General features: G+C 47.3%; 11 protein-coding genes, 4 long non-coding RNA genes and 1 pseudogene across 26 annotated transcripts; 6 read left to right on the top strand and 10 right to left on the bottom strand.

Moving 5' to 3' along the window:
• The first annotated feature begins 3799 nt into the window (after positions 1–3799).
• Positions 3800–5756, top strand: LOC120648793 (F-box/LRR-repeat protein At4g14103-like). The gene is made up of 3 exons (XM_039925453.1): positions 3800–4943; positions 5029–5184; positions 5266–5756. The coding sequence occupies exons 1-3, from the start codon at positions 4095–4097 to the stop codon at positions 5485–5487; spliced, it is 1227 nt and encodes a 408-aa protein (XP_039781387.1). The 5' UTR covers positions 3800–4094; the 3' UTR covers positions 5488–5756.
• Positions 5757–7588: 1832 nt separating this feature from the next.
• Positions 7589–16116, bottom strand: LOC120648774 (protein YIF1B-B-like). Of its 2 annotated transcripts, XM_039925445.1 has the most exons (6): positions 15961–16114; positions 15437–15498; positions 14782–14957; positions 14597–14695; positions 14342–14493; positions 7589–8349 (listed from the first exon to the last, which is right to left on the bottom strand). In XM_039925445.1, exons 3-6 carry the CDS (start codon positions 14950–14952, stop codon positions 7968–7970), a joined length of 804 nt encoding a protein of 267 aa, XP_039781379.1. In that variant the 5' UTR covers positions 14953–14957; positions 15437–15498; positions 15961–16114; the 3' UTR covers positions 7589–7967. The 2 variants fall into 2 exon arrangements, with proteins under 2 accessions (XP_039781379.1, XP_039781375.1); XM_039925441.1 differs by lacking the exon at positions 15437–15498 and having other exon boundaries at positions 15961–16116.
• Positions 16117–41027: 24911 nt separating this feature from the next.
• On the top strand, positions 41028–42288 carry LOC120648762. Its single transcript, XM_039925434.1, has 2 exons — positions 41028–41086; positions 41517–42288. The coding sequence occupies exons 1-2, from the start codon at positions 41057–41059 to the stop codon at positions 42117–42119; spliced, it is 633 nt and encodes a 210-aa protein (XP_039781368.1). The 5' UTR covers positions 41028–41056; the 3' UTR covers positions 42120–42288.
• Positions 42289–42469: 181 nt separating this feature from the next.
• On the top strand, positions 42470–53427 carry LOC120648741. 3 transcript variants are annotated; one of them, XR_005665072.1, is made up of 8 exons: positions 42470–42629; positions 42719–43179; positions 43266–43940; positions 44041–44100; positions 44197–44307; positions 44410–44451; positions 52801–52886; positions 53187–53427. It is a non-coding gene; the product is annotated as an uncharacterized LOC120648741 (long non-coding RNA). The 3 variants fall into 3 exon arrangements; XR_005665070.1 differs by lacking the exons at positions 52801–52886; positions 53187–53427 and adding an exon at positions 44532–44665; XR_005665073.1 differs by lacking the exons at positions 52801–52886; positions 53187–53427 and adding an exon at positions 44532–44665 and having other exon boundaries at positions 44027–44100.
• On the bottom strand, positions 43451–45503 carry LOC120648754. The gene is made up of 2 exons (XR_005665077.1): positions 45355–45503; positions 43451–44124 (listed from the first exon to the last, which is right to left on the bottom strand). It is a non-coding gene; the product is annotated as an uncharacterized LOC120648754 (long non-coding RNA).
• LOC120648730 lies at positions 47441–50406 on the bottom strand. Of its 2 annotated transcripts, none has more exons than XR_005665068.1 (4): positions 49617–50406; positions 49267–49521; positions 48796–48861; positions 47441–47783 (listed from the first exon to the last, which is right to left on the bottom strand). It is a non-coding gene; the product is annotated as an uncharacterized LOC120648730 (long non-coding RNA). The 2 variants fall into 2 exon arrangements; XR_005665066.1 differs by having other exon boundaries at positions 47441–47787; positions 49617–50405.
• A 968-nt stretch (positions 53428–54395) lies between the features above and the next one.
• Positions 54396–58540, bottom strand: LOC120648717 (SWI/SNF complex subunit SWI3B-like). The gene is made up of 5 exons (XM_039925405.1): positions 58250–58540; positions 56273–58152; positions 55621–55753; positions 55106–55206; positions 54396–55000 (listed from the first exon to the last, which is right to left on the bottom strand). Exons 2-5 carry the CDS (start codon positions 56399–56401, stop codon positions 54800–54802), a joined length of 564 nt encoding a protein of 187 aa, XP_039781339.1. The 5' UTR covers positions 56402–58152; positions 58250–58540; the 3' UTR covers positions 54396–54799.
• On the bottom strand, positions 57572–58490 carry LOC120652224 (SWI/SNF complex subunit SWI3B-like). Its single transcript, XM_039929988.1, has 3 exons — positions 58250–58490; positions 57737–58152; positions 57572–57646 (listed from the first exon to the last, which is right to left on the bottom strand). The coding sequence occupies exons 1-3, from the start codon at positions 58488–58490 to the stop codon at positions 57572–57574; spliced, it is 732 nt and encodes a 243-aa protein (XP_039785922.1).
• Positions 58500–61452, top strand: LOC120652214 (annotated as a pseudogene).
• Positions 61453–61655: 203 nt separating this feature from the next.
• On the bottom strand, positions 61656–62012 carry LOC120652208 (proline-rich receptor-like protein kinase PERK13). The gene has a single exon (XM_039929968.1). The coding sequence runs from the start codon at positions 62010–62012 to the stop codon at positions 61656–61658; it is 357 nt and encodes a 118-aa protein (XP_039785902.1).
• Positions 61989–63073, bottom strand: LOC120652198 (extensin-like; the record flags this gene model as incomplete). The annotated part of the gene is made up of 1 exon (XM_039929956.1): positions 61989–63073. A coding segment is annotated over one exon (1005 nt), but the record flags the coding sequence as incomplete, so codon positions are not given.
• Positions 63074–64139: 1066 nt separating this feature from the next.
• On the bottom strand, positions 64140–69760 carry LOC120648703 (mediator of RNA polymerase II transcription subunit 18). 2 transcript variants are annotated; one of them, XR_005665055.1, is made up of 7 exons: positions 69588–69760; positions 69326–69389; positions 65354–65453; positions 65222–65279; positions 64794–65150; positions 64476–64708; positions 64140–64403 (listed from the first exon to the last, which is right to left on the bottom strand). XR_005665055.1 is itself a non-coding variant. In XM_039925395.1 (6 exons), exons 2-6 carry the CDS (start codon positions 69359–69361, stop codon positions 64606–64608), a joined length of 654 nt encoding a protein of 217 aa, XP_039781329.1. In that variant the 5' UTR covers positions 69362–69389; positions 69588–69760; the 3' UTR covers positions 64153–64605. The 2 variants fall into 2 exon arrangements, 1 of the variants encoding a protein (XP_039781329.1); XM_039925395.1 differs by having other exon boundaries at positions 64153–64708.
• Positions 69761–70842: 1082 nt separating this feature from the next.
• LOC120648679 lies at positions 70843–77310 on the top strand. Of its 5 annotated transcripts, XR_005665052.1 has the most exons (5): positions 70843–71025; positions 71145–71200; positions 71332–71515; positions 75361–75599; positions 77094–77310. It is a non-coding gene; the product is annotated as an uncharacterized LOC120648679 (long non-coding RNA). The 5 variants fall into 5 exon arrangements; XR_005665045.1 differs by having other exon boundaries at positions 70845–71025; positions 75394–77305; XR_005665038.1 differs by having other exon boundaries at positions 70845–71025; positions 75361–77305.
• A 1409-nt stretch (positions 77311–78719) lies between these two features.
• Positions 78720–86748, top strand: LOC120648659 (brefeldin A-inhibited guanine nucleotide-exchange protein 1-like). Of its 3 annotated transcripts, XR_005665025.1 has the most exons (12): positions 78720–79850; positions 80649–80966; positions 81160–81514; positions 81613–82035; positions 82110–82402; positions 82485–82758; positions 83081–83580; positions 83675–83996; positions 84146–84494; positions 84597–85255; positions 85473–86261; positions 86355–86748. XR_005665025.1 is itself a non-coding variant. In XM_039925375.1 (11 exons), exons 1-11 carry the CDS (start codon positions 78853–78855, stop codon positions 86082–86084), a joined length of 5103 nt encoding a protein of 1700 aa, XP_039781309.1. In that variant the 3' UTR covers positions 86085–86266. The 3 variants fall into 3 exon arrangements, 1 of the variants encoding a protein (XP_039781309.1); XM_039925375.1 differs by lacking the exon at positions 86355–86748 and having other exon boundaries at positions 78853–79850; positions 85473–86266; XR_005665033.1 differs by lacking the exon at positions 78720–79850 and having other exon boundaries at positions 80793–80966; positions 81150–81514; positions 86355–86746.
• A 537-nt stretch (positions 86749–87285) lies between these two features.
• LOC120648648 lies at positions 87286–87994 on the bottom strand. Its single transcript, XM_039925364.1, has one exon. The coding sequence runs from the start codon at positions 87974–87976 to the stop codon at positions 87536–87538; it is 441 nt and encodes a 146-aa protein (XP_039781298.1). The 5' UTR covers positions 87977–87994; the 3' UTR covers positions 87286–87535.
• An 833-nt stretch (positions 87995–88827) lies between these two features.
• On the bottom strand, positions 88828–91831 carry LOC120648637 (mitotic spindle checkpoint protein BUBR1-like). The gene is made up of 11 exons (XM_039925358.1): positions 91534–91831; positions 91324–91383; positions 91066–91210; positions 90790–90947; positions 90133–90214; positions 89992–90058; positions 89860–89911; positions 89591–89759; positions 89399–89484; positions 89214–89294; positions 88828–89127 (listed from the first exon to the last, which is right to left on the bottom strand). Exons 1-11 carry the CDS (start codon positions 91770–91772, stop codon positions 89067–89069), a joined length of 1200 nt encoding a protein of 399 aa, XP_039781292.1. The 5' UTR covers positions 91773–91831; the 3' UTR covers positions 88828–89066.
• Positions 91832–140225: the final 48394 nt, after the last annotated feature.

The following is a 140225-nucleotide window of genomic DNA, read 5'->3' as shown; positions in this document are numbered from 1 at the left end:
AGGATCTGATTCGACCCTTGGAGTGAGAAACCAAAAAGAGAACAGAGAAACTTATGCAGGGGTGGACGGTAAATGAGATACCGTCCACCCCCAAGATCCCCAAAACTCGCAATTTTGCAGCGGCACGGTCTCGCTAAAATCTCGAGAAAATGCACAGATACGGGGAATGTAATCACACGGAATTACACGAAAAATCAGACGCAGACATGATGTCTAGAGCGAGAACGAAAAATGAGAAATCGCTGCATGGGGTGGACGGTAAACGGAATACCGTCCACCCCGAGGTAATCTTTTTCTCTCAATTTCACAGGTATAGAGGCGCGTAAAAATCGTGAGAAAAAGCATGTGAATAGGGGATCAATTGAGTTGTCATCACAAGAAATTTCAGGATCCGAAACGATCTGTGCAGGGAGGAAGAAAATAGAGAAATTTTTGGAGGGCGCAACAGGTATGAACAGAACCAGGGTTTTTAATTCCGGTATGAAAAAAAAAATCGGCCATCACCGATAAAGTCGAAATATCGGGAATATCGGGATTTTTATTTTTTATTTTTTTATGTTTACTTTTTAAATTTATTTTTTAGTGAAACAAATATTCAAAAAATCAATTTCGGCCGGTAAAAAAAATATCGGACCCCGCCGATAAAACCGAAATATCGGGTATACCGTGAAATTTCGAGTGATATTGTGAACCCTGAACAGAACAGTGCATCGTCTACCAGCTTAGCCGTGGCCGTTCCGTGCACCTGCACCCTTGCGCTGTCGACGAGCGGAGCCGGCCCGGGTAGGACGCAGTGAGCACCAAACACTCAAGAACATGTCTACATCACGGGAGAGAGGTTCGGGAACAACCAGCTGCTGCTCCTCGACCCTGCGGCCGGATCTGCTCGTCTTCTCCCTGCACATCTCAAACTCGAGCCACTTCGCGTTCCAGCGCCGGTGGCTGTGCCACGCGCTTGAGCTCACGCTCAGAAGCGGCTACCATACCAGTTCCGGCTGCCGGGGCTGCCTCTTCACCTACGCGACGCTGGAGGAGATCAACCTGTCACCAACTCCGATCCTAGCGCCAGGGAGGTCATTGCGCCCAAGTCCGCGCGGTCTGTCTCCCGCCGGGCCTGAAGAAGTTGCACCTTTAACACGTGCTCATTGATCCATCCGCAATGGATGCCTCCCTCCTTGTGCGTTCTTACCAAGCGGGCACCATCAGCAGCAGGCAGCAGCATTTCGCCGCTAGCATGCCTCGCCTGGTGAAGAACACTCCATGGCTGCCGACGCGGACCAAGAAAACCTCAAGTTTTCACGGAGGTAACGAGGCCCATAAATCACGAGAAATTTCACGTATTCGGGGAGCGAGGGTAGTCATCGCCGCGCGAAGTTTCGCTCTCCGAAGCGACCTGCAGCGGGAGAACGAAAAAGGTGAAATCGCTGCAGGGGGTGGACGGTAAACGAAATACCGTCCACCCCAAGGTCCGGAAAACTCTGGATTTCACAGGGCTAGAGATGCGCAAAAATCACGAGAAAAAGCATGGGAACTGGGATGAAGTTGTTCATCATCGCGCGGGATTTTCAGACTTCGAAACCATCTGTGGAGGGAGGAAGAAAATAACGAAGATTTCTGCAGGCGGCGTTCGGCGAACGACGGCCACCCCTCGCCACGGCACGCGCGTTCTCGGAGCACGCGGCAGCCTGCCAGCCAGCAGCCTCGCCGGCGCGGGCTAGCCGCAGCAGCGTCCAGGGAGGTCCAGGACCAGGCCTCCAGGTCCACGGAGCAGACTGCGCACCGGCACGGAACGCTTGGTGCGCGTCGTGCATGGCGAGACCGCCCGCCCAAGACAGGCCGGGATGTAAAGCCCGGCGCGTCCTAGCGCGCCTGCACGCGCCGCGGCGCTTGGCTACCAGCAAGGCCGGCAGCCGTCCGCCAGCCTTGCCGGTCTGGTGATCGGCTTGGAGGAACCAGGCATGGCGATGCCCAGCGGCCACTGACCGACCACCTATAGAGCCACAGAATCCTGATTTGATGGCTTACCGGACGCACAAAAATCACGGGAAAATGCACGTCAACGGAGCAAGATGATACTCATCATCGTGCAAAATTTCAGAATCCGATTCGATCCTTGGAGTGAGAAACCAAAAAGAGAAACTTATGCAGGGGTGGACGGTAAATGAGATACCGTCCACCCCCAACATCCCCACAACTCGAAGTTTTTCGGCGGCTCGGTCGTGCTAAAATCACGACAAAATGCACAGATACGATGCGTGCAGTCATGCAGCATCACACGAAAAATCAGACCCAGATATGATCTCCAGAGCGAGAACCTCGCTGCATGGGGTGGACGGTAAACGAGATACCGTCCACCCCGAGATAATTTTCCCCCGCAATTTCACAGGTACAGAGGCGCGAAAAAATCGCGGGAAAAATCATGTGAACAGGGGATGGAGTGAGTTATCATCACGAGGAATTTCAGGCTCCGAAACGATCTGTGCAGGGAGGAAGAAAATAGAGAAATTTCAGGAGGACGCGACAGCGGCCAACAGGTATGGACAGAACAGTTCATCGCCTACCAGCTTAGCCGTGGGCCGTGGCCGTTCCGCCCGGGCACCTGCACCCACCCTTGCGCTGTCGGCGATGAGCCGGCCGGGTAGGAAGCTGCTGCTGCTCCTCCTCCGCGAACCTGCGGCCGGAACTGCGCGTCTTCTCCCTGCACATCTCGAACTCGAGCCACTTCGCGTTCCAGCGCCGGTGGCGCGCTGAGCCGTGGCCTCCGCGTGCTTGACCTGGACCTGTCAACGTGCTCGCTTGGTTCGTTCAAGGTTTCCTCTGAAGCTGTGAAGGCTCTGTACACTAGACCACTACTGAATGCATGTGCACCGAGATCCATGTCTCTGCTCCGAACACTGCTCGTTCCCTGAAGATAACGACAGCCAAAGTGTATTTTTCTTCAGAGCCAGGGAAATCAAGCTGTTTCTCGTGAAATCTCTATATTGGAAACACGCCCTTTCTGCGATATGAAGTTTCTGACTGACACAATATATATGCCTGAAGCTAGACAGTTGCAAAATCAGATTATCGGAAGGAAAATGGGGAACTGAATGCGCCCAAGATGTGATCAATCTCACATTCGGACCCTCGCTGCGTACTTCTTTCTCCATCGTCCTTAGCAATGGCTTGCCACAAACCATGGATTGGCTTGGGTGCAGTGTGGAGAACTACTACATGCAGGAACGAGGCTCTTTCACGGGTGGTGCACCAGAAAAAATAGATAAAAATATGTATCTTCCTTTAATTAATTAATTATAAAATGTGTAATCATGACTTAACAAATCTGTGTAAAAAAAGTTGGGTCAAATAAAAAATTGATATAAAAGGTTGAGTCAACGAGAAAATTTTAAATCAATATTTCATGTAAAAGTGTTGGACCAATAAAATTGTTTAGTGATAAAAGGATGCTAAGTAAAAAAAAAGATATACATGGGAAGGGGTATGAAAGGAAAGATATGGAAATTATAGTGGCCCAAAAAAGAAAAAAAAGATAGGATGAAATCAGATAAGAAAATAAAGCGGTGGTAGGAAACTGATCAAAATTTAAATTGATTATTACTAAGCTATAAGTAGTGATGCACCACGCAACAGTAAAATTCCTATGCTTTTTTTTACCGTGTTTATTCTCGAAATATGAAATTCGTATGAACACCGTTTATGACAGGCTTGTTGGGCTGGGCCAGAGCCACTCTCCGGGGATTGAGCCCACCGTCACCAACTTCGTGCGAGTGTGTCGTCTTCACTCTTCACTCTTCACTCTTCACGCGCTGTGAGGTCGGTGCGGCGTGTAGGAGACAGATTGAGTGGTCGATCCTTTGTTCCGCCAATAAATTTATCATTTACGCATTGTATTGTGTGCACGTTTCTCTGATCGGTGATGCGAAGAAATTTGACGCAATTCGCGGGATGCTAATGCTTTTGGTGTCAAGTTCGATTCGCTGCAGTGCTCGCAAGGTGTTTGACGCAATGCGTCCTCCGATCTGCAGGGGACAACGGGGTGTTGCACGACGCGGCGCCTGAGTTCAGCGCGCGCCCACGGGGCATAGGCGAGAACCATGTCGGTACCAGAGCCCGCAGAGCGTGACCGGCTGAGCGAGCTGCCCGATGACCTCCTGCACCTCATCCTGCGCTTCCTGGACACGCGCCAAGTCGTCACCGAACTCAGCTTCCTGTCACGACGGTGGCGGTACCTGTGGGCGACCTTGCCCTTCATCACACTGCGGTCTGGCTACAACGTCTCTGAGAAGTTCGGGAACTTGCTGTTGCTGCTTCGTGATGGGAGCGTACCACTGCGCACGTTCTGCCTTCACAGCTGCCACTTGAATAACTTTGAGTACGAGGATAGGTGGCTCCGCCATGCCCTGACCCGTGGACTCTCTGTGCTGGAATTAAATCTCAGCTGCATTTACTGCTTCCATCTTCCTGAGTGTGTCTTCAGCTGCGCAACCCTTGAGGAGTTCAACCTGTTAGCCACCACAGCTATGGAGAGTATTGCGCCCAGGTCGGTCTGTCTCCCGTGCCTGAAGAAGCTGCACCTGCACTTTGTGCATTTTGATGATCCATCCGTGGCAGAGAAAATCAACTCTGGCTGTCCAGCACTTGAAGACTTGAGTTTATCCGAGTGCTCACTTGGTTCATTCAAGATATCATCTGACACTCTCAAGATTCTATCCATTACTAACTGCAATTCCGAGGAGCTTCATGTTTCTGCTCCTAACCTTTGTTCCCTGAGGTTAACTGTTTCCGGGAAAGTTCATCTTGATGGAATGCCATTTCTGGTGAGTGCATGGGTGTACCTTTGTGATGGAGGAGTTCAGTACCTTGCTCAGAGTGGATATGATCTCGCTGCAGCACTTTGCAATGCCCAGCATCTTGAGCTATTCAGATTTAATTTGTTTCTCCAGGTGAAAATATGTCTTCTCCTAAGTGCAATACTACTTTGCAACTCCAGTTACACCTAACCTTATGTTGATTGTTGCATGTAAAAAGGATATAACGGGAAGTCCAGCTCTCGAAGGCCTATCATTTTGCAAATTGGAGAGCCTGTTTATTGGAGAATGGTGGGTCGCTGACTTTTATGGTCCATTAGCTTATTTTCTCCAGTGCGCTCCTAATTTGGTTGCTCTTACTCTGGACCAGTGGAAGGTAAGCTCTTGCACACCTACAGTCTGCACGCACAATTTTAGAAAGAATTTCTGAAGAACTTCCATTTCTCTGCCTCCACAGTTGTATCAAATACATAATGGGAAGACCAATCTGGAGGCCCTGGAAAAGGAGCCAAAAGTTGAGCTGAAACTGGTGTCTGCTCTGACCAGAGACCTTGAGACGCTTCTGATCAGACTCTCGAAGGGTGATGACATTGGAGAATTCCGCAAAGTGAGGCGCTTGTTGAAGGAGAAGACAAAGCCTAAGGAGACAGATAGTGTGGTTTTAGACCCTTTTTTTTAGCAGGCAGCTTCTTTGCATTACTAAGTGCTACTGTTCATCGATCTCCCAAATCAGGGTCTGCATCAGTTACCTGTGCCGCCATTTGTAACCGCAATAGTGCCTTGCTTCGGGAAGTCTGTACTTGGTTATTAGCATTGTGCTAAATTATCAGGACATTATTAAGTGCTTTAGGACATCGATCAACGTGTTGATCACTATCAATTTTAGATTATGGGCTCTTGATGTACTTTAATCTCTTGAGTATTTGACTCGACTCTGTTTCGACCTGATGTATCCTCCATTACCAGTTAAAGTGAGCTGCGAGCAAGCACATTCACTCCCCGTCTCCACCAGGAGCCGGTTACTAGGGGCGGTATGCTCCATCACTTGCTGTTCTGAAAGGGAGCAGGGCCACAGAGGGAACGGTTGTTGCTGCCCTGCTTCACTTGTTTGCCACGGCGGTGGTGCAGCTTCTTCCCTGCTAAACAGAATCCTGCAGGACCGGTTCATGATCGTCAGACACTGCCACACTGGGATTGTCCATTACCTGGTGCAGTTGTTCGGGAATCCATGTTTCTGCCCCTAACACCTGCTCCCTGAGGTTAACTGTTTCAGGAAATGTTCAGCTTAATAGCATGCCATCGCTGGTGAGTGCGTGGGTGCATGTTCGTCCCGATGGAGGTGAGCTCGTTTCTCGGGGACTCGGGGTGGTATGATCTCGTCATGACGCTTTGCTATGCGCAGAAGCTTGAGCTATTAGGATTTGGTTCGGTCCTCCAGGTGAAAACATCCTCCCATGGCAATAATAATGCTACTTTGCAACTGAAGTTATTTGCCTAACTTTGTGCTGATTTTTGTTTGTGACGGATATGATGGAAAATTCAGACAATCAAGTTACCAGTTTCTACAGGATGCTTGCTTATTTCCTTTGGTGTGCTCCTAATCGGGCCTATCTTACTTTGGCCGGTGGAGTTTGCACCAATGGATGTAAGTTCTTTTGTATATACTTTCGCTCAGTGGAGTAGTTTGTTAAATCAGAACCGATAAGAATGACTGATCAGATATTTTTTTTAAATCTTATGCAGCCTCCTGAAAGAGGATTCATCTCTGATGATGATGATAAGCCCATCAAAAACAAACCTAGAGTAGTGGCAAGCTGAGGAATCTGGTGTCAGGTCTTCACCGAGATGTTGAGGTGCTTCTCATGCTCTCCAAGGAACAAGATGGCATCAAAGAGTTTCACAATCTGTGAGGCTTCTTGAAGGAGAAAATAAAAGCTAAAGAGGTGGTTGTGGTGTGGTTTTAGACTTTTGACTGAGTGCCATTTGCTCTTCCACAGGACGTTGTCCTATCGTTCATATATTTCTCCAGATCAGAACCTGAAACTTTTTTCATTGCTGCCAGTTCTTCTGCCCCACAACAGCATTGTGCTCAATTTCACTTTATTTTATTGAGGGTATCAATTGTCACTTTCAGTTAACCTTTTTGCCAATTTGTTTTGTTTGTAGCTGTGTTGAACTTAAATAATCTTGCAATTCTATTTGTGGTTTTGTTTGAATTTCCGTGTACGCATTTAGAATTTCCTGTAGAGAGAAATGTGCTATTTCAATATCCTACAAGCTTCACTATTTTAGATCTATGTCGTATTCATTTGTTTCTTACTACCGTACTATAATTCCGGAACTGCAGAGTTTCTTGTGGAATCCCCCTTGTACCGTGAAGATGCCCACGCTGGAGGAAATTTGATATATACATATAGCCACATAGGCAAATTCGAAAGACGAAACCAAGTGATGAATATTGTACCGCAATTGGCTATAAAAGATGCGTACATCTTCAGTTTCCTGAGCTAGACTGCTTGAGCTGTAATGCCAATCAAGCACGGCGGTCACATCCAGTAGCTACCTCAGCTCCTTGATCGGGGTGGTATGATCTCCTCGCGACACTTTGCTAAGCTCAGAAATTTGATATGATTCAATTAGATCCGCAGGTGAAAACCTCTTCTCCTTTTTCAGTGAAAAACTACCGGACAACATTTACGACAAATCATATTTAACAGACGTCAGGTTTGAAATTCCAGAAAGCAACACAATTAGATCATCAAACAACACGCAACTCAATCTGATCACAAAACAAATCCATCCTAAACAAATTTAATTGAAACTGAAAATCATGCAGTACGATCATTAAAATCAAGTCGGAGATCAAAGTCAGGATTCAAGAATCGTGACACATGGTAAATAGATCCAAAGAGCATAGACGAAGCAGTTCATCTTGATCCTATCCCAAGCGTCATGGTTACAGTCACCTCCCACTGTCCCACAGGAACAAAAAGAGGTACTCGCACGTCCGTTCATTTGCTTACCCATATCTATAGCTAACAGTTCTGTACCATCTCCACAATAGCCCAAGATTCATCAGCAAGCAAGAAGTGCCACAGGTCTATTCTGCTTAACAGCCTCTCAAAAATGATTCTTGTGCCCTGACCATAGGATCAAAGATCAGCCGCTGATCTTGCCTTGCCAGAACAGCATAGGGAACTGCACAACTGCCAGGAAGAGTAGGAAGTAGTGGTTCCGGCTAGGGTGCCTCTCATAGCTCCTTGGCCCACCCAGAAGAACCCTCTTCATGGTCTTCACGAGGAAGACTCCCGTGCAGATGCAGAACCATGGCATGATAAAGTAGTACAGGTAACTCCAGAAGATAAGGGCCAGCATTGCGAGGGAAGTACCAGCGAAACCATATCCAGCATACGCCCCGATATCCAGCAACGGTGCCTCACCGTTGCCCAGGGAGTACAGCAGACCTTTGATGAGGATAACTTGCAGAAACCAACCAAGTATCCCTTTAGAGAACTGTAGGGTCAGCGCCTCAGGGGTAAACCTGCATCATCAAGCAATAGCCCCAATATGAATTGATGGAGAGAATAATGGCTTGTATTCATCCAAATCCTAGAAGAGTGAGATATATAGATCCTATACATGGACTCACATATACACCAACACCCCCCGCAGTCTGAACTACCGGCGCAGCGGTGTTCAAGACTGGACAACAAGAAAGCCAACACCCCCCGCAGTCTGAACAACCGGCGCAGCGGTGTTCAAGACTGGACAAGAAGAGAGTATAAAGAGTGTACAAAGGGCAAATACCCCCCGCAGCCACAACTAGCCACCTGCTACGTTGAGGCTGGAGCGAAACTCCGAGAAGGTCGAGGAGGGTAGTCCCTTGGTGAAGATGTCAGCAAACTGGAAGGTAGTCGGGACATAGAGTACCCGAACATCGCCGATGGCGACTCTGTCGTGCACGAAGTGCAGATCGATCTCCACATGCTTCGTCCGTTGGTGCTGGACGGGGTTGGTGGAGAGATACACGGCGCTGACGTTGTCGCAGTAGACGAGTGTGCTCTTGGCGGGCGGGCTGTGGAGCTCCGCCAAGAGTTGTCGTAGCCAGGACGGCTCCGCCACGCCGTTAGCGACAGCCCGGTACTCCGCCTCAGTACTGGAGCGGGAGACGACCGGCTGCCGCTTGGACGACCAGGAGATCAGGTTGCCGCACAGAAAGACGGTGTAGCCGGAAGTGGAGCGACGAGTGTCCGGGCAGCCAACCCAGTCAGTATCGGTGTAGACAACCAGCTCAGCAGAGGACGAGCGGTGAAGCACCAGGCCGAGGTCCACAGTGCCACGGACGTAACAGAGGAGACGCTTCAGCGCAGCAAGGTGTGACTCCCGGGGATCATGCATGTGGAGACAGACCTGCTGAACCGCATAGGTGAGGTCTGGCCTGGTGAAGGTGAAGTACTGCAAAGCGCCGGCCAGACTCTGGTAGGCAGTAGGATCAGCCACCGGATCACCCAGATCAGCAGACAGCTTCGCCTGAGTGTGACAGGAGTGGAGCAGGACTTGCAATCAGTCATCCCAGCCCGCTCCAGAATATCAAGTGCGTACTGCCGCTGGTGAAGGAGAAGACCAGACGGGCAAGGCTCAACAGTGACGCCCAAGAAGTGGTGGAGCTGACCAAGATCTTTCATAGCAAACTCCTGCTGCAGAGAGGAGATGATACTCTGAAGCAACCGCTGACTGAAGGCTGTGAGCACAATGTCATCGACATAGAGCAGCAGATAGGCAGTCTCATTCCCACGGCGGTAGATGAAGAGAGACGTGTCAAACTTGACTTCGGTGAATCCCAATGTCAGCAAGAATGTGGCGAACAGAGAATACCAAGCCCGAGGAGCCTGCTTCAGACCATAGAGAGATTTGTTGAGCCGGCAGATCATATCCGGACGACTCGAGTCCACAAATCCAGCTGGCTGAGAGCAGTAGACAGTCTCTGACAGAGTGACGTGAAGAAACACATTCTTCACGTCCAGCTGGTGCACAGGCCAAGAGCGCGAGAGCGCAAGCGAGAGGACCGTGCGCACCGTAGCGGGCTTCACGACTGGACTGAAGGTCTCATCATAGTCCACACCAGGCCGCTGAGTGAACTCCCGGAGAACCCAGCGAGCCTTGTAGCGCTCTAGTGTGCCATCAGCCCGACGCTTATGCGTTCAAATCCACTTGCCAGTCACCACATTGCAACCAGACGGACGCGGCACGAGGTCCCATGTCTAGTTGGCAAGAAGAGCCGCGTACTCCTCTTCCATCGCGCGACGACAGTGAGGATCCGCCAAGGCGTCGCGGACAGAGGAGGGTACCGGAGAGACCCGCGGCTCTCCCTCGGTGGCGGAGAGAGTCGCGGCCTGAGACGCCATCCGCAGAGTCACCATAGGATGGATATGCCGAGGATCCCGATGGATGACTGGCGGGTGGTACACCTCCGGCTCGGCTCGAGAGGGAGCCGGAGGAGGCGGCGGCGGCGACGGCTCCGGTGTAGGCGTCCCAGGAGCCTCCGGAGCAGGAGGCGACACCTGTGTCGGCGCTGAACGACGCTGGCACACCTGCACCGGCTGAGCGTACCGCTGCGGCGCCGAACGACGCCAGTACACCTGCACCGGCTGAGCGTACCGCGCAGGTGCAGGGGAAGGCACCGAGGCCGCGCGTGGCGCAGCAGGAAACACCGGGTCCGCACGCGGCACGACCGGAGGTCCGGGTGCCGCGCGTGGCGCGACCGCGAGTACCGGGGCTGCGCTCGGCGGAGCAGGGATCACCGGAACCGGTGCCGGTGCGCCGGGAAAACTTGCAGGGAAAGGACAAACAGGTAACGGTGGCTGAACCACTGGGTCAGTCGGAAACAGAGACTCCATCTCGGGGTCAGGAGAAGGAGTGGAGGTGGAGTAGGGGAAATCCGACTCGTCAAAGACGACGTGTCGGGAGATCAGAACGCGGCGAGATGTGAGGTCAAAGCATCGGTACCTCTTGTGATCAGGGGAGTAACCGAGGAACACACGAGTCGAGCGGGGCGCCAGCTTGTGAGAAGCAGTGGCAGAGGTGTTAGGGTAACACGCACACCCGAAGACCCGAAGGTGATCGTAGCGAGGAGGGGTACCGAAGAGAGCGTGGTGTGGAGTGGGAGCAGGAGAAGCAGTGGATGGAAGACGGTTGAACAGGTAGGTGGCGGTGTGGAGGCTCTCAGCCCAGAAGCGCGGGGGGCAGAGAGACCCGGATCAGAAGGGTGCGCACGACGTCGTTCGTCGTGCGAATCATCCGCTCAACCTTGCCGTTCTGAGGAGAGGTATACGGACAACACATACGCAGCTGAACACCCCGAGAGAGGAAGAAGGAACGGGAGGTGGAGTTATCGAACTCCCTCCCGTTGTCACACTGGACGGCCTTAACGGTGAGACCGAACTGAGTGGACACCCAAGCAAAGAAGTGGAGGAGAGTAGGGAACGTCTCAGACTTGGCGCGCAAAGGGAAAGTCCAAGAGTAATGAGAAAAATCATCAACAATGACCAGATAATATTTATAGCCAGACATGCTGAGTACAGGAGATGTCCACAGGTCACAGTGAATCAGATCAAAAGCATGAGCAGCATGCGAAGAAGAAGAAGAAAACGGAAGTCTAACATGACTACCTAACTGGCACGCATGACAGAGGTGCTCAGCAAGAGCCCTAGTATATGGAACATCGGTACTACGACTGAGCTGAGCCAAAACGTCGCGGCCGGGGTGACCAAGTCGGCGGTGCCAGGTGGTGGAAGAAGGCGTCACGGCAAAAGCAGTAGACGAAGAAGTCGAAGACGGAGCAGCGGAAGCAGGAAGCCGAAGAGTGTAAAGGGGCCCCGGGCTGTCACATACGAGGAACGGACGTCGGGAAGCCGAATCCTTCACAGTAAGACCAGAAGAGTCAAATTCGATAGAACAAGAGTTGTCAGCAGTAAACTGGCGAATGGAAAGAAGATTGTGAAACATTTGAGGAGCAACAAAAATATTAGGAAGACGAGGAGCAGAACCCACGGCGGTGACAGGAAGGCAAGACCCATCACCAACCATGATAGAAGGACAAGAGGGGTGTGGGGGTCGAATAGAAGAGAGGATACCGGCATCAGGAGTGGTGTGGAAGGACGCACCCGAGTCGGCGATCCACTCGGTGCTGACCAGCGGCGTCAGTCCCATGGTGCTGAAGGACTGCGCCAGAGCAGTCTGGTCCCACCCCCCAGGCCAGGTCGGCTGCTGGCTAGGCTGAGCGGGCGGTGTCCAGTATGGCGCGGAGAGGGGAGCAGCATCGGTGAACATGGCCGCCGGCTGGAGCTGAGGACGAGGCCCCCCTCCCGGACCTTGGAACGACCACATCGAGATGCGCCCTGACCATGGGTTGCTGAAGGATGGCCAGGGCGTACCTCCAAGGCAGGGGCAGAAGCGGGAGACGGAGTTGGCGGAGTCGGCGTGCCCCGACGGCCCCCACCGGTACCGGTACCCCAGAAGCAGGGCCACCAGTGCCACCACCACCACCACGTCCCCCCCCCCCCCCGACGACGTCCACGGCCCCCCCACCTCCGGTCTGCCCGGCAGGAGCAGCACCAAGGAGAGAGGTGGCAGGGGCGGCGGAGGAAGCCGGTGGAGCAGCGATGAGCGCGGTGGAGTTGGACGAGGGCGACCCGGGCGCGAGACCCCTGGTGATCTCCTCGAGGGCAAGGTCATCCCGGACCTGCAGGAAGAGGGGAAGGGCCTCTGGCGGCGATCCAACTCTTCAGGTGGTCATAGGTGCTGCTCAGGCCCCGCAGGACATTGAGCACCAGACCCGATCGGACACCAGATCTCCGAGGTCGTGAAGAGCATCGGCCATGCCCTTCATCCGCCGGCAGTACTCACCAACGGAAAGGTCCCCCTGCACAAAGGTGCGGAAGGTGGCGTCGAGCTGGAGGGCGCGGTACTCGGCGTTGCCGAGGAACTGCCCCTCGAGCGCCACCCAGGCCTGCCGCGCGGTGCCGCCGTGGGTCCTGACGAGGTCCTTAAGATCTAGGGAGATAGACCTGAAGATCCAGGACATGGCGACCCTGTCGAGGCGCAGCCACGCCACGTCCTGCGCCTCGATCGGCGTGTCGAGGACGTAGTCGTCGAGGGCGTAGCGGCGGAGGGCGAGCAGGACCTAGTCCCGCCAGCGTCCATAGGAGGAGGACATCGGGTCGAGGAGGACGGTGACCAGGGCCCTGATGTTCTGGACGCCGGCGGCCTGGAGGTGGAGCTGGGCGACCATGGGGTCGGTCGGGTCGTACCGGGCTCCAGATCCAGCGGGCGGGGCCTGGCGGGTGGAAGAGGCGTCGGGCTCGGGGACGATGGGCTGGCCGGAGGACACGCGGAGGAAGTGCTCCGCCTCGGCGACCCGGAGAGCGGAGGCGTCTGCCGCGGCGCGCTCGCGCTCCCAGGCGAGAGCAGCTGCGCAGAGCCGCTCCTGGGCCGCCGAAGCCTCCGACTTGGCAGCGAGGAGGGCCGCGGTGAGAGCGGCGTCGGCCTGCTGCCCGCGGAGGGCGGCGGCGGAGAGCGGCGCATCCGCGGGCGACATCCCGAGCCCGGTCCGCGGCATCAGGCGCGGCATCAGGCTGCTTGCCCGCGGTGACAGCGGCGCGGTGGGCCGCGACAGGATCCTGCAGCAGTTGCGCCGCAACCTGCAGGGCGGCCGGATCGGCACCCGCGGCCTGCAGCATCTGCGCCGTGGCCCGCAGGACGGCCGGATCGATGGCGGCGGCGCGCTGGGCAGCAGCGCTGGCACTCGTTGCTGCAGCTGCAGCTGCAGCGCCTGCTGCAGGGCCTGGAGCAGGGAGGGCGGCGTCTAGGGCCTGCAGCACAAGCACGGCCGGCTGCAGGGGGCCGTCGAGGGCAGGTCCCGCGCCTGGAGCAGGGAGGGTGGCGTCTAGGGCCCCTGCGGCGGCGGCTGCATCCACGCCCTGCCCAGGAACGGCGGCAAGGGCCACGGCAGGGGCGGCGGCGGCGGATCCAGATCCCGCGGCGCCCGTGCCCTGCCCAGGAAGGGCGGCATCCGGGGCGGATCCCGCCGCGCCCGCGCCCGGCCCAGGGTGGGCGGTGGCGGATCGGGGCCTGGTGGCCGGCACGAGCCAGGCGCCCGGCGCAGGGCCGGTGGCGGCATCAGAGGAGGAAGGGAGGGGAGGGGAGGGAAGGGGGAGGGGAGGCGCCGGCGGCCGGCCATGGCTGCCGGCGGTTGGGAGGGGAGGGAGGAGAGAAGAGACTAACCCTAGGCTAATGATACCATGATGGAGAGAATAATGACTTGTATTCCTCCAAACCCTAGAATGGTGGGATATATAGATCCTATACATGGGCCTTTATACATGGGCTCACATATACACCAACATGAATCACCATATCATGTAAACTGCAGTGGTTCATATATTTATTTGCCTTCCTGTCTGTGCTGCTAATACAATGTTCTTCTGTAATTGTTGATGAAACTCAAGAAAGCCTTCTGTGTAAAGCGTATGAACCTGCCAAGAACTCCCAAGGCATAGCCAGCAACAACAATGTAGGTGCCAAATGCCATCAGAGGGATGTACAGATCCGGTGCATTGATATCCTGGACTGGAGGTTTGTAGGATAGCCTTCCTCCTACTGGTTCAGTTATTCTTGTCCAGTGACCCTTAAGGAAGGCAATAAAAGCCAGACACATGTTATGAGACTTCACAAAGTCACAATATGCAAAAAAAAAATGCAGAGATAAATGAAAGCTAACCAGCCCTTACTCTGTGCAAAAAGGGGAACAAGATGACCTTCAGTTTGTTCCGCACGTACTGGCTGTTAACTTGAAAGTAGTACTGAGGGTCGGACAAATACTGTGTAATCTGACAACAACAGAATGAGGTTTAGCCTTCCTAATTATGAGGTAGTTACATTGATCTCTAAACTAGAAACCTGTTAACAAACTTACATTGCTTTGCATAAACTCAGAACTTGAATCTAAAATCCTCCCTCCATATGCTTCTAGTCCAGTACGGATCAGTCCTGATCCAGTACCATGCAGGGCACCTCCAAAAGGGTTTGCTTGTGGATTTGTAGGCCTGCCACCTAGGCCTCCCAAATCACTATTCATCGCTGCCATGGTACCTAAATAAATTGCAGTCAGAGAAGAAATCATTTGACACAGACACAAAAGTATGGCCCACATTTTACATCTCATCTTGAACTGTATAACCTACTTCTACATTATGATTTTGTGCCAATCAAACTTCTATTGGCCAAAAAAGAACAATTGGACCTGCATCAATTAACATATTCTTGATTTCAGATTGCATAATCTGGAACAATCCTAAATAAATAACAAATTAAGCATCTTTCCAATGCAATGAAAATTATTATTGGCATTGCCGTTCAGTATTCAGAACACAATATAAAAACGTGCAGAGAAACCAATGATAATTAGATATGCAAAGAAATGGCAATCTAAAGCCTAATCAGATTTCAGAAATTGGAAATTGCATTTGTTCTAACGATCAGGCCATCTTACAACTCTTTTTTTTTTGGGATGATACACACTCAAGGATTCATTAGTAAAAGAGCCAGAACTAAGCACATCACATAGCTACCTTGTCTCGCTGTGGAAAACAAAGAGCCTTCTTCAGTTTTCTTGTCCGCTAAAGCTGAGATCCTAAGGTGCATACATATATGAACGAAAAAAAAATTATAAGGTGTTGTATTCACATTTGACCAACAACTCAGAGTTGGGTGCTACATTTCCCAACAATCCTCTATGATCAGCTGCAGTAGTAGGTAGGGACTTGCAGACGGTACATAGTGGTATAGTATTTACAATAGACTCCCCACCATGCGTGGTGCAGATCAAACCGCTTGCCATTGCAGCACTAAACATTTGAGATATTTGACAGAAAATTCACACAGTTCGGCGGCCCTTCCCCCATACCCTAAGATCAGGGGCGGACCCAACATAGGACATGCGTGTACACATGTTACACCCGATAGTTTTTGCAAACGAAATCGAAGTTAGTAGGTAATCTACTGTAACTGGATCAGATCCGAATACAAATAGTTTTGTTAGGGTTTGGGGCGCTCCGTCTCGCGCAGCAGAAGGAAAGCGAAGGGGCGGGCACACCTGGTGGATGCTCGTCGCCGGCAAAGGGCTGGGCGAAGACGTGACGAATGGCGCTGCCACTCCCCCGATCGTCGCCGCCGCCAGGGAAGGAACAAGGAAGAACAGGGTAGGAGAGAGTCAGACAGAAAAGGGAAAGGCTGAGGCGCTGAGCCGTTAGCCCTGAGGCGGGGGGGGGGGGGGGGGGGGGGGGGGGGGGGGCTGTCAATGAGCCGAGACGAGCTCGAGCGAGCCTGAAACCTCGAGCCGAGGTCGATCTGAGCCCGAGATCCCGCCGAGCCTACAGGCTAGCTCGAGCTCGGCTCGTGGTAAGGTTCAAGGGTCGACTCGAATAGGCTCCTGTCCTCTACTGCAGATATATTTTTAGAAGAGAAAGAAAAACTTTACTATTTTTTAGAGGTCATAACAGAGCAGCTCGACAGCAGACAGAGATACCAATTGGTTCCGATCTTCTTAGCTCATTGTAGGTCGACCACATGTATTGATATTTGCAGCAATTACGCTTTCACAAATAAAGCTGAGAGTTTGGCATACTACAAGTTCTTGGATCTGAATAACTGAAAGGACATGGCAATTTATTGTTTTTGACCTACCCAAAAGCCAGTCCCGGCTATAACTTGCTAGGATAGAATGCTACATTGGCCGATAGAGCGTTTCTTTCCAACGTACCCTGCCTGAATATGTTTCAGCTCTCAGCTCGGTCTTCATTTCTCCGCCTCTGAGCTTAAGATTGGGAGTCATCAGGAGTTTGTAGGCAGTATGATGCAGATATCAAGTATAAGTTACACCTCCTGCTAGGTTTAGAATGTTATCCCACCAAGGTTCTAAATATCGAGCTTTAGCCACCGCTATAGCTTGTTATAGCTTTTGAAAGAAAAAAAAGATAAAATATTTATCTCTTAGCTTTGAAAGGATAAATCCGCTAATAGCCTGCTATATCCCGCTATAACCGCTAAATTAAGGTTTATTTAGCTAGCTAAATCATACAATTAATCTCTATTTATTGTTAGTTTAATATCGAGCTTCGTCATTTATAAAATTTAGTATTTCTTCAATGTTGTAACAAGAGAATGAAGCCCAGGAGTACTTCAGTATATGAAATTTTCTTGACTTCATGTTTATATACAAAATTACTCATAGATTTATGCATGGTGTTGAAGTAGAAATGTATAATTGTGAGAACTTTTTAGAAGATTAGAGAGTATACTTAAATCATGGTTACCATGCTTCATGGAAAAATATGGAATACTCTTAAAATTAGATACTTGTATGGTTAGATAAATATGACAAAAATTCTAAAGTTAGATATTTTATAAAGAAGTGTGTAGAAGATGAACACATGGAAAAACCATATGAGCCATGGAGTCCTACAAATAGTGGTGCTTCCCTCCCCTCTTGCCATACCATGTCATAAGATGTCTTAAGTAGAAGATGGCATAATTGCCTTGTAGTTTAGTAGTGTCATGGTATGATAGCTACATAAAGAATGCAACGGTCTTGTGTTATATTAATTTAAGGTGAATAAAGAATTGAGTTCCCGTATAGAGTTGGTTAGGGTTGTCAATTTATCCACACATTGCATATACACAATCGCTAAATCGGTTAGCTAGGTTATGAATCGCTAAAGCCTTTCTTAGCCTATACAAACACCAAACGCTAAATGCTTTAGCTCGCTATTTTAAACACTGTATCCCACCATGCAAGAAACGCAAGGGCGGTGCCTAGGACACATCTGAGCTCCTTTCGTGACCATGCAAGAACAACTGTGTGGCTGCCTTCCCATTTCTATATGTCATTCGTGTTGGAATATGGGGTAGCAAAAACAAAAATTTTCTACCACATAAACCAGGATTACCGCAGTTATAGATCACGGGATTACCACTAGACGCGCGGTTGCGGAACTTCTGTAGCGCGTCGGTGTAGTGGAGATGGAAGCCGGCAGTGCAGTTGCGTGAACCACCTCACGAACGGCTCGTCCTTGTGCAGCAAACGCAGCACCTCCACGAAGTCCACACGTACGGGAAGAAGCTTCGCACTCCGGATTGCTAGATCCGCGAGAACGAACTAGGGCCGTTGCACGAGGAGGAGGAACAGGGAGGGGGCGCTACTGTAGCACGACGTACTATTCTTGGTACTGTTCATCTATGTGAATAGTAGCCAGGGTTAGGGTTTTTAGGCGCCCCTCCTCTGTTTATATAGCCCCTTAGGTGGGCTGCCTTGGGCCCCACCTTGGGTGCCCCTTTTGGGCCTAAATGGCTTATTAGTGCACCTAAGCCCAGTCTAATTCGGATCTCATCCTTATCAGACTTCTTTCCCTTAAGTGTGTGACCCTATAGGCTCACATGCGAATAGACATGGCCCGAGTACTCTTACTCGGCCCAATAGTAGACAGTGGCCTCTAGCAAGACATGTCAACTCCTATACGCACACAAAGATCATATCAGACGAGCCGCCACAATATCATATACATACTGTTCCCTTTGCCTCACGATATTTGGTCTAGCTTAAAGTCGACCACTCTTTCTCGATCCTGTGATTCGGAATCCTTGGTTAACTCTTAACCCTAGCATGACCATGCATTTCCTGATCCGAATCACTCGAGGGGCCCAGAGATATCTCTCTCTTGTAGAGAGGGGCAAATCTCGTCTTGACCGACCATGTCTCACAGCATGCTTCTTGACAGATCCGAAAGCCACCTTTATAACTACCCAGTTACGGTGCAGCGTTTGGTGGCTCCTAAGTAAGTCGGTTCACATCTTGAGTACATACGATGATCTCAGGTCTTAGGACATAGTGTACATATTGTGTAATGAGAAGTCATCATCTCGTGTTGGGCCAGTTCAATCTCATGTCTCACATGAGTCCACATTATTAGTTTGACATCTCCATGTCCATGACTTGTGAAACGTAGTTAATCAACTAATACATGTGCTAGTCTAATATTCATGTGTCCTCACATGAACTCCGACTAGGAACACTTTAGAATATCCATACAAGTAAAGAGTTTCACAAATACTTCACATAAGCATTAATCAATACAAGTTGTTATCCATGGATATTCAAGGAACACTTTATTAATCATGAATACAAAGAAATATGATTGTCTCTAGGGCATATTTCCAACAATTCGCGCACCTCTCTACAGCTAGCCAGGTAGGCCACGATAGCAAAAAACATATACACCGTATGATTTCCATTCAATGGCGCGCGGCGCAGCTCTTTCGCTGCAACTAACGGCGCGATACGTGTCACTCTTGCATTCACTGGAACTTTCCCGGCCTCCACCGTCGCCCGTGAGCCTTGACCTTACCCTTTTGGCTCTGACTACCTCTCTCTCTCTCTCTCTTCCTCCTTCCACTTTCTTCCTGCATCCCTCTTCCTCCTTCCAGCTTCTTCGTGCTCTTCATGCTCCTAGTTTCCGTCCGACCGACCTGCCGGCCCTGCACTTCGCTCTTCCTCCCATCGAGCTCCACCCGGCGCATCTCCATCCTTTGCACAAGGGGATCCTCAGTATCTAGGTCGCAGATCCTCTTCCATCAATCTGGTATGGCCTGCTACTGTAGCTACGTAGATCCACCCAAAACGATTTGTTCTTCCTTCCGATTGGCACTTCTACAAATGATTCTTAAACTCTATTTTGTGCATTTAGCTCCAGGTACGCCAATGTGGCTTCAATGATGCTCATCTCTGGCTGTTGCTTCTCCGTGTGTACTCTTCCTTCATAGGTATCTTTTCTGTCCACAAATCTGACAGATTATTGTTGCTGCTGCAACAATTTTTCCTCATTTCCTACACCTCAAAGCATGCTAAATTCTACTTATGTACTAATTCAATCTGGTAAAAGGATTAGCTCATCCCCTGTTGACATAGATCTATTACCTTACTGAGGGTTGCTCTGATATAATGCGTTGCCTTTTAAATACTCATGGCAAGTGTGCTTTTGCCTCGCAGGTTGTTGCCACAACTGGAGGTTTATTCAAATCTGCTTAAATATAGGCAAGCATCAACTGTTTACGTCATCAGGTGTTTCCTATATACATTAATTACATTTTTTTCTACTCTTCTGATTTTATGAACGAGCATAATATCACTTTACCCTTTTTCCCCTGCATAATGTACTTCACAAATGTCTGACTTTCTTCTCTCTGCTTGCCTCATAGAAATACATTGCCTCTTGGTATAAGGAACACATTGGAGCCTTTCCGAGCTTGAGGAAGCACCTAAAACATTCCTGGTAATTATTCAATGACGGCACACCTTCTTCCCTGTTTTACTATTTGTTTTGTTTAGCATCTGGACGTGCTTCACTATATAATTGTCTAAACCAGATCGAATAGCAAATTATTGCATATGCTTCTGATGCTATTTCCCAAACAGCAATTATATAGTCAGCCAGCAAAAGCTAATCAATTGCTGCTGAGAAAAAAAAAGAACTATTAGATTGGCAGTAGTAACTGCCATACTATTTAATGTTAATAGTTGACAACCCTGGACTGGCAATAATTTTAGGCACAATGTCTCATATCAAATGACTACAAATTATTTTTTAACAAAATCATTAACTATATTATCTTGTGTTACTACTCTCTGATCTGTACTCTATTACACTAAAGTGACTATTATGTGTTTATAAATCTCACCTCTATCCTTGACTCTTATAAAAAAAATGAACACTGTCAACCATGTGAAGAGTGAAATCATTCTTTCTCACTCTTCCTTGGTTGGATAATAATACCTTGTATTACTAATACTGCATTATTTAATATTTACAACAACAATCTTACCTAATTATCTCTTTTCTTTGCTTTTGTTTTATTTGATTCCATTTTACTATACCCATTTTTTTATCCTTTTTTCTCCTCCTCTTTGTAAAATAGTCCCAGGAATCAGCACTGTCATAAGTCCCAGGAATCAGCACTGTCATATTGCACGAACCATACCATGTTCATAAAGGGAGCTTCTCCAATAGCCTTGCTCCATGCTGTGGCTTCAGAATGCAGTCTTCAATATGCATCTCTCATCACTGAGATAGCAAGTGATCAGACAGTTCTACGTGGTGTTGAATTGGAATTGTCGTAGCAGGAATTAATGGCCCCACGTCGTGAATTTTTTTTCTGGGAACCTGTAGTTTTAGATCCCTACGTATCATATGCCAAAGCATGTGTAAAAGCAGTGTCATTTCTGCAAAAAAAAATTCAATCTCAAAATAACAAACTATTACTGTAATGGCATAATTATCTATAGGGAGCTGAACATAGAACATCAACCCGATTTCATAGCACATAATCTTCCATTAAAAGTGAATGACCTTCCACAAGTTACTCCAGAATCACACCATGGCCAAAGGCATAACTAGATTTGTATTTGTTAATTATCTGCGCTTAAGCTATTGAATACTACACACTACCATCGACCTCTCTCGCCTTTTTTCCATTCCCTTAGCTATGTATGTTGTAACTGTTTCATCTTTTATTTTCCCATAATGTGTAATATGTAATTTAACAAGATAAGTTTTCGATACCTTTTCTTGTGATCTGTATTTTTTACACCTCTTGTCTGTAAACTTTTTTGTACATTTACTTATTGTCCTTTACCTTCCCATTTCATACCAACTTCCTTCTCCTAAACATATGTTTGCATCATTTATTTTTTAAATATATATATTACTATCTATGATATAGTTTTTACTATCAACTAACACTCCTACTGACATTAATGAGACTTAGCCATTATATGCCAGTCCTAATTACGTACTTTATTACTGCTTGTGTGGATTACAATACCTGCAGCTTATATATTCTATAAGAGTTGCAGGCCACATATTTATATATATAAATATATACGAACTCAGAAACATTCTAATGATGACTACATCAAGGAATGTATGTAATGACAATCCAACTAATCATGGAAGTCCCTTGAAGCGACCACGAACACTTGCCGATACAGGAACCTATGATCCTGTTACATCAACACCATCTGAATGTCGTGCCAAGAGAATGAAAATTTTAAAAAAGAAACGTACCGCTACGACAGGTATTAGTCGCCTGCATCCTTCATTGGGTACATAATTAATTCGTGAGTAGGCATCACACTTATACTTGGCTTCCCATTAGATCCTATATTTGAAGGCAATCCATCCCGGAAATGTGGGTATTTCACACAAGAATATATAGACACACTAAAAGGTATCATGATGATTTTACACAAGTACCAGATCTTCTAATACTTTATTTATGGAAAACTTAACTTTTCAGTACCTAACCTTGTCTGTTTGCTGACTACTTCTATTGGACTACAAACCAAACTTGATGCAAAATGGTATATTCCTGGCGCTTTCAATGGAAATATTACTGAACTATGTTTACTGGAAAAAAATAGCATCCTATCCGGAAAGGTCTAATCTGGGGGCTCCTGATTATACATGCAAGCATTGCAATGTTATATTCTGGTACCAAGAGCGAATTAAATCAGATTCTTCATGTCGGCAAAATAGAATTACTTATAACTCATGCTGCAAAGGCGGTAAAATAAAAATACCCCGACCATGTGACCGTCCTGAACCTTTGGCTTCACTGGCAAGATTTAATGGTGGTCCTACAAGCAACAATTTTATGCGCAATATCCGCAAATACAATTGTTTGTTTGCTTTCACATCTCTGGGTGCAAATATAGATAGAACTGTTAATGATGGTCACGGCCCTCCTGTATTTCAAATACATGGCCAGGTTCATCATCACATCGGGTCTTTGCTGCCTTCTGATGGGTCTCCACCAAAATTCCTTCAGCTCTATATATATGATACTTCCAATGAAGTACGAAATCGAATGCAAGCTTTGCATCCAACTGATCAAGGCGACGAATCTCTTGACCCTTCAATAATAGAGTTTAATAAAAATGCTCGATGAACATAATCCATTTGCAAAGAAATTTAGAGCTGCTCGAGATAGATTAAAAGATCATGAAAGTGAGAAATTCATTATTAGAATCTTTGGTGCTGCTGAAGGTGACCCTGTTCAATACAACTTGCCAAGTACAGATGAGCTGGCTATGCTTGTTGTTGGTGATTTTTCTCTTGATAATTTCAAAAGAGATATTATAATACAATCCAAATCTGGTAATCTACACCAGATTTCAAGTCTGCACCCAGCTTACATGGCGCTACAGTATCCACTTTTATTTCCATTTGGTGAAAGAGGCTTTCAAGTTGGGGTTTTATACAGTAGTGCTGAATCTAGAAGGCGCAGAAAAAGGTGCACTATGACAATGCAAGATTACTATAGACATCAATTCCATTATAGAAAAGGACAGCCAAATCCTTTCTTATGTTACGGTCTTCTTTCCAGCCAAGCTAAAGTTGATGCTAGAGCTGCAATAGATGAAAATAGACAAAGGTACATACTGCAAAACCAAGATAAATTTAGAGTGGAAAATCTCCAAGGCATAGCAGACGCTGTTGGTCGTGGTTGTATTGATGGCAGTGAGATGGGTAAGCTAACTGTGCTACCAGCCTCACACACCGGTGGTCGAAGATATATGATACAAAACTACCATGATGGTGTTGCCATCTGCCGAGTTTTTGGCCCTCCAGACTTCTTCGTTACATTTACATGCAATATAAATTGGAACGAAATTAGTTTGGGGATTCTTGAACCTGGTCAAAAACCATCAGACAGAGCTGATATAGTTGTTCGAGTATATAATATGAAATTAGAAGAAATTCTTGATGACATACGGAGTGGAAGAATATTTGGACCTGTAGCAGCAGGTATGCTCAAATATTCTTCCATACTTTGTCATATTTATTCATAGTAGGCTATAACAAGAAAGCTAGATATGCTCTAGATCTATATGAATTCTTGGTGGCTTACTAACTCATACATAATATTCTATAACAGTTTTACATACAGTTGAATTCCAAAAACGCGGTTTGCCTCATGCTCATCTTATATTCTGGTTAGTGGAGGACACCAATAATCCAACACCATCTTTAATCGATCGATTTATAAGTGCTGAAATTCCTGATCCAAATGAGGATCCCTTAGGATATGCTCTTGTTGCAGAACATATGATTCATGGACCTTGTGGACCTCTCAATCCTAATGCCCCATGTATGAAAAATGGAAAATGCTCGAAAGGTTATCCCAAGCCATTCCAGAATGAAACATCAATTGATCCAAATGGATTTGCCACATATTGTCGGGTACCACGATTAGGGACACCCTAATCGGAGTACTAAGACCACTCTAAAAAACTCAAACACATATTATACAACTGGGCCCACAGCTTCCTTCCAATCTGGAAGAAAGGAAAGGACTCAACGAAGCCCAACACGCGGCCCACTGACGCGGTGCGGCCCATCCACGCTCCTCTCGGACCGCGGGGTGGTTTCCGCCTCGCTCGAGGGCTCCCGTCGAGACCCCTCAACTGCGCCCCACATCTCCGACTCGCTCGAGAGCAGCGAACCTACCCTCGAGCAGGCAAACCACCTCCGCCTCGCTCGAGGGTAGCGAACCTACCCTCGAGCGGGCACCTCATCTCCGCCTCGCTCGAGGCCAACCCTCGGCATAAGGGACAAACGGCCCTGCCGCTCACCCACCCGTCGTACGAAGGCATTAAAGGCCCACCACTCCTCCACGGCTCCCAGGATATACGGTGACAGGCCGCCATTCCTCACAGTGGCAGTGACCGGGGTCCCATCCGCCAACTCCGGTCACTGCTCCGCCATCCCGGGTACTGTGGCAACACTGTGGGATCTGCGACGCGGGACGGAACGCGCCGGGCACTGCTCCCGTTACTATTCTGCCTACACCGGCCGTCCGGACCCACCTCCTACTTAGGAAGGGGTCCAGCGACGTCATGTGTCCCTCCAGAGAGGGGCGCTTAGCACGCACTGACGGAGTCCCGGACCTCCCCCCTCAAGGGGTCCGGGACCTCCACGTGTCCCCCGGACCTTCTAGTGTGCACGCCCGCACTCCGACCAGGGGGTCCAGGACCGCCGCGCGCCCCGCTACCGCTGGTGCATGCAGGACCCTGGCCTGCAGGGCCCACCTAACGCCACCGCGCCGTATATAGAAGACCATACACCAGCGACGACCACGCCGCCTGCAGGGGCTGGCAGGATGCCGGCGCGATCTCCGCAGGACCAAGGACGATATCCAGGAAGACTGCCACGCCCGACGCCATGCCCCACAGTGTACTTCCTACAGTATCCGACCACTATACCCCCCGCGATTCGGGGGAAAACGATGACTTCCATACTCCCCTGCTCATGTACACCGCCCCTCCTTGTGACTATAAAAGGAGGAGGCGGGCTCTCTCTCTCGCACGGGCTCTCTCTCTCGCACTGGCTCTCTCTCTCAGGACCTCTTTTCGGACGTTCTGGACATCAGCGACCACAGCCACCCACACTCGCGATCATCGCCACACTCTCAGCACCACTGAGCACTCGCCTCAACCGACTCTTCTTCTAGTAGAGACTTGGGAGCCTCCCTCCATCTCTCGCCTCGCTTGTACCCCCTACTACAAGCACTCCGGGTGCAAGATAATATAGTGCCCTCGAACAACCCCTTTGCTGGACGTACGGCCCCATGGCCGGAACCAGGATAAACCCGTGTGTTACTTTGTTGCCTCTTGCATCATCATTTGGGACGAGGAAACACACAGCATTCACTAGTTGGGATCCGGACCCCCGGGTCAGGGCACCAACAGTTGGCGCGCCTAGTAGGGGCACGCTGCGTGACATTTTCTCTCTCGTTCTCATTTGATCTCCAGGGATGGCGGGCAGATCCAACCCATACCCCATGGGCGTCTCGGATCCGCTTCCAGCTGGACGCGTGATCTGGTTCGGGAGTCTTGAGTTTAGGGCAACCGGTAACGGTTACCTCCTGCAGCTCCTCCCGCCTAGACACAACCCCATCACTCCGACTCCACCAGCCCAGCGCAACAGGCGCTCGGGCCAGCGTTCGCGACAAGCACGCGCGGAGCGGCGTCGTGCGGCACGCCACAGCTCCCCCACCTGGGTTGAGGCTGGCATGCGGGATGGCATGATCCTCCAAGGACTCAAGCCAAGGATCTTCAACAAGCTCCGCCACGTGCTAATGGCATGATCCTCCAAGGACTGAAGCCAAGGATCTTCAACAAGCTGAACAAATTTGGCCGGAGGTGGCTCACGGAGCTACCCTCGGTCATTTGGAGCCTGAGAACGACCCCAAGCAGAGCCACGAGCTTTACCCCATTCTTCCTCGTCTATGGCGCCGAGGCCATACTCCCCACTGACTTGGAGTACGGGTCGCCGAGGCTCAAGGCATACCAAGAGCAGCAAAACCAGCGAGCCCGCGAGGACTCGCTAGACCAAGTGGACGAGGCTCGAGACGTGGTGCTCCTACACTCTGCGCGCTACCATCAGTCTCTACGAAGGTATCAGGCGCAGAGAGTCTGGCGCCGAGACCTTGATAAAGGGGACTTGGTGCTGAGGCTTCGACAGGACAACAGGGGCCGCCACAAGCTCTCACCGCCATGGGAAGGACTGTACATAATCTCTGAGGTGCTCAAACCCGGCACGTAAAAGCTGGCGAATGACAAAGGCGAAGTCCTCACCAACGCTTGGAACATACAACAACTACGTCGCTTCTATCCTTAAAATTTCTAGCTATTTGTACATCGTTTGTACTCGCATTTTCAAATTCCCGAAATAATAAAGAAGTATGCTTTACTTGTTTATTTTTGGGAACCTTCCGGACCCTCAAGGGCTCGGATACGCACGAACACTGATGTACGCCTGGCTTTACCCTCGGCAAAGCCAAGCCTCCCTCGGGGGCTACTATGGGGGGAACCCCCGAACATCCCCAAAAAACCGCCAATGTTTTTTCAAAATACTTCCATTTCGCCTCTAAGCTTCTCGTATCCTTGGAAAAAACAGACGCGAGGCGTAAGCAACTACGGTATGGGGCCGGCCGAGTCGTGGAGCCGCCTACGCCTCCGGGATACGGCACCCCCTCACCACCCCACGCCTACGTTGCTTATGAAAGCGAAATTCCTCGCGGAAGTTCATCTAAGTCGCATACGAAAACACGAAAATAAAGTAAAGAGAACGATGGCTCGAACGCACAAGGCCTCGATGGGCCACACAGTCAATTTCAATGATAACAAAATCCTTTATTCATAAGCATAAAGTGTGATTACAATAAATGCTAATCTATTACATGGGCTTTGAGGCCCAGACTTCCTACAGGCTACCATCCCCCCTCATGGGTCTTCTGCGGCGTCGAATTCTACAATGGGAGGGATGTCTGCTTCGAGCTTCTCGGCGAGGATGGTGGCGAACTCCTCCGCGGCTGCGTCGGCTTCGTCCATAATGGCCGACGCGGCGTCCGCATCGGCGTCATCGGGAACGACGTACCCCGACGACACCCTCTGGAGATCCATCAGGTAGTGTGTCGAGGCCACGGCGAGAGCCCGCAGGACACCGAGGCGGAAGGTGCTCTTGGCGTGTTCGGCAATCCGACCGCCTAGCGCTCGCAGACGGCTGATTACCGAACTGCCCGAGACGGCACCCTCCCCCTTGAGCTCTTGGCACACACTCACGGCAGTCTGCTCCTGCTCAGCGAATTCCGCCTGCGCCGCCGTGAGTGCAGTGTGGACCGCTTCCTTCGCCGCGGACTCATCCGCCACCTTCTGCCTCAGCTTTGAGCGAGGGAAATCAACGTAAGCTACGAAAAGAAACAAATCAACGAAAACTCGAAGGTACTTACCCGTGATACTCTTCTGCGCCTCTTCCCTCTGGACTCGGGCGGCCTCTTCGAGCGAGGACAAGGAGTTTTCCTTCTCTTTGAGGGCGGCCCCCACGTTCTGGAGGGCCACCTCCTTCTCCTCAAGGGCCTCGCCCTTTTCCCGAAGGGTCCCAGTGAGCGCGACCACGGCCACCTCCTTGTGGAGGAGCTCGGCCTTCTGCTGCTCGAGCGATGTCCTGAGGCGTTGTAGCTTGACGCTCTGCACCTCGGCTTCCCGAACTTTCTCCTCGAGCGCTGCCTGGAGGCGTTGCAGCTCCGCAGCTTGCGCCTCGGCCTCCCGGGCCTTCTGCTCCGCTGCCGCCTTCTGGAAGTCCCGCTCACCGGTAACCTGCGCCAGATCCTCCTCCAGTGCCTGCTGACGCGCTCCCAGATCCGCCATTCTCGTGTTGGCTTCGATGTTCTTGAGCACCAGCTCGGTGTTGTGCTGCCCGAGCTGGCTCATCTGGGAGTACATCCGGGTCATCTCGGCGCTCTTTTCGCGCGAGATTTCCCTCAGCCGCTGCAAGAGGGAGGGCGTGGGTAAAAACATGTTAAAGACAAATCGAATCCGATCAATTTTCAGGGGAAAGTATTTACCTGGCTGACCTGGTAATCCGCCCCCTAATGGAGCTGGAACGCGCGGTCGAGGGCTTGTAGGATCTCGCGGCCGACGCCGAGCTGCGTGTTCCAGGCCTCCTCCTCCTCTTGCTCTTTGTGGAGGAACTCCGAGGGGAGCCCGGATGGGACAATTGCCCCGTGATGAGGCCCCTCGGACGTCCCCGCCTCGAGCACATCTGCGCCGGCCGACGCGAACTCGGCGATGTGCGCGGCGGCGCTTACCGCAGCAGCAGGGTCGATGTCCATCGAATCCCCGTATTCTTCGCTGCTGTCCGGCAGCTGCACCAGCACCATGGCCCCTTGCGCCGTGGGCACCGGCACCACCGCGACGATACCCTCGTCCCGTGCCTCGGTGGGCTCCGAGACGGGGGCTCCTTCCACCCTTGGCGCCCCTAGCGCCATCTCCTCCCCTGCGATGACCTCGACCTCAGCCCTCGGGGGCTCGAGGACGAGGGTCTCCACCTCTACATGGTCGGCGGGGCGCTCCTGCGCGCCCCCACCAGTTTCTCCTCCTGTATCCGGCCGGGCGGCGCTAGCCGCGTCGCCCTGACCAGCCTCAACTTCAATGACTGCCCGGGCGGCACCGTTTGTGCCGCCCCGGCTGGTCTCCTTGGCATCGTCAGCCGGAGCGGCTGCTTCGGCACCGCTTCGGCTGACGTCGCCCTCCTCCTCCTGCACTCGAGCTTGCTGGGCCACCTGGGCCCCTCGGGCCATCACCTCCCGCAGCTTCGCGGCCTCCGCCACGAGGTCCACGGCAGGCAGGGGCTGCGGCGCTGTGTGTGGCGTGCTGCGTACCCCGGTCTTGAGGGCCTTAGCCGGGGCCAGCTGCACCACGTCCTTGGCGGCGGCTCCGGGGCTGGGAATCAAGGAACACAAGTTGAGGACGACGGGATCGAGAAATCAACCAAACACGCAATAGAAATGAAACCCAAGCTTACTCACCCAGATCGAGCACTCATGCTCCGCTTCCTCGAGGCGCTCCTTCGGGCCCACGGCACCGCGCCGCCCCTCGAAGACTGCCCCGAGGACGCCCCCCTCGGGTCGGCCTGCTGACTCGAGGCTGTCAGCACGGGCGTCTCCGCGCCCGCTGCGGACTCGTCGCCACAGATCAGCACCTGGGGCGCGGGCGTCTCCTTACCCGCCGCCGAGGGGACGACTCCCGCTCTGCCCCCTCGAGGGACGGATCCGCCGATGACTCCGCCATAACCCTTGTTTCTTCCGGCACTGCCGACGCCCCCTCGTCGGCATCCCACTGATAGGAGGGTGGGGAGCTCGCACCCGCTGCCGCCCCGTCATCCCCCAGAAGATGGCCCTCGACATCCGAGGCCTCCTCCTCCTCCTCCTCGTCCGTGGACTCAGGCGTGGCAGGCCGCAGCTTCCCCTCCGCGCGGGCGATCTTTCACGCCTTGTCGTGCTTCGCCTTCCGCTTCCTCTTCCTCTCGGCCTTCACCTCCGCCGTGTCCTTTCGCCTCTTCAACTTCTCGGCGTGCAAACGGTTCATTTGGCGTTCCTCTGGGACCGGAGGCCTCGAGGGGTGGCACTTTAGCCCCTGCAAAATACGATCGAGTTGAAGTCAGGAGACGGAGAAAGGGACCGCACAAGACACGACGAATCTGGGATCAGGACTCACCAGAGAGATGTACCCCGCCTCGGGGCGCATTTTGATCCTCCAAAGATCCTCGGGGTCGTGGGGAAACTCTGCCACCACGTACTTCGCCCTCCGGACGGCGGTGGTGCGGGAAAGCAGCTCGACCGCCGTCCTCGAGCCCGAAGCCTTGGCCCCGGGGGTAAGCTTGAAGATCGGCAGGGCCCTCTCCATGAGAGGGATCACCCTCTGCCGATGGAAGTTTGCGATGACGGCCGCCACCATCAACCCCTTCTTCGTTAGATGCGCCAGCGCGTCGGTGAGGACTTCGAGTTTGGCTTGTTGCGCTTGGGGCGACACCCCCCAGTCCCACTTCCGCGGTCGCTCCCGGAGAACTCTGTTGGTGAACGCCGGGAGCGCGCCGCCATAGTTCCGAAGGTAGAACCACCCTCGGCTCCACCCGGCGTTGTTTGTCGTCATCTTGCTGGAGATGTAGAGGTTCCTCCGGGAGTGACGCACGTGGAACGTCAGGCCACCAGCACGCGCGAACTGCTTCGGCTGGCACCACGCGTTCTCAACAAAGAGCTCGCCGTGGAATAGATGGATCCAAAGATCCCAATGGGCCTCGATGCCAAGGTACCCCTCACAGACGGCGACGAAGACCGCCGCCTGCGAGATGGAGTTGGGGCTGAAATTATGCAGCTCCGCTCCATAGTAGTCGCACAGCGCCCTTATAAACCTGCAGACGGGGACGCCAAAGCCCCGCTCGTGAAGACGAACGAAGCTCACAACGTAGTCTTGGGGGGCTTCGGCTCGGTCTCCTCTGGCAGCGTGGCGATCCACGCCGGCGCCCCCGAGGCGGGGTTCAGCGGCAAAAGCCGGTCGGCGACCAACTGCTCCAGAACCGCCACGGTGGCGGAGGACCTCCCCCATGGCAAGGGCTCTTGGACATCCGACATCTCTTCGAATCGCGAGGGAATGTGGGAGTGAAGGCTCCGGGATGGCCAAGGTGCTCTCTCTCTCTCCTTCCTCTTCCTCCTTTCGCTCTTGGCAGCAGGCTCAAGATGCAGGGGAGACGGAGGGGGCAAGGTGAGACAAAGGCAAATAGCCAGGTGAGCCCAAACATCCCCTTTCTCTTCGTTTTTATCCACCGCGACGGGCGGGTCCGCCGCCACAGCCCGAACCTACCGCATTGAATGCGGTAGATTTTAATGTCGTTGACGGCTGGGCCCCACGACCGCGGAGTCCCACGCGCGCACACAGCAATAACTGCGGCACAGTAACCGGCGGGCACGATGCGACTGTTGCACTATCCCATCCGTCAGCCGTCGCCCACGCCGCTTCATCTGCCCGAGGCTGCCGCCTGAAAAGGCGCGCCCACACCGCACCGCACGAATCGGGCCACGTCGCCCACACCCAGCGGAAGACCCGCGCACGCGTGACTCGCGACCCCGCGCCGTTCTCGAATCATGACGGAATATTCCTCCCGGGGGCTCTCTACCCTCGAAGGAATCGCATTTCGAGGCCTTACTGATTAGGGGTTCGAAGCCTGGCCTGTCGAGGGTTCGACCGGCACCCCAGATCGCCAGAGTCAGGGACTGCAGGGATGTGCTATGCAAGCTACCCTCGAACGTAGAGTTCGAGACATCCTACGCAGTGTTCAAGGCCAGTCGAGGGTGCCTAGCAGGGGAATCCCATCGAGGGAGAGCATCGAGCCCTCGGACCCTATCGAATGGGTCCAAGTCCCGCCTAGCAAACCCTCGCGAGCGCTTTATGTGACGTGTCCATGGACCACGAGCCGACCCTTATCGAATGGGGCACGGACGTCAGCTTGAACTACCCGCTAACAGCTCATTGAAGCAGCCATAGCTCGCGGCCCGGGCATGGGTAGCATGGTGTGCTTCACCCCTCCTCCCTGCAAAAAGGCGACGAGGGTCCTAATCTAAGACGAGGGTTCCCCTGAACGCCTTCACATAGGCCTAGGCTTGGGGACTCCTCGCACACCATGGCTCAGGCCTTGTTGCCGCGGGAGACGATGCGAAGAACAACCACCAGACCTGGCACCAGCGCCATGGTCAGGCGTCTCCATCCCCCTTCAGGCTAGGGGACATCGCAGGAACAGGACCCCACGGGCCCGATGCTCTTCTACTGATCCCACTGAAGCTGAGGGATGGTGCGCACGCCCTCTTCGGTCTTCCTCCACCGCTCGCAAGCATTCTTCTAGCACCAAAAGCCTAAAAAAGCCAGGCCACCCCATCTGGGGGCCGGTCACGAAAGGCAAAGGAAAACATTACAAGACTTGGGCAATGCTAAAAGAAAGAGCTGGGAAGTTGGAGAGGAAAGGGAACCCTACGACCCCTATTTATAGCTGCGCCAGGCACCAAGCTTCAAGCCTGTCAAAGGGCGGAGGCTTGGACCGCCCGTGACAGCGTGGCACTCCACGAGCAAAGGATGCCCTCGGTCACCGCACCGAGACGCGACCGAAACAAAATAAAGTGACGTTGAGCCCCTGGACGCTGAGCGGCGCAGCATCGGCTCAGGCCGACCTTCCTCGAACGGCACGCTGCAAGGCAACCAGGGAAGGCAGGGCCAAGGCCCTGAGCACGGGACAGTGCAACGAAAGTGCCAGCTGCCAAGCAGCAGGCGCCGTCGTCACCCTGGCCCCCCCTCAGCGCGCGGACACGTCTTGTCCCCGGAACAAACAAAACAAAAGGGCGCGCGCCTCGAAGCTCTCCCCCCCATGGGCACACTACCCCGACCGACATATTGTCACATCCGCCGGGCTGGCGCTCAGGCGCGTCTGGCGGGTGCGCAGCATTGACCGATCATGTCAAGGGGGAAATCGCCGAATCACCCTTTGGTCGAATCCCTTGACTCGACCAAAGCCTTGGGGGCTACTGTCGGGTACCACGATTAGGGACACCCTAATCGGGGTACTAAGATCACTCTAAAAAATGCAAACACATATTATGCAACTAGGCCCACAGCCTCCTTCCAATCTGGAAGAAAGGAAAGGACTCAAAGAAGCCCAACACGCGGCCCATTGACACGGTGTGGCCCATCCACGCTCCTCTCGGACCGCGGGGTGGTTTCCGCCTCGCTCGAGGGCTCCCGTTGAGACCCCTCGACTGCGCCCCACATCTCTGACTCGCTCGAGGGTAGCGAACCTACCCTCGAGCAGGCAAACCACCTCCGCCTCGCTCGAGGGTAGCGAACCTACCCTCGAGCGGGCACCTCATCTCCGCCTCGCTCGAGGCCAACCCTCGGCATAAGGGACAAACGGCCCTGCCGCTCACCCGCCCGTCGTACGAAGGCATTAAAGGCCCACCACTCCTCCACGGCTCCCAGGACAGACGGTGACAGGCCGCCATTCCTCACAGTGGCAGTGACCGGGGTCCCATCCGCCAACTCCGGTCACTGCTCCGCCATCCCGGGTACTGTGGCAACACTATGGAACCTGGGACGCGGGACGGGACGCGCCGGGCACTGCTCCCGTTACTATTCTACCTACACCGGCCGTCCGGACCCACCTCCTACTTGGGAAGGGGTCCGGCGACGTCATGTGTCCCTCCAGAGAGGGGCGCTCAGCACGCACGGACGGAGTCCCGGACCTCCCCCCCCCCCCTCAAGGGGTCCGGGACCTCCACGTGTCCCCCGGACCTTCTAGTGTGCACGCCCGCACTCCGACCAGGGGGTCCGAGACCGCCGCGCGCCCCGCTACCGCTGGTGCATGCAGGACCCTGGCCTGCAGGGCCCACCGAACGCCACCGCGCCGTATATAGAAGACCATACACCAGTGACGACCACACCGCCTGCAGGGGCTGGCAGGATGCCGGCGCGATCTCCGCAGGACCAAGGACGATATCCAGGAAGACTGCCACGCCCGACGCCATGCCCCACAGTGTACTTCCTACAGTATCCGACCACTGTACCCCCCGCGATTCGGGGGAAAACGACGACTTCCATACTCCCCTGCTCATGTACACCGCCCCTCCTTGTGACTATAAAAGGAGGAGGAGGGCTCTCTCTCTCTCTCTCTCTCGTACTGGCTCTCTCTCTCTCAGGACCTCTTTTCAGACGTTCTGGACATCAGCGACCACAGCCACCCACACTCGCGATCATCGCCACACTCTCAGCACCACTGATCACTCGCCTCAACCGACTCTTCTTCTAGCAGAGACTTGGGAGCCTCCCTCCCTCTCTCGCCTCGCTTGTACCCCCTACTAAAGCACTCCGGGTGCAAGATAATATAGTGCCCTCGCACAACCCCTTTGTTGGACGTACGGCCCCGTGGCCGGAACTAGGATAAACCCGTGTGTTACTGTGTTGCCTCTTGCATCATTATTTGGGACGAGGAAACACGCAGCATTCACTAGTTGGGATCCGGACCCCCGGGTCAGGGCACCGACACATATAAAAGGCCTGATAACAGCCGTTTTGTACAGAAAGGTCCGCACAAATTATCCAATCAATGGGTTGTACCTTACAATATGTACTTACTTAAAAAAATTTCAAGCTCATATCAATGTGGAATGGTGCAACAAAGGAATATTTATTAAATATTTATTCAAGTACGTCACTAAGGGACCAGATTGCAGCAAAGTTTATTTTCAGCGCCTACGAAATGGAGAAGATGTGCCTGAGGATGGGAACACACAAACCAGAAATGAAGTTAAAGAATATCTTGACTGCCGTTACATATGTGAACAAGACGCATGTTGGCGGATATTTGGTTTTGATATCCATCGCCATTATCCTGCAGTGGAAAGACTACCAGTGCATCTACATGATGAAAACAATATCCTCTACCACATAAATTCTAACATGGCTCAAATTGTCTCTAGTGACTTCTTGAAAAGAACTATGCTTACTGAATGGTTTTTTGCCAATAGAGCATATGAAGCAGCAAGAACTCTAACATATCTTGAATTTCCTTCAAAATGGCGTTGGGATGCAAACACAAGAACCTGGGAGCCTAGACAATCTTCGAAGGGCAAAATTGGTAGGCTTTATTATGTGCATCCTTCTGTTGGTGAAAGATACTATCTTAGAATTCTACTTATGACTGTTAAGGGTGCTCGAAGCTACGAAGATGTCAGAACATACAATGGAATAACTTATCCTACTTTTAGAGCAGCGTGCAATGCTAGGGGTTTACTTGGCAATGATCAAGAATGGTATCATGCTTTTGATGAAGCTGCAGCATGGGCCACGTCAGCCCAACTTAGGCAGCTTTTTGTCACAATGCTCCTTTACTGTGAAGTTGCAGATGAATACGCTTTCTTTGAAAACGTTTGGAGATTAATGGCAGATGATATCCAATATCAGTTTAGAGAGAACATTAATAACAAATCGTACACAATACCAGAATCCACTCTAAAAGATTTCCTTCTAGATGACTTAACAACACTTTTTGCACGTAATGGTGGAAACATTCGAGACCACAACATCCCTACCAGGAGTAATCCATGTTCTGCTTCTCGTGGCAATCGTTTAATTGAAGAGGAGTTAAGCTATGATGCTGGTGATCTTTTATTAAAATCTGAAGAAATGATAACAAGCCTAAATGATGAGCAGCTCCATGCCTTCAAAACAATAACATCTGCCGTAAATGAAAACAGACCTGCTTTTTACTTTGTATCTGGATATGGTGGAACTGGAAAAACTTACCTATGGAACACTATTGTCACTTATCTATGAGGTAATCAGAAAATAGTTCTGACTGTTGCCTTTTCTGGTGTTGCTTCACTGCTTCTTCCCGGCGATCGTACAGCCCACTCTAGATTTAAAATACCATGTGATTTAGATGATGATACAGTCTGTGACATCAAACGGGGAACTATGTTAGCAGAGCTTACTCAACAAACAGCACTCATCATATGGGATGAAGTTCTTATGACACATAGAAGAGCCTTCGAAACACTTGATAGAACACTTCGAGATCTATTATCCATTAACAATCCTGACCTCCGTAACATCCCATTCGGTGGTAAAGTTGTTGTCCTTGTGGTGATCCATGACAAATACTACCTATCATAGAAGGTGGAACGAAGAACCAAATCATAGATGCTGCTATCATAAACTCCCAATTATGGTATGTAGTTACTATTCTTACACTGCATAAAAATATGAGGCTACATGCATCAAATTTAGATGCTGAATCACAAAATGAATTAGCTAACTTCAATGAGTGGATACTATCCATTGGAGAGGGAAGTGTTCCATCACAAATGCCAATGAATACTCCAGACGAGACGCTAGTGCCAATACTAGAGGAATTTCTTATTAAGGATTATACTGAACCCATCGCTGCTATAGTTGATGTTGTGTATACTGATCTGGTAAATCAATACAAGAATATAGATTACTTAAGGAACAGAGCAATATTGTGCCCCAAAAATGACACAGTTGATGAAATTAACACATACATAGTCTCACTTCTTCCTAGGGAAATCAAACAATATTTAAGTTGTGATAAGGTTGTGAAAGCACCGGACAGCCACGAGTCATATGACATTTTATATCCAATTGAGCTGCTCAACTCATTGAATGGTTCTAACTTCCCAACTCATGAGGTCAATCTGAAAGTGGGCGTTCCCATTATGCTTTTACGGAATCTGAACCAATCAATTGGCCTATGCAATGGCACAAGACTGATAGTAACAGCTCTGGGTGATATGGTCATACAAGCTACAATCATGAGTGGCTCATTCTCTGGTCATAGCGTTCTCATCCCTAGAATACGGCTGACACTAAAAAAATCAAAAACTGCCATTTGTTCTTGAACGAAGGCAGTTTCCAGTACGAATATGTTATGCAATGACCATAAGCAAAAGCCAAGGTCAGACACTAGCCAAGGTTGGAATATATCTAAAGACACCAGTTTTCACTCATGGCCAGCTATATGTGGCAATCTCCAGAGTTACATCTAAAAAAGGTTTGAAAATTCTTATTGAAGATGAGAATGGCCAATGTTGTAACACAACCAAAAATATCGTCTACCCTGAAGTATTAGCTGCAATGAATTGCCATGCAAACGACTTGAGAATATAACCAAACCTATACAGTGACTAAGTTCCTTTTCATACAATATCAGCTAGGTAATTAAACACAGCACAACATTTGTGCATCTATCACAATTTTTTCCCATATTAAACTGTGCATTTACAATAGATCAAAAAAACATCCATAGTAAAATATCTGAACTGTTCTAATAGTTGCAGTTTTTTTCCTTTTGCAGATCAAGATGGTCTTCAGTCCACTTTCCACTTTACAACCCAGAGACTGGCACAAGACAATCCACGTACGTGTATGCAGAAAATGGGAATTCCGTGGAACCAATGAAAACAGTCCATTGCAACACATTGATATGGTCCTTGTGGGCAACCAGGTAAACTAAACATTAATATGTACACACTTTTGTTTAATCATTCATTCACTGCTAGTTTGATCACATTCTTCCATAGTTGATCTTGTGTAGAACAGTTATTCTCCAGTGTTAGTTTGATCACATTCTCCAGTATTATTCCCTTGTGCAAAATTCTACAGTTAAATCTAAAATTCATTGTACGTTAGTTTGATCGCATTCTCCAGTATTATTCTCTTTTGCAAAATTCCATAGTTGTATCTAAAATTCATTGTCTGTTAGTTTGATCACATTCTCCAGTGAACTAAACATTGCAACACTGTTATTTGCTTTTTTGCTTATAGGGCAACACCATGTATGCTGAGATACCAGCAAAAGAAGCAGAGAAACATGGACCTGTCATACAAGCAGATAGAACCTATGTTATAAGTCGCTTCAGAGTCTGCAATGCAAAAAGCTTTTTCAAATCAGTTCCAGGGCAATATATGCTCGAGTTCACCTACCATACCAAAATAAGTGTTGCGAATGAACAAATAACAGAGCCTAAGTACATTTACAGCCTCACTCCTTTTGAAAAACTTCCAGAGTTCATCAACGACAATAGGAAATTCCATGGTTAGTATATGTACTATATTTTCTGCTCTACTTAATTAAATATATTTACATTTCGATGCCAACTGTGACGAATTTCATTTGCAGATATCCTTGGCATTATAACAGAAATTAATGAACCACAGTGGATCCCTTTCTCCAATCAACCTAATCCTTCCTTACGACGCGACATCAAACTGACAGATGAATGGTAAGCCACTCTACAATCAGAATTCAGAACATATATCATTACTAAAATCTTACATGTCCTTTATTAAAAAAACACAAAGTAACAAAATGAAAACAGTGGCCAGGAGATAAAATTGGCTCTTTGGTGTTCAAGAGCAACACAAATTACTGTACCTGAAGATCCAAATGTCAAAGACAGACCAACTATAGTGCTGTTCACAGGGTGCCTTGTCAAAATCTTCAGCGGTGCGCTCTTCTGCAGTTCTGCAAAATTTGTTAAATATATTTTTCACTTCCATATCAGTACTATTAAATTAAAATTTTATAAAATGTTATCTGTACAGAACAATTCTATGTTAGTGGCTACTCTGCATGCCATTGGTATATAAATCCTGACATACCGGAAGCAGCAACTCTCTTAGACAGGTAAATAAAAAAAATTTAAGTTTTTCGTGATATATATACATTTCCATTTATCACATTCTTCCATAGTTGATCACTACTAATTCTGTTCATGTACTACAATATTGCAGAACACGTGGACGATCTTACAAGATTAAGAGAGCTGGCATCCCAATTGCTGAACAGAGTCAACCACAGCCTGCACCCGTACCTGATTTTCTCACGCTACAAGAGATGGAAGCGATAGACCCCTACGAGTTTCCGGTGACATACCTTGTTCAATAAAGTCACAATATTTAATTATATACTTCTGAACTTTATTCTTTGAACTTAATCCCGAATCTGATATAAATAATTTCTTATGTAGACAAGTGGATGTCGCTGCACTGCTACAATTGTCCGTTTAGCTGAAGCAGAAAGTTGGTGGTACCCAGCTTGCAATTTATGTCGGAAGTCATGCTTATGGGATGGTTCATCATACATATGTCGTAAATGCAACCTTGTTGATAAGTATTCATACAAGTAAGTTTACACATGCCACTGGATACTTTTCTGTGTCAATCATATCTATTTCTTTCTCTCCCTTTTCCATATCAGCATGTTATTATTTGTCTCAATAGTCAATTTTTGACTACATTAATGTCTGTTGCTACCAGACTAAAATACAATTTCAAAAAAAAAGATACAAGGTGCCATTTATTGCATCCGATGGAAATGAAGAATCAGAGATGATTGCTTTTGCTGCTGTTGCACAAAATATAGTTGGCAAACCAGTTGAAACTGTGATGAGATCTTCAAGAAACAGAGACAATATTCCCCCTGACATTGCACCTATTGTATCTTCCAAATTCACTTTCTCTGTCACTATGGCAGAATCTAGCTTCCACAAACCTAAGAAATCCTATCAAGTCGATAACATATTGCATAGCTATGGCAAGCAGCGTGCCCTTCCATTCCATGCTCCAAATCAAGCTCAACTGTTAAATGAAAATGCCCAACTACCTGGCCAATCTAGTGGAAGTGCTTCTCCATCACACATCCCTCCTGGCAGTTCTCAAAATCCCCTCCATGAAACTCCTACCAAGATACTACCACTAGAGCAGATGCTTTTACAAACCCCAATGAAAACTACAGAGCTTCCTAAAAGCAACCAAGGCAACGACAATATCATGTAAGTTTCGGACTTTCCCTATATTTACATAGTTTCTATCTAAAAGATATCAGACTTTGTGTTACTAACAAATCGCATTGACCTGATCACAAAATTTTAAGCGACAATCCTATGCCATCATCTGGAGCAAAGTCAGAAAAAAAAGACTGCACATATCAGAGAAAGATGAAGAAAAGGTATGTACCTAAATATTCACATTGAACCACAAATCTTAGTTGTCCTAATATCTGAGTTTTGATAGAAAAGATTTCTTTATTGCTTTAATTTATTAGGATGAAGAAGAATCGCCTTCTGATACAACTCCTGACAAAGAGATACACCAGGAAACAAATTTTGACTTGCAAAGATACTATGCAACTTGCTCTCTAATAATTTATTGTCTTACTATCACTAGGAACAATATCCCTAATTATTAATTACAAGATTTTTGAATTTTACTTTCTTGTAAAAACCATATACAAAAATGACAATCCAACACACTATAAATATTATTGATACAAATCCATAAATCACCAGGCCCGTGCAGCAATCAGTGTCGCCACCAACAACAAAAACCAGTTCTCCTCGGAGTTCAAAGGGCCCGAAAAAATGACAAGTCCAAAATTTGGTCAGGTATAGTACTTTACACTTGCAAATAATGCAGTAATATGCACAATGTTTCCTCCTCAATTTCTTAACTGACAAGATCAATGTTTATTTTTAGCTTTTACGGGCCGGCTACTGGAGACTATCTACCAATCAAACCTCAAAAAAGCAGTGGCAGCACATTGGACTTTGATCTTGCCAACCAAAACAAGAAGCAGAAACTTTATCTACATGTTTATGTATGAAGAATTTTTAGTATGACAATCGTATGCTATGTACCTAAATGTTTGCAAAACTAAGTACTTTGCAAATACTACCTATAATCAGGCACAACCCTTTTATGTACTTTAGTGTAGCCTATCAAGGAATTGTGTTGGTTATTACTTGCGCTTATGTGTCAATTGCAATCATGACTACGAAACATATAACATCGCTACTTCGTTCATAAGCGAGCACTTCAAATATGAAATCAATATTTTAATCATAGATGCTGCTGGTGTTTCTTATTATTCTTAAAATAAATCTGCTGCGATCAACAAAAATGAAAAGAACAAAAAAATGTAAAATCGATGCCACTAGACCAGCAACAACGTAGAGGCAAAAAAAATCTCACAATAAATAAACCAATAGGAAAAAAGAATCCATGCTGCTCAGCTTCACAGCCCTAGAACTTTCTACACACTAATTCACTGACTACCCTAGAAACTTCTGGCTTCCAAACCTCTTCCACTGTCTATAAATACACAAGCAATCCTGCCGCCGACGTCCATCTTGAAATGAAGGAGAAGAAAAACCAGTCCACCTCAACAAGTGCCCATGCCATGGCAAGAACAGGAACTACTTCAGAACAGGTACGATCACTTCTTTTACCTATCCTTCCTTCCGTTCTTACCAATTAAATATTAAAGTAACATATAACCACTTTGGCCATTCCGTGCTACTTCATCCTTGTTAATACCTATTGATTTTCATTCTTTTCCTTACTACACCGATTTTCTCATATAGATTAGCACGAAAAGATGGAACTCCTCACTAAATAATATTTGTTTCACATATGCAAGCCGAGCCAATTTTTTAACTCCCTTGCTTACTTTAAATATCACAAATCTTAGCACATGAATTACAATACTCTATTTATTTCTAATTGCAACTCACTTTTAAACTGTCGTGTAAATTGAAATTTCTGAACTTTTATCACAATTATCTTTAACGCATAGCTGGCACCATAGTTAATAGGACAGCTAAAAAAAAACATTAACTATACTCTGTCAATCAATCCAGGTACCAGCCATCATCGATATTGATAGGAAAGTTCTCTTTGATGCCGTATCCAAGAAGCTAGCCTTGATCATCGATGACAGAGAAATATTAGAGATCAGACCTAATGATTATTCATGCAAAATTCAAGTATCTGGTATACCATGCAATGATGGCCGTGACAGAACTACAAAGACTTTCTATGGTGATTTTGCTCCAATGCCAAGCCAAGCAGTAGAGAATGCATATAATGAAGTTTTGAAATACCTTACCTCTGAGAATATTATTGCTATCATGGACTTCAATTACCCTGCTCTATTGCACACAAAGAAGGACTTGGATGAGACAGTTGCGCGCTTAATGATGGCTGATTTTATTGAGACGGAATATGATATGTCACTAAGCCACGTTAAGAGCGGCTACAATATTATTCTCTCTAAACTGGATGATATATCCATGAAGCTCTCTGATGTTCTCCCAATAACTATATCCCATCAGCCAGATGAAGACAACGAACAAGTACCTATTAATGTGCAGTACACAGGTCCAGCTAATCCAAATGAACCATGTGCAGTCCTAGCAAAATTCCTAGTAGATCTGAGGAAAACTACTATTAGCTTTATGTAATTATGTAGCTGACACCTTCGCCATCCACCTTGTAATCTATTGTACAGTTCGTAGTTATATGTACTAGCTTTATGTTGCTTTATGTATCGCAGGAAACTGTTGCCTACTTTGTAATATATGTTTCGTTTTAATGCCATGTTAGTAGCACTTTTTACTAAGCTACACTATAAATTATTCGCCACTACCTTTACCTCAGAACAATATTTGCATATATCGTTTCCTTTTAAAAAAAATTGTTAACAGATCTTATGATTATTATATCAGTTTCTCTGAACATGTACATGTATTATTAACGAAAAAAAGGAAAAGCTGGCCCAGCTCATTAGCCCCACACAAATCTCGAATCCACCAGCCCAGCCCAACGATACTCCGCAACTATCGAGTATCTTCTACTTGCTTCCGCAATCTACTAAGTACACCCTACCACATCAGTGCAAACCGTATAGGCTTCTTTCTTCCCTGACCGTTCCTTCTAGCTCGCCGCCGTTCGTCGTTGTCATCTCCGGCAAGGTCAGTTACGGTTCGTCCGAGCTGTACTTTTCTCATCCTCTTCCCTTCACGTTTGAACCTTCTTATGCTATATTTTGTCTACTGCCTAGGCCTCCAGTGCACGCCATCCCTTGGCATCACCGACTCCCATCAAAGTGGATCTTCACCAACGCTCCTCGCCTTTCAACTAAACAGTAAGAAACACAACTCCAGCACAATAGCAGCTGCCTCTCCCTCCCTAGACGTTTTAGTGAACCTTTCCTTCTATATTGTTCTTTTTTCTTATCATTTTCGTACTCAGATCTATTCCTATATTCTTAAGAGGCGAAAAAAAATCTTCTGCTAATCAAATGCGTATACTGACTATTTAAGATCCTATTCTCATTACTCTACCCAGAATAATAGCTGTCGTTCTATTGTTTAAATTTTATTATCGCCTATTAATTATTTAGCCAGTACATTCCTCTACCAGTTACGGCCGCAGCAAGAGGGAAAAGAAACACTCTGATATTGAACCTTTACGAGTATAAAAGCACAGCTTGCTTCAACAACAACAACAAAAATTACAATGGTAAGAAACAAACTATCTCTTTCTGGTTAGATCTTTTTTTTGACTGACAATAAATACATACTAATTACAAATATCTGTTATTAAAGGCGTCAAATTCAACAGTTGCCCGTGGAATGATTGACCTTGGCGATGAGATGGAAGCTGCTATTGTGAGACTACAGTTAGCCATTATTGCAAAACCAATAACAGCTCCTCCACCAGTACCAACAACTGCAGATGTTGAAGCAATGTTTGCCAACCATTATCAGGCATCACCCCCAACCAGTAGAAATATCCTACTTCCCACCAGATTTCATTCTACAATTTGATAACAAAAAAAACTATGACACAGTGCTCAGCTATCAAATCCTTACTGATAACAAATACACATTTTCCTTGGCACCTTGGACTCATGATGCTAGATGCCACCTAGAAGCATGGAAAATTCCAGTAAATATAGACATTCATGGCATACCTCCCCATGCATTCCACCCTAAAAGTCTTTCAGTACTACTAGATCCATATTGTGACATTGAAGCATATACCATGGACAAAAAATCAGGTATCCGTACTGTCGAAGGCACTGCACGAAGTGTAAGCTCTATCCCAGTCACAGGTTTCCTCTCATATCCACAGCGTACTGGATATGAGACAGTCATACATACATTTCCTGTCACCATGCAAACCAGCTTATTAACTACCTAGAAGGTATTCTTCTGACTGGCATCAACCTCCACACTTTGATATACAACCAATCTGCAATAACCCATCTCAGACCGAAGGTATGTGTATAGATCACAGTCTCCAACTCTACTTTCTTATGGTAATACTACCACATATCCTATTATATTTATAACTTCAACCATAGCTCTTCTCTTCTAGAACGGGAACAACAAGAGGACTCTGACATGGTCAGGCAATGCAATAGAGCCATATTTGAAGGTTAGTTCCACATTTACATAGTTCCTGCAAAATAAAAATGTACTCCGTAACTTAGTTAAAAATGCTAATCAGATTTATTATTTATGTCTGTTCCAGCTGAACTCGAATATGAAAGAAGAATGAATAATCCACTCACCTTTCATGGCTTTGCATACTCTGAAAAAACTTCAGATGAGGACGACCCCAACGACGCCTATTATTATGCAGGTTAACATACATATCCTTTGCTAGCCTGAAATAACAGAACTACTTTATGACATATAAACTATGCAGATTGACTTATGAATTATATATTTTATAAAATTACAGACTCTGATCGTGAGCCAAAAAATTGGTAATCTAACGTATCAGGTGTGTATTCATTATACAATCTTATACTCTCCTTTTTTCATTTTTTTAAAAAAAACTAATACTGCCTTCTCAATTTGCAGTCCCTCCAATAGCTTGAGAATCTGTTCCTGTGTCTCTACTTATGTATGTTTGTAGAACTATAACCGTGTGTATAACTAGATATTTACATCTGAACTCACCAGTCAATGGAAATATCATTCATATTATTAGTTTACACTGGCAGGTCATAATCTAACGCATCATACACAATGTTCTACATAAATCATACCAACCTGTAATATTACTTATCATAAATATGCTTATTACCTCACGTCTCACAGAAAAATAACTACAAAACGGTAGCGCGCCAAGGGTGCGCGCAAAGTACTCGTATCCTATCATGGCTCATAGTCCTGTGTGGCTACAGAAATTTGCATCCTCCCAGTCCTGTGTGGCTGCCTTCCCATATGGTATCTACCTCTTTGCTTAGCGATATCATCATCAAATGCAGGGGCGGAACCAGCATAGGACATGGGTGTACAAATGTACACCCGATAATTTTTGCAAACGAAATCTAAGTTAGGCCCTGTTTAGTTCCCAAAAAATTTTCTACAGTATCCGTCACATCGAATGTTCAGACATATGCATGGAGAATTAAATATAGTTGAAAAAATAACTAATTACGCAGTCTAACCGATTAGCACGAGACGAATCTTTTAAGCCTAATTATTCCATAATTGGACATTAATTGCCAAATAACAACGAAAGTGATACAGTGTCAAAACCCAAAAAAATTCACGAACTAAACAGGGCCTTAGTAGGTAACATATTGTAACTGGATTCAGATCCGAATACAAATAGTTTTGTTAGGGTTTGGGGTGCTCCGTCTCGCACAGAAGAAGGAAAGAGAAGGAGAGGGCATACCCGGAGAATGCTCGTCGCCGGCAAAGGGCTCGGCGAAGACGTGGCAAATGGCGCCGCCGCTCGCCCAGTCGTCACCGCCAGTGGAGGAAGAGCAAAGGGAGGAGACAGGAGAGAGTTCGTGAGAAGGGAAAGGCTTTCCCGAGCCGAGGTCCAGGCCGAGGTCCAGGAGCCCTGAGCGGGAGGGCTGTCAATGAGCCGAGCTCGAGCGAGCCTGCCACCTCAAACTGCAGCATCCCGAGCCGAGGTCCAGTGAGCCGAGATGTTCTTAGCTTTTCGAAGATCACGGTACAGCTACAGCGACTCCATTGCAGCACCATTACATTACTTTGCTGATGCATGAGGAGACCATATATACATGAGATAGATTTAATTCGATAAATGAATAAAAAGAGAAGCATACCTGGATATTTAGCTTTATTACTTTATGTCTACTAGTAAACATGTCCGTACGTTGCTACGGCCAAAACTAATATAAATATAATAATATGATACATTTTATGTGGACTCCGCTACGAGCCAGCCTCGCGAGCGCGCCCACGAGTGCATTGCGCCCCCTCCCACCGAGAGCCCAACTGGTTTTTCTGCTGTGTGGATTTTTCCTTTTTTTTTTCTACCAGACGTGGGGTGATTTTTTTCTGCTGTGTGGATTTTCCTTTTTTCTACCAGAGTGTCGAGGTAGCAATGCAGATGCGTTTTATCCGGACATGCAACGGAGGAGCAGTTATTTCTTGCCAGCCGCACGATATTGTCTCTCATCCCTGTGCCCCTCGGCACATGTGAGTCTTTTGATTAAAAAATGCCATACTGCAATACACAAGAGATACGAATCTATTGTTTGCTAATTACAATCAACTGAACAAAACCATATCGGGAATATGGCACAAGATGCGAGATTTAACCATTCCTCCAAAAAACTTTGGTGTACATCATATCAAGCCGAATATTTGGTTTAAACTCTAGATTTGCCCCAAAAAACTTAATTTTCAAAGTTCTTAGATTTCCATTCCAAAAAGAAATTCTTAGATTTCGTAACATGCCTCCAGATTTTGAAACAGCTTGATTTGCGCAGTGCAGGCCACCTTAGTGCATGACAACAATGGTTTCTTAGGGGTGAGATCCAAATATAGCCCACAAGCGAAGCATAAAAAATGCAGCAAGATGGTACCAAGACACATTTAAAAATTACTTGGACAACAGAACAACAGAATTACGAACATAAGAGCTGCAAATCCTAGATGCCACAATGATTTTCTAAACTCTGCGTAGGAGAAACCATACAATGGATAGAGATCCAATGGTGTGTGGAGTGTGGTTAACATTTGTAGAATACAGTGTTAGATTACAGGATGAAGAAACGAGAGAAAACGTATGTCCAGACCAACCATCAGTTAAGGTCATATGTTGCGACAGACTTCTATCCTGCGTTTCAGAAAGGAGCACAGCACCGACCCTTTTATCCATTGCTTTCAGCATATCATTTTAATGTATTTGCAATCAGAAACAACAAACTCAAAACTTTATGGGAAATTGGTGTTTTTACCCTTGTCGAGGAAGCCAATTGTGTTTTTACCCTTCTTTTTCTAACTTTGTGATTTTACCCTCACGTTTCAAAAATGAAGCTTCTATTTGCCCCTACTTTGAGTGTTTTTTAAGTGTGACTCTGTTAAATGAATTTAAAAGGTAATAAAAATTTTAAAAAAATCATAAAAATATGTAAGTACCCCTTATTCAACCATCCCAACCCTAGGTAACTATCTAAAACTCTCCTGCTCCATTGCTCCACCTCCACCTCCCTTCTAACCCTAGCAGCTTCTGCGGCCAATGGCAGCAAACTAGCATTCGCAGCGGCCGGTGAGCGCACATAGGGCGGTCGAGTATGCTTATACAGACAAATTTGCTGAATGTGGTTGGACATAAAGTTTTTCTTTTGCAGTTAAATTGATGCCATTAGCTTTTTCTAATAAAATAGGGGTAAACTAAATCTTCAGTTTAAAAAAGCAGGGGCAAAATCACCAAGTTAAAAAAATAGGGGCAAAAACACCATTATCACTTAAAATAGGGGTATAAACGCAAAAGCCCCAACTTTATCAATACATGCATATCTTCCCTATCTGAGTGCTGGCAAGTCAGCGAGTGGAGAGCAGCACGCTGTTGGCCTCGACTCGTTCAGGCCGAAAGCATCACTGGTTGCGGATTCAAACTTGGGGACAAATGTGGCTTCCCAGTACCTCTACAGAGCTTGGTGTCAACAAAGGGTACAACCTGTGAGGAGGAATGCAATTTCTTCAACACACAGAATTGAAGATCATCAACAAGTCACCAACGCCTTCATCAGAAACATTTCTCTTCCAAGGAGGACGCTTGTTCATGCCTAGCTTGCGTTTTGCGCAATTCTTCCCCGATGTGTTGTGCGCAATTCTACCTGGCATCTGGCTATTTTCATAGAAATTTCAGACATCCAAATTTCAATGTATTGGTTAAAAAATTGGCATGATTCATGGAATGAAAAAAACGTGAATTAAACTGACACATCATCCACTCACTTCAAAAATGCAAATTCCCTTTTCTAAAAAGAAACATCCCAGATATGAGAGTTGCATCAGGCAGCTCAACCTACTTTATATTGATCATCCCATGTGAAGCTGGTGAATCATACGAAACCTACTTTACTTGCATCCAATGTGTCTAATCACAAATAATAATACTAATTCTGTGCGATACAGCAACGAGTTAAGCTCAAAGTCACAAACAATGACTTATGTGGGCGTACGCAGTGCCGTAGGCTTCCCGCACTGTGCGGGGTCTGGGGAAGGGTTGTTTTTTAAGCCCCAAGCCTTACCCACACAAATGTGCAGAGGCTGAGGCTCGAACCCGGGACCTTCCGGTTACAGACGGTAGGCTCTACCGCTGCACCAGGCCCGCCCTTCAGACAATGACTTATGTGGAATGAAAAAAAAAACTTGAAAAGGGTGGAGCTCCCTACAGAGGCCATTTCAGACATCCCTTGTTATTAGTTGCACAGATCCAACACAAAGTAGGTCCTAGCCTAAAGTTCAATATGCACAATTTAACAAGAGGGTATAGTAACAGGATTTCAGAAAACAAACCACAGGCTAGTTCAATTATCATACAATTAAATTGACAATCAAATGCACCCTTTATTGCAAATCTTGACCTATTAACCAATAAAAAATTATCCCATGGAAAAACCAAAAAAACAAATGAATAGGCAGCAGTTTGCAGAACACATCTGCACTCAGATGGGAGTTTATGAGTAGGGATCACCTAATCACTCAAATGATTAAAGAAGGGAGATTAGGATATCAAAACTAGAATAGGGAAAAATCACTGTGGCTAGAGTGGCTCATATCATCCAGATTTAGAGAAATAATAGGTTTAATAATTAGGAAAAATATAAATCAAAATCAAATATCACCATACCCTATTCATTACAAGAAGATAATAGCTGTGCTGAGGAGCCTAGTCGCAGTTCCCATTGCCAGAAGACTATAAAAAATAAGAACAATTCTCAGACAAGCCTAATAAAGAGCTCAAAACTGCACATAACCTTGTTAAAAAAAGAATAATTTCCAATGTTTCTACAGCTAGTTCAGGAAATGAAGGGTATGTTTTTATCCATGTGAGATTCATCTAAAATGCATATACTGCCCTACAGGGAAGAAGCATGCACCACATGAACATATGAATACAGTTCGTCTGCCTCAGGCAGCATATTTTCTGTATGCACGCTAATTGAAAATTATATAAAATGATTAGCAATCCTGAATATGTATGAGAAGCACCTTATAATCACCACCAATCTTAATGAACCAGGAAACTAGGACCTGGTACTAACTAAATGCGCACAACATCAAGTAAGGAATATGAAAAGTAAAAACAGGGAATATGAACCTCTCGTGCTTTGACCAGTATGGGTTCGATGTTGCTGTTCTTGTTCTTGCACAAAACAACATGGCACCGGCATCTAAGTGGACTAATGCACGGGCTGTCGCTTGATCCGTGTCATCAACATCATAGGGAGGAAGTCAGCTTGCCCACCAAACAAAGCCGTCAGTTGTGCCATGTAGCAGCCGCTGATGGCGGCAGCAGAAACAAGCGAATGGACTGCTTCAAGCACCAATCTTCAATCTGCCAGACGAACAAAAACTTGGGGAAAAAGAAGAACCAGTAAATATAATCAGCATTGGGATGGAGAAGTAGGGACTAGAACGGCGGACACGCGTGGAGGAAGCCTGAAGTACCTGGGAGGACCTCACCAGCAGACGGGTGGGTGGCCGTGGAATGCTCCGGCGCCGCGCCAAGTCTCTCTGGGCCATCCTACGATGACGAATCAAGAAGATATCCATGTCCCTTTTGGTCATGGGGATTACTAAGAGCTTACTTCCTAAACAAACCCGTGGATACCGTGGGAAATAAAGCAAAACCGTGGGAATCGAGTGGAGGAGAGGTAAGGGCACTGTGTAGACCGAGGATAAAACCTTTGAAGAAATTGCAAGCTTGAGGACACCGTGAGGAAGCTGAGCTACTGCAGGTCTCCGTCGCCGTTGCATCCTCGCCCCCATCCCGCATGAGGTAGCCGGTCGAAAGAAGGGGCACTCAATCCTGGCGACGAAATCGAAGAAACCACTACCCACATCCGAATCTGACGCGGGGAAGCCTTGAATGTGAGGACGCGCTGGGCCTGGCCAGTAGCTGGAGCGCGGGAGGCGCCATTCACCGGATCGGCGATGGGAGGAGCGGAGCGGCATCACTGGGAGCGGGAGGCGCATCCTCTCGTCACGGGATTGTGGGTGGGGGGGGGGGGGAGCGCCGGCATTGGGGGAGGTGGGCGGCCGTCGCGGATGCCGCGAAAGCTCGCCGAAACCGCCCTCCACACCACCACATCGGAGGGAAGGAGAGAGGCGTCGTGAGTAGGGTGCGGCGAGGGAGGAGGGTGGTGCGGCGCTGGCGGGATTGGGGGGAGCCCGGGAGCTGGATGGCTGGCGCGGATGCCGAGTGGTTTGGAACGGGTTGGTGGAACGGGTTGGCGGCGTGGGCATCGTGGGGGTGGGCGGGCAGACCGACCGGGCCAAAAACCGGCAATCGCGATGAGGACGCGGGCGAGTCGGATGCAGGGCTGGGTCGGGTACTAAATATTATAATATTCAGTACCCAGGGTAGAATATAGTACTACTACATTTTATGTTATATATATATGAGTAAATTTCACCAGCGGTCCCTGAATTTGTCCCGAGTTCTCATCCCGGTCCCGGTACTCTCAAAATGCACGTCTAGGTCCCTGAACTTGTCCCGAGTTCTCATTCCGATCCTGGTACTCTCAAAATGTACGTCTAGGTCCCTGAACTTGTCCCGAGTTCTTATCCCGGACCATGAACTTGCTAATCTGTTTCATATAGGTCAAAACCTCCATAACATGCGCTCCAAACAGTACGATTAAGTGAACTGATAGGTGGGGCCCATATGGCAGTCACACCTCTCCCTTCTCCCTCCTCTCTTGCTCCCAACGTCGCCGCCCATGGCCATGGCCATCTTCAACCTTGAGAATGGGGAAGGGGGCAGGCTCGGGCGAGGGGGTCGCCGGCTCGCCGGGCGGGGCGGCGCTGTGCGGGCCCGCGGGCGCTGGACCGGGACCAGGACCGGAGCGGGGCTCGCCCGCCAGGGCGCGCCGGCGGTGGTGGCCATGGAGGGCGCCGCCCTCGGGGTGGCACGACATCCACAGGGAGCGGGGTAGCCGAGGGTCGCGTGGGACGACAGCCTTGACGGCAGCGCGGCTGGGTAGGGAGGGCGTAGGGCCGGTGGAGGGGCGGCGGGGATGCGGGGTCCGCCGTCGGCGTGGCCAAGTGGCGGTTGGGGCATGAACGAGGACCGGGGCGGCGCGGAGCTGAGGTCCATCGTGGCAACGCAGGCGCACGGGTGGCGACGGACGCTAGGGGTGGGGTCCGGCGGCGCCCATACAGAGGGAGCAGGGAGAAGGGAGAGGTGTGACTGTCATATGGGCCCCACCTAATCAGTTCACTTAATCGTACTGTTTGGAGCGCATGTTATGGAGATTTGGACCTATATTAAACAGATTAGCAAGTTCATGGACCGGGATGAGAACTCGGGACAAGTTCAGGGACCTAGACGTGCATTTTGAGAGTACCGGGACCGGGATGAGAACTCGGGACAAGTTCAGGAACCTAGACGTGCATTTTGAGAGTACCGGGATCGGGATGAGAACTCGGGACAAGTTCAGGGACCGCTGGTGAAATTTACTCTATATATATTTATAATTTTTTGCACAACTAAAGGGTAACAAATACTCATAGTCTCACTACCGTAAATGTTTGCATCGTTTTCTGCGTGACGGATGAAGATGATATAAAGTTATATTTTATCTTTACATTTACATGAAAGTAAAGATAAGTGGCTACCGAATATTACTATGAAAGCTAAACCAATCTCTACTTTTTCTAAAGCATGCAATGTTTTCTTGGTCTGTCCATCGGAATCCTAATCGGAGTTCGGACAAATCAACCCGAATCCCAATCGGAACCTTGATAAATCAATCCGAATCCCAATCGAAACACGGACAATCAATATCTCGCACAATCACAACATGGCCTGTACGTGAAGTGAATGAACACAAAGTTGATGGTATTATGTAGGTCTATTATATTAACCGTAACAACGTACGACTATGCTAGTATATATAACATATGTATTTCAGCCTACGCATATTGGTCATACAGAGTGATTATACATATATAATACACAAAACTATTTGGAAAAACACAATCGTAAAAAAAGGTACACACAATTTAGCGAATATAATAGATATACAATTGTGCTCTCTCTCAATATTGGCTACTGACCCAAATCATACACAGATACACACAACATGAAACTTTAGCGAATAAGGTGAGAAAATAACATTCCATACAAATATACATCAGCAAAATTCCGACGAGCAAAAGGTCACATATCAATAAAACATATATCTACAAACCAATTAGGGAACCGTCTATCTTCTCCAACTTGACTTTAGACGGTGGTTTAAGAAATATGACTAAGAAAAATAATGATATGATGTTCAGAGCAACCGTCTGATTTAGTGTTTAAAATGTTGAAAAGGTTTACTTCTTATGATCCACCATTTAAAACATCTTGTTGGCATTGATCTTTCTAGCATATCAATAAAATGAATGTGTTGTTAAAATAAAGTATGAAAAGTTATATTTTATTAATTTTTATCATATAGTTTTATTAAGCATTGGCTCCTAACATTTCAAATAATATCACTACATATTTTTTAAAAGACTTAGTTTGTTATTGATTTTGGTTATTAAACTTCTCCTCAAATATATAACTGAAAGCGGATGGAGTTCACGTCTAGATTGTAGTCTCCTTCGATGTGGACTTGATGCCACCTTATCTTCTTTATAGGTAGATGATTAGCAATGCGGGAAGGAAAAATGGTGTGACCAGGACAAAGTAGAGCGCGGCACTGACACGGAGGCGGCCTTCGCAAGGTAACCATGCATCGCAAGCGCAAGAAAGTTGGTGACAATATTGGCGAGTAAATAATTGTTAAGCAAAAGAAAAGTTGTCTCGCTCATCAGACCACAGTGTCGCAACGAGAACACATGCTAATATGGTGGACACTCTCGTTATTGCTAAGGTCAAGATCGTGACAGCCAGTACCGTGTAGGAGTACCGGGAAAACAATTGTCGAGCAAAAGATTGGAAGAGTTGTTTCAAATTGTTGCTCTTAAAGATGAATTTCGTTCTATTTCCGTGAGCATTCTCTTTTGCCATTGCTGTATCTTTAGGTTGATGGAAGCCTACTATGCTTTGGGAGATTGATAAGAGGAATGCTCTACTACAAGGCGGGAAAGTCTGTTGTTTCACATGATGGCACTGAGGCACACCATGTACAGATGAGAGATATAGGATCATTCAGAATATGCTTCAACCGTATCGAAAATACATGTTCAAGCTCGAAATGTACTAATGTTACCACATAGATTTTATATATTAATTTGGCTCAAGATCTATGCTAGGTTCTATGAATTCAAAGCTTCCATGCGGACATGCTTGGTAAAATCTACTAATATATTAATCTTAGACTATATAATCAAACCCAAATGTAATTGATCTCTCATGCCTGTTCCTTCAATTTACATGTATAGGAAAGTTGACACTATAAGCATCTACACTGTTTAGATGGTATGCTGATCCTGAACTTCTCGAGGCTGTTGCCCTTTAGGATGGGCATGTTCCATTTGGTTGCTGGTGCGGCGAAGCGCACCCATCATCCTACTATTATCATGAGTATCTTTTTTAAGAATCTCTCAGGTTTCGTGCTGAAATTATGGGCAAGGCTGACCTATCAAAAGCAAACAAGCATACTGTCAAGTTCAGCACGAGCCCGCCCTACAACAGGCCAACAAAATCCATTGAGTCTGTCCGATGCTCTAAACTTTTAACTCTCTCAGTCAGAGTTAGAGGGTGTTTGGAAGTGCTAAAGTTTAGCAATAGCTCATCCAAACAGAAGTGTTAATGGGTGAGCTAAACTTTAGCCAAGACTAAAAAAAATCTCAGCAGGAGCATGAGTGCTAACAGCTTAACTTTAACCCATCCAATCAGATCCTTAAATTTGAGGTACATGTTATGAGACTATTTTGCATCATTAACAACGTATATTGCTCTGAACTCTGATACCTGTAGAGGGGCTATTTCTTAATGCCGTACATTTTTTTTTTGAAAATTGTACTTACTCGTCATCGGTAAAATACATGATGTTATCTTAGAAGTATTTCGTTGTTTTGACTTCGGACAATGCCTATTTACACCCAAGGTTGTTACGCATGAAAGTTACTCAAAACAAATGATGTTCGATGACTTGTAGCTACAAACTATGGTAAACATTCTCTTAAGCTAGTTAAAGCGTGACAAACAATTTGACACACATGCCATAGACATATGGGTACCTAAATATCCTGACTAGCTGAATTGCTGAACAAGAAGAAATCCCAGTATATGGCATGATTACTTTTTTTTTAGACAGTATATGGCATGATCACTGATTAGTTGATGCAAACACTGCACCATCACGACTGAGGCCGATTGCAAACCATTACCAATTCATCTCTTTACAACTACTGATCCATGCTACTTTAGGTCTTTTTTGTGCAACAAGATTGGAGGAAAGGAAGTCAACCATTCTCATCAGCTAGATTGTAAAGAATAGTCATCGCCCTTGCTTCCTATACCATCCGAGGCGTCCGCACATGGATTGAACATACAACTAGAGTCAGGCCAACAAAGGGGGGAGGGGTAGAAGTTAGCTAAATGGTGCAGACCTATGTCCAATTCTCACAACTGTCGTTCCAGTCATGCTGAGGAACCATTTCCCGTTTCGATAAAAAACCCTCTATTTGAATCAACTTATGTTAATCAGGGGTTTTGGCTTCTCGTCATATTTGCTCTCTGCAGCTACAGCTTGGGGCTTGCGTTGATGTTGCATGATCGCCAGTTGATCTGCGAAAAGCAAATCCCTAAGGCAGCGGAGCTGCTGTTGCTCTTTGTCCATCAGCATCTCCTTATGTTCGAAACGGCATATTTTATCTTGGATTTCCTTCATCTGAGAAAGGTATTACAACAAAAGAAGATAGAGATAAAGAAGTCAGTACATATGTCAATTTCTACTAGTTATCATCTTACAGTTCTAGTGTTGCCATGTAGGTACCTGGACATCCACTATATCGGATAAAGATTGCTCTATGCCGTTCCTTTCTTTTTCAAGTTGTGCCCTTGCATTAGCGGCAGCCTCTTTCAGCAAATCGTTGCCTGAAAGACCATTTGTGTGAGATGATTCTGACGAGGACAATAATGTTAGTAGCTATGTATGCATCAGAATTCAGACATGAAGAAATTTTTTGAAAATGGATACCGTTCATTGTTTAAGTGTCTATGCGTGAATAATTTAGGTACAAACGTGTTTACTACAATTTACACATGGCACAATGCTACATATATAATACTGTAAGTGTTATGATTGAGCTTATAGCTCCCAGTTGAATGTTCTTATTATGTACAAACTGAAGCCATCCACACAACAGCACAAGATTCAAACTTGCACCAACCATCATTGTCAGCATTGCAATTCGCACATTGATGTGCAAATCAGTATGTACAACATCAATATGGCAGAAATTGCAAAAGAAAAGGCCAAGACATGGTTTCGGAGAGCAGAGCTGATACCTTCTTCCTTGGTGCTATTTATAGAAGAATCAATCTCTTCGTCATTTAGATCAACACGGGATTGTGCAGAAATAGCTGCTTGAGCAGCAGCTGAGGCAGCATCAGAACCCACAATGGCTGATAAGAATGCAACCTGGAAAACACTTCAGTTACTCAGTTTTCTTCCTCAGCTCTCCATATTCAAAGTAAACAACAATACAGTACAAGGCAGCTTATGAAACATGCCTGCCACCAGCATGAACAAAAGAGGTAGTGTAACACATTTGTGCAGTGTGCCACCTAAGTCAGGGATCACTTTCTAAAATGTTATGCCAGAGGTTGTTTAAACATTATTGCCATGTTTCAATAAGTTTCATGATTTTTTTCCCTGAAGTAAATAATTATACATGCGAGGAATCAAAGGCTACCTGAGGAAGTGGTTTGTACATCTAATAATAATGACACAATAAACAAGTGCAGTTTCCAGGTTACATTCTTAAACACATGAAACGACTCATAAGTTAAAACTCACAAAAATGGTTGCTCCTAGCCCAAGTATTGGCAAATATCATTGCTGTCTTTGCTCAATGCTAATATAGCCTAAGCAAATGGAATACTGCTTAAAAGTACTCTAGCAGGTACCACATTCAGGGTAAAAAGCAATGATACAGACCTGAGCCAAAATTGGATTGCTTGCATCTGCCAGTGGAGTGAGACGTAGCCGTTTTGAGACATCTGCTCCAGATTCATCAGTAACATCATCATCATTTTCAAACCCCATTCTATCCTCCTTGGGTCCCATGAACTGTTCTCCAAAAGGTAGACGGATGAATCTTGCAATGCAGTCTTTTTCTGATCGACTACCAACATGTTCAGACACCTTCTTCCAGTCTTCACCATAATGCAAGACAGCCTCAAGCAAGTGAAGAGTTTCTTTGTCTGTCCAATCAGATTTTGCATCTTCAGTAATTTCAACTTTCTTGAAGTTTGCAGCAGTCAGACCTGGCCGGAAGTTATTACGTACAAAGCATCTAGCACAGAGACTTATATCTGCCTGATCATACGCAAAAGGTTAAGATAAACAACTTAGTAAGTCTTCAAATTAAAATATCCAAGAAGTCAACAAAAAGGTTTCAGCCAACATGGTAAGAAACTAAGAAAGGTATGCAATCACAATAGTTGAAATGATATTGGTTGCTCACTTCAAATGACATGAACTATTTCTGTATTGTTGGCAATCCTCATTGCATGCCCATGCCACTTTGATGGTGCATAGATCGTCTAATTCAAAGTTCATTCTAATGTAATGATGTTCTGACTACAATCACACCCTCCGTAAAGAAGCAATGAACCATTGCGGCTACTACAAAAGCTGAAGCAGCGCACAGATGCCTTAATCACTTTTTATGTACCTACATGAGAAACATTGTTCTAAAACAGGGCTACTGGGCTAAGTACAACACCCCCAATTTATTCATAAGAAACAAAATTTAGCAATTCCTAAAACAACAATCCACTATTTGTCAACAAGACAACAAGCTTGTTTGCCCAGCAGTTTTAATGACCTTTCTTGACAACAATAAGAAGGATAAATACTTCAATATTAGTAGGTAGTTCTGTCTTCTGTGCACAAAAGTTTCACCGTGCCCACAGTTTAAAGTTCATAAGCAACTAAATATAACAATGATCAAAGCAAAATATGCTTATGCACACCATGGGATTTTGTCAAAAAGGATGTTCGCTCACCTGTCCTAATACCCTTTGCAGGAGACATGTCAATGGAGTTTGGACCAACCAGGAACACAACCAATCCCCGTCAAATGAATTTCTTGATACATGGCTGAACTCATAACTACAGAACTATTTTGCTCTTCTATTACATATCAAGAGAAACAAAAGAGGTGGTTTTTTGCAGCCCAATTTATCATAATGCTGCCAGCCAAGAAAAAAGTGATTTTGTACTGCAGTGTAGCTAATAGGTGGTCCCATCCCAAATATCCGCATATCTGGACATTAATGTTTCATGCATATTACCAAATCTATATCCCTAACGGAAAATTTATGCCGTGGTACATATATCTATATCCGTAACGGAAAATTCATATATATGCCAAGTCCACAATTCAAAAACATTCACCTTCTCGCAGGCGAAGTAAGCAAGCCCGCACACAGTGCGGCACCCGGTACAAAGCTTCCTGGGTGCTGTTGCCCCAGCAGAAGGCAACGCCGACTGTGGTGCGGCCTCTTCCCTCTTCTCTTTCGCCTGCTTTGAGCCCGACGGCAAAGCACCTTTGCCGTAGTTGATGAGTCCCCATTCCTCAAGGAAGTCGAACACGCGGCGGACGGAGCCGACGTCGCCGACAAGTCCCCGCCTGGCCTCCGTGAGCGTGAGCCGTCGACCCGGCCGCGCCCGGAACCTCCGTATCAGACTGTCGCGGTAGTACTTGTACCCGCCCGGGCCCCGGCACCCGGACGCCGCCGCCGCCTCCCCCTCGAAGAACTCCGGCAGGAGGCGGCGCTCAGTGTCGTGGATGGAGTCGAAGGAGAACCACGCTGCGAGGGGGGGGGGGGGGGGGAACCCCGGTTAGGGTTCCATGTTTTAGCTTCCACGATGTAGGCGCCGCCGTGCTAAGGCACGGGTCTAGTTTACCTGAATAACTCGGGATGGTGATGATGTAGGATGGATCCTCCGGTCCGGATGCGGCGGCGGCGGCAGGGGCGGCGGCGGAAGTAGTGGACGAGGGGGGCGGAGGGGCCTCCGACTTGACGGGACCCAAGGTGGAGGGGGGCCGGGGAGCGGGGGCCACGCCGGGGCGAGGATGCGGAGCCGCTGGCGTCGCTACGAAGTTGGTGTTCGCCGCCGGCGCCGTCACCGTCGCCGTCGCCGCCATCGGAGGCGGAAAGGGGAGAAGCTGCGGCGGAAGCGTGGTCGAATTGGGTTGGGCTTGATTTTTTTTTTTTTGAGGGAGGTTGGGTCTGATGCCTGTGTATTGGGCTTATGCGTTGGGCCCCCAGTAGCCCACACAAAGCAAACGCAACTCCGAGATGACGTGGCATTTTCCGCCCTCCCCATTGGCCCTGCCACGGCATCACCGTCAGTGGGTCCCACTAGGCCGTCTCCTTCCTTAGAAAGCGATAGCCCGCACAAGAAAAGCGTGCGTGTTTTTTTTTCACTGGAAAAAGGAGAGAAGAAATGCGTGTTCGCCGACGAGCCCAGCGCTCAGGTGGCACGTCTCGGCCCGGCTAGCCGGGGGACAACGTCGCCATGGCCGCGGCGGGGGTTGGGGGAGGAGGGGACTACGACCTTCCCCTCGAGGAGGTGGACGCCGTCCTCGCCTCCTTCTCCGGCGACCCCGCTGCCGGCACCGGAGGCGGAGGCGGAGGCGGGGGCGTCGCGGGAGCTGTTGGCTGCTGGGGAGGGGCTGGGGGAGGTCGAGAAGTTTCTCATGGAGGACTACGAGGACGAGGCAGGGGTGGACGCGGACGCGGACGGGGTTTGATGAGTTCTTGGGCGGCGTCCTCGTTGGGGACGGCGAGGACGACGGGAGCCCCAAGTCCACTGGGGAGAGGAGCGCGGATGGGGCGTCCGCAAGGGAGTATGAGGAGGTGGTGGGTGCGGATGGCGGCGATGATCCCGACAGCAAGAAGATGAGGTATTGCTCTTTTTTTTTCGTATTTCTAGTCTAGCAGAAAAAACAATCCGATTCTCAGCAAATTTAGTGTTCTTTTCAAGTAAAAAATAGTTTTTCTCGTCTGCCTAGGAATATTTCTATGCCAAAGTTTGTCAAGGAATATCTGATTTGCCACAATTATTATGTGCAATATAAACCGAATAGAGGGTGGGCATCAATTAGTGTGGGAGGAGCTGCTAAACTTTGGTTTTTCATAAGTATCTAGCTCAGTCTGTGTATGTGGAAGTTGAATGAAGCGGATTAATTGCATGGTTGGTTTCTTCATGTGAATTCCCTCTGTTCGGCTGGTGCAATAAGCTGGCTGATTTCGGCTGATCCAATAGTATTCTGTGAGGGAAAATAAGCCGAAATAAGACAAGACTAGTGATCCAATAGTGTTCTTAATGCAAATGTAATGTTCTCTAGAACTGACTGTAACATGGTTATGTACAGTGTTGAGGAAATAAAAAAGTACTATAATCCATATAGAGTCCCATTGCTGGGTACGTTAAAGTTCGCAAAATATAAAATACTTCAACTCTTTTTCTCTGGCCTCTCATTGTTGCTTAGTTGACGTTTGTTGTTCAGAAATGGAAGCAGCTACATGCCTCTGTCCTTTCATTATTACTTGTGAGTTAAGCAAAGTTGAAACCAAGAAATATCTGTTATTTTCTTGATGTTTCCGAACACTTTCAATAAAACCCTCTCGTAGAAGTGTTTTAATTGAAGACTTTATGAGCTTCTTCTCAACTCATTTCCTGCATATGATGATGCCACGGGCTTCCCCAAGTCCCCTTGATCTAATAAAAACATTGTACTCTTAAAACAGAATTAGAAGAAAAAATGTATGATTGTCTGTGTATATTATGTTGCCTTTTTGCGCACATTCACCACTACTGTAAATATCGGTTCAGACGTTGTTGTAATCATTATAAATAGCTATCAAACGATGGGTAACTAGAGAACCATAAATCATACATTTGTTTGCTTGGTTTGGCAACGCAATATATAATATTAGTGCCTTTCGTGTTGTGTTTCAACAGACGAATGAGGAATAAGGATTCTGCCATGAAATCAAGGGAGAGGAAGAAGTTGTATGTAAAAGACCTGGAGATGAAGAGTAAGTATCTGGAGGCAGAGTGCTGCCGCTTAAGCTATGCTCTCCAGTGCTGTGCTGCCGAGACCATGGCGCTTCGCCATAGTTTGCTGAAGGATAGGCCAGTTGGTGCTCCCACAGCCATGCAGGAGTCTGCCGTACTCACGGGTAAGATCTGCCAGCATATTACATCAGTTTCACTCAATGTATCATTCTTGTATGCGGGATGGCTGTGAACATTTTTCATCATTCTTCAGTGCTCTCAGGATGGACTATGACCTTTGCATCATCCTTTATGCTAGTTTAGTTTTTAGTAGTCGTTGGACTAAATCCTTGTACTGTAAGCATCATCTTACCTTGTAAGGTTGTGAATTTCTTGCTTATGCCAATAGCACCAGGATAGCCAATCAGCTATTCAGTTCCACATGTTCAAATTGTCAATAACTTTTCGGCTTTATTTGTTTCCCCTGATATGGCATTTTGGCATTCTGTGTTTATTTTTTTACAGCTGATGAAATTATAATCCATATTCACATAATGTAAAGTAGGGAATGTAGATTAACTTCTTCTGGTAATCATATGAAAGACGAATGTGAGATTAACCATATTTCGTTCCTTTTTTGTGTGGACCAAATACTGATTTTTACAATAGCTAAATGTTGTTTTGTTATACTATTGCCTCTAATGCAAACATTTCTTGCGTGCAGAAACCCTGCCGCTGGTTTCACTGCTTTGGCTAGTGAGCATCGTGTGCCTATTCCTGATCCCCGGTGTGCCCAACAAAAGCCTAGTGGCCCCAAGCAGCCTCGGAAGAGATCTTGTAAAGCTGGCCAGAACATCAACAAACGGTGTAAAGATGTTCCAAATGACAACAAAGGGTGATGATCCAAGGAGTTTGGAACTCGTTTGCCTTGGGAGACGCTGCAGAAGCACAAGGGCAAGGATCAGGTCACCTTTGTTACCTTGGTATGCAGTAGCTGATACCGCTGGCCATTGTGCAATCCTTCTGAGCTGTTATTAAACATGTTGGCACTTGGAACGCCTGTATGCACAGCTGTTAATCTTTGTTCCGCTCTTTTCTTGACACCTTGATGTGCTTTTAAGAAAGGGAAATTGGTACGTGACACATCCCTAAATGGTGATTTTGTGCACAGCACACTCGACTCTTTGAAATTGTGCACAGCACACTCCATTCTTTGATTTTTGTCTCCAACACACCGCATCATATAAAAAGTCTTATTTGCCCTTGAAAAACTGGGCCCACCCGTCAGCTCTCTCCCTCTCCCCCTTCATCCTTCCCCTCTACAAGCCGTGCACGCGCCGTCCCCGGCGGAGCTCGAGAATCTAACCGGCGGAGCTCCATGGATGCAGGAAACCGATCGATCGAGCTCTATCTGATGATGATCTAGCCGCAGCAGCTGACCGTGCAGGTGGTGCTCGAGAGTCTTGTTGGGCACGAACTCGTAGACGAGGAGGCGGTGGTTCGCGGTGACGCAGCAGCCGGCGAGCGTGACGAGGTGGCGGTGGTGGATGCGGCTGATGATGTCCACCTCGGCGCGGAACTTCTTGTAGCCCTGCCCGGCGCCCACCTTGAGCTGCTTCACCGCCACCCGCCGCCCGTCGCCCAGCGCGCCCATGTACACCATCCCGAACCCGCCCTCGCCGATCACGTTCGCCGCCGCGAACCCGCCCGTGATCCCCGTCAGCTCCTCGTACGTGAACCACGTCTTGGACCCCGACAGGTCGTACGAGCTCGCCCCGCTCGCCGGCGACGCCGCCGCCGCCGGGTCGTTCGCGTCCGCCGAGACCACGTCTGCACAGCGAGGCCAGTGTCAGGATGAGCCCGCCCACGGAGATCCCAACGAGCTCCTCGGTCTTCAAGCTGATGCGGCCGGAGCTTCCGGCCGGGGGACCCAGCGGCGGAGCGGTCGTCGCGGCGGAGCCAGGCGGGCCCGTCCACATGCCCGCAGGTGTGCCGGAGCCTGGCATGATCACCGTCAGGGCCATTGGAGGTGGCAGCATCTGCGTCACCGAGGAAGGAGTCCCCCCTGGGATGGCGCGGCTGGGCGTCGGTGCCTGGCGGCATTCCCGGCGTCGACGGCGCCTCGTGCGGTGGCGGCGGTGCTTTTGACCCGGAGCCGGACGTGGCAGTTTGGGGAGGTGGAGGTGTCGCGGCTGAGGATGTGGGTGGCGGCTCCGTGCTCGATTCCGGCGGCGATTGGCGCGGCGATTGTGTTGTCGACGGTGGCGTTGATGTCTCGGGCGGCGGCGGCGCTGGAGGAGGTGACGGGGGCGGCGACGACGGGGAAGGGGGAGGAGGGGACTGGCTCGTCGGCGGCGGCGGCGAGGGTGGAGGCGAAGCAGGAGGAGGCGGGGACGTCGTCGTCGACTTCTCCGGCGGACTCGGAGGCGTCTTTATCAAATGTTGCTCGAACGGCGCCGGAGGCGGTGGGGACCGCTTCTCCGGCGGCGGCGGGTGCTGAGGCGGCGATGGTGTCGGCGGCGGAGGGGAAGACGAGGAAGCCACCGGCGGGGGTGGCGCCGAAGACTGCGGCGGCGGCGCATCCGGCGCCGGCGGCCCCCCGCCGGGGATGAGGCCAGACGCACGGCCGACGCCATGAGAACGCGCGGCATCGCAGGGTCGCCGCGCGCTTAGCTCTGCCGTCGTCGTCGTTCCGGGGGAGCCTTTAGGAGCCGGAATGGCATCTCACCGCGCGCGCTGGCAAGGGGAGGCGGCGGCGAGCACAGCCACCGGTGGAGACGCCGGTCCGGCGGAGGGCCGAGCCGGGAGAGAGCTGACGGGTGGGCCCAGTTTTTTCAAGGGCAAAGAAGTCCTTTTATGTGCTGCGGTGTGTTGGAGACAAAAATCAAAGAATAGAGTGTGCTGTGCACAATTTCAAAGAGTGGAGTGTGCTGTGCACAAAATCACCATTTGGAGATGTGCCACAGACCAATTTCCCTTTAAGAAAAAGCAGTAGCAGAAAATGGTGTTTAAAAGTCGAGATGGGCCGTGTTTGATTTGGCCCGAAAAAAATTTCGCGAAAACTTTTTGCATCTTTGACCACTAATTTAGAGTATCAAATAAAGTCTAATTACAAAACAACATCCACAACTCCCCGTGAAAATCGCGAGACGAATCTAATGAGGCCTTTGATCGTGTGATTAGAGGATGATTACTGTAGCACCACTGGAGCAAATCATCAATTAATTATCGTAATTAGATTCATCTCAAAAAGTTACATCCGTCTCTGAAAAAATTTTGTAAATAGACTACATTTAGTACTCTATGCGGAAGTTCGTCTTTTTGTGAAATCTTGACGTGATGTTTTACCAAACGCTGCCATGATAAAAGCTGATAGGTAAAGAGGGATTAGCTAGCTGGGTGGCCACAGTTGATGTAGCCCTGAACCTTTCAATCTTTCTTGTTGGCCACTCGGCCCATAGGCCATAATTTCTTTTCCCCACTGACCTTGCGAATGGCAATAAATCACCTGTCACAAAACCATCTGTCACTTACAGACTTACTAGCGGGCCCAGCTCAGTCACTAACAGGGAGTTTAGCCTATCATTTACTCCATAAGGTTGGCAAAAAATGTTCTTTATGCCTCCTGAACTTGTGATGTCGTGATGATGATCCTGCCACCAGGAAGTAAGATCGATGCAATGTGAGCTAGTGAAGACTACCAGGAGCTAGGAAATAAGATTGATACAGCCCCTGGTTCGTAGTCCGGTCTGGTAGTTCAGAGTTGTGCATGTCAGAGAAAAACTGTAACTGTAATAATCCGGTGAGCCTAGAAGACGTAAATAACTCAATTATACAGGGCATTGCTCAGTATCATCAGAAAAATGTCCTATCATATTCTACGTATCAGTCCACCATCTCCAATGCTTCCAATTAGACAATGGCACCAATAGTCATCTATCTCGCAGACATCACAAAAGATGACCAAGATGGAAAACACCACTCAACGTGCCACCCCATGATGTCCCATACACCAAGTAGAACAAGTACCAAGTACCACAATCAGATAACAACGCTGCAAAATGATTTATTAGTCAATAAGAATACTAAAATCAACGGATATACACGACAGGTAGGTCTCACAGACCTTGCAGCTACAAGGCACGACATCAGGTCAACCAATTGGGTAGGCATAAAACAGTGTCAGCCATGGGTACCGCCAGCCATAAGGCAAAACTGCAGCGGCACGAGACCACCTCAGCCCAAAGAAAACCACTTCACAAGGTTTTGCCACCACCACTTGACATGAGCGAGGCAGCAGCGGCGTCAGCAGTTGCGACAATTCCAGTCGAATGTCCTGGTTTTGACAGTTGTAGCAGCCTGCAGTGTTAACAGAAAACATGCTTGATTCATTCATATTCATCTTTGAATTGGAGTCTTGGAATTCAAGCTAAGGGGTACTCACGGCGCAAGATATTCACAGAATGCAGTGACGGCTGAAACAACATCATTGTAATTGTCAGCAGCGGCAGGAGCTGTGATTTCCACTAGCTGTATGCCAGGAGTGACCCGCACAGTTTCATCAGTTGCATGGAGCCTTGGCATCTTGTTAGCAGATGTAACAGTAACAGTGATCAGGGCACCTCGGTGGAAACGGAATGCAAAGCCGATCTTCAAGATTTCATGGTCTAGCTTGTACCCTAAAGTGTAGAAGTAGTGCAAGACATTATTGCTAGCTCTGCTCTCTACAACTGTACGAACCAGAACTGAGATTTGCTCTGCACCAGCACCTCTCATGGCACCACCAACATGTCTTATGGTCCTACAGTTTTGCCACAGTTAATGACAAATATTACAAAATGGAATTTTTAGCAGCCTAACATGGTTAGTTACCAGGATGGTGTGGCCTGAGCTAAGTCACACAACAAACGAACCTCTGATGGGACAACACCTGTATGATTGGAAGATGTCAATTAACATACCACTTGTGTTAAGAATGGAAGAGCAGACTAATCACAAACTAACCTAGATTGGGCCCACTTTTAAGACAGAGCTCATGCACCCTAACACGCTCTTTTGGGACACCAGAGAGACCCTGGAGAAGAACCGCAAGAGCCTCAACATGCTGCAAAATGGGAGGATCAATCAAATATTACACAACTTGTTGGGGATTGGGACCTTCGGATAGCATCCCGAAGGTTGCTCCTAGCACCAAAAAAACATCTCCTGATCTGTATGCAGGTTTGCGGTTCTGGATGGCGGCCTGGCTCGACTCATGACACGAAGGTCACAAGGGACCTGTCGCGTTGACGGGCGCCTCAAGGGCCACCTTCGGTGAAGCGAGGGCGGCAGCGCCCGAAAAGACCTTCGCAATCGAAGGAGGCGAACGGCTTCACGAAGGCTGTAGCTTCCTGATTAGAGCATGCGGAGGTCCACGTCGCCCGAGGGTTGAGAGCCATGAAGCCTGAAGCGTTGGCGATGGACTCTGGAACCTTCGTATGGCGTGTGTGCGTGTGTGAAAAACATGAACACATGAGAAGGTCCAAATTGTACACTCTCACCCCGTGTAATTACTACATACCTAGCAACTTGTGAGCTGTGGATTTGGGGAGGGGCAATTTAGAGATAGCACAGTAGTCGCCTTGGGTATAAATAGCCCCTCCCCTCCACTTTGTAAAGGGTTGGATTTTCAGGTTATTTACTAGAGAATTTACTGTCCATTATCTCCATTGTTGTCCCTATTTATGCTACCTGTTTGGGCATCTACAAGAAAAAGATCCCAACACAACTAATGGAAGAGCAGTTCTCGATGAAAAAGAAGGCAGAGCAGTAAAATGAAGGCTAAATGGCATTCGATGCACAATCAATTAGAATATACAAACGAATTAAGGTCCTCTCTACTGTAAAGCACAGTGATAGATCACAAGGATTTCCAAATGTATACTAATGTTATTATTATATTAAAATGCTGAGCAGGAAAAAAAATCTTAGGGTATAGAAGTAGTGCTTCAGACTGAGGACGAAATGATTGACATGTAGTGGTCCACATGATCTATCTATCACATCATTGAAATATATCTTATTTCATCATTATTTAGTATCAACCTGTGCTGGAGTAAACAGAAAAGTGACCACCACCTAGTCATGGAGGCAGCGAGTCAAAGATAAGCTATAACAACAATTTTTATTATTTGTGTACATTAATCTCTAATACCATTCCACACTTACCCAAAAATATGGCTAGTCAATGCACTTTCTCACTCTCAGGTACATAGTACAGAGATTCGAACGGGCATTAAACTCTATGGTTTGGTTCTCTTTTCTAAAGATAGTGCAACACGAAGTAGATCACCAAAGTTTGGTTGACTGAATCTCGGATTAGCATACAAACTATTTAAACAGTTTATTACAAATTGTTTAATGGGGAGAGTGAGAGCCCTACCCTTGAGTTAGATGACTCTTTTGATGATACCAACAGACGTTTTGTGAGGAGAATTCAGGAGGTAGAGATCGGGGAGACTTTGAAGAGGATGAAGGGAGGTAAAGCGATGGGCCCTGATGGTATTCCCATTGAGGTGTGGAGATGCCTAGGAGATAGAGCAATAGTATGGTTAACTAAGCTTTCTAATCTCATTTTTCGGTCAAATAAGATGTCGGAAGAATGGAAGAGAAGTATATTAGTACCTATCTTCAAAAACAAGGGCGATGTTCAAAGTTGTACTAACTACCGTGGGATTAAGCTGATGAGCCATACGATGAAACTTTGGGAGAGGGTTATCGAGCATCGCCTAAGAAGAGTGATAAGTGTGACCCAAAACCAATTTGGGTTCATGCCTGGAAGGTCAACCATGGAGGCGATTTTCTTAATACGACAATTGATGGAGAGATATAGGGAGCAGAAGAAGGACTTGCACATGGCTTTCATTGAACTTGAGAAGGCATATGACAAAGTACCGAGAAATGTCATGTGGTGGGCTTTGGAGAAGCACAAAGTCCCAACTAAGTACATTACCATCATTAAGGATATGTACAAGAATGCGACGACGTTTGTCCAGACATGTGATGGCAACACCACTGACATTCCTATTAACATAGGCCTACACCAGGGGTCAGCATTGAGCCCTTATTTATTTGCTTTAGTGATGGATGAGGTCACAAGGGATATACAAGGTGAGATCCCTTGGTGTATGCTCTTTGCTGATGATGTGGTGCTAGTTGACAAGAGTAGGGCAGGAGTTAATAGGAAGTTAGAGCTGTGGAGACGCAAGTTAGAGTCGAAAGGGTTCAGACTTAGTAGGATCAAGACCGAGTACATGATGTGCGATTTCAGCGCGACTAGGCATGAGGGGGGAGACGTTAGTCTAGATGGGCAAGTGGTGGTCCAGAAGGATACTTTTCGTTATTTAGGATCGGTGCTACAAAATGATGGCGACATTGATGAAGATGTTAGGCATAGAATTTCAGCTGGCTGGTTGAAATGGTGGCAAGCTTCTGGCATCCTTTGTGACAAGAGGGTGCCACAAAAGCTAAAAGTCAAATTCTATAGGACAGCAATTCGTCCGACGATGTTATACGGTGCTGAATGTTGGCCTACAAAAAGACGACATGTCCAGCAACTGAGTATAGCAGAGATGCGGATGTTGCGGTGGTTTTGCGGGCACACAAGGAGGGATAGAGTCCGGAACGAAGTTATTCGGGATAGGGTCGGGGTGGCACCAATTGAGGAGAAACTTACCCAGCATCGGCTGAGATGGTTTGGACATGTCCAACGAAGGCCTCCTGAGACGCCGGTGCGTAATGGGGTTCTTGAGCGGGTCGATAATGTAAAGAGGAGTAGATGTAGACCTAAACTGACGTGGGATGAGTCGGTTAAGAGAGATCTTAAGGATTGGAATATCTCTAAAGAGATAGTTTTGGATAGGAGCGCTTGGAGACTAGCTATCAATGTGCCTGAACCTTGAACTTATTTCTTTCGGGTTTCATCTCTAACCTACCCCAACTTGCTTGGGAAAAAAGACTATGTTGTTGTTGTTGTTGTATTACAAGTCCCATCAGAAAGCACTTGATAAATAAGTGTCTGAAGAAACAAGAAGGCAGTCATCTTTACTACTATATACAACACTCTGTAGAGCATGTTCTTTTGCCTAACTAATTATCTGAAAAGACTGCCCATTGGGAGAGGGCCAACCCTCCTACCCTAAAAATCTATTACCGAAAAATAATAACTGAAAAAAAAGAAACAAGATTACTTTCTAATTTCCGTAACAAACGACTCAAGAAAAAACATCTTACCTAAAAACCCTCTCACAACAAGAACAGAAAAGAACACCTTCCCAACTAACAGATCGGTTTCTAAAAAGTCAACCCTACCCAGCAAAAGATCCTTCTCTCACACACACAAATTTGTTTTAGTGAATCCTATCCCTTTCCCATGCTTAATTTTTCCCAATGCATACTACATCCTCTTAGTCTTCCCAATTTTACCAATCATTGACACAAATAAGAAGCTACTTTCTCTGACAGAGATAGCCAGGAACTAGCGCTGGAGTCGAGGTCGAAAAGTAGGCTGAGCACAGTGCAGGAAGTGAGGTATTATACTGGAAGAGGGAGCTCAACCAAGCGCACTCAACGCATCTAATAGAGTGGAGCACACTAAACTCAACATTGCACGTCAATACAATTTTTTTATCAGAATATCGACTGCAATGAGAATTCAATTAGTTATGCTGAGGTGTTCAACAACAAAATTAATATTCTAAATCAACTCATATAAGCTTCTCTAATGAATATTAACGTTCTAGGCACCAAGTTTTGAAAATACTTATCAGATCTAGATGCAATCAGCGAGGGCAAAAGCTTATGCCAGATCAACAACCTTAGAACACAACAAATTAGGCTACTCAACTGACAAGGAAAGGGCTCGTATCCTTCAAAAGTTCGAATGCGTGAAGAACATTGCATAAACCATCATCGCCGACTTGCATTGTGGCACAATACCTTGTTCTCGATGATTCCCTGCACCACGCACTCCATCGGCCTACTGTCCCCTTCTAGTGGTACACTGAAAAATCAACAAACATCACAATTCCTCCCAGGACGGCGTTTACATGGAGGGATGGGGATTCGGGCGGATCCATGGGTGTCCACATGCCGACCCGATAATTTTTGCCAAAAAAAAACGAATACAAATAGCTTACACTAGGGTTTGGGGCGCTAGGTTGTTTTACACAGCAGGAAGGGAATAGAAGAGCGGACATACCTGGTGGTGCTCGTCGCCGGCAAAGGACCCCGTCAAGAAGTTGCGAAGGGCGCGCTGCTCGCCCAGCCGTCGCCGCCAGAGAGAGGGAGGGAGGGAGGGAGACTGCGGCAGGGGCGGCGGAGACGGGCAGCGGGGTGTCTTGACCTGCTGTGGCCGGAGGATGCCGGAGAGCGGGCATAATGAATTTGCTTGTTCACCTTTTTTTAATCCAAACAATTATGAATTTCTAGTATTTTGATTACTTTTTGGGTATTTCTTATTTTTCTTGAAAAGATAGCAAAATCGGAAACAATTTATTTTCTCTTTATAATTTGAAAAATACTAAGTCAGTTAGTTCAGTTCACCGTGGACATAAAACATGTCATACCAAATAACTGTGCTCTAGAAGCACTATCGTGTTGGCCTGTTGGGTCAATATCTTTAGGGGGTGTTTAGTTGCCAAAAATTTTCACTTTAAAATTTGTATCTTTCATTTTGGGAGCTTGTTGAGTACTAAATGTAGTTAAACAAAAAAAACTAATTGCATAGTTTGGATGTACACGACGAGACGAATCTTTTGAGCTTAATTAGTGCATGATTAGCCATAAGTGCTACAGTAATTCACATGTGCTAATAATGTGGTCAAAGACTTCAAAAGATTCGTCTCGCGATTTCCAGGTGAGTTCTGAAATTAGTTTTTTAATTAATGTCCGAAAATTTTTCCCAATATCTGATCAAACTGTTGATTAGACACCCAAAAAAATTTAGTTTGAGAATTAAACGACCCCTTAGGTAAAGACTCCTCTGCATCCGGCCGTAATCTGGTCGTTTCGCACGGTCGGCTGCATCCACTGGCGCGCTGGGCCTGTTTGGTTCGTTGCTTAGCGGAGCCAGGCTCGCACGGAGTCAGCCAGGCCAGCTTTGCCCAGACCGTGTGCATGCGACAACACCTTGTTTGGTTACCTGAGTCATTTCAGCCAGGCCAGTAGCAGCTGTTGTTTGGTTCATCGCGTCCATGTATCTCTATCTCACGAACCGTGCAAGGATTCAGGCTCACTTGCACCAAGGGAGCCAGGCCCGGTAGATACGGCCGATTTCTGCGTTTCTGCAGAGCCTGGCTACGAGGGGAATCTTGCACGCGCGGAGCTAGGTTCGACAGACACGCAAACCAAACAAACATCTGCTCTTGCACGCGTAGAGCTTGGTTGAGTGCTGATGTAGGCAACCAAACAGGCCCAATATGGCGTGCCCATCCATCAGCCAGCATCATTTATTTTTTATTCAAAACATCTGCCTGTCCATTCATTTCCTCTGCCTCCCCCTCTCGTGGGTCATTTCCTCTCCCCCATCGTCTCCCTCTAGGTTCCCCCCTCTCTAGTTATCCTCCGCCCAGGGACATTTGTTTGAATCCAGCACCATCCGCGCACACATCTGAGGATTGAAGCGCAGATCTACACAGGTAGGTGTTGACCCCCCCTCGGCCCCTTTTTCGCGCCCTGGTTTGATGGATTTTACTCCCCCCTCGCGCGTGCAGTGATTTTAATTTCTGATTTGTTTCGTGGTTGTTTTTTGGTGGAGGTTATCATCAAGGTCATTTGGAATCGAGAGACTGCAGGAAGTGCAGATCCGTGAAGGTGAGTTGATGCCCCTCCCCACAAATCCATGCCCCCACTCACCCATAGTTGATTTGTGCGTTTGATTTCCTGGGGTTTCTGCGAGTGGACGTGATCCTAATCGTTTTTGTTTGTTTTTGTTTTTGGTGGAGGTCATCGGCGAGCACATCTGCGTGATCGAAGCGCAAATCATCCGGGGAGGTTCGGCGGAACCTCAGATCCGAATCAGGTGGGCAATCCTCCAGGCTCCCAGCACCCCCCTACCTGGATGCCCTACTCCAACCCAACCAAATTCATGCATGCGCTCTGTGATTTTTTAGCTGCGCATGATCTCAGGTCTGCATGCTCTCTGAATTTTCTGTGGTTCATGCACGCACAGTGTCTATAGGCTAACTGTGTGCATCTGCTCTGAGATTTTTTTAGCCGCGCATGTCTAGTCACTAGTGTTTTTTTCTATCCGAGTAATTATATCTGAACATGTTTAGTTATTAGCCTTTTACCCATTCAGGTAATTAAATATGAACATGTCTAGTTATTTAGCTAATTAAATTTGATCTGAACATGTCTAGTTATTTAGCTAATTAAATCTAAACATGTCTCGTTATTAGCTTCTTTGTATTTTTTCAGATAATAAAATCTAAACATGTCTAGTTTTTTTTTTCTGAACATGTGGTATGTGTAATAGAACCGCCTAAATTAAACCGGCTTAAATGCACTAACTATTATCTTAATGGTTAATCAAGTTATCCCGTACTTAAAACGGTGTAATCCGGTCGTCTATCGGGTTAAGGATCGAAAAACACTGGAAGTCTCGCACGAAGACGAGCACAGATGATTACAAGCAGACAAAAGTTTTCAAAGTTAATTTACAAACCGGAGTTTTGCAACAAGTTTACGTAAAATATCAGAGTTCAAATGCAGCGGGAATTAAATAGAAGCTTAGTTTAGAAAACCAACGACAACTACAATGACGTGAGGACGTCACATCGAGCCCACCGATGTGAATCCTGGTTAGCTCCAACCAGCAGCAGCTACACTTGAAACATGGTAACAACAAACCTGAGTATACTTATATTTTCCAAAAGTATCATAAACATATCTCATCACATTGCCATTCTCATTCCACTTATTTACTACGATGTGACAGAGAGAAAAAGGCTCTCATAACCGCGAGTCACGGCGAATCGATCCGATTTAACCTTGCAAGGTGGACCTAACTCACACGACACATGCAAACCACGCCGGGCCACACGCATCAACTGTTCTCGTCATTACCACGACACCTGAACCACGCCTGCCAAAACCCGGGTGAAGGGCCCCTCTCGGTGAACTCCCAGAGAACCCGTAGGCGACATACACTCCAACACCCGCCATCATTCCATTCCCAGAGTAGCAGGTCGCAGTTCAAGCTATCGTTGTAAATTAGGTCTACAGCTTACCAGTTTCGACTACCTCCTACTTCCGGCATGTGGTTAATACTGTTCAATCCTTGATCAATAGTGCTAACAACGGTACGGTCCTCAATCGACACAGGCGAGGTTTATTTTTCATCCATTCCATATCCATAATCAACTTCATCTCCGCCTGGTCTCCATTTTTCCTTCCTCATTAATTCCTTCTCAAGCCACTTTACCATAAGTAACAAGGACCTATATCTCGCGAGTGATAGGAATCACTCGACTTCTACCGAATCCTGATTAAGCATGGCAGTACTAGCGACCTGCACACTAGTAGAGTAACTGAGAAACCCTAGAAATCATGCATCTATGGTTTCATTCCACTCCTAGAAAACTTAATGCACAATTACATAAATAACCATTGAATCCTCAAACTAGGGGTGATGCTCCGGGGCTTGCTTGGAAGTAACACTATGTCAGCGTTAGTTAGATGATACTCGTTTGGCGAGCATCTTCCTTTGGTCATGCACATCAAGTCCATCCGTCCATCTTCTAGATGCGTCCGCGTCCACCGTTACACCATCTTCTGGCTCGGCTCCAACCTTGCCCTTCAGATCCACGCGTCGCACATCTAGCGTACCTAAGTGAGATGCAACGATGCAAGGGCATGAACCTAAGAAAAACACCACATGGTGCATTTAAAAGGCATACAAAGTAAGCATAAGGTCACAATTGCATGGGGCTGATGATGCAATGCAATGCGACTAAAAAGAAAGACATGATTGGGCAATCATTTATCAAGTAAGCACCACATACACACTCAAAAGGCAAACTTGGTTGGTGCTACAACACGAGAGTTCATTCAATTTGTTTTAGCCTGAAGTGTTTCCTTCCAAAAACCATTAGTAAACTCATTTAGAAAAGTCAAGTTATAAATCAAGAAGAATTAACTCTAGATTTAATTTAACTTAATAAACAAACATAAGCAAGGTGAATAAACACAAACCATACTCTGGTCCTAAAACGGTTAACATGATTTACACAGGAATAAGAATTAGCTACTAAAATTAGCATGTAGGAAACACCTCTTAGCAGCACACAAAATGAAAACTATATCTAGGAACCAAACAAATGCAGCAAGGATCTGATAGCACAGATTAACTCGCATGATAAAAAAAAACTGATAAGGAGTGTAAAAACAATTTACCAACATTTATTGACAACAGAAAGCATTTATTTTTGCCTCAACAAGATATACTGAACAAAAATAGATTTACAAACATGCACATAGCTTCTGGAAATGAAATTTTTACAGTGAACTAAACATGAAAAGAGTAAGCTACTGCATAAATTTCCTAATTTTTGAACATCCAGAATTGTAGATATTAATTAAACAAGCTAAAACAAGCATTACTCATGATTAAACCAATGCATCATAGAAACATTAAACAAACAGCAGGTCAAATATTTTTTCTAAGTTCTACATGTCAAAACAAAACTAACCCAACTGGTTTTACATTTTTACCATTTTTCTATTATTTACTATGTATTTTCAAAGCTTGCAACCACTTAAAATAACATTTAAGTAGAACAAAAACTATTTAGAAACTGAAGATCAACCTGTAAGGAAAGTTGTAGATCTTAGAATAAGGAATCCTCGGGCGTACAGGGGCGAGCTCGATTCGGCTCGGGGATGGGAAGGGAGTGGAGGGGGAGGTCGGGAACGTGTGCTACGCGAGCAAAGGAGAAAGAGAGGGGCGAGGGTGCAGGTCGGCCGGCTCGGCACGTCGTCGCCGTGGCGCCTCGAGCGGCCATCCTCGGCGTGCGCGCAGGGAGACGGTGCTGCGTGGCGAGGCCGAGAAACGTCGGGGAGAAACCGGGGCGGGGAAAGCGGTTTTGGCTAGGGGCTCGGCGCGTGGCCAGCCAGCCGTCGACGCCGGCGCACGGCGCCGTCACGGCAAGAACAGAGAGGAGAGATGGTAGTGAGGGCATTTTCGTAATTAACTCAAAGTTCCAAAATTTCAGTTTGTAAACCCATCTTTTCTCCTTCATGGCCTCAAATGAAAAATTTTTGAATACAAAACTTGTTTAAAATTTCAAGATCTACAACTTTCATTTTAGACACATTTCCATTTGAATCATGGTTTGAAAGATAAAATTTGAAACTTGAGTGTATTTGAAAAAGTCCTATACACTTTGGAATTCAACTTTTTCTCCCCCTTTTGTGTGCCAACTCGAAAAATTTTGAACACGAAAGTTGTTCATCATTCGAAAACCTATAACATTGATTCTAGGCAAAAGTCCATTTAAGCAAAGGTTTGAAATTTATTTTTAAACCTGTTTGTTACAATTTGAAATATAGATTTAAACGTTTAAAAACTGTAATTTGAAGAACTCGTCATTTCATGTGCTAAAGTACTAACAAACTTTATTGAAAGCCTTTACATGATTAACATTAGTACTAATCGTCATGTTAAACATATGATTAACCCTATTTACAGGTGATTAACACCTGGGTGTTACAGTATGTATGCATGCTTACTTTTCTAAACATATTTTTTTTTTTCTAAGCGCACACCTTGTCATGCTATGCATCAAGTTAAGAGAACTAGACCACACATTGTCCCGCTATGTATCAAGGTTTAAGAGAACTAGGCACTGCATGTCACTTTAGAGTTTAAACATTTGCTCACACACAGCACCACCACTAGCACCATTACTTACTTTTTTCATTTGTTAAACACTGCCACCAACACCATTACTTCTTCATTTGTTAATGTGCAGTTTTTTCTCTTTGAAACACACACCAATTACCAGCGTGGGCGAGTGCGAGGCGGCACGTGCGGAGCGGAGCAGCGGAGCCGAGCCAATTATATGGTTATTAGGATCTGTTCTTATAATCCAAATGCCTATTTAGGCACTTTTCTTGTATGATGCAGGCACTTTTTAGATAAATTGCAAGCAAGATTTCAATATCGAGAATGCAATTTTTATTGTTACACATGGGATTACAAGTTATAATGGTATGTGCTCAAAACGTAGGTCCAGTTTTAGTGTCATTAGTAATTCCAGCTACAAGTATTAGTGCATTTTTGGCCTTTTTTGCTATCAATCATTTTGGATTTCTACTGAACAACTTGTGGACTTCATTTTAGATTAGCAACAGGCAAAATATTCATTTTAGATTAGCATTTTTTATTTTTGCATAGATTTGACAATTGCTAGCACTAATATAGTTTTTGTTTATTCATTCTGTAGTGCCTAGTGATTGATTATGCCTTTTGGGGAATTATTTGAGCATCTTGCCTGTACCATTGTGCTATGCAATTTTTGGAACATGCATTTTTAAAGTTCTAGATGCTAGGGAAGTGTTTATGCATATATCAATGGGTATTTATATAACTGACTGGACATTCATTTGTTCAATTCTTTTTTGGACCATGATTAAGGGCAAAAAATCAATTCTAGATCAGTTTGGACAATCATTATACTGTTTTCGTCATGAAATACTTAAAACATTCTACTTAGAAACAACTTAGCATGTAAGCTCTTTTTTTATAGCCGTATATTGACATCCCAGTTGTTTCTTTGCTGTACTAGAGAGAAGGGGAGGTATTTTTTTTTCTCTAGATAAACTACTATGGTAGAACTATTAGTGTTGTTTACATCTTTTTCATTTGGATATGTTCTGTCTGCAGAAATGCTGATTACATCATGTACTGGAGCATACATAATCAGTTAATGGTTATCTCATTCTTTTTCATATTATCATAAGCATTTCAGTACTTTGCAATAGGCATTTTCATCAAATGGTAGAAGCATTTTTAGTACTTTCCTATAGAGAATTATATCAATTACTAGAAGCATTTTCATTACATTCCAGTATGCTAATACATCAATTACGAGAACCATTTCAGTACTTTCCAGTAGGCTAATACATCAAATAATTGAAGCATTTTCAGAACTAGGCAATAATATTGGTAGGAATTAGACAATAATATTATTCTTGATAGGCAATAATATGGGTTACAATAAGTATTTTTTTCTATAGAAGGTGGCATGCGGATTTTTGCATGCTAGCTGCAGAAACTGATGAATCATCATTTGGCAACTGTTGTTGCATAAAGTATTGTAGTATGGATAGTTGATGCACATGTAGGAGCAGCTGCATCAGCAAAAATTGTTGTGATTGCGCCACAGCTGCAACATCATCCTTAAATGTTAAATAAGATAACTTAGTTACATTCGGTAAATAATTTTTTATTTTTTCTTTGTTCTTCTATTGAATCATGTTGGTACTATAGTAGTCAGCAATATGATATGTGTTAGGCAATACAATGGTTATTTGTGACAATAATGTGCTTCTGGTTTAGGGAATAAGACGCTTATGAAGCTAGCACAATTTATTTGATCATACATGTGCTTTTTATGCTACCTCTAGAACTTTTTTAACATGCATTTTAGCACCTACATTGTGTTATCAAATTATATTAATTTACTACATAATATATTTGTAGGTCATGTGCAGTGAAGCAAAAGTCAAGTATAAGCACGGTGTATCTAGTGGTTACATGAGGAAACAATATTATTGTGAATCTGTTTATTTGCTTGAATATTTACTCTAATTTGCTTCGAATCAATCTGTTTTATTTGCTTGTATATTTATTCTAAATTGCTTCGGAGTTGATTATGATATGTTTTCAACTTTTAACATAAGTGTTTTTTGAAACTGTATGAGAAGTGCTTTTTTGATCTGTATGAGAAAAATATCATCAAAATATATTAAAGTGAGATCTTGTTTTGATGTTTTTGTTGAGGGTAACTCAATGGTGCAATTAGATTTTAATTTTGCTTCTCGGTCGTAAAATTACAGGTTTTTCTAAACCTGAGATTGTTTTTCATGCGTTGATGTCAGTTTTTTTGTCCTTATCTTGAGGAAAGTGAAGCGGATAATAATTTTGTGCCAAAAAAGATAAATCTGATACCCTAATTGCTAAAAAAGGAAAGGCCGTACGCCGGCCGTACGTTAGCAAGGTCTATATCTTTATACTGCCTATTAAAATAAGTGTATGGTTATTTAGCATATATCCAGGACATGACATTTTTATGAATTAAGCCGAGCAGATAACATTTTCAAAACATCCCTATCCTAATTATCTAATCCGCACACATGCATTACACCGGAATTTAACCAAATTATAGAATCTAACATGATGGTCTAACAACAAATATTTCTATCGATCTTGAAGTCTAGAATTTAATAATTATGTATATAAGCAAATTGTCGCCACAACACTTGCTACGAGTAAGAAGTTACCCAAAAAAAACTCATGAGTTATTCTAGAGAAGAAAAATAAGTCATGCCAATCAGACTCTATAGATAGTATAGATAGCAAGTCTAAAGCTAGTCCAATTCGTGCCTAAGGAATCGCATGATCCCCTTATTTCAAAATACGTTCCAATTCGTACCTAAGGAATCGCATGATCTCCTTATTTCAAAATGTGCTAGTGTATAACCTAGAGTAAATAGTAAATGGCTTCACCTATGAGATGTGGAAAATATTTGGATCGTGATTATGTCCAGTTACAGTTTGTATGCCGCAACAGGTTTTGTGACAAACGTATGGATCGAGGACATGAATTCGAGCTTTAGGTAAGGATGACCGACCATGATCCACCTTATTTATATTCTAGCTACTTTAGGATATTTCTTTTACATAAGGAGGACATGGATACTTCAAGAGCTAAGTTTATGTTTATTTTTGTTTCGTAGTCCGTTACATAGGGTCATATTTGAGACACTCTTGAAGCTCGTAAAGAAATTGACAATCGTATTCCACTTAGAAAACCATATTGGAGAAAATGAAATTGAACAAAATAAAACTGTTTATTGTCTTGAAAAACATGTAATGAATTAATGATTGATAGTGGAAGACAACCTACACAAGTGCATCAAAAATGCCGAGAGGGATGATCTCCCACTACGACAAGCATGAACGTAGTTTGGTTCATGCCTGATAAAGATAAACTCAAAGTCAAACACCATACCAAACATGAGATTTTCAATTCCACCTCTTTTCGAGTGCCCCCACGGCCACGAGAGGTCAAAATCCCAGTCCTACCCCTCCCTCCTCCGCCCTTCAATTCCTCCCCCCACGCACCCGTCACACCTCCCTCCTCCATTCCCATTTCTTCCACCTCCCTCAGATCTCCGCGCCTCCCCCAATGACATGATCACCGCCACGACGGCGACCACCATCGCGTAGCCCGCTCACCATGGCGACCCCCACGGCGCCATTAGGCGGCGCGTCCCCGTCGGGCCGCGTCCTGGGCCCCGCGCTGGACCGGATCATCAAAAACGCCGCGTGGCGGAAGCACTCGGCGCTCGTGGCAGCGGCGAAGGCCGCGCTCGACCTCCTCTCCTCATCGCCGGCCTACCCGTCGCCGGACCCTACCTCGCCGAAATCCTCGCCGCTGCTCGGCCTGGCCCCCGCCGCCGCCGACGCGGCCCTCCACGCGCTGCTGCTCGCGCTCGAGTCCGCCTCGCCCAAGGTCGCCGACCCCGCGCTCGATTGCGTCGCCAAGCTCCTCTACCACCGCCTCCTCTTCGGCGACCTCGGTTGCGCCGGCGGCGGCGACGATGCCTCTTCCCCCTCCTCCCGCCTCCTCAACGCCGTCCTCGCGTGTGGCGCGCTCTCCGATGACGCAATGGAGCTCGCCACCCTCCGCGTCGTTGTTGCCGCCGCACGGTGCCCCACCGTCGCCATCCGCGGGGAGGGCCTCGGCCAGGTCCTCAAGACCTGCTACAACATATACCTCAGCAGCAGCAGCGGCGCCAATCAGCTCTGCGCGAAGCTTGCGCTTGCGCAGGTGCTGGTCATTGTGTTTGCGCGCGTGGAGGTGGACACCATGGACATGCGCGTGCGGACGGTGTCGATCACAGATATGATGGACATGTCTGACCGCAGCCTGAACGACTCCAGCATCGTGCAGGTGGCTCAGGGGTTTATAAATGAGGCTATGGAGGGTAGTGATGTCCCAGAGCCAGGGTCACCTGTGGAGCCAATTGAGGTGGACGGGAAGGAGGATGATGGGATGAGCAAGATCAGGGAGGATGGGCTAGCACTCTTCAAGAACCTGTGCAAGCTGTCAATGAAGTTCTCGACGCCAGATAACCCTGAGGATCAGATGTTGCTGCGGGGCAAGGTGTTGTCTCTTGAGTTGCTGAAAATGGTTGTTGACAATGCCGGCCCTTTCTGGAGAACAAACGAAAAGTATGATCCTGTACCTGCATGTTTCAGTTTTATGCATTCCAATTATTCAACCTGTCCCATTGCCCATATAAGAATATTGATGCAGTGAAGTATAAAATGACTGTTGGGAGGATTGCACAATGTACAATGTTAAAATCTATGGAGCATTCTTGTTCGCTAAACGCTTACACCATATTAGCTCAGAAAATTATGAATGCACCTTTTATTGCTACCATGGCACAATATTTCTCTAATCTGTCTGCTGAACTATGTTAACATGTTCTATAAATAGTTCTGGAGTTTTACAGATCATGAGGCATGAGGGCTACTAGATGTTTGCATTTCACTGGCTATAAATGTAAAATCCTACAAGTTTTGCAATTTCAAAATGTTTAATTCCATATCAAAAGTTAAAGGTATAGAAGCAAAAGGAATTAAGAAAAAACAGTACCAATAGTTCTTAAATAGATGCTATTACCAGTACTTTGTAAATGGCTAGGATCTAGGTGGATGGCTAGTTGGCGGTTGATTTTTTTTTTTGAGATGCCATTCTGCATATGACTTAAATTTGTACTAGTCCTAAAAATGAAATGCTTAATATGTTTTTTGAAAAAGAAGGAAAAGAATCTACATTTTTTCTTTGCAAACTAGAAATGGTAATTCTGAAATATGCTATTGTTCAGCAAATATCTTACAAGCGTGCACATACAACTATTAGCATCATGAAGTTTTCTTTAGGTTATTTATAAAGGAGTGTAGAAATTACTGTTATCTTGACAGAAAATAAAACTCTGGATTGATAATTCTTTTTTGAACCAGGTACCTTGGAGCAATCAAGCAATATCTTTGTTTGTCCTTGTTGAAGAACAGTGCTTTGTCCTCAATGAGTATTTTTCAGCTGTTGTGCTCCATATTTGTGGGCTTGTTATCAAGGTTTAGATCTGGGCTGAAAGAGGAAATTGGAATATTTTTTCCAATGCTTGTCCTAAGGGTTCTTGAGAATGTCCATCAACCTAGCTTTCTGCAAAAAATGACAGTTCTAAACTTGTTGGAGAAGATCTGTAAAGAATCCCAGGTTCTTATCGATATCTTTGTGAACTACGATTGCGATGTAGATGCACCAAATATTTTTGAAAGGTATGTAACTTGGTACTTGATGGATATCACCTTGTTCTTAAATAAGCAAAGCAATAGTGGCTGGTTTCTTGTTCTTTATGGCAGTTCACTGTAAGGATTGATGCATTGACCTGAGGACAGCTTTTTAAAAACTACATTTTGTTATCTTTTCATCATATATTAAGGCACCTCTAATTCCAGTAGATGTTTACAGGGCTGTCAATGGACTTCTAAAAACTGCTTTAGGTGTTCCTCCAGGATCTACAACAACATTAACTACAGCACAAGACCAAACGTTTCGGATTGAGTCAGTCAAGTGCCTTGCAACCATAATCAAATCAATGGGTTCATGGATGGACCAACAGCTGAGAATTGGTGCATTTTCACCAAAAATTTCTGAAGCTTCTTTAAGTTCAGTGAGTTCAATGAGTTCAATAGACATTCCTAACATCCTTATTGGAGAAGATGGGAGTGGAATTGATTATGAACTGCAATCTGACTCTGGTAGCCCAGACGTATCTGGTGCTCCCTCCCTTGAGCAACGTCGTGCTTTTAAAATAGAACTTCAGGTATGTGTTATTTCCATGCTTGGTTTAGAACATGAGATTCTCAGTATTAAGTGGGAATCTACTTTTTGGACTAATGAAGTATAAATTTCCTTCTCCAGAAAGGAATTTCCTTGTTTAACAGAAAACCTTCCAAGGGTATTGATTTTCTCATTAAAAGCAAGAAGATAGGGCATTCGCCAGAAGATGTTGCTTCTTTCTTGAGAAATACTGCTGGTTTAAATGCGACAATGATTGGAGACTATTTGGGCGAAAGAGATGAATTCCCTATCAAAGTTATGCATGCATATGTTGATGCACTGAACTTCGAAGGTATGGACTTTGGTGAAGCCATTAGGTATTATTTGCGAGGCTTCAGGCTGCCTGGGGAAGCACAGAAAATTGATAGGATCATGGAAAAGTTTGCTGAACGATACTGCAAATGCAATCCAGACTCCTTTACCAGTGCAGATACCGCATATGTTCTTGCATATTCTGTAATCATGCTCAACACTGATGCTCACAATACTATGGTCAAGGATAAGGTAAGACAGATGATAGTAAGCATCTTCCTTTCAACTTTCAAGGTTAGTTCATTTATGAGATTTTCCCTGTGCAGATGTCCAAGACTGATTTCATTCGCAATAACCGAGGCATAGATGATGGAAAGGACTTGCCGGAAGCTTATCTGGGTACACTATATGACCAAATTGTCAAAAACGAGATCAAAATGAGTGCTGATTCATCAGTCCCACAAAACAAGCAAACTAGTACTGTGATGAAGCTATTAGGTTTGGACAATATTATGAGCTTTGTTAACTGGAAACAGGCTGAGGATAGGGCAGTTGGAGCAAATGACTTGCTCATCAAGAACATACAAGAGAAATTTAAATTAAAGAGTGGAAAGTCAGAGTAAGACAAACACAAACTATCAGTAGGCAATAGTTTTTACCTGCTGATGCTTGCAGTTAATTGAAGCTTGTGCTTTTTGTAGGTCTGTGTTTTCAGTTATTACTGACACGACAATTTTAAGATACATGATGGAGGTTTGTTGGGCCCCAATGATGGCCGCATTCAGTGTGACACTTGACCAGAGCGATGATAAGGCAGCCACGTCGCAATGTTTGCAGGGATTCAGATCCGCTGTGCATGTTACCTCTGTTATGTGCATGCAGACGCAGAGAGATGCCTTTGTGACATCTGTAGCCAAATTTACATATCTCCATTGTGCCGCTGACATGAAACAAAAGAATGTGGATGCTGTGAAGGTGGGAATCTCAGTCAATCCATAGTATTTAGTATTGACTGGATTGTATTGCTTTATCCTACTCCCTCCGTCCTAAATTATTAGTTGTTTTGGCTTTTCTAGATGCATAATTTTTGCTATGCATCTAGATATATATCACCATCTAGATATATATCATGTCTAGGTGCATAGTAAAATCGATGTATCTAGAAAAGCCAAAGTGACTAATAATTTGGAACGTAGGGAGTATTATTTATCACTAACATGTGAAATAACATTTGCATGTTAGATATATCTATCAATTTTGAAGTTAGTCATGAGTGTTTTACTTTGTTTCCTGACAGGCTATAATATCCATTGCAATCGAAGATGGTGATTATTTGCAGGAAGCTTGGGAGCATATATTGACATGCCTTTCTCGGTTTGAGCATTTACATCTTCTTGGAGAGGGAGCACCTACTGATGCTTCATTTCTCACAGTACCACTGGTTGATTCAGAAGAAAAAACACAAAAGTCTGCCTCTATGTTGTCAAAGAGAACTAATGCACTTCAGAATCCAGCTGTAATGGCTGCTGTTAGAGGGGGTTCTTATGATAGCACAACAGCAAAAAACAAAGCATCGCCATTGGTTACTCCTGAACAGATTAATAATTTCATATCAAACATAAACCTGCTAGACCAGATTGGCATTTTTGAGTTAAATCACATATTTGCTCATAGCCCAAGACTAAATAGTGATGCTATTGTTTCTTTTGTGAAAGCTCTTTGCAAAGTTTCAATGACAGAGTTGCAATCTCCTACAGATCCTCGTATCTTCTGCCTAACGAAGATTGTTGAGATTGCGTAAGAACATTTGTATTTAAGAGTCTATGAACCTTCACCTACTTCAAGCTACACATTTATTCCAAATGTTCTGATTCAAAGTTTCATTGTGCAGGCATTACAATATGAACCGCATACGTTTGGTTTGGTCCCGTATTTGGAAAGTTCTGTCAGACTTTTTTGTTTCTGTTGGGCTCTCGGAGAATCTTTCAGTCGCAGTATTTGTTATGGACTCTTTGAGGCAGCTTGCCATGAAGTTTCTGGAAAGAGAAGAACTGGCAAATTATAACTTCCAGAATGAATTCCTGCAACCTTTTGCGGTGGTTATGCAGAAGAGCAGTGCTTCAGAAGTACGCGAACTTGTAGTTCGATGTGTCTCCCAAATGGTTCTGAGTCGTGTCAACAATATAAAATCTGGATGGAAAAGTGTTTTTACGGTATGTATGATATTCTATGTTTAGTTTTATTATATTATGGTATCTTTGCATAAGTCCATGGGATCTACAATTAGCTGTTCTTGGGAAGTAAGCCAGAGTAACTTTTAAAATATCATCATTCATATTAACATCATTTTTTCTACTTACAGGTTTTTACTGCAGCAGCTGCTGATGATCGAAAAAGTATTGTTCTGTTGGCATTTGAAACTATGGAAAAGATTGTTAGGGATTATTTCCCTTACATAACTGAAACTGAAACCACAACATTTACTGATTGTGTTAAATGCCTCATTACATTCACAAGTAGTAAATTTAGCAGTGATGCCAGTCTCAATGCTATTGCATTTCTTCGGTTCTGTGCTGTCAAACTCGCGGAGGAAGGATTTATTTGCCATGACAAGGATGCTGACCAGCAACCAAATAATTTAGATTCTTCAGATGGGAACATCACAGTGCATAAGGATGATCATGTTTACTTCTGGGTTCCTTTGCTTGCTGGTATACTATTTTTTTAATTCTCAAAATTACATCATTCTTGTTGGAAAAATTGAGGAATGTATCACATTTGTAGCATATTTTGATTGATTTTTGTTTTTTCAGGTCTTGCTAGATTGACAACTGACTCAAGACCAACTATCAGAAAAGGTGCTGTGGAAGTGCTCTTCGACATTTTGAAAGATCATGGGCACCTCTTTTCTCAGTCCTTCTGGGCTAATATCTTCGAATCAGTTATTTATCCCCTATTTAGTAGTGAAAGCTTTGCACCAAATGGTCAGATTTCAAGTGTAAATAGTACCGAGGATGATTCTTGGAATTTCGAAACTAAAATGGTGGCTCTAAGATGTTTAGCAGATTTGTATATTACCTTTTTTGAAGTGATGCGGCTAGAACTTTCTAGAGTTACTTCTGTTATTACAAATTTCATCAGAAGCCCATATAAACAGTCAGCTAGCACAAGCATATCAGTTTTCCAGTGTTTAACAGAAGGACTTGCAAGCAAGCTCTCCAATGATGAGTGGGAGAAGATTTTGCTGTGTTTCAAAGAATCAGCAGCACATACATTTGTTGTATTCGACAAAATAGTTAGGATGATGAAAGACATTGAAATTCCAGATAGAAATGAATCTTACTCTGAAGCTGAACAATATTCAGATCATGACGTATACAATGATGATGAAGAGGAAGCTAATATGGAAACGGCATCCTATGCTATTGTCAGAATGAAGAATCATATGGCTTTGCAACTCTTAATTGTTCAGGTAATATATAAATCATGCGGTTTTTTGTTATTTAAACTAGGTTTTAGAAATCCCCTTAATTTGATACCATGATTTCCTTTTCCTTTTTTTTAAAGAATAGACACCATGGCATCCAATTAAAATAAGAATTAAATCTAAAGAAAGAGAAGCCTACATGCATTTGAAATTTGCCAATGTCAACTTATAACACTCAAATCTTTTCCTGGCTTCCATGCAGGGCATCGTTAAATTGTATGAGGTGCACAAGAGCTTTCTGTGTGCTGAGCATATAGGCATAATGTTGCAGATGCTATCTGCCATTTCATCTCATGCAAGTGAAGTGAACACTGAATCTAACTTGCACATAAAACTACATAAAGCATGTTTCCTTTTGGAGGTCTCTGAGCCAGCAGTCATTCATTTTGAGAGCGAGTCCTACCAGAGCTATCTGAAGCTTCTGCAAGCTATTCTTCATGACAATCCATCTTTGTCAGAAAATATGAATGTGAATGTGGAGTCACAAATTATGCTTGTCTGTGACAAAATATTGCGAATGTATCTCACCTGTGCAGGGCATGAACTATCTAATGATGCTTCTGGTAGAGATCCAGCTTTACACAGGTTGCCTCTGGGTACTTCTAAAAAGGAGGAACTGGAGGCTAGAACTTCGTTGGTCCTTCATGTAATGCGGTTATTGGGCGGTTTAGAGAAGAATTGCTTTAGGAGGAACTTGCCCATGTTTTTCCCCTTATTAGCTAATCTTATCCGCTGCCAGCATAGCTCTGGAGAAGTTCAAGTTGCACTGTATGAAATATTCCAATCATCAATAGGCCCCATAATATCAGCATAGTATATATTATTTCCTCACAAGTTGTACAATTTTGTCAGTTCATTTTCATAAGGTAGCTCATTTGATAGTGGTTACATCAGAATATGGTATTAGAAAAGGGTACAGATTTACAGTATTGTAAATGACTTATTGTTGTGGCCAATCAGTCACCTGTCCTTCAGGATTCTGGCGTTGAAGGTGAATTCTCTTTCTTATTCTCTGCCAACTTTAATATGTTACACTTTCAATAAAAAGTGGAGGATTAATTTATTCGTGCCATATGTTTTGCAGCTACATGCAATGTTGACCCAGATGCCTGAAGAAGGATTTTGAGGCGCATTTGCCATTCTTTTCTAACATTCATTTTATTCCGATGGCTAGTCATCGACATGTCAAAGCATCTGAACATTGGAACAAGGCTCCCTAATTTCTGTCCTGCACCAACAGCTCTGAAATTTTGCAAGAGGTGGTTTGCTTGCCACAGAGAGATTTTGAGCTTACAGTTTTGGTGTATTTTTTTTTCTCTCTCTTTTTTTTTATAATTTCTCTGTATAGTGTCCTCTCCTGAACCGAGACTACAATGGGGCGTATGTCACATGTTGCCTTTCCCCCTAATCTGCCGAATCTCTTGGAATTACCATAACTGTATCTACACAGTAGTTAATATATACTTTCATTTTCAATAGCATCTCTGTTTTGCTAGCAACTAGCAACAATATTTTTCTCTCACACTAAATTAGCACTAGCCATCAGTCACCAGCCAGCCAGCATCTTCTGTCACAGCAAATCAGCACCAGCCACAGCCAGTCGAACAGATATCCCAAATCTGTCTGCCGAGGAAACGTGAGCAATATAGTAGTATTTCAACACTATTCGTCTATATCTCATGATTACTTTTTTGTTAGTTGGGAGTCGAATTTACGATGCTTCCAACAACCATATTCAGTTGCATGCACTGGTGAAGGAAGATGGGTTGTCACTTCAAAAATTGTGTTAAGAAGGTGGCTGTTCTGGTAAAGTCAGCATCACACAAGACGCCCTCGTCCTCAAATTTGTTTGTACTATGCAGGGCCAGGTCAACCGCCCAGGAAAACAAACCGGGAATGCTTCTCAGTCACCATCCATGACTCAAGTTCACCTAATCCCTTTTTGAAAACCACCGCCCGGAAAAGCAACAGCACACGTATTCTTATTGGCAGGAAAATGACATTTCACCTTTCAGTAGCCATATAAAATCTCTTGTTTTATTCAAGAACTGAGCTCTCCTAACACACATTTGGTTATTCCGGACGAACCCTTGATACACAACAAACAGTGGTAACTAACAAAACTGATATATATATACAAACTACAACAGCTAAACATTTTGGCCTTGCTTGGAACGTAGGAACTTCATGGAAATTTCACAAGATATGAAGCCCGCACAGATTGGGAAATTCTTTGGTTCCAAACGGCGCGAAGAAGATCAGCAGCTAGCAAGCAGTCTTGTGATCATCAGCAAGGTAGGATCTCTTGATGAATTCCAAGCAGTCGGCAATGGCCTCTGCCTGGAAGGAGTTCTCCCTCTCTGCTGTCCCAGGCCGGGGACACCGGTCGGCGTGGCTAAGCATCTTGTGCGCCCTCGCTGTCGCCGGCGACCACCTCCTGGGGCAGCAGTTGAGCTCCTCCAGGCACCGGACAAGGACGGCGGCGAGGCCGAACAGCCTCACGCGCAGCCGGAGCAGCGAGCCGAGCCGGACGTGGCGCACCCGGTGGCCTCGGCGGCTCGCCTGACGATTCATCGCCGTCTGAGAGGAGGGAATCTGCAGCCGCGCTTGCCTGAAACCTGAATGGAGCAGGTGCACACGGAGGATGCGTGTGTCAGCTCTTATATAGCAGTGTGTCGCCACTACTGGGTCCAACCAACCGGCCATGTCACATAGCAAGCCATGATGTAACGCAAGGGTACAAAGGATGTGGATCAGGGCAGCCAGCCACGGTTTTATATACATTATCACCTGGTGAAACTACTTGTCAATGCAATGTGCCCTAAAAATAATCCTAATTGTCATTTTCATGATGTGTAGAATGGAAGATCCTGTTGGCTGTACCTGCTCTAGGACTTGCTGTGGCCTTTTTGATGTCCTGAGTGGTGTAGTACACTCTGGTTGCTAACTTGCTTTGCTACTACAATATAGTACATGATATGTTGGAACATTCACTTTATAGATGGGGTCGTCGATCGAACTTGATACGAACCAGTGTGCTCTCCATGGTTTCATCATAGTTAATTGACAAAATGCAGAATTATAGTACAAGAGCTCAGTATAAAGGACAATTGAAAGTCTTACTGGTCCAGGCGTGTATACCTGAATTTCTAACGTCTGCACTCGTCTCACTCTCACTCTGACCGCCTGATATCTCCTCGGTTGCATCAAGGTCAACGAAGGTTGAAATGGCAATGATCAATGATCTCGCCATGTTGTTCTGGTGGCCATGAGGCCCTGTCTGGACATCAGAGTTTTGTGTTATATTGACATGTCTGACAGAAAAGGCGCAAGTTGTAGTCCTGACAAAATTATCTGACCCAATGTGCCATGCATCCACTTGCATGACAGTATTCAGTCACGTTTTGTTTGGTTATAGCTTTATTGCAAATTATTTGGAGACTGCTTTACTGATTCTTTATTTGCAGGAAAATAATCACCCACTTACTCCCAACATATTCTGTCTGCCCTGTAAATTTAGGGGGGGAAAACAAGCAGAAAGCACCAACTAAAGTTCGTAAAAGCAAATTACTTTGTGAAGATATTAGATTCATGTAAGCCCTCGAGATTCTATCAACTTATTGTAGAAGATTAAAACACTTAATAAGCCAACAGGCTCATTGCTTGTCTAATAAGCTTTAGAGGCTAAAGCTTATTTTGTCATACAGGCATAACCAGACAACCTCACAACAACCAAACAACCAAATCAAACCGGTTAACATAGTTGAAATGCTTCATAAAATCAGCCAAATGCTGATTATCTAAGGCTGCTCAGGGGGAAGTTGCGCAGTGGATTCTCTTTAAGCAATTCAGTTTCCCTGTTGAAACAAATTGAACAGGTTAATATATTGACAAAGAAAACAAAGGATAAGAAACGAAGCATACAAAGCCAAGTCCCACTTACTTCTTAATGCTTTTGCTTGTTGCTTGCCTGAGCTTCAGAACAGAAGGATTTGGGCTCTTTGGTACCTTCCGAGCTGGTTCCCTATAGCAATTGAAAGTTTTTTCTTAAAAAAAATGATTTCCACAATGATAAACATTGAAAATCCTTAAAAAGCTGAAGTATAAGCTAGGATGTCAATAACATACTGTGCACATTCTTCGTCCACGAAAACCTCAATGGAAGTGGCCCGGGTTGGCTGAACTGCTCCTCTCGCTCCTAACTTTTGTGGAACCTGCACAACGATGTGATATTTTCTCAAGTTCATGAGTACTCAATAGTCCCCAATACAAGTATCACACGGGGCACTCTAGAGAATTCTAGTAGCCTGGCGAAAATACCTTGTGACACGTCCATTTAGCAGGCATCATGTTATTTTCTTTGTTCCTATCTGCTTGTGTTCCAAGGGTGCGCCAGCTCATATTTTCTTTGTTCCTTGTACTGTCAATGCCCTGATTTGGTAACGACTTCTCATCTTTGTATACTGAAAGTGGTTTGTTAACGTCGATTCTGCAAGTGCAAAGGCATAATCAGTGACACTACCAGAAATAGACCTTCAGGTTTTGTTGTATGCTTGACTTTGTTGCATTGTATTGGTACTAGTACTAACCTTTGCAGTGCCCTTGGCCTCCCAAGGTGGGAGTTATCTGCTTGCTGATTTCCTGTCACGCCAAATACAGTATTAGCTTGCAAACCAATTGAGAAGTTCATTCTAAATCACTATACAGATGAACAAGCTTACTGTTTTCATCACGTTTCAAGTTAGTCCCAAAGCTACGGATTGGCAGATCATCTGTTGTATCATCTTGCTACAGAAAGAAAGGATTAATTCAATGGAGATGCTGGATCGTAAACAAAAACTGCTGCCATTTATATAGCAAACCTCAGCGTGTTCGCTCTTTTTGGTAGATCTTCGAAGAAATGTCCTGTATACAGCTTCCAATTTCTCCAGAGGCTTTGCTTTTCTGAGCGGGAAAAATGAATATAAGCAATTCCATCCATTCATATGCATTAATCAAGTATTAAAACCAATTCACAACTTAAAGAGAAGTAAGCTGAAACCATGATAAGGAAATCAATTCTGAGTGTTGCATCACACATAAGATACTGGCATGACTAGTTGAAGGCATGCCATATCTAAAAGAATAGGAACAATAAGGCTACAATAAATTTAGTATTTTATGTTTGAAACTAAAAGGAATCATCTGTGTCTGTCACTCTGTCTACATTGGGGGTCGTGTATCAAATTAGCAGTTGATCATGGTATCTTCACGAGCGTCTGAATGTCTGGTTCAAGTTTATGCAAATAAAAAAAGAAGAAGAACAAAAATGCATACTGATTCAGTGATTCTGTACCCATCACCTGTACGGCAATCAAGCACAGAAGAATATATATTTTTTCCCAAAAGATAACCACCCCGATGTACGATAATCAAGCATTTCTGAATTGGATATCTAGATTATAACAACACAATCTACTGGGCAATCTCAAAACCAAGGGCCTTTTGAACAACAAGTGACGGTCTCGTGGAAATCTCACCTAGATATACCAAGGTGAAAGATCTCATTAGCTTTCCTTAGCTTGTTCTTTGATTCTAACAACGACGCGTAGGACATGTAGTAAATGGCATGGCTCTGCCCAATCTGGTTCGCCTCCAGAAATCTGTATATCACCTCAGCATCAGTGCAATTCCCAGCCTGCAAAACAAAAAACAAGATCGGCAATCAAACAGACAAATGAGAATATGAGATGCCTCCACTCCCCAGAAGAGAACCAGAGAGAAAAAAAAATCAATCATGGATCCCCACGACTCACGTATTCCAGCCACACTTTGAGGAAGCGGAGGTCCTCCTTGTAGCGCTCGTCGTGCCAGAAGGTCCGCACACACTGCTCGTACAACACCACTAGCCCCGAGCACTCGCCGCCGGTAGGGAACGACTCCTGAACCCACTTGATGCAGCTGCATGAGGTCGAATCAGAGAACCAAATAAATGAGCAATCTTTCGGCTCGGGCAGCTACCACGAACCAAGAAATCCGACAGAGGCGAGTTAAAGGTCTGGAGAAACGCTTACTCCAGCCACGGTTGGAGCGGATCCTCGCCCTGGTACTCGTAGATTGCCTCAATCATCCTCCTGGATCAGGCGAATCAATCAAATAATTAACACACAAGGTAGATCGCATTATTGCAGCAACTTGCCCCCTCTCCAGAACAAGAAACACAGATCGAATCAAACCATACCCTTTTTCCATTGCTGGGAGAGAGGGAGGGGGCGGCGACATACCTGCGGGCTTCGAGGAGGGCGGCGCGCTGGGCGGGGTCGACCTGCGCCTTGAGCGCGCGGTTGAGCTTGGACACGTCGCGCCCGCGCTTGAGCGGCCGCACGTTCTCCTTGAACGTCTCCCACTCGGCGCCCACAGCCACCGGCGGCGCCACGGCGGCGGCGTCGCTGATCCCCATCAGCGCCAGCGTCTCCTCGTCGAGCACCGCCACCATCTCTTCCGCCCCCGCCGCCGCCGCCATGTCAGGTGGGTGTGGGTGCCGCTCCGGCTGCAATTCGAACTCGAGGGGATTCGACCGTTGCGTTTAGGAGCGGATGCAGCTGTTGGTCAGGTTTTAAACGGTAAGGGTTTGCGAAAAAGTTCGGGCTTCAGTTTGGGCCGTGGGCTATTAAAGTAGTCCGATCGGTAGATTGTTTGGGCTGGTTTGTGCCCAGGATAGCCCAGCTAAATTTTGGCCGAGGATTTGCTCGACATGAGAAGCGTGAATTGCCTGCAGAACTGACCGGAAAACATTAATCAGATCTTTTCAACTGGAACATAAATAATTTTATAACCATAACAAATAATCATTAGATTAAACATCAATACCTGCTTACTTTTTTTATTCCTCAGATCTGGGCACTGTTTGGATCCCGGTGCTAAAAATTAGCACTCCACTTTTAGTCCATTTTAGCTCCAATGCATCTAAATAGGTGGGACTATTCGAGGCTAAAGTGAATTAACACCCAAAAAATTAGCACCTCCAAGGGTGCTTATTGGGGCTAGTTCTGTGTGAGCTCCACTGAATAGTTATTTTTTCCTCACCCCATGCATAGCCAATGATTGGGATATTATTTAGTCCTCAAATTAGTCCATGGATCCAAACAACTCTAGAGGCTAAATTTTATAGAGCTAATTGAAGAACAAAACTTTAGTTCTCAAATTAACCTAAGGGCTAAAGATCCAAACAGGATCATGGTAGTACAAGGTGCAATATCTGAACAAACTAAACACGCGCGACACCTCACCAACACACACCACTAAGGTGTATGTTTTACTGCCAACTATAAGATATGGACTCTCTTAGAAAGTTGGAAAATTTACAATTTGATATGGAGGGAGTATGTAGATAAGTGCATCATTCCTGTCCCACATCGTGAACTCAACTTCATGCAAGCAGGATTCGTAAGCACTGAACTACATTTGCAATCGAATTTCATCTGATTTTCAAACCCTATCATCTTACACAAACATACTAACAAAGTCGCCGACCCTGCAAGCATACATAGTTTGGATTCATAACAGGTTTATGCTGTTTCAACCATAATGTTTACATCGAGAAAGTATTATTAGGTACCGGTTACTGAATTACACTGACCAACAACGATCACAGAAACCAAAATACCACTCATCATGGCCTACGGTTAGACTGCAGCTGCGACGGGCTTGGTTCCCATTCCAGTATCCTAGCACGATTCCCCAAAAAAGAATCTCGCAGATAGAAAATACTAAATGAAGTCAATTTGCAAAACTTTTTTAGGAATGAATGTAACATTTCGCGACGAATCTAATGAAGATAATCAATCGATGATTGACTACAGTGATACTATAGTAACCATCCTCTAATTACACGGTCAAAGATCTCATTAGATTCTTCATGGTTCCTAGCACAGGGGTTCTGAAGTTGATTTTAAAAACTGACTTAATTTAATACTCTAATTAGCGGTCAAAGTTAATACAATTTCTAGCATAGCACAAACCAAACAAACAGGGCCAAAGCCTTCCAAGACAACGAGCTCATCAAGAAGCGCAAGCTTTTCGTCCTTAAGCGCCTTGATTTCCCAATCCTCCATGCTCAGTTCTTGGTCCAGGCCAAAGTTAGTTCTCTTCCTCCAGCATCATGTACTTCCTCCGCAGCGCACGGTATTCATCAGTAGGACCTGAGTCCGTCAGGGAATCCGGAGTCCCTCTGTCGTCAGATGGAGGTGTGGCAGGGCGCTCAATCTGGACCATGCCTGAATGCCTGATGAATGCGGAACCTCTATCCGCAGCAGTTCGGGTTCACCCTTCAGCAGGACTGATCGGAAATGCCCACCCAATTCCCCGTCTCCATGACCCTTCTCGTGACGCGCCGTCGCCCGTCTCGCAGCGCCGTCGCCCCGGTCCTTCGCGCCTCCGACCTGTTCTTCACAACAGCGCCGCCGCCCCGCCGGCCGCAGTCCCGGTCCTCCGTGGTCCGTGCCTCCGATCCGGCCTCCACATCCCCGTCGGTGGAGGTCCTCCGTGCCTTGCACAACACAGCGCCGCCGCGCGCCTCGCCGTCCCGGTCCTCCGTGGTCCGCGCCTTCGGCCTCCACTTCCTATCCGGATAGGCAGGCGGGCGGGCCGGTGGCAGCTTGCCCCGTGGCCCCACGCGGCTGAGCCGAGCCGCTCGCTGCGGCCATGCCCCTGCGCGGTCGCCCCTAGACGCCGCGCCCCTCTCCGCGCCCCGCAGACCCCTCGCAGGCACGCAGCCACGCCGCGGCCCTCGCCAGTTGCCAGGATCTGCATCTGCTCGACGCCTACATCTCTGTGGCTCATCTGTCATTCTTAAGTTGGCTCCCGAGTTAAAAGCTATCCGCATTCATCGTCCTCTAAAGAAATATTTCATTCTAGTCATCGAGATTCTCTTTTCTATACTTCAATTCTTTCGCACATATTTATACTCTATATCTTCCTCTATAGAAACTACCACATGTGGGATCCACGCGTCAGATTTCTTTTTCTTTTTTACTCCTCTCATCACTCCCCTCCTTCCTTCCCTAATCGGCGCACGACCGGCCTCCCCTTCTCCCGGCTCTCCCTCCCCTATGCATCACCGACCTCCCTCCGGCTACCTTGCGCACCGCCGACTCCCCCCTATGGCGGCAGCGGGCCTCCCTCCCGCGGTGGCGCGGGAGGGGAGCTGGCCCCAACGCTAGCTCTGTCCCACCGGGCTGGGCCACCTAATAAACATCCCCCAATAATGTATTATTGGGATATCCCAATACCACTTTCATGAGTTATCGGGGAAGATACTTTTACAGTTCCCCCAATCACTGGTATATAAGCACTCTCGTCCAATCCAACAAACATCATGATCACATCTTTGAAAGTTGTGAAACAGAGCAAGAAAATTCAATGGACAGATCGAGCAAGCTCATCAACAAAAATTACAGTTTCATAAGTTCCAGTTCCACCAATATAATCAGCTATGCCAGATCTCAAGGAAGACAAGTACGTATACGCACACATGGATCGATCAGTAAAAAGTCACTGTCATGCGTGTCGTGGTGTGGCAAACCACAGCCGGGTGGCGGAATGCACCCGCCTAAGCCCAGAGGGTGAGTACTCGGGGGGTTAGCTATGATTAGTTTGATCTCGCTCAAGAACACGATGAACACAGCAGGTTTAGAGTGGTTCGGGCCGCCGGAGCGTAATACCCTACGTCCACTGTGTGCTGTATTGCTCAAGACTAGAGAGTTTGGAGTTGAGTCCATCGTGCGTCTGAGTGTGCCCTGGAGAGCCTGTCGTGTACAGCGAGCGCCTCTCTTTTATATCTCAAGGGGGCGCGTACATGGCCGTTGGGTCCCCGATAGGTGGGCCCAATCGGTGCAGTATAAAATAACATACTGTTCATACAATATGGCGTCGCATGCGAAGGAGATCTCTCTCCTGGATTTCCTTGCCTGCTTCTGGAATCCCCCGTTCAGCATGTCGAGGCGCTGTCTTGTCAAAACGGCACCAGGCGTAGCTAGCGGCGTCGCCTGCCACGTAGCTGAACGGGCCGTGTAGCTTGCGGCGTAGGCGGCATGATGGAAAAGTGCCGTGCCGTCGTATCCAATTAATGCGGCAGACGGGCTCTGCGCGGGTGCGGCGCAGGCGGCTGCACTGTATACCTCGGTAACACGCGGTCTACAGTGAGGACTGACAAAGTCTGCCCCGCGAGCCGTGGCGGCAGAGCACGCCTCAACCACCCGCATTGAATGCGGTGGGTGGCCGAACCTTCCAGCGAAAGACTCGCGCCCGCGCCTGCGGGACACGTGGTGGCTCCGGACCCCCAGCGGTATGTTAGTTCTACGCGCGTGGGAGGTCCGGACGGGCGCGAGGAGGTCCTGGACCCCTATGGGAGGTCCGGGATCTCGGTGGTTGGCTCGGAGCTTCCCTTCCTCAAGGACACGTGGCGTCTCCGGACCCGTCCCAGAGCGGGGAGTGGGTGCGGGGCCATTGGCCCGATGAGGTAAGAGCCTGACCTATGGGCCCCGGCTGCTCCACCCTTTATCACATAGTTACAGATGACTACGCGGGTCCTGCCTTACTGCAGTAGAAGCGGGTATCCCTGCTACAGGGTACCGACAGTGGCCCCCGGGCCCACCTCGGGGGCAGTACGAACCCGCAGGTGGGGCCACTACTGCGATTTGTCTCTGCATAACTTGAAGCCTCTTACTGCAGGAGACTTGACCGGCTTTGACCATCCATCGGGTTGTTTGCTGCATCATCACATCGCAACGGCTTATTGACTTATGGCCCCCACGCATAGTGGTTCACCTAGTCACGCGCGCGACGCTCGGCATTGTTGCGGCCGGAGTAAACGGAATATTTACTACCGGCGTAGTTCCCAAAAAGCTTGGTCATGCCAGTGCTTAATACGCGCACGTCAGCTCAGCTTCCGCCTCACTTCGCACGCGGCGACGGTTCAGATCCCGCCTTTTCACACCTTTGTTTGTTACCCGCTCTCCCTGACAGGCGGGCCTGGGCCCCCTTGTCATGGACTGAGCGGTTAACACCAGGTGCGGGCGTCGCTTGGTTCCAGCGACGGTTCCGGGGTGCGCCGGTTGGGTCAGGCTTCATAAAGGGGCGAACCGCATACCGCGGTTGCTTTCCTGCATTCGCCTTCTTCCTTCCAACCTTTGTGCCCCTTTGCCTTCGAGCTTCCTCGCCCCTTGCTCCCCCGCGTAGATTGCTCCTCACCTCCTTAGAGAGATGGCATTCCTTGCTCATCCCCGCCGTTTCCAGACTGAAGAAGAGCTGAGCATAGTGCGCCGCCTACTTGGGTGGAGTGCTTAGGAGACTGCTTGGGGGATTCGAGCAGGCTCGGTTTCCCTCGGCAACCTGCGCGCCGGGGAGTTTGTGCTGTTCATCTCGCACATCTCCACCAGCTTGGGGCTGCCGATCTCCTCCTTCTTCCTGCTGCTGGTGGAAGATTTCGGTCTCCAGCTTCAACACCTCACGCCGCACTCCATCCTCTTGACGGCCGTCTTCGTGCACCTGTGCGAGATGTTCGTGGGGGTGCGGCCCTGCGTCCTCCTCTTCCGCCACTTCTTCCAGTTGGTGAAGTCCGGGAAGGGCAAAGACGAAGTGGGGGCGTACTATTTCCAAACAAGGAGCGACCTGCGGTCGCCGTACATCCCCGGGCTCACTGGCGGGAAGTGGGAGGAGTGGTGCAGGGAGTGGGTCATCACCACCACCGAAGCCAACGAGCGCTTGGTCACGCCGACCGAGGGACCCGCCTCCGACCGTCTATCCTGGAGGGCCAAGCCGTCCCTACCGCCGGATTTCGACTCCGTGCTGGGCAAGATTAGGTCGCTGGTGGAGAGCGGCCTCACCTCGCTGCACGTGCTCGGGGACTTCCTGAAGCGCCGAATCGCCCCCCCTGAAGCAGCGGCCGCGTCCTGCTTGAAGCTTCACCGGCACCAACGACTGTAGCAGGACCCACCGCGGAGAGGGGAGCGACCTGACCCAGGAAGCCCTGGAGGACCTGGTGCGGGCGGTGACGGGGGAAGTCTTCATCCCGGAGCACCTGATCCTTCCCCAGGGTGTCATCCCCCTCTACGAGGACTCGCGCCTGAGGACCGCGGTGCTGGCGACCTTGTCGACTCTCGATGACGGTGGGCTGGCCGCACGCCAGACCGGAGGCGACCCGGATTGTGGGATCCGGATCCCCGGTGCGTCCGGGGAACAAACCGTGCCGAGCGTCGCGGGGTCCGGCCCCACTGCCAAGGGCAAGCAGGCCGTGGCTAGTAGCGCCGCTACGAGCGGTCCCAGCCAGGCCCGGAGCAGCTCCGGCACGTCGTCGAGAGAGATACGGGCCGGCGCAGGTTGCACCGCGGCGACGGGACCCCAATTGCGGAGCCCACCTCGAAGCGTCAGAGGTCTGCTGAGGAAGCGGGCCAGGGTAGCTCCCGGGCCCCCGGCCATCGCGGGACCTCCGAGGTGGTCGCGCCACCACCATCACTGCCGAGAGATAGCTCCCCCCGGCAGCAACAGCAGCAGCGGCAGCCACGGGAGCAGCAGCATCAGCAGGAGCAGCCTCGGGTTGCGCCCCGGCCACCGTCGCAGGAGCGGCAGCAGCAGCAGCGGTAGGCGCGAGGTGCGCCTCAGCAGCCACAGGAGCAGCGGCAGCAGCAGAAGCAGTCGTCGGGCCTCCGTGGATGCTGGAGACCCGTTGCCTCAGGGTTAGTGTTATTCTGGTCATACCCCTTATTCTTGGTGCTCCACTTTTTGCTGAAGGCTTCTTCTCTTTGTTTGCCAGGGCTCCTCGCCCATGCAGTTCTTCCGCCACCGCTAGTCCGTCAGCGGGGGTCCAGGCGACAGGGGCCTCGACGATGATGGCGGGTACGACGGCGGGTGCGGGGAGCCCGGGTGCAGCGGTTTCCGCTAACCCGGTGGCACCCAACACGGCTGCGGCGGGCGCGCCGTCACTAGGCGCTGCAACGCCCGACGCAACGGCGGGGGCTTCTGCAGGGAGCGCAGGTGCGGCAGCTTCCGCTAGCCCGATGGCGCCTGACACGGCGGTGGCGGGTGCGCCAACGTCAGGCGCTGCTATGCCCGACGCAACGGCGGCGGATGCGCTAGTGCCAGGCGCAGCCGCACCCGACGCAGCGGCGGCGGTTGCGCCAGTACCAGGTGAAGCCACAACCGACGTGGCGATGACGGTTGTGCCAGTGCCAGGCGCAGCCACACCCGATGTGGCGACGACGGATGCGCCAGTGCCAGGCGCAGCCACACCAGACGCGGTGGCCCCCGAGTCCTCGGCTACGGCGACTGTCGTGCCGACACCGGACTTGGCGTCGGCGAGCGCAGCGGTGACGGGCACGGCAACGACGAGCACAGCGGCAGCATGTGCGGCAATTGTGAGCTCCTCGGGTCCTGAGGTCCCGACACCTGTACCGGATGTCCCCTCCCCCAGTGCTCAACCTGCGGCAGAGGAAGAGCTGGAGTAGGTCTCTGGCAGGCGACTCCTGCAGGGTCTCCCGGAGGAGGAAGCGGCTCCTCCCCTCCCCCGGGTGCTGATCTAGGTCCGGCGGTCGATAGAGGAGGCAACCTCTTCCGCCGAGGCGGCCTTCCGGTGGGAGTGGGCTGCTCTGGAGAGCGAGCGCCAGTGCCTCTTCGACTGGCACACCCGCCTGGAGGCGCACATGAAGGTCGAAGCCTCCCATGCTGCGGAAACTCGGTCCAAACTCAAGGCCGACCAAGAGACCTACCGAGCCAACCTTCGGAAGGTGTTCAACCGGGAGTTCGCAGTATCGAGCCGGGAAAAAGCCCTGGCGCAGCGGGAGGAGACTTTTGCACAGGAGGTGGCCAGCCTCGCTGCTCAGCGATCCGATCTTGAGACTCGCCTCGCGGCCCAGCGGTCGGAGCTTGAGACCCGCAGCCAGGGACTCAAGATCCGCAAGCAGGAGCTGGACAAGCTCTCTGTGACCCTGGCTGGATGGCAGAAGTAGCTAGAGGAGAGGGCCAGCAAGCTGCCTGTTGCCGAGTCGGAGCTGGAGGACGATAGGAAGTCCCTTGATAGGCGGGAATCCCACGCCGCCAACATGGAGAAACAGCTTGAGGGCCAGCGCGACTCCCTCAGGAAGCTGAAGGAGTCAGCGGAGAAGAGGAAGGTTGAGCTCGAGGAGAGGTCCCGCGAGGTGGAAGCGGCCAAGGCAGCTCTGGACACCCGGGTGCAGGAGGCGGTCCGGAAGCTGCAGGAAGACCAGCGCGTGGGGGCCCAGCGAATCACCGACTGGGCGAGCGAAGCGAGCTTAGCGCTGGTGCCACTTGGAATGAGCCCAATCCAAGTGGCGGAGCCTCCAGCTTCGATTGCTGATGCCCTCCCAGTGCTGAACTCCGCTTCGGATAGGCTCCGGCGTTTGGAGCCGGTCCTTGCTGGCCAGCTTGAAGCCGAGGGCCGCGAACTGATCTGGATGGTGGCGGAGCACATCCTGACCTGCCTTCGGAGCCACGACCCGGCCATCTCGCTAGCCCCCGTGGTCGATGGTCCTGTGGCGGAGGCGGAGGCCGCCGCTCGGGACAGCATGTGGGAGGTCGTTGACTTCGTAGCCGCCTACTTCAAGCGGGAGCCTGCAGACTCCTAAGTTGCACATTGTACCCCTTTTTGGCGTTATGTAACAAACATTGTACTAGTTGAAATTTTAATAAAGGAAAATTTTCAACTTAGCTGTTTGTCTGTTGCTGTGGTTGCGGTATGCAGCACCCTGGTGCCCTGGCCCCCTGGCGGATAGGTTCAGTTGTTTGGACCTATCTAGCACCCGAGCCGTAGAAGACACTCCGGACCCCCGTATGAGGTTGATCAAGGGTCCTTGGGCATAGGTGTAGCATAGATTGCAAGCCGAGCGAGCGTCTTATTCCCTATGTAGCAGAAAGAACTACAGAGAGGGGAATCAAACTCACTTATATAGTAGTAATGATACTGCAACTTAACTGTTTGACGCATGCAGAATCGATCCGTGATGCCTGGGTCAAAGCGAATGCTCCGGGCCCCTTGGGAGATAGACTCAGTTGTTTTGAGTCTGTCTACCTCCGAGACTGGACCTCGATCTGCATGAAACCTTTAAAGCAGATGCCGGGACCCCCTGGTAGGTAGGCTCAATGGTTTGAGGCTAGGTACCACCAGTTAAGGCTTAACCTGTGTACCACTTCAAAGTTACAGCTTAGTAGCAGGCCCGCGGGACCTATTCTGGACCGGCCCCCAGGCTAGTACGAGGTCCGGAGCTCCAGATGCACAGGTCCAGGCAGTTCAGTGCTTGTTACAGAGTGGTGGAGTGTGTAGGCTTAGGGTGCGGAACCAGGCTAAGGCGCTACACAAGGCTCCGGACCACTCCAGGAAACAACACGACTTTTGTGGACCTGGCTCCGACGCTCCAGACCCTTCCTAGTAGTGGGTGAGGTCATCCTGTCGCACTCGATCTTTTGAGATATGGAGCTGGACCTACCGTGTGGGACTTATGAAGCCAACCCTTGAGCTTAGAACGAGGTCCGGGCCCCTAATTACCCAGCTCCGGGTACTAGAGCACTCGTTACAGGGTGGTGGAGTGTGTAGGCTATGGGTACGGAACCGGCTAAGCGGCTACACAGGACTTCGGACCACCCCAGGAAACAAGCACCCCCTCTCCAAAGCAGGTCCCTAGGGGTCCGGATCCCTCTCCCAGCAGCAAGAGGGTCCGGATCTGTACGGCAGTCCAGCAACTCAATACAGATCTTAGTTGTAGCGACAAGAGTGGAAGTTTGCGCGGGGGTTGGAAAAGTAAAAATCTCGAGAATCGAAATGCGAAATAAAATTTTGACACAAAGACAGAACCGGGGCAAATCTTTCCTTTGCAACTTGATATACATGGCTTGCGCGATGAATGCCAGAGGTCGGGTTTACGAGGGCGGACCTCTACTGCTCTGGGCCGCGCGTTAATGCTAGCCGACGGTGTGATGGATGCCAGAGGTCGGGTTTACTAGGGCGGACCCCAACCGCTCTGCGCCGCACACTGATTCTATCTTATTACAAAGGAAAAATTCATTTCCCTGCTCTGCCTAAGTGTAAAACTTACGCAGATGCTCTATGTTCCATGGGTTGGGCAGCGGCACTCCCTCTTCTGTGGCAAGGCGAACGCATCCGGGCCGGCATACTTCTGTAACCTTAAAGGGCCCCTCCCAGCTGGGGGAGAGTTTGTGGAGCCCTGCTCGGTTCAGGATTCGCCTCAGGACGAGGTCGCCAGCCTGTAGCTCCCTACTGTGCACGAACCATTGATGATAGCGCCTGAGCGCCTGGTTGTAACGTGCATTTCGGATTGCAGCTCGCCACCTTCGTTCGTCAACGCAGTCCACATCGTCGCACCGTAGTTGTTCCTGGATGGATTCGTCAAAGGCCTGGACCCGTGGTGAGCCCAGGTGAATTTCTGGGGGAAGGCATGCTTTAGCCCAGTAGACCAGGAAGAATGGAGTCTCCCCGGTGGCTCGGCTGGGTGTGGTCCGGTTGCCCCATAGCACGCACGGAAGCTCATCAACCCATTTGGCACCATGCTTTTTCAAGCAGTTGTAGGTGCGGGTCTTGTGTCCCCTGAGGATCTCTGCATTCGCTCTCTCAACCCGTCCATTGCTGCGGGGATGTGCCACGGACGCAAAGCATAGCTGGATGCCGATGTCCTTGCAGTACTCTTGAAAGAGTCTGCTTTTGAATTGGGTCCCGTTGTCCGCGATGATGCGGTTTGGGATGCCAAATCGGCACACAATGGACTTGAGGAATGCGACTGCTGACTTCTTAGTGATATTCACCACAGGGGTAACCTCCGGCCACTTTGTGAACTTGTCGATGGCGACGTAGAGGAACCGGTACCCGCCGACGGCCCGGGGGAATGGCCCCAGGATATCCACACCCCACACAGCAAATGGCCATGAGGGCGGAATCATTTGCAGAGCTTGAGCCGGTGTGTGTATTTGCTTTGCATGGAACTGGCATGCTTTCCAGGACTTTACCAGCTCAACCGCATCCTGGAGTGCTATCAGCCAGTAGAAGCCATGCCGAAAGGCCTTGCCAACAAGCGTACGAGATGAGGAATGACTTCCACACTCGCCTCCATGGATCTCCGCGAGCAACTCGCGGCCCTCTTCCTGGGAAATGCACCGCATGAGGATACCATTGGCGCCACGGCGGTAGAGATCCCCTTCTACCACCGTGTAGCATTTAGCCAATCGTACTACGCGCTCAGCGGACACATCGTCATCAGGAATGATATTGTCTTTCAGGTAGTCCCGGATCTCGGAGATCCATGCATCAGGAGCTCCCTGAGCAGGTGGGAGTGACTCCACGAGGTCTCAAGGATCCTCGATAGAGCTCACAACCCAGGGCGGGCACCACAGGTGGAATGCCGCCGGGACCGCAAGCTTCGAGGTGCTAGCTTGATCCCCTTCACCCAGTTCGGCAGGCTGGGCGGTAGGTCTCAGCAACCGTCTTTCGAAGACGCCCTCGGGCACGGATGCCCAGGTAGATGCTCTCGCAGAGAGATCATCTGCTGCTGAGTTGAGTTCGCGGGGAACATGTTGCAGTTCCAAGGCGTCGAAGTCCTTCTCGAGATTCCTCACGTGGATGAGGTATGCCGCGAGCTGGGGATTGTTGCAGCTGCAATCCCCTCGAACCTGCTTGATGATTACCTGAGAGTCCCCCTTCACCAGAAGCTGCCGGACCCCCAGAGACAGGGCTTGTGTTAGGCCAAAGATCAGAGCTTCGTACTCCGCCATGTTGTTGGTCGCCTTGAACTCAAGGTGCACCATGTACTTCAGCTGATCTCCGTTTGGGTCGACGAGGACCACACCAGCTCTAGCCCACTTCTTGCGGACGGACCCGTCGAAGAAGAGTGTCCAGTGGGGCTCGGTGAAGACTGGTGTCCTGATTTCCAGCTCCGGGGGTCCGGCGTTGAAGTCCGGACTCCAGAATTGCTTGGGGGAAGGAGTCCATTCCGCTATGAAATCAGCCAGGATCTGGCTCTTGACTGCATGGCGAGGCTGGAAGTCCAGCTGGAACTCAGCCAGTTCTGCTGCCCACTTGGCGATATTGCCCGTGGCGTTGGAGTTGTGCAGGATCGCTCTTAGCGGGTAAGAGGTCACTACGACAACTCGGTGTGCCTGAAAGTAGTGGCACAGTTTCCTGGACGCAATAAGTATTGCATAGATAAGCTTATGCGTCTCAAGATACCTGGCCTTCGCCTCATGGAGGACCTCGCTGACGTAGTAGACTGGCTTTTGGATGGTCCGGACCCTGGTGACCGGGTCCGGCTCGCCCTTATCCACCACGTCCGGTCCTTGGGCCCCCAGCGGTTCTGGGTTCCCACTGGGACGAGGCTCCTCCGGACCTTCAGGCAGAGGTGAGGCTGACGGGCCCCCATGTCCGGGGTTCGGCTCACCATCCTTGGCCGGGGAGACCCTGGTGTCCCCCGGGCGAGCTTGCTCCGTCCTTTCGGCGACCAGCACCATGCTGACCGCTTCTGCGGACGCAGCAAGATACAGAAACAACGTCTCACCGGGCTCTGGAGCCACCAATACTGGCAGTGAGGTGAGATGCTGCTTCAGCTCCTGGAAGGCTTGCTCAGCCTCTTCGGTCCAAGAGAATGGACCGGGCCTCCTCAATAGCTTGAAGAAGGGGAGGGCCCTCTCAGCCAGCCTCGATATGAAGCGGCTAAGAGCGGCGAGAGATCCAGTAAGCTTCTAGACGTCCTTGATGCGGCCAGGAGGCCTCATCGCCTCGATCGCCTTGATCTTGGCTGGGTTTGCCTCAATGCCTCGATGTGAGAACAGGAAACACAGCAGCTTTCCTGCCGAGACGCCGAAGATGCACTTCTCGGGATTCAGCTTCGTGCGCGTGGCGCGCAGCCGGTCGAAGACGAGGGACAGGTCCTCAACTAGTGTTGACCCTACCTTGGTCTTGACCACAATGTCATCAACATACACCTCAACAATATCTGTAATTAGATTACAGAAGGTTTTGTTCATAGCTCGTACAAACGTGGGTAAGGCATTCCTCCGACCATATGGCATGACAATATAACAATAAAGTCCATCTACTGTTACAAAAGCAGTATGCTTCCTATCCTCTCTAGACATCTGAATCTGGTGGAAACCAGAGTATAAATCTAGGAAAGACAAAAGGTCACACCCGGAGGTGGAGTCCACGATCTGATCGATACGTGGAAGAGGATAAGGGTCTCTAGGACATGCCTTGTTGAGGCTGGCGTAGTCGATGCACATCCGAAGCTTCCCGTTGGCCTTTGGGACGACGACCGGATTGGCCAACCACTCGGGGTGGTGGACCTCCTCGATGAAGCCAGCGTGTAGGAGCTTGCGGACTTCTTCACGGATGAAGTTCTGCAGCTCCACGGACTGCTTCTGAGGCTTCTGGCGCACCGGCGTGGAGTCGGGGTAGATCCTCAGATTGTGCTCGATCACTTCCCTGGGGATCCCGGGCATCTGTGACGGTTCCCAGGCGAACACGTCCATATTTTCCCGGAGGAAAGTGATGAGCGCGTCTTCCTATTTCTCCTCCACGTTTCCCGCGATGTGGGTGGTCCTGGTGGAGTCCACTCCGATCTGCACCGTCTTCACGGGAACATCGTCCGGATCAGACAGCTGAACCTTAGGTGCCTTTGCAGGCGCCCTGGGTTGCGAGGTGGATGGGTCCTCCTCGGTACGTGCAGCACGTGATAGAGCCTGACGTTGGATATGACAGAAGCGGTGACTAGAGGTAGTACACCAGCCCCAGTCATATTCTCCGGGCAGTCGGATGGCCCGAAGGAGATGGTGGTGTTCATCCACCTGTGGTGCGGCGCCGCCTTCGGGACCCCCGGCTTCACCGAAAGGACCTCTCGGCGAAGGGTCTTAGCGTCCCGCCGGGAGACGAGCTCCCAACTTCCGCCGTACATTACATACAGCTTCTTGCGGCGGTCGTCGTTGTCGGAGTCGGAGTTGTCGTCGTGGTACACGCCCTTCAGCTCCCGAGCGGGGGATTGGTACCCCAGCCCCTTCTCCCCAGCAGCGGCCCCGCTGTCGGAGGCTTTCTCCTTGCCAGGTCACTGGCGAGGAGGGGGTGAGCCGTCCTTGGAGGACTGATCACGCTGCCCACTGACCCGCTTCGCGAGCTTCTGGATCTCGCGGCAGTCAGTGGCGCTGTGGCGAGCGGTGGGATGCACCGAGCATGAACCTCCGCTGCCACCTTGCGGGCGTGTTGTCGGTCGAAACCCACCGGCGAGTAGCGACGGGCAACACGAAGAGCCGGGAGGTTGCTGGGGCGCTGGCAGGCACTGCTCCCTCGTCGACGGCCCGCAATTCCGTCACGCGCCCGGAGGATGTGTGAAAACCGGGCATGCCACCTGACCTATACCCGATCAGGAGGGTGCAGACGTGCTCCGAACAGTTTCCTGCATACAAAGACACGTGTAAACATATGTCCGAGCCGTGGTCGGCTCCCCGGGACGACTCTTGCATCGGCTTTGAAGAGCCGATCGAGTCCCGGTGTCAGATGAGATCTGATTGTATCCAGATATGATAAATAGAGCAAATAACTATAAAACTGCTTCAATTAAATCTAATTGATCTAATCCACGATAGTAACAGCTTCACTGCTAGATCGGAACATCCTACACGTGACTAGGCCTAACGAACATAACAGACAACTAAACCACAACCCAAAACAGAGGCCTAAGAACTAGCAAGAGCCGATTCCCGGAACAATCCCTATCAAGGCTAAGATAAAGCATCTACTATGCCACCGGATCATCCAATCCGTTTGCAAGGCCTAACCTAGCAGATATTACGCAAACTCTTAAGATAAGAGCAAACCAGAACAGATCGGATCTACTAGACATAAAAGAAGCAGGGTGTTGCCTCTATGCGACAAATTCTATGCGACAAGAACTAGCATGAGATTGAAACGTGACTGCACAGAGACAACATGATATTCGTAGATGATAAGCAATGAAAGCATGATGAATCTACTAAAAGATATGCTACGAACATCAAGATAACTAGTATTACTTGCCATCAAAAACACTTCAGTACGAGTAATACCAAGGTGAAAGCAAGAACAATACTGCCCTGATCGCAAGAAGCGATCAGGGCAGCATGGCACTTACTTGGATGAAAACCCTAGGATTAGGGGTGGCGATGCGCCGAGAGTTGTTGTTTGCGAGTCGTGATGATGCTCTTTTCATGAATAACAAAGGATACATATTTATAGTCCGGAGACTTGGGAAACAATCTAAACTAATCTTGTTCCGATCGGACTCTATCTCTAAACTTGAACTAGATCTAAAGGTACATGGCCCATGTGGCCCAGATGCTCACGCAGGAGCCGATTTACAAGTCTCCTTGATCTTCTACTTTAAGCCCATCTTGCTTTCGGCCCATAAATTAACCCTGTTAATTTATGGCGATAATAGGGCGCGGGCGTTTGCCATGCACATTCTGGCCCCCAGCTGCTGCCGCAGCAGTTGGTGCTGCTGCTGCAACGGCTGGACCGCCAGGTTGTGGCTCCCCGCGACTCCGGTTCTTGTTCTTCTTCTTCTTGCCACCGCCCTGAGCGGTAGCACCGGAGCCACCAGCTTTGGCGTCTCCGTCTTGGGGGGCTGAGTGGCATGCGCGGCCCTCAGCGGCCCTGGCACACTTGTCTGCTAGGGAGAAAAGCGTGGTAACGCTTTCCACCTCGTGCGACACCAGCTTCTCGAGCATCTTCTCATCACGTACCCCCTGACGGAAAGCAGTGATAATAGATGCATCGGAGATACGAGGAATGGTACCCCGTACCTTGGTGAAGCGCGAGATGAATGCCCGGAGCGTCTCTTCGGGTTTCTGTCTCACAGCGTGGAGGTGGGCCTCCACACCATGCTGCTGGTACGCACTGGCGAAGTTCGCAGTGAACCTCGCACAGAGCTCCTCCCAAGACTAGATCGTCCCAGGAGTGAGGTTCATAAGCCAAGTCCGGGTTGGCCCAGTCAAGGCTACATGAAAGTAGCTCGCCATGACGGCGTCGTTACCACCAGTTGCTATGATGGCGGTAACGTACACCTGCAGGAATTCTGACGGGTTAGTGGTACCGTCGTACTTCTCCGACAGGTGCGGGCGGAACTTGGACGGCCATGCCACCGTGCGGAGGTGCTCTGCCAGCGCAGCGCAGCCCACCCCAGCCACCGGGGTGCCCGCCTGTATCCGGGCGTTCACCGGGGGCTTGGGCGCCGCCACGTCCAAGTCGGCATTGAGGTTGCGGCCCTCAATGTTGAGACGGCACTCTCGCGCCCTCTCCACGGAGATGCGGGCGTCCTCACCCGCGCGTGTGCGGTTGAGCTCCGCCCGCAGGTCTTCTGTTCGTGCACCCCTCACTGTGGGGGAGCGCACGGATGCCAACGCGCCGCCCTGGCGCCGGTGGTAGGGTACCACCGCATTGCCAGTCGGAGGTCGTTGCCCAGTCCTTGCAGAACTAGGGGAGGCCTGAGCCAGATGGAGGAGACGGTCAACGTCGTCCCGCCACTGCCTCAGGGCGTCTGGCGAGGCTGCAGCAGCCGGAGGGTTGCGAAGCAACTCCCTAGCCGCCGCCAGCGCTCCGTCGCTCGCAGCTTGTGAGGGGGCCCTTGACGGGCGCCCTGACTCTTGCCGGCGAGCAGCGCGCGCTACCGCCAACGGTGGCTGCTCCACGGGCACGGTTGCCCCTGGAGCGGGAACGCGAGAGGCGTGGAGGACGCCACACCCTCTTTCATCTCCACGTCATCCACACAAACCATGGAGACGAGCAAGAGATGAACCGGAAACTAGCTAAATTCCCCTACCTGGCGCGCCAAATGTCGTGGTGTGGCAAACCACAGCCGGGTGGCGGAATGCACCCGCCTAAGCCCAGAGGGTGAGTACTCGGGGGTTAGCTAGGATTAGTTCGATCTCGCTCAAGAACACGATGAACACAGCAGGTTTAGAGTGGTTCGGGACGCTGGAGTGTAATACCCTACGTCCACTGTGTGCTGTATTGCTCAAGACTGGAGAGTTTGGAGTTGAGTCCAGCGTGCGTCTGAGTGTGCCCTGGAGAGCCTGTCGTGTACAGCGAGCACCTCTCTTTTATATCTCAAGGGGGCGCGTACATGGGCGTTGGGTCCCCGACAGGTGGGCCCAATCGGTGCAGTATAAAATAACATACTATTCATACATTATGGCGTCGCAGGCGAAGGAGATCTCTCTCCTGGATTTCCTTGCCTGCTCCTGGAATCCCCCGTTCAGCATGTCGAGGCGCTGTCTTGTCGAAACGGCACCAGGCGTAGCTAGCGGCGTCGCCTGCCACGTAGCTGAACGGGCCGTGTAGCTTGCGGCGTAGGCGGCATGATGGAAAAGTGCCGTGCCGTCGTATCCAATTAATGCGGCAGACGGGCTCTGCGCGGGTGCGGCGTAGGCGGCTACACTGTATACCTCGGTAACACGCGGTCTACAGTGAGGACTGACAAAGTCTGCCCCGCGAGCCGCGGCGGCAGAGCACGCCTCAACCACCCGCATTGAATGCGGTGGGTGGGCGAACCTTCCAGCGGAAGACTCGCGCCCGCGGGACACGTGGTGGCTTCGGACCCCCCTGGCGGTATGTTAGTTCTACGCACGTGGGTGGTCCGGACGGGCGCGAGGAGGTCCCAGACCCCTATGGGAGGTCCGGGATCTCGGTGGTTGGCTCGGAGCTTCCCTTCCTCAAGGACACGTGGCGTCTCCGGACCCGTCCCAGAGCGGGGAGCGGGTGCGGGGCCATTGGCCCGGTGAGGTAAGAGCCTGACCTGTGGGCCCCGGCTGCTCCGCCCTTTATCGCGTAGTTACAGATGACTACGCGGGTCCTGCCTTGCTGCAGTAGAAGCGGGTATCCCTGCTACAGGGTACCGACAGTGGCCCCCGGGCCCACCTCGGGGGCAGTACGAACCCGCAGGTGGGGCCACTACTGCGATTTGGCTCTGCATAACTTGAAGCCTCTTACTGCAGGGGTCTTGACCGGCTTTGACCATCCATCGGGTTGTTTGCTGCCTCATCACATCGCAACGACTTATTGACTTATGGCCCCCACGCACAGTGGTTCACCTAGTCACGCGTGCGACGCTCGGCATTGTTGCGGCCGGAGTAAACGGGATATTTACTACCAGCGCAGTTCCCGAAAAGCTTGGTCATGCCAGCGCTTAATACGCGCACGTCAGCTCAGCTTCCGCCTTGCTTCGCGCACGGGCGACGGTTCAGATCCCGCCTTTTCACACCTTTGTTTGTTACCCGCTCTCCCTGACAGGCGGGCCTGGGCCCCCTTGTCATGGACTGGGCGGTTAACACCAGGTGCGGGCGTCGCTTGGTTCCAGCGACGGTTCCGGGGCGCGCCGGATGGGTCAGGCTTCATAAAGGGGCGAACCGCATACCGCGGTTGCTTTTCCGCATTCGCCTTCTTCCTTCCAACGTCAACATGAGAAGCAGAGATGAAGCTGCCACGGTCAAGGATGGAAGTCGTCCACTTATATTCAATAGTAATTCATCGGCAGTAAACTTTGTCCCCAAACTGGCACTTAGATGAATCCTTGTTTGACGCTGCGTGTGCACAGATCGATTGTTGAACTAGAGAGGCTCAACACTGTCGCCGTGAGCGTATCTTAACAACTTCCATGGACGACTCGCTAGTGTAGTAACTGATGGGAGAAAGGCTTCGTCTGGCCAGTCACCGTGCGAGGTCGTGGCTACTGCCTTACTATAGCTAGTCAGGCCATGAACCCACCTCCCCTCTGTCTCAGGATCTGTCTTTGAACGTTAAGAAATAATCTCACGGGATATGTATAAAAAATAGTAATCACCTTTAATTTTTCTCACACAAAATTAAAGAGTGATCACGCACAGTTGAAATTTGCATGTATGATCGATTCTCGATGAGGGCGTAATTGAATATTTGAATTTGAATCAGCTTACAACTACAATTATTAAAAAGTGCCCCCTTTTTCCCATTTTATCGGGCCTCTTCTGTTAGTATTGGGATATGTAGCAGATGAGTGTGGAAGAAAGAAAGAAAGCTCTCATTGCCGCAATTTCTATTTAGCCTTAGAATAGACACATATAAAAAGTTTTGAAAATATAAAACAAAGATTATGTTGACACATATAGACGGCATGATTTATTCTGTGACCAGATGAATTAGCAACGCCAAACTTTTCATATAGAATATTGTTAGACTTCTGATTACATGTGTTTGCTACTTGTCTACTTTGCCTTGTGCACTTTTTGACACATGTACGTCTCCATTTCCTTGCTAGTATTAGCCTGACGCGTTGCTTGAGGATTTTGATTTCACCATTTCAGATTCGCTGTTCCAGCAAAAAGCGATAGCGAATTAGGAGGCACCGATTCAGTCTTATGTCATATCAGATGATGATCACCCCCATCTCAACCGACCGGATCAAGGTCTGCCAAATTTGAACAAGGAAATTCTGTTTAGTAGGGCGAAGGTAGGCCAAAACTCTGTCTCCAAGTTTAATTTGGATCAATCCTAGGACCCGGGTACTCTTCATGGGTCCTCTCAAGTATGCACAGGGCCCATTGATAGGTGGCCGTGGTACTGGAGTCACCGACGGGTGGATCCTATGAACATCTATAAATTTTATGTTACTTTTTGTTACAGAAAATAACAAAGGCTTAGAGCCACTATCGGTTTATATTATTTTGTTGTTGACAGGAAATCTAACATGGCCTATTATTATATATTTAATTAGGTCCAACATATTGGCTATGATTTTATTTACAGAAAACAACAATGGCTTAGAGCCAACAAAAATTAGTTTTAACTATTTAGACCCCCTTTAGTAGGTCTTCCGCCGTGGCTCCACCGCCTGCTTCAGTTGTTCTATAGATGTGTATGAACATTTTCAGTTGTCCTAAAAATGCATTTGTAGGAATGGATGATGCCATAAACCGTCCCTAAAATTGGCGCTCATTTTTAGGGACGGGTAAGGGGGTGACACGCCCTTAAAAATGCTTTTCTAGCAACGGGTAAAATTTTGGTCTGCTCCCGAAGAAAAATCGAGACGTTCCTACAAATCATTTTTATAGTAGTGGTAACAAAAGAATTTTCCATTTACTTAAATTTGGAAAAAAGCAATTTATTAAATTAAAAATATTATCTTAAGAGTTTAGGGAACTGCATGACGCCGTAGGATAAATTTATGAATCTAAAAATGCATTTTAAGAGAATAGGCACCTGTGTGACATCTTGGGATATATCTAGTAGACATTAATCATCACTAATCTCTCTCTATATATATTATGACAGGTTATTGGTGGCAATGTTTGCTGTTTCCTAATTTTACATTCATTATGAAATGACAATACTTTTCCGATGTGGTGTGCGGATACAATTTTTTTTATGCTGATGATTTTTGGGCTCGCCGGGTGGGGATGATTGAGGTGGGTTTCCTCACCCTTGTTTTACTTCAAAACTTAAATTACAGGTTGGACATGACATGGTCTTTTGGCATTAAGCATATATTGGACTGACCTCGATCTCCTGTTGCAAAAACAATGGGCTAGCTAGAGCGAAGGGTTGCGAGCGATTCTAAAAAAATCAGGGTGTCTTTCTTGATTCCTTAAAAACGTTTTTTTTCTTATTTCTATCAACCTTATATTTGTATGCGCGCGGAAAATGAGATTTTATCTGTGTGTTCGCGCATTTTTGCTCCTGCGGACTCACCATTAATTCATTGGGTTATGGTGCGGCTATTGTTGTTGTCTCCTTGATTGGGCAGGTGAAGATATACATGGGGTTTCAGAACCTTGTTTTCTTTTCGTAAAAAAATTGTTTTCTTTTCGTGAAGAAACAAGATGGGATTTTGGACCATCTAGAGACTCATGCATGTGAAACGTGATCACATCGATGAAATAATGGAACCACAGTGTGTGAGGTGTGAACCCGGCCAGCTACAGACGTCAGGCGGCCTTGCACAGCTGTTCCCAATTTAATTGTTTCCTTCCTTTCCTCCCGCTTCAGTTTGAAGCGAAATTCAAAATCCCCCCCGGCCACCAACTATTTCACAATTTGGGTGCCGTGTGCCTTTTCACAGAAAGATAAATGCTAAATAATGTGTTGCTTAAAAATACACAGGTTTACGTTACTAGTCTGCTGGCTCTATCTGGCAACTTTAGTTGTATCTATCCCAAATATAAGCAGATCTCACCAAAAATCAGCCCCGGCCGTATTTCATTTCAACTCAGAATTGAAAGGGGATCGAGATCCCCATCTGCCTCAATCCCTAGAGATCTCCTGAGCAGGTTTGTGAAGCTTCGATCGATCCTTTGTTTTTCTTTGCTAGCTTCTCGATCGTATTCGTACGTATAGCCTGTAGTTGTTTCGGTACCACAGCAGCATATTGTTCTTCTTCTCCAGTTGTTCGCCGTTGGTTACTGCCTGTGGTTTCCGATCCAGAGAAAGGCATGGGCATGGGCGGCCTGAAGAAGATGGCGCTTCTGGACGCGCAGCGCCGCCCGCCGGCGTGGCTGCGTCGGCTTCGGGAGACAAAAAAATTCTTCGAGCCGTGCTCGCTGCACGCGGGCGCCTTAGGCCGCTCGACCAGGAGCGCCGGCTCCTGCAATTACTTCTGCACCAGCTGCGACGACGGCGGCGCCCTCTGCTCCGGGTGCCTCGCCGACCACGCAGGCCACGAAATCATCCAGGTACGCGCAGTACTGTCTCCATGGCAAAGCTCTTGTTAGTTTCATTTCGAGGTGACCTATGTCTGACGTGTGCTCTGTGGGCGGGGCGCTGCAGATCCGGAGGTCTTCGTCGCACTGCCTTGTGAAGGTGGCCGACCTGCGACGCCTGCTCAACGTATCCTACGTGCAGACGTACATGATAAACGGGGAGCCGGGAGTTTTCCTTGATAAGCGGGCTCTCCCAGGGAAGGCGAAGAAGCCTGCCGCAAACAAGTGTACGGAATGCAATCGGGGGCTCAACGACGCAGACTGCCTCTTCTGTTCGCTTGGATGCAAGGTGATCAAATCTCGCCCGCTTCCTCTGTGGTCCGATCAGATTTTATGTATAGCTGATGAGCAGGTTGTTAATTGTTACGCGGGCCTGGTTGGGGATTGGAACGTAAACGCGTAATAGTGCCAAATATGCATGTATCGCGGTGAGCTAGTGCGATATCTACATGTTACATGTTTCTGAAAAACTACCGTGCTATATTTTACTATGAAATGGCGGTTCTACAGTAGCTATAGCTATATGGGGACATTATTATAGGGTAATTAACCAGCCATGGTTATTAGCATCAATCAATGTCTCTTGCTTATAGTCCATGATTGGGAGTTCAAAATTATTGCAAAGTCCAGCTACTGCAGAACACACTCTCCAAGGCATTCCCCACACATGCCACGGTGGCGAGCACGATCTTCGACGACAAATCATTATTTTTTGCTTTTGTTGTTGTTTCTTTCCGTGACTTTCTACTTTTAGAAGGTTATCTAGATATCATTTTTCGCACAACTTTCCCGATCAAGCCCGACAACCATATTGAGCTAGCCTCTTCCAGTGCATCATCTCCACGCGATAACATAGGATGACACAGCCGCTATTTCCTAGGCCACCCCACCCGACCACACATGCGGCCACCGCCGCCACTTCCAATAGGTCATGGATAATGACGACCACTAGTGAATGCTCAAACAACGGCCGTTGCATCTTCCAACCCCTTTTTCCTCTTTTGTCTTCCCCTATCTCTCCTCCATGGCCCCCCTTTCCCCTCCCTCCTTCCCAATGGCTTGGACGATAGATCGTCATTGTGGATGGTTGGATCTGCTTTTTGGTTATGGTTTCCCCCAGATCTTCCGGTGGAGAACACATCATCTACCGGCGCAGCATTGCAATAGTAGGCATCAACTATTACTATTGTGCGCATAGATGAGCATGCGCCATTCACATGGGCCCACCACCTCCCCTAGTTTCACTATCTTGGTTCATGCACGAGCAGGTTGGGCTCACTTGGCTATCTCAAAGTGGCTAGGAGTAGGCAGCGTTGGTCTCATCTCTAGTTCCCATAGTGGACAAAGATGCACAAGCTTGATCCTTCCGGCTGCCAAAGTGTGTGTGGAGCCCACGACTGTTATTTTGGTGGTGGTAGTAGGTTGGCGGCAACACTGGTCCTGGAACAGATACCTGCTGTTGGTCCACTATCACAAGAACTCACCTTCTGGCCTCCGATATGGTCCTCGCTCCTCCGTTTAATGGATCTCTCTTGCTACTCCCATAGATTCAATAGGGGGAATTCGGTCGCTTGGTGATATCTCGGATATGGGGCACAATCAACAAAGATGGTAGTGACTACTTCTAGTTTTGATTGGGGTGGGCAGTGGAGGCAAAGTGCTCTTCCGACAACAATGGCACCTATGGACACCACTTCCTAGCTTTCTAGAGGCACTGTCACAGTATCCTCCGATCCCCACCTCACCATGGCTCATGCCATGGCGGATTTCTTCATAACACAGCAGGGCTGCGGTCACACAATGTTGATATGATTGGATGTCAATGTTCTCCTTGGAGGCATCTTATTGGGAGAAGCACCCTTGTGGTGCATGTGGTGTCATCTTGAGGTCTTCATCCGGCGATATAGCATCCTAAGCACCGACCTGGAGCAAGCTGATGGCCTCTGTTGGAAGTTGAAGCTATTAGAGTGCATTGTCCAACAAGCTCGGCAACTCTGACTGATTTAGTCCCCTTTTTCATTAATTGTGAAGGTGCTCTTCTTAATTAGTGGTTAGTTGTGCTTTGTATGTGTTTGTGTTTTCCGGAGCGAGTGGAAGTGCAAGTTCTTAGATGGTTAATTAGTGGCAATATGTGATGCAATTTAGAGTGAATTGGTGAGTTGTTAGTTCGGTAATGCTTCGACTAAGTTGTCTCAAAGTTTATTATTGCCCAAGCAAGCAGATTCATAGATTAGCTAGTTGGTTCAGTCATCGTACCGAAGTTGTTTGGGAAAGTGTGGTACACCCCCAGTGGTATTTGGGTCTAGTTTTGCTAAAAGAATGGGTCGCCACTTGTTTTTGTTTTTATAATACTAGCAGCAAAACTTTTGCCATCTTTTCCCAAAAAAAATCCATGAACTTGTCAGTACAATTTTCAAAAAACTTTTTTATACCTTTTTATGAGAATTTTGCAAAGGAATTTTTCTAGGGAGATTTTTCATTAGAAATGAAAATTCTACTTTATTTTTTTGGAGAACTTCTTCAAATAAATCTCCACAAAAAAATCTCTATAAAACTTATGCAAACATGTTTTTGGCAAACTCCTTCTAAACAAGTTTTTTTTCTAGAAACACTCCAGAACTCTTTTTGAGAAGAGAAGAAAAATGGACGTTGATGAATATGAGTAGATCCAGTTGTAGCAATAAGAAAATGGAAGTAAGTAAAAAAGGACCAGAGCAAAAGGACTTCTGCACAAACTCCTATCATAGTTTTGGGTCCAATTGTTAATTGGGGCTTAAATATAACTTTTGCATCTTTAATGTCTCTGGGTGTTTTCCTTTTAAAATTGTTGCTTGGCTATACGTACATTCAAAATGCTAGAAAGGTTCTTTTTGTGAACTGTTGGGTAAATTCACATCATAACTTATGCAGAACACTTTCCTTAAGTTGGAAATTCACAAAATTTATTACTGATGGATATCTGTGACCAGCTGTTACATACAAGCTAGATGGAGATCCAGCATATTTTAAAATAGAAGTACTTTTTTATTAGATATTTGAGTGTGTACTTATGTTATTCCTATGTCATTTCGAAGCTGTTATTAGATCAAGATCAATCCATTTTCCCTCAATGAGCATATTTCTTGAGTAGTAGGAACTCTAGTTCCATTATAAGAACAAGGATAGATAGCGTTCTAGTACAATTATACAAGGACAAGTTAGATAGGGTTCATATAGGGGTAGCAGGGCTGGGAATTATTTTTTTCCTTTGTTCAGGGGGGCAACAGTAGTAAGTTTTTTTTAATTTTGCTTGAATTTGAACTTTTTGGTAGAAATTCAAGTGCCTCGAAGGTGGGAGTGAGGGGGACTTAGCCCCTGCTCCCTCCCTGCCCCCATATATACCGAAAGAAAAATAGGTGAGCAAGAATGGGCATGTCTGTTAATCCTTAAATTTCTCCGCAAGTAAATTACCCAGCAGGCCACCTGATATATTTCTTAGTGCGTAACATTTTAGTGAACCCACAACATTTGATAATAATGACTGTATCCTTCTCTAAGCATATTTTACCGCACTCCACTGAATTCTACTAGTTAACATAGCTGACTGCATGTGAATCATTACAAGTTATAACTTGGCACCTTTTCTTTGTATACTGTATACTTCTTTTCAATCTTCTGAGTACTTGTGTTATATATATATATATGTATATATATATATGATGCTACATATGAAATACATATGCTTGCTGTTGCTGCTGCCTTTGGTTTTAATTTTTCTTTTTCTTTTTTTTTGCTAGGCTAATGGAATAGAGGACCTGCTTGATTTCAACATAACATTTGCTGTCGATCCAAGAGGCGACAGCTCTGGAGAAGAGTCAGAGTCAGAATCAGAAACAGAAACAGAAACAGAATCATCAGACGATGACGACACATTCCTGCTTCCAACCAAGTCTCGGAAGCTCGGAACTTCACCAGGGTCGCCAAGGCAGGTTACTGCTAGAGGACGCCGGTCTAGGTAGAAGGGCAAGACCAGGACCAAACTGTAAGCTACCCCGGAAGAATTAATAAGCAGGTCGTTTGTCGTCCAGCAAGGGGGGAGTTCTCGATAGAAAGGCCCTGCACACTGGGGCCATGGACCAAAAACCTGCATGAAATAAATGATGATGAAACTGGGAATCGAACATGTAGACCTGTTTAAATTGTTTGCTTGAATATCTGTTTGGTTTTGTTAAGTTTGACATCTTGATTTTTCTAGTATTATATATGTGTCGTTGTTTTGTTTCTTGATATTTAATAATTTTGGTGCGAGTATTGTTTGCTACGTCAGATCGACAACAACCATATGTGGATGATTAATATTAGATAGAAAAGAAGGCTGCATTGAGGCACAGCGCAGATTAGATGTTGAGCCTGAAATGAAGAGAAAAGAAGGTAATTAAGGCATGAATTGCAATCCCTCTCTAGCTCGGCATGGAGCGCCGCCGCCTCAGGTTTGTGTTGGAAGTTGTACATGTTTCTGATCAGTGTGACGACCTTGCATTGTGTCGGCGTCCTTGATGTACTTGCTTGTAACTTGATGGATCATGCTTGCACGTGCGTGATGCTTTAATTTGACCCATGGATTTGCTAAGGTTAATGAGATAAGTACATGTAGTTATTTATTATTAGCCTCACTCCTATCATAATGTTTCAGAAGAGGTAAAAGATTACAGCTGCTGGTTTCACACGATCGAGCCATGTTCAATCCGTTGCGTCAAAACGCATGCCTTTTACAAGTTACATCAAGTACTAGTACCGTACCTTAGCCTAGTTGTAGTCTGTAGATGAATTGTCATCGTTCAAAATTAGCGACACAATCTGAAGACAATGAACATGTCAAAAAGGTGACAATACCCCAAAATAAGGCCCAGGTAAGCTCCGTTCTGAACCGGGTGCTGCACGGCTGACTGATGAGCGAGTTCGTAACAACGTATGAGCAGCTGTCTGAATGAAAGAAATAAAAAGCATGGTCTCCACCAATCTGCTGACTGCTGTATAAGGATGCAAGTTCCACCTTTTTTGGATCATTGGGTCGACCCAAAACTTGATAAGATGAACTAGAATGGCATGCTACGTAATTAGTTTGGGAGAGAGAATGGACTAAAATGACAAACCCAAAAACACCAATGGGTACCCACTTGCATCCCAGTTGGTAGTGCATGCTAATTTGTAGTGTTTCAAATGAAATTATCTATGCTTACTAGAAGGATGGAGCACTTCTTGAGCGTGTTGTAGGTGAAAACGTACGTCATCAATGGCGAGCCGGCAGTTTTTCTCGATAAGCGGGCTATTTCAGGGAAGGGGGAGCCTAAAGCTACTAGGTGCGAGGAATGCGGCTAGGGTTTCCAGGACGCGGGTTGCCTCTTCTTCTCGCTCAGATGCAAGGTGAGAAGATGAATGACACCGGCAATTATATAGATGTAGGTAGTATCTGACATTAATAGCACTGTATGCACACAACAGGATATGCAAACGCACACACGCGCGCACACACAGGGGTATCATAAGTTTTGTGCAGAAAATGTGTGAAAGCATACTTGACTATTTCTAATTCAATCATCTATGTTTACTAGAAAGATAGAGCACTTGTTGAGCGTGTTGTAAGTGCAGATGTACGCCATCAATGGCAAGCTAACGGTCTTCTTGGAGAAGAGGGCCATTTTTGGGAAGGAGAAGCCTGGAGCAACTAGGTGCGAGGAGTGCTGCCGGGGTATCTACAATGCTGGCTGCCTCTTCTGCTCACTCAGATACAAGGTGAGAAAATGAACAGCACCAAAAATTATATATATGCTGGTAGTATATATATGATATTAGTAGCAGTGTGTGTGCATAACACAACATGCACACACGTGCACATATAGGAGTATCGAAAGTTTCTTGCAGAAAATGTGCCAAGGTAACTTGCAGTGTTTCACATGCAACCATCTTTATTTACTAGAAAGTTGGAGCACTTGTTGTGCGTGGCGTAGGTGAAAACCTACGACATCAATGGCGAGCAGGAGGTCTTCTTGGACAAGAGGACCATTTTGGGGAAGCCTGGAGCAACCAGGTGTGAGGAATGCGGGCGGGATCTCCATAGCGCGGGCTGCCTCTTGTGCTCACTCGGATGCAAGGTGAGAAGATGAACGGCACTGGCAATTTTATAGATGTAGGTAATATATGGCATTAGTAGCAGTGTGTGCACATGTGCACACGCACCCACTTGCACACGCGCGCGCGCGCACACACACAGGAGTATCAAAATTTTTGTACAGAAAATGTGCAAGCTAACTTGTATTGTTTCAACTGCAATCATCTATGTTTACTACAAAGATGGAGCACTTGTTGGGTGTGTTGCAGGTGCAAACATACGTCATCAATGGCGAGCTGGTAGCCTTCTTTGACAAGCGGGCCATTTCAAGGAAGGGGAAGCCTAGAGCTATTAGGTGCAAGGAATGTGGAATGGGTCTCCAGGACGCGGATGCCGCTTCTGCTCACTCGGATGCAAGGTATGAAGATGAATAACACTAGCAAGGAATGCGGAAGGGGTCTCCAGGACACGGGCTGCCTCTTCTACTCACTCAGGTGCAAGGTGAGAAGATGAACGGCACTAGCAATTATATAGATGTAGGTACTTGATGTGTTGATCTTTGCCGGCAAGAGCATCTTTGCCGTGTGCCAGAGGAAGGGTACACGACAAAGTATTTTTTTTCCAAATTTCAGTTTGAATGAACTAATTTGATTTCAAAAGTTGTTTTACAAAATTTGATCATATGAACATTGAAAACACATTGCCCCAACTTATCTCGCAAATGTTTGTCGTGTGCCTAAGTTTTTGCTGTGTGCTTCTCTGTTGGGCACATGGCAAACATCGACAAGTTTTTTGCCGTGTGTATCTTGTTTGGGCACATGGCAAAGTGTGTGTTTGCTGTGTGCCTGAGTTTTGTGTGCGGTTCTTTATTGGTGGCACAAGGCAAAAAAAAAAGGTCTTTGTTGTATGCCCGATTTTAGGCACACGGCAAAGCTAGCCGTTTCCTGTAGTGAGTGCAAGGGTATCCCAAGAATTTTTAATGCTCTGTGTGGGTGCCATGCATGATGCCTCATGTTGGACTGTGCGAGTCGGTGAAATAACAAAAATAGAACCAGAGATTCAACATGTTTTAATTTTTGTATATCATTTGGATTAGTCAATGGGTTATATATAGTTGGTTCGAGCTCTTCTATTGTGCACCCAATACACATTTCTTGACATATAATGTGGTGTATAAGTTTCAGAACCACATTGTTGGTGCAATGTTCTCCAAATTATCTTTCAAATTTAAATTTGTACAAAGTGACAGAAATGAATAATGCCAGAACTCTCTTAATTATTACAAACGATACCAGCAAGTTTCAGAAAACTTGAAAAATCCAGATTATTTCATGATGATTTTATGTATATTTTTCATGGCTACATTCGATCCATTCATGTCCTCCGGCGATCTCCGTGGTTAGGGTGAGGCTCGCATAATTGTTCAATTGGTCATCCCTGTTCCTGTCCTACCAGGGTGTGAACACTGCGTGTCAAGTTGGCACCGCCCTGTTCACATCGCCACGTAGTTCTCGACAACATAGCTCTTGGTGAGACTACACTATCTCATTGTTGTGGGTGTGATAGGCCGGCATGGCTCCAACTATATCGATGTCTCATCAATATTGCATTGTTGACTAGAGAGGGCGCGTGCACACTCGAGTTCCTCGAGCGCCCTAGGCGGCTTCAGTATAAGACCCCGAGATGCGGCCCCAGTTAGTCATCAAAACCCTCGGGGTGCTATTTCGCTAAAAGAGGTAACGAGGCTTCTCCCGGTGGGGCCTGGTGGCCAGCCAGATTTTTGTCAGTCCAGGTGTGCCCCTGGCCATCTAAGTACGTGACCTTGAGGTCGGGGCATGACCATCTATAGGAGATTTTGGCATAGGCGAACTCGATATGTTGTGTTTATCATTCAAAATATAGGTACGATATTTGTGCTCTATGTGAGGACTATAATGGAATTATCAAGCTAGAAGGCCTATCCCACTAATAGTGAGAAGTGCATAATTAGTTCTGGCACAACATGATCACAATGAGATTTATACAACCATAATTAATACCACTGGCGGACCCAAAGGGTGGCCAGGGTATGCCGTGGCATACCCTAAGCCAGTCCTCTTTTACCCTAATGACTTCTTTAACTTAGATTTGGTCAAATTCAAATTGCAACTTAACAATTATATTGGTGATAGTAGACATGGGAACAACTTCAAATGTCTGACCAATCATGGTTATCTCTCAGCTAAGCTAGTTCAAACTGAGAGAAATAAGATTTATGATATGGTTTATAATCTTTTAAAATTGGTCATTGATTTTAGCAAAAAATTAAGCTAAGAAATAAGATGGGAGATAGTCTTTTGGATGATTGTCTACACACATTCATCAAGCGAGATATCTTCTTCGAGTGGATGAAGATGATATAATTAATACTTCATGGACTTTAATGTTGAAGCATAAATGAATTGTCCACCTCTTCCCATCGGCTTAAGGTTTTGGGTTGAATTGGTTGGTACATGCAACTCAATATGGTATCAGGGCCAGAGGTCTCTGTCGGTGTTTTACTGCCAAGCTCTCCGAGATATATTTCGAGGAGATTGTTTGTAGGCACGAACTCGTCGAGATCAGAACGCGATGGTGCAAGGAACATAAAGATTTAGACAGGTTCAGACCGTCATACCATACGTTCTGTGTGGTCGTTTGTATTGCCTTAGGTGTTGAGATGTTTTGGAAGGATCCCTGCCCGCTCTTATATAGTTTGGGAGGACAGGGTTATATGGAAAGTACTAGCCAAGTACTACTAGAGTCCTACTACAACGAGGTCGAGTAGTTTCCATGTACATCAACTAGTCCTACTGCCGTACGAGTAGTTACAAGAGAGGTAAGGTGTATCCATGTGCTATTCCTTACTCTAGAATATTCCACATTTGTGAGCAGTCCCGCTGCCCTGGGTCTGACAGTCTCGAGTTCGAACCTCAGCAGGTGCGATTAAATAAAATAATTGCAACAGACTCTTATTTTCACGTTTGAGGCATAGCAGAGCCTACACGCGAGGGAGAGTGTTAAAGTATAAGTGAATTGCCCACCTCTTCCCATCAATTTAAGCTTTTGGGTTGAATTGATTGATACATACAACTTAATAGTTAAGAAGCGTAAGCCTGATAAGAAGAAATTAGGTAATCTCTTTGAACTATTATAGATTTGTAAGCTTATTTTATGTTTTTCTAGGACTTAGTGTGCTTCTACTACTTATATTGTAATCTATGTAAGTATTGAATCTAAGTGCTTATATACCGAATTGCTCGTGGAATTTTTTGTTGTGTATCGAATTTTTTAGATTATACCGAATACCGAATTATATGTTGAAGTTTTGACATTGCATACCCTAAGTTCCAATCCTAGGTCCGCCACTGATTAATACCTCCAGCACCCAAATGGTGGCACATATTTATTATGCTTAATTTCTATGTACATACATTATAGTGATCTATTGATTAGACAATAAAAATAGTGGCCATGAATATCATCACATATCTATCTATACTACAGGTTATTGGTGGCAATGTTTGCCGCCTCCTACTTTTACATTATTCACTGTGTGAAATGACAACACTTTTGAGATGTGATCTGTGGATAAATATTTTTTTTACGCCGATGATTTCAGGTGGCCGGGTGGGAATTGAGGTTGGTTTCACTTTTACTTTAAAAATTAAATTACAGGTTGGCCTTGACATGTTTTTTTTGGCATTAAGTATAGTGGAGGGAGACCTCTCTGTAACTCTGTTGTAAAAGCGATGGGCTAAAGAGCAGGATTGGGTGCAGGTTGTCTTGATGCCTTAAAATTAAAACGTGTTTTCTTGTTTGTATATGAACTTTTTTTTTGTGCTAGGTGCAATCCCATGCGCACCTCATAACCCACCACATCCTCAGAGAGTAGGTGCTAATCCCTTGTCCTATATGATTAGTGGTTTTGTTTTTTCTAGATTCATATATACATATATATTATATCTAGATGCATAGAAAAGCCTATGAATCTAAAAAATCGAAAATTACTAATAATTTGGGACGTGAGGAGTGCAAGGAACGTCAAAGAGGTCCCTCCGAAGAGGATTTGTATGTGAACCTAATATTATGTGAAAAATGAGAATTTTTCTCTGTGTTGGCGTATTTAATTTTGCTCCTGCAGACTCACCATTAATTCATTGGGTAATTGTTCATGCATGTGAAATGTGATCATCAAGGAGGGATTTTATTTGGACGACCATCTAGAGATTCATGCATGGGAAATGTGATCAGATGAAATAATGGAACCGAGTGTGCGAAGTGTGAACTTAACCCGCTTGCACAGTTGTTCCCAATTTTTCCCCTTCCTCCCGCTTCAATTTGAAGCGAAATTCAAATTCCCCCCAAAACTGGATGTCGTGTGCCTTTTCCTACAAAACCCCAATGTGCCATTTTAAAATATATTCAGATTTACGTTACTTGTTGGCTACTAGCTTTATATCTCCAAGATCTAGCAACAAACCCATCGTCTCCAAGATCTGCCTCCTCCATCTCTGTAGAGATCTCCTGAGCAGGTTTGTGAAGCTTCAATCCTTCGTTCTTCTTTGCTTCTCGCCTTCTCAATCGTACGTTGTCTGCAGTTTGTACACATAATTCTTCAGCTGTTCGGTGTTGGTTACTGCCTTTTGTTTTCAATTCGATCCAGAGAACGGCATCGCACCATGACCGGCCTGAAGCAGATGGCACTTCTGGACGCGCAGCGCTCCCCGCCGGCGTGGCTGCGTCGGCTTCTGGAGACGAACTTCTTCGAGAAGTGCTCGGACCACCCGGAGGCGTGGCGCTCGACGAGGAGCGCCGGCTGCTGCAATTTCTTCTGCACAACCTGCGCCGGCCGCGCCCTTTGCTCAAGATGCCTCGGCGACCACGCAGGCCACGAAATTATCCAGGTATGCGCAGGCAGCAGCCGTGGCCGGTGGCAAAGGTTAGTTTCATTTCGAGGTGACCTACGCGTGCTGACCTGTGGGCGGGGCTGTGCAAATCCGGAAGTCTTCGTCGCACTGCCTTGTGAAGGTGGAAGACCTGCGCCACCTGCTGAACGTGTCATTGGTGCAGACGTACATCATCAACGGCGCGCCGGCTGTTTTCCTCGACGAGCGGAGCATGTCGGGGAAGGGGAAGAAGCCTGGCGCAGAAACCGAGTGCGAGGAATGCGGTCGGGGTCTCCAGGACGCGGGCTCTCTCTTCTGCTCGCTCGGATGCAAGGTGCGCTCGATAAAATCTCGCCCGGCTCCATGCTCTGTGGTCCGATTTTATGTGTAGCCTTGCAGGTTATTAAATAACTTCTCGTCGACTCGTCGACTGATTGGATGCAATAGGACCTGCAATTGAAACTGCCTGTATCCGGTAGTGGTGGGACTGCTTAGGTGCATTGCAACAAGTTCAGAAACGATTGTTAATTTAGTAGTAGGCCTCTTTTTAGTTAGTTGTGCATGATCTCTTCTCTGTGTGGTCAGTTGTGCCCTTGTTTGTCTTCCGGGGTGAATGGGAATGCAGGGTTAGTATGTTGCTTTATGGTGCAATCTAGAGCAAATTAAAATTGTGGTGAGCTAATAGTTGGGCAATGCTTCGACCAAAGTGAGGAGTTGTGTAGAGTTAAGCTGTATGTTCCTTTAGGAGGCCCTCTCGTAGCTGTATGTTTTTTGGATCCGATTTTTCTAGAAAAATGGGTCACCACATCCGTTCCTTTAGAAAATTCTGCTAATTATACAACTAGGTTTTTCAGAACTTATCAGCACAATTTTCAGAAAGCTTTTTTGATACCTTTTTGTGAGAACTTTGTCTAGGGTGACTTTTCACTAGAAATGTTTTCCAAATAACTTCTTTTTTTTTGGAAAACTTCTTCATATAACTTCTCTAGGAAAAACTCTGAAAAACTTCTATGGATAAGTTTCTGGCAAACTTCTTTTAAATTTGTTTCAGAAAACATCTCCAGATAACACATTTTCAGAAAATAAAGAAAAATGGATGCCAATTAATATGAGCAGACCTAATTGGTAGCAAGAAAAGGGGAGTAAGCAAAAAAGGATCAGAGCAAAAGGACTTCTGCGAAGCCTACTGCCATATAGTTCTTGTTCCAATAGTTATTTGGGGCTTAAATATAAAATTTTGCATCTTCAATTTTATTACATGTTTTACAGGTTTTTGTTTATGTATCTGAGTGCTTTTCCTTTTAAAATGTTTGCTTATCTATGTACATTCCAAATACTACAATGAGCAATTTTTTTGCGAACAGCTGGGTAGATTCACACATCGTCATAGCTTATGTGGAACACTTAACTAGAACATTCCCTTTAGTTAGAGCACTTGAGTAAAAAAGAACATTCACAAATTTTACCATCTATTGCGTGCAAGCTATATCTCCTGGCATAAGTGCTATTTAGTTAGACATTTGATTGCGCTCTTAGGTTATTCCTCTTTTCACTAGGTGGTATCTTTTTTGTACTTGCTTCAAATCTCATTTCGGAACTGTAATTACTAGATCATGCTCTACCTTTTTTGTACTCAATTAGAATATTTCTGTAGTTCAATTCACAAACAATGACAAGTGAGCCAGATGTGGGTTTTACGTGAGAGCTAAAAATTCAAGTTTTTCTTTGTTGTGAGGGCCAACAGTAATTTTTAATTTGGATATTTATTTTGAGCAGAAATTCAACTTTTCTCTCTCTCTCTGTGTGTGTGGGGGGGGCATTGGCCCCCACATCTCCACCCGCTGATGGTGTTGGGGATAAGGTTTATGGATATCCCAACATGGTCCATTAAGATCAATCAGGCTAATAAATAAGTGACACGAAGCGATTAAGGCCCAGCAAAACAGCCGATGGCCCGGGGGGACAGCAAAGAAGGAGACGGCACGCTCCCCATGAGAGGGTGGAGCCTTACTTGACGCCGACCCCCGAAGAGGAGGGCCCAGCGCGGCCGACCCTCAGGGAAAGACATCTGCCTCGCCCGATCCTTGCAGGAGGGGATCCGCCTCGCCCGACCCCCACAGGATGGCCCACGCAACTCGTGGATATGGGTCTCCCAAAAATCGGGAGGCACCTCGGGTGAAGGCTGACCGCTAGGGTGGTCTCGGGAAGTCAGAGACGTGACCACCCGCCACTCCGGTACGGATGCAGAGTGAGAAGTAGATTTGGCCCACGCAGATTCAGGCGAAGACACGGCCTGGATACTCTGTCAAAACTTGTCAGAGCCGGCCAAGAGATAAGTGCCACATCAAACAGGACACAGCGCCATGCCCCGAATACGGAGGATGCGGAGTCCAGGCGGAAATCCAGTTGGCAGGTGGATATCCCGTCTCTCACGACGATACGGGGAATATTGTGTTAGAAGTATATGGACGGGATGTCCCCCATGCCATGGGTCAAAATAGGTCGAAGGGACCCACCGATCAGTTAGCCAACAGGTATCGGGAGGCGCCCGACCCCATCTCTCTCTCTCTCTCTGTGTGTGTGTGTAAACCCTCACCCCTTGGGCTATAAAAGAGGGAGGCGCGCTCCATGCAGGGGCATCCGCACAGGCTCACTTGCACCCACACTCGAACACACACACACACACACACGCATCCATTCAACCAGAGACTTGGGACCCTCTCTCCCTCTCTCGCCAGTTTGTAACCCCTACTTCAAACTTGAATACAAGAGTACGAGAGCTCGAACTGGACGTTGGGACATTTGGCCCGAACCAGTATAAAAACTCGTGTCTTCGCTTGTATTACCATCCGATCCTGTGACGTGCATATAAATTTACTAGCCGGTGATACGGAACACCGACAGATGGGTTCATCTTATCGGCACTCAAAGAAAATAGATCGATGAGCAAAGCATGGGATTCTAGGACCTCACGTCTCAGATGTTAACCCTACATTTCACCACACGGAAGGGCAGAACTGACCCAAGGCAGCAGTCACATTTCTTTTTTTATTGGAAAACTCCAAGGGAAACCCCTGAAGCATAAAGGTGCAGGGTTGAACCCTGGGAGGGAGCACTCCGACCAGTGGCCTTTACCACTGCGCCGTGAGCCCCTTCGCATAGCAAGCACATTTCTTAATTTGTAACATATTTCAGAGAGAAGCAACATTTGGTGACAACTTGAACCCTCTCTCTAGAAAAATTTACCACCCAATTAATTCTACTAGTAAACATAGCTGACTGCTGCTTGTGGAACATTATAAGTTAATTTTTGGCACAATTAATTATTTGGGTATAATACTATAATTTTTCTTGAAACTCCTGAGTACTATATCTGTTTGTTATGCTCCTACTAATGACATAAATGTGCTTGCTGAAATGCTGACTCCTTTGATTAATTTTAAATTTTTGTTTGTTGCTAGGCTAAAGGAATAGAGGACCGTCTTGATTTCAATGTATCGTTCGCTGTCGATCCAAGAAGAGACAGCTCTGGAGAAGAGTCAGAATCAGCATCAGACGATGAAGATTCAGAAGATTTGAACCTTACCAGGGTCTAGGCATGTTGCTGCATGCCAGAGGACACCGGTATCTATTAGGTAGAAGGGACCGGCCGAGACTAGCACTAATAAGCTGCAAGCTACCCTGGAACTTGGAAGAAACGAGTCACTCGTCGTCGAGCAAGGGCGGGTTTGCGTAGAAAGTAGCTCTGCATATACTGGAGTCGTGGACCAGACATGCATGAAATAAATGATGATGAAATTGGGGACATACAGACATGTTTAAATTGTTTGCTGGAATATGTTTAGCTTTGTTAAGTTTGGTATCTTTAATTTATTGTTCTACTAGTATTATGCTGTTTCGTTTCTTCGTGAGTATCGTTTGCGTCAGAAAACCATTTGGATGATTATATATATCAGATAGAAAAGAAGGCTGCATCGAGGCACTGCACATACTAGACGTTGAGCCGGAATAAAGAGAACAGAAGAAGGTAAGCCAATACCACATGCAGAGCATCTCCAGCAGTCTCCTAATAAACATCCCCCAATAACGTATTATTGGGATATCCCAATACCACTTTCATGAGTTATCGGGGAAGATACTTTTACAGTTCCCCCAATCACTGGTATATAAGCACTCTCGTCCAATCCAACAAACATCATGCTCACGTCTTTGTAAGTTGTGAAACAGAGCAAGAAAATTCAATGGACAGATCGAGCAAGCTCATCAACAAAAATTGCAGTTTCATAAGTTCCAGTTCCACCAATATAATCAGCTATGCCGGATCTCAAGGAAGACAAGTACGTATACGCACACATGGATCGATCAGTAAAAAGTCACTGTCATGCGTGTGGTATATATCTCGCATGCTGCAAGAAATGAGTGCAGAAACGTCAACATGAGAAGCAGAGATGAAGCTGCCACGGTCAAGGATGGAAGTCGTCCACTTATATTCAATAGTAATTCATCGGCAGTAAACTTTGTCCCCAAACTGGCACTCAGATGAATCCTTGTTTGACGCTGCGTGTGCACAGATCGATTGTTGAACTAGAGAGGCTCAACACTGTCGCCGTGCGCGTATCTTAACAACTTCCATGGACGACTCGCTAGTGTAGTAACTGATGGGAGAAAGGCTTCGTCTGGCCAGTCACCGTGCGAGGGCGTGGCTACTGCCTTACTATAGCTAGTCAGGCCATGAACCCACCTCCCCTCTGCCTCAGGATCTGTCTTTGAACGTTAAGAAATAATCTCACGGGATATGTATAAAAAATAGTAATCACCTTTAATTTTTCTCACACAAAATTAAAGATTGATCACGCACAGTTGAAATTTGCATGTATGATCGATTCTCGATGAGGGCGTAATTGAATATTTGAATTTGAATCAGCTTACAACTACAATTATTAAAAAGAGCCCCCTTTTTCCCATTTTATCGGGCCTCTTCTGTTAGTATTGGGATATGTAGCAGATGAGTGTGGAAGAAAGAAAGAAAGCTCTCATTGCCGCAATTTCTATTTAGCCTTAGAATAGACACTACCGGAAACCGGCTGTTTGCCGAGTGCTTAGGGTTTTGCCGAGTTCTGGAACATAGGCACTTGACAAACCTATATTTGCCTAGTGCCAACCACAAAACACTCGGCAAAGCATGGCACATGCCCTTAGTGTCAGATTTGTCTGAGGGTTACACACAGCAGAGACTTTACTGAGTGTATTAAGGTCTTAGCCAAGTGCCTCTAGCATTCGGCAAATACCCTACATCCCGTAGTGAGCAGATGATAATTGAACATATGGTATTATATTGGCATCAATGACACATATGGTCAAGGAGACAGAGTTCAATTACAGTATATAATTACAAAATAGTTTTAAGATAAATTTACAAGTGTTTTTCATGTTTCCATATCAATATAAAAATTTAAAACCCCGATGATAATCAAAGTTTTGAAAATATAAAACAAAGATTATGTTGACACATATAGACGGCATGATTTATTCTGTGACCAGATGAATTAGCAACGCCAAACTTTTCATATAGAATATTGTTAGACTTCTGATTACATGTGTTTGCTACTTGTCTACTTTGCCTTGTGCACTTTTTGACACCTGTCTCCATTTCCTTGCTAGTATTTTGATTTCACCATTTCACATTCGCTGTTCCAGCAAAAAGCGATAGCGAATTAGGAGGCACCGATTCAGTCCTATGTCATATCAGATGATGATCACCCCCATCTCAACCGACCGGATCAAGATCTGCCAAATTTGAACAAGGAAATTCTGTTTAGTAGGGCTAAGGTAGGCCTAAACTCTGCCTCCAAGTTTAATTTGGATCAATCCGAGGACCCGGGTACTCTTCATGGGTCCTCTCAAGTATGCACAGGGCCCATTGATAGGTGGCCGTGGTACTGGAGTCACCGACGGGTGGATCCTATGAACATCTATAAATTTTATGTTACTTTTTGTTACAGAAAATAACAAAGGCTTAGAGCCACTATCGGTTTATATTATTTTGTTGTTGACAGGAAATCTAACATGGCCTATTATTATATATTTAATTAGGTCCAACATATTGGCTATGATTCTTGCAGACGTGCTCCGAACAGTTTCCTGCATACAAAGACACGTGTAAACATAAGTCCGAGCCGTGGTCGGCTCCCCGGGACGACTCTTGCATCGGCTTTGAAGAGCCGATCGAGTCCCGGTGTCAGATGAGATCTGATTGTATCCAGATATGATAAATAGAGCAAATAACTATAAAACTGCTTCAATTAAATCTAATTGATCTAATCCACGATAGTAACAGCTTCACTGCTAGATCGGAACATCCTACACGTGACTAGGCCTAACGAACATAACAGACAACTAAACCACAACCCAAAACAGAGGCCTAAGAACTAGCAAGAGCCGATTCCCGGAACAATCCCTATCAAGGCTAAGATAAAGCATCTACTACGCCACCGGATCATCCAATCCATTTGCAAGGCCTAACCTAGCAGATATTACGCAAACTCTTAAGATAAGAGCAAACCAGAACAGATCGGATCTACTAGACATAAAAGAAGCAGGGTGTTGCCTCTATGCGACAAATTCTATGCGACAAGAACTAGCATGAGATTGAAACGTGACTGCACAGAGACAACATGATATTCGTAGATGATAAGCAATGAAAGCATGATGAATCTACTAAAAGTTATGCTACGAACATCAAGATAACTAGTATTACTTGCCATCAAAAACACTTCAGTACGAGTAATACCAAGGTGAAAGCAAGAACAATACTGCCCTGATCGCAAGAAGCGATCAGGGCAGCATGGCGCTTACTTGGATGAAAACCCTAGGATTAGGGGTGGCGATGCGCCGAGAGTTGTTGTTTGCGAGTCGTGATGATGCTCTTTTCATGAATAACAAAGGATACATATTTATAGTCCGGAGACTTGGGAAACAATCTAAACTAATCTTGTTCCGATCGGACTCTATCTCTAAACTTGAACTAGATCTAAAGGTACATGGCCCATGTGGCCCAGATGCTCACGCAGGAGCCGATTTACAAGTCTCCTTGATCTTCTACTTTAAGCCCATCTTGCTTTCGGCCCATAAATTAACCCTGTTAATTTATGGCGATAATAGGGCGCGGGCGTTTGCCATGCACATTCTGGCCCCCAGCTGCTGCCGCAGCAGCTGGTGCTGCTGCTGCAACGGCTGGACCGCCAGGTTGTGGCTCCCCGCGACTCCGGTTCTTGTTCTTCTTCTTCTTGCCACCGCCCTGAGCGGTAGCATCGGAGCCACCAGCTTTGGCGTCTCCGTCTTGGGGGGCTGAGTGCCATGCGCGGCCCTCAGCGGCCCTGGCACACTTGTCTGCTAGGGAGAAAAGCGTGGTAATGCTTTCCACCTCGTGCGACACCAGCTTCTCGAGCATCTTCTCATCACGTACCCCCTGACGGAAAGCAGTGATAATAGATGCATCGGAGATACGAGGAATGGTACCCCGTACCTTGGTGAAGCGCGAGATGAATGCCCGGAGCGTCTCTTCGGGTTTCTGTCTCACAGCGTGGAGGTGGGCCTCCACACCATGCTGCTGGTACGCACTGGCGAAGTTCGCAGTGAACCTCGCACAGAGCTCCTCCCAGGACTAGATCGTCCCAGGAGTGAGGTTCATAAGCCAAGTCCGGGTTGGCCCAGTCAAGGCTACATGAAAGTAGCTCGCCATGACGGCGTCGTTACCACCAGTTGCTATGATGGCGGTAACGTACACCTGCAGGAATTCTGACGGGTTAGTGGTACCGTCGTACTTCTCCGACAGGTGCGGGCGGAACTTGGACGGCCATGCCACCGTGCGGAGGTGCTCTGCCAGCGCAGCGCAGCCCACCCCAGCCACCGGGGTGCCCGCCTGTATCCGGGCATTCACCGGGGGCTTGGGCGCCGCCACGTCCAAGTCGGCATTGAGGTTGCGGCCCTCAATGTTGAGACGGCACTCTCGCGCCCTCTCCACGGAGATGCGGGCGTCCTCACCCGCGCGTGTGCGGTTGAGCTCCGCCCGCAGGTCTTCTGTTCGTGCACCCCTCACTGTGGGGGAGCGCACGGATGCCAACGCGCCGCCCTGGCGCCGGTGGTAGGGTACCACCGCATTGCCAGTCGGAGGTCGTTGCCCAGTCCTTGCAGAACTAGGGGAGGCCTGAGCCAGATGGAGGAGACGGTCAACGTCGTCCCGCCACTGCCTCAGGGCGTCTGGCGAGGCTGCAGCAGCCGGAGGGTTGCGAAGCAACTCCCTAGCCGCCGCCAGCGCTCCGTCGCTCGCAGCTTGTGAGGGGGCCCTTGACGGGCGCCCTGACTCTTGCCGGCGAGCAGCGCGCGCTACCGCCAACGGTGGCTGCTCCACGGGCACGGTTGCCCCTGGAGCGGGAACGCGAGAGGCGTGGAGGACGCCACACCCTCTTTCATCTCCACGTCATCCACACAAACCATGGAGACGAGCAAGAGATGAACCGGAAACTAGCTAAATTCCCCTACCTGGCGCGCCAAATGTCGTGGTGTGGCAAACCACAGCCGGGTGGCGGAATGCACCCGCCTAAGCCCAGAGGGTGAGTACTCGGGGGTTAGCTAGGATTAGTTCGATCTCGCTCAAGAACACGATGAACACAGCAGGTTTAGAGTGGTTCGGGACGCTGGAGTGTAATACCCTACGTCCACTGTGTGCTGTATTGCTCAAGACTGGAGAGTTTGGAGTTGAGTCCAGCGTGCGTCTGAGTGTGCCCTGGAGAGCCTGTCGTGTACAGCGAGCACCTCTCTTTTATATCTCAAGGGGGCGCGTACATGGGCGTTGGGTCCCCGACAGGTGGGCCCAATCGGTGCAGTATAAAATAACATACTATTCATACATTATGGCGTCGCAGGCGAAGGAGATCTCTCTCCTGGATTTCCTTGCCTGCTCCTGGAATCCCCCGTTCAGCATGTCGAGGCGCTGTCTTGTCGAAACGGCACCAGGCGTAGCTAGCGGCGTCGCCTGCCACGTAGCTGAACGGGCCGTGTAGCTTGCGGCGTAGGCGGCATGATGGAAAAGTGCCGTGCCGTCGTATCCAATTAATGCGGCAGACGGGCTCTGCGCGGGTGCGGCGTAGGCGGCTACACTGTATACCTCGGTAACACGCGGTCTACAGTGAGGACTGACAAAGTCTGCCCCGCGAGCCGCGGCGGCAGAGCACGCCTCAACCACCCGCATTGAATGCGGTGGGTGGGCGAACCTTCCAGCGGAAGACTCGCGCCCGCGGGACACGTGGTGGCTTCGGACCCCCCCTGGCGGTATGTTAGTTCTACGCACGTGGGTGGTCCGGACGGGCGCGAGGAGGTCCCAGATCCCTATGGGAGGTCCGGGATCTCGGTGGTTGGCTCGGAGCTTCCCTTCCTCAAGGACACGTGGCGTCTCCGGACCCGTCCCAGAGCGGGGAGCGGGTGCGGGGCCATTGGCCCGGTGAGGTAAGAGCCTGACCTGTGGGCCCCGGCTGCTCCGCCCTTTATCGCGTAGTTACAGATGACTACGCGGGTCCTGCCTTGCTGCAGTAGAAGCGGGTATCCCTGCTACAGGGTACCGACAGTGGCCCCCGGGCCCACCTCGGGGGCCGACAGTGGCCCCCGGGCCCACCTCGGGGGCAGTACGAACCCGCAGGTGGGGCCACTACTGCGATTTGGCTCTGCATAACTTGAAGCCTCTTACTGCAGGGGTCTTGACCGGCTTTGACCATCCATCGGGTTGTTTGCTGCCTCATCACATCGCAACGACTTATTGACTTATGGCCCCCACGCACAGTGGTTCACCTAGTCACGCGTGCGACGCTCGGCATTGTTGCGGCCGGAGTAAACGGGATATTTACTACCAGCGCAGTTCCCGAAAAGCTTGGTCATGCCAGCGCTTAATACGCGCACGTCAGCTCAGCTTCCGCCTTGCTTCGCGCACGGGCGACGGTTCAGATCCCGCCTTTTCACACCTTTGTTTGTTACCCGCTCTCCCTGACAGGCGGGCCTGGGCCCCCTTGTCATGGACTGGGCGGTTAACACCAGGTGCGGGCGTCGCTTGGTTCCAGCGACGGTTCCGGGGCGCGCCGGATGGGTCAGGCTTCATAAAGGGGCGAACCGCATACCGCGGTTGCTTTTCCGCATTCGCCTTCTTCCTTCCAACGTCAACATGAGAAGCAGAGATGAAGCTGCCACGGTCAAGGATGGAAGTCGTCCACTTATATTCAATAGTAATTCATCGGCAGTAAACTTTGTCCCCAAACTGGCACTTAGATGAATCCTTGTTTGACGCTGCGTGTGCACAGATCGATTGTTGAACTAGAGAGGCTCAACACTGTCGCCGTGAGCGTATCTTAACAACTTCCATGGACGACTCGCTAGTGTAGTAACTGATGGGAGAAAGGCTTCGTCTGGCCAGTCACCGTGCGAGGTCGTGGCTACTGCCTTACTATAGCTAGTCAGGCCATGAACCCACCTCCCCTCTGTCTCAGGATCTGTCTTTGAACGTTAAGAAATAATCTCACGGGATATGTATAAAAAATAGTAATCACCTTTAATTTTTCTCACACAAAATTAAAGAGTGATCACGCACAGTTGAAATTTGCATGTATAATCGATTCTCGATGAGGGCGTAATTGAATATTTGAATTTGAATCAGCTTACAACTACAATTATTAAAAAGTGCCCCCTTTTTCCCATTTTATCGGGCCTCTTCTGTTAGTATTGGGATATGTAGCAGATGAGTGTGGAAGAAAGAAAGAAAGCTCTCATTGCCGCAATTTCTATTTAGCCTTAGAATAGACACATATAAAAAGTTTTGAAAATATAAAACAAAGATTATGTTGACACATATAGACGGCATGATTTATTCTGTGACCAGATGAATTAGCAACGCCAAACTTTTCATATAGAATATTGTTAGACTTCTGATTACATGTGTTTGCTACTTGTCTACTTTGCCTTGTGCACTTTTTGACACATGTACGTCTCCATTTCCTTGCTAGTATTAGCCTGACGCGTTGCTTGAGGATTTTGATTTCACCATTTCAGATTCGCTGTTCCAGCAAAAAGCGATAGCGAATTAGGAGGCACCGATTCAGTCTTATGTCATATCAGATGATGATCACCCCCATCTCAACCGACCGGATCAAGGTCTGCCAAATTTGAACAAGGAAATTCTGTTTAGTAGGGCGAAGGTAGGCCAAAACTCTGTCTCCAAGTTTAATTTGGATCAATCCTAGGACCCGGGTACTCTTCATGGGTCCTCTCAAGTATGCACAGGGCCCATTGATAGGTGGCCGTGGTACTGGAGTCACCGACGGGTGGATCCTATGAACATCTATAAATTTTATGTTACTTTTTGTTACAGAAAATAACAAAGGCTTAGAGCCACTATCGGTTTATATTATTTTGTTGTTGACAGGAAATCTAACATGGCCTATTATTATATATTTAATTAGGTCCAACATATTGGCTATGATTTTATTTACAGAAAACAACAATGGCTTAGAGCCAACAAAAATTAGTTTTAACTATTTAGACCCCCTTTAGTAGGTCTTCCGCCGTGGCTCCACCGCCTGCTTCAGTTGTTCTATAGATGTGTATGAACATTTTCAGTTGTCCTAAAAATGCATTTGTAGGAATGGATGATGCCATAAACCGTCCCTAAAATTGGCGCTCATTTTTAGGGACGGGTAAGGGGGTGACACGCCCTTAAAAATGCTTTTCTAGCAACGGGTAAAATTTTGGTCTGCTCCCGAAGAAAAATCGAGACGTTCCTACAAATCATTTTTATAGTAGTGGTAACAAAAGAATTTTCCATTTACTTAAATTTGGAAAAAAGCAATTTATTAAATTAAAAATATTATCTTAAGAGTTTAGGGAACTGCATGACGCCGTAGGATAAATTTATGAATCTAAAAATGCATTTTAAGAGAATAGGCACCTGTGTGACATCTTGGGATATATCTAGTAGACATTAATCATCACTAATCTCTCTCTATATATATTATGACAGGTTATTGGTGGCAATGTTTGCTGTTTCCTAATTTTACATTCATTATGAAATGACAATACTTTTCCGATGTGGTGTGCGGATACAATTTTTTTTTATGCTGATGATTTTTGGGCTCGCCGGGTGGGGATGATTGAGGTGGGTTTCCTCACCCTTGTTTTACTTCAAAACTTAAATTACAGGTTGGACATGACATGGTCTTTTGGCATTAAGCATATATTGGACTGACCTCGATCTCCTGTTGCAAAAACAATGGGCTAGCTGGAGCGAAGGGTTGCGAGCGATTCTAAAAAAATCAGGGTGTCTTTCTTGATTCCTTAAAAACGTTTTTTTTCTTATTTCTATCAACCTTATATTTGTATGCGCGCGGAAAATGAGATTTTATCTGTGTGTTCGCGCATTTTTGCTCCTGCGGACTCACCATTAATTCATTGGGTTATGGTGCGGCTATTGTTGTTGTCTCCTTGATTGGGCAGGTGAAGATATACATGGGGTTTCAGAACCTTGTTTTCTTTTCGTAAAAAAATTGTTTTCTTTTCGTGAAGAAACAAGATGGGATTTTGGACCATCTAGAGACTCATGCATGTGAAACGTGATCACATCGATGAAATAATGGAACCACAGTGTGTGAGGTGTGAACCCGGCCAGCTACAGACGTCAGGCGGCCTTGCACAGCTGTTCCCAATTTAATTGTTTCCTTCCTTTCCTCCCGCTTCAGTTTGAAGCGAAATTCAAAATCCCCCCCGGCCACCAACTATTTCACAATTTGGGTGCCGTGTGCCTTTTCACAGAAAGATAAATGCTAAATAATGTGTTGCTTAAAAATACACAGGTTTACGTTACTAGTCTGCTGGCTCTATCTGGCAACTTTAGTTGTATCTATCCCAAATATAAGCAGATCTCACCAAAAATCAGCCCCGGCCGTATTTCATTTCAACTCAGAATTGAAAGGGGATCGAGATCCCCATCTGCCTCAATCCCTAGAGATCTCCTGAGCAGGTTTGTGAAGCTTCGATCGATCCTTTGTTTTTCTTTGCTAGCTTCTCGATCGTATTCGTACGTATAGCCTGTAGTTGTTTCGGTACCACAGCAGCATATTGTTCTTCTTCTCCAGTTGTTCGCCGTTGGTTACTGCCTGTGGTTTCCGATCCAGAGAAAGGCATGGGCATGGGCGGCCTGAAGAAGATGGCGCTTCTGGACGCGCAGCGCCGCCCGCCGGCGTGGCTGCGTCGGCTTCGGGAGACAAAAAAATTCTTCGAGCCGTGCTCGCTGCACGCGGGCGCCTTAGGCCGCTCGACCAGGAGCGCCGGCTCCTGCAATTACTTCTGCACCAGCTGCGACGACGGCGGCGCCCTCTGCTCCGGGTGCCTCGCCGACCACGCAGGCCACGAAATCATCCAGGTACGCGCAGTACTGTCTCCATGGCAAAGCTCTTGTTAGTTTCATTTCGAGGTGACCTATGTCTGACGTGTGCTCTGTGGGCGGGGCGCTGCAGATCCGGAGGTCTTCGTCGCACTGCCTTGTGAAGGTGGCCGACCTGCGACGCCTGCTCAACGTATCCTACGTGCAGACGTACATGATAAACGGGGAGCCGGGAGTTTTCCTTGATAAGCGGGCTCTCCCAGGGAAGGCGAAGAAGCCTGCCGCAAACAAGTGTACGGAATGCAATCGGGGGCTCAACGACGCAGACTGCCTCTTCTGTTCGCTTGGATGCAAGGTGATCAAATCTCGCCCGCTTCCTCTGTGGTCCGATCAGATTTTATGTATAGCTGATGAGCAGGTTGTTAATTGTTATGCGGGCCTGGTTGGGGATTGGAACGTAAACGCGTAATAGTGCCAAATATGCATGTATCGCGGTGAGCTAGTGCGATATCTACATGTTACATGTTTCTGAAAAACTACCGTGCTATATTTTACTATGAAATGGCGGTTCTACAGTAGCTATAGCTATATGGGGACATTATTATAGGGTAATTAACCAGCCATGGTTATTAGCATCAATCAATGTCTCTTGCTTATAGTCCATGATTGGGAGTTCAAAATTATTGCAAAGTCCAGCTACTGCAGAACACACTCTCCAAGGCATTCCCCACACATGCCACGGTGGCGAGCACGATCTTCGACGACAAATCATTATTTTTTGCTTTTGTTGTTGTTTCTTTCCGTGACTTTCTACTTTTAGAAGGTTATCTAGATATCATTTTTCGCACAACTTTCCCGATCAAGCCCGACAACCATATTGAGCTAGCCTCTTCCAGTGCATCATCTCCACGCGATAACATAGGATGACACAGCCGCTATTTCCTAGGCCACCCCACCCGACCACACATGCGGCCACCGCCGCCACTTCCAATAGGTCATGGATAATGACGACCACTAGTGAATGCTCAAACAACGGCCGTTGCATCTTCCAACCCCTTTTTCCTCTTTTGTCTTCCCCTATCTCTCCTCCATGGCCCCCCTTTCCCCTCCCTCCTTCCCAATGGCTTGGACGATAGATCGTCATTGTGGATGGTTGGATCTGCTTTTTGGTTATGGTTTCCCCCAGATCTTCCGGTGGAGAACACATCATCTACCGGCGCAGCATTGCAATAGTAGGCATCAACTATTACTATTGTGCGCATAGATGAGCATGCACCATTCACATGGGCCCACCACCTCCCCTAGTTTCACTATCTTGGTTCATGCACGAGCAGGTTGGGCTCACTTGGCTATCTCAAAGTGGCTAGGAGTAGGCAGCGTTGGTCTCATCTCTAGTTCCCATAGTGGACAAAGATGCACAAGCTTGATCCTTCCGGCTGCCAAAGTGTGTGTGGAGCCCACGACTGTTATTTTGGTGGTGGTAGTAGGTTGGCGGCAACACTGGTCCTGGAACAGATACCTGCTGTTGGTCCACTATCACAAGAACTCACCTTCTGGCCTCCGATATGGTCCTCGCTCCTCCGTTTAATGGATCTCTCTTGCTACTCCCATAGATTCAATAGGGGGAATTCGGTCGCTTGGTGATATCTCGGATATGGGGCACAATCAACAAAGATGGTAGTGACTACTTCTAGTTTTGATTGGGGTGGGCAGTGGAGGCAAAGTGCTCTTCCGACAACAATGGCACCTATGGACACCACTTCCTAGCTTTCTAGAGGCACTGTCACAGTATCCTCCGATCCCCACCTCACCATGGCTCATGCCATGGCGGATTTCTTCATAACACAGTAGGGCTGCGGTCCCACAATGTTGATATGATTGGATGTCAATGTTCTCCTTGGAGGCATCTTATTGGGAGAAGCACCCTTGTGGTGCATGTGGTGTCATCTTGAGGTCTTCATCCGGCGATATAGCATCCTAAGCACCGACCTGGAGCAAGCTGATGGCCTCTGTTGGAAGTTGAAGCTATTAGAGTGCATTGTCCAACAAGCTCGGCAACTCTGACTGATTTAGTCCCCTTTTTCATTAATTGTGAAGGTGCTCTTCTTAATTAGTGGTTAGTTGTGCTTTGTATGTGTTTGTGTTTTCCGGAGCGAGTGGAAGTGCAAGTTCTTAGATGGTTAATTAGTGGCAATATGTGATGCAATTTAGAGTGAATTGGTGAGTTGTTAGTTCGGTAATGCTTCGACTAAGTTGTCTCAAAGTTTATTATTGCCCAAGCAAGCAGATTCATAGATTAGCTAGTTGGTTCAGTCATCGTACCGAAGTTGTTTGGGAAAGTGTGGTACACCCCCAGTGGTATTTGGGTCTAGTTTTGCTAAAAGAATGGGTCGCCACTTGTTTTTGTTTTTATAATACTAGCAGCAAAACTTTTGCCATCTTTTCCCAAAAAAAATCCATGAACTTGTCAGTACAATTTTCAAAAAACTTTTTTATACCTTTTTATGAGAATTTTGCAAAGGAATTTTTCTAGGGAGATTTTTCATTAGAAATGAAAATTCTACTTTATTTTTTTGGAGAACTTCTTCAAATAAATCTCCACAAAAAAATCTCTATAAAACTTATGCAAACATGTTTTTGGCAAACTCCTTCTAAACAAGTTTTTTTTCTAGAAACACTCCAGAACTCTTTTTGAGAAGAGAAGAAAAATGGACGTTGATGAATATGAGTAGATCCAGTTGTAGCAATAAGAAAATGGAAGTAAGTAAAAAAGGACCAGAGCAAAAGGACTTCTGC

Source organism: Panicum virgatum, chromosome 1K (assembly GCF_016808335.1).
Source record: "Panicum virgatum strain AP13 chromosome 1K, P.virgatum_v5, whole genome shotgun sequence".
Lineage (NCBI taxonomy): Eukaryota > Viridiplantae > Streptophyta > Magnoliopsida > Poales > Poaceae > Panicum > Panicum virgatum.
Note: the sequence above shows the minus strand (reverse complement) of the source record. Positions and strands in the feature narration are given on the sequence as shown.

Coding starts and splice junctions, on each gene's coding strand:
- LOC120648717 (XM_039925405.1), bottom strand. CDS start 56,401: ATGGGACCCAAGGAGGATAGAATGGGGTTTGAAAATGATGATGATGTT. Junction 55,754..56,272: donor GCAATCCAATTTTGGCTCAG/GTCTGTATCATT, acceptor AGTGTTTTCCAG/GTTGCATTCTTATCAGCCAT. Junction 55,001..55,105: donor CCGATATAGTGGATGTCCAG/GTACCTACATGG, acceptor TACCTTTCTCAG/ATGAAGGAAATCCAAGATAA.
- LOC120652224 (XM_039929988.1), bottom strand. CDS start 58,490: ATGGCGGCGACGGCGACGGTGACGGCGCCGGCGGCGAACACCAACTTC. Junction 58,153..58,249: donor CACCATCCCGAGTTATTCAG/GTAAACTAGACC, acceptor CCCCCCTCGCAG/CGTGGTTCTCCTTCGACTCC. Junction 57,647..57,736: donor CTTACTTCGCCTGCGAGAAG/GTGAATGTTTTT, acceptor ATTTTCCGTTAG/GGATATAGATTTGGTAATAT.
- LOC120648648 (XM_039925364.1), bottom strand. CDS start 87,976: ATGGCCGGTTGGTTGGACCCAGTAGTGGCGACACACTGCTATATAAGA.
- LOC120652208 (XM_039929968.1), bottom strand. CDS start 62,012: ATGGTGTACATGGGCGCGCTGGGCGACGGGCGGCGGGTGGCGGTGAAG.
- LOC120648637 (XM_039925358.1), bottom strand. CDS start 91,772: ATGGCGGCGGCGGCGGGGGCGGAAGAGATGGTGGCGGTGCTCGACGAG. Junction 91,211..91,323: donor CCGCTCCAACCGTGGCTGGA/GTAAGCGTTTCT, acceptor GACCTCATGCAG/CTGCATCAAGTGGGTTCAGG. Junction 89,485..89,590: donor CTAAATGGACGTGTCACAAG/GTATTTTCGCCA, acceptor ATCGTTGTGCAG/GTTCCACAAAAGTTAGGAGC.
- LOC120648774 (XM_039925441.1), bottom strand. CDS start 14,952: ATGGCAGCGATGAATAGTGATTTGGGAGGCCTAGGTGGCAGGCCTACA. Junction 14,696..14,781: donor CTGAGTTTATGCAAAGCAAT/GTAAGTTTGTTA, acceptor TGTTGTTGTCAG/ATTACACAGTATTTGTCCGA. Junction 8,350..14,341: donor GCCTTGGGAGTTCTTGGCAG/GTTCATACGCTT, acceptor TTGATGATGCAG/GTTTACCCCTGAGGCGCTGA.
- LOC120648762 (XM_039925434.1), top strand. CDS start 41,057: ATGGCAAGAACAGGAACTACTTCAGAACAG. Junction 41,087..41,516: donor CAGGAACTACTTCAGAACAG/GTACGATCACTT, acceptor CAATCAATCCAG/GTACCAGCCATCATCGATAT.
- LOC120648659 (XM_039925375.1), top strand. CDS start 78,853: ATGGCGACCCCCACGGCGCCATTAGGCGGCGCGTCCCCGTCGGGCCGC. Junction 81,515..81,612: donor CTTTTAAAATAGAACTTCAG/GTATGTGTTATT, acceptor TTCCTTCTCCAG/AAAGGAATTTCCTTGTTTAA. Junction 83,997..84,145: donor GATGGAAAAGTGTTTTTACG/GTATGTATGATA, acceptor TTCTACTTACAG/GTTTTTACTGCAGCAGCTGC.
- LOC120648703 (XM_039925395.1), bottom strand. CDS start 69,361: ATGGAGTGCGTGGTGCAGGGAATCATCGAGAACAAG. Junction 65,151..65,221: donor GCTCAGGCCACACCATCCTG/GTAACTAACCAT, acceptor GCAAAACTGTAG/GACCATAAGACATGTTGGTG. Junction 64,709..64,793: donor TTCTGTGAATATCTTGCGCC/GTGAGTACCCCT, acceptor TTAACACTGCAG/GCTGCTACAACTGTCAAAAC.
- LOC120648793 (XM_039925453.1), top strand. CDS start 4,095: ATGTCGGTACCAGAGCCCGCAGAGCGTGACCGGCTGAGCGAGCTGCCC. Junction 4,944..5,028: donor GATTTAATTTGTTTCTCCAG/GTGAAAATATGT, acceptor GCATGTAAAAAG/GATATAACGGGAAGTCCAGC. Junction 5,185..5,265: donor TTACTCTGGACCAGTGGAAG/GTAAGCTCTTGC, acceptor CTGCCTCCACAG/TTGTATCAAATACATAATGG.